This window comes from Rhinatrema bivittatum, chromosome 4 (assembly GCF_901001135.1).
Source record: "Rhinatrema bivittatum chromosome 4, aRhiBiv1.1, whole genome shotgun sequence".
Lineage (NCBI taxonomy): Eukaryota > Metazoa > Chordata > Amphibia > Gymnophiona > Rhinatrematidae > Rhinatrema > Rhinatrema bivittatum.
In genome coordinates, this window is record NC_042618.1 from 130,400,486 (window position 1) to 130,544,664 (window position 144,179).

General features: G+C 43.3%; 2 long non-coding RNA genes across 2 annotated transcripts in view; one reads left to right on the forward strand and one right to left on the reverse strand.

The window, feature by feature from the left end:
* The window catches only part of LOC115089404, a 25,590-nt gene extending 15,450 nt beyond the window's left edge, over positions 1–10,140 (forward strand). The window contains exon 2 of the long non-coding RNA XR_003856085.1: positions 10,026–10,140. This is a non-coding gene — a long non-coding RNA (uncharacterized LOC115089404). The remainder of the gene's footprint in view (positions 1–10,025) is intronic.
* A 5,318-nt stretch (positions 10,141–15,458) lies between these two features.
* Positions 15,459–79,497, reverse strand: LOC115090122. Its single transcript, XR_003856312.1, has 3 exons — positions 79,412–79,497; positions 76,250–76,370; positions 15,459–16,479 (listed from the first exon to the last, which is right to left on the reverse strand). It is a non-coding gene; the product is annotated as an uncharacterized LOC115090122 (long non-coding RNA).
* Positions 79,498–144,179: the final 64,682 nt, after the last annotated feature.

Here is a 144,179-nt window from a genome sequence, read left to right on the forward strand (position 1 = left end):
CCCATGCCCTGCCCCTTTTCTGCCTACTTCCCGGCTATTTAAAATTTGCGTAGCTCCTGCACAGCACACTTATGTGCGTTTGTGGCCGTCTTTGCGCACGCAAGGCTTTTAAAATCTACCTCTAAGATCTGCTATATTTATCCGAGCCACTGAGGCATGGTAAATTTGGATGCTGCTGCAACATTGGTGCTAAATGACAGTATGCCACAAAGTGGAACCATTTTGTATTTCTCAGTGGGGCTAGAAAGAGCTAGGGACCACTAGAATCTTCTTTTGTATTGTAGGGTGGAAGGTAGCCTCATTTATGCAAACGAGCCCTTGTACTATGGGCCAATTACTATGGGAAATTTATTAATGAAGAATATGTGCAAACTCTACCTCTCCTTAGCTACTTTGTAATATCTTAGATTATTCAGGGTTTAAAACTGCTTCTGGATAAAGCGGATTTAATAACTCTGATCCATGCTTTTGTTGTTTCACAGACAAACTACTGTAATTCATTTTAGGCTGAATTTTAAAAGCCCGGCATGTGCCAAAGCTGGGAGGCATGTGCAGAAATCAGGCCAGCATGTGGATTTTAAAAGGTGCCTGCATCTATGCGTATCCCATGCCCTGCCTAGCCCACGTCTCACATAAAATTTGGCGGGGCATGGGCTGGGCAGGGTACGGGCATTCCAGGATTTATGAATGAAACCAGCAAATAAATATATATGTGCACAAGTGCGTGCCAGAGTCCCCTACCGTGTAACTGTACTTCTGCCATCAATGGTGTTTAAGTCCTAAAACAAAAAAAAAACTAGGCTAGTCAGCGAGCTCTTAAGGGTAGGTGCAAACAGAGTAAAAGGGAGGCTAATTAACTAGAGGGATTAGGATGTCCTATCCTTTACCTGAGCAAACTGGGAACAAACTGGGGAAACTGATAATTGCATCGGCGGGTGTATCTAATAAAATCCTCCCACTTACGCAGTAGAGGCGGCATTTGTGCGCAATTGCGCATGTCCATATAAAATTGTGCACACATGTATGCGTGTACAGCCTATTTTATACTATGCACACATGTACGCATGTATGTTATAATATGGCGGCGTCCTTTGGTGCGAGCCGGCATACACATGTACATGTGCGCCTACGCAGCTGTTTCGAAGTTACAATCTATATGTAAAGATTGCTGCTACTTCCTTAAGTCACCTATAGTTCTTACAAAGTATGGCAGCTAGGATGTTCCTTGGATCATCTAAATATGACAAAGGTTCCCTGCAATTAAGGGAGCTATATTGGCTGCTGGTGGGGGCCACAATTACATTTAAGATTCTTTCTATGCTTAATTTGAAACTCTGCTTAGAAGGGTGCCACATTATTTGACGGATTGCAATCTCCATATAAACTAATAAGAACTCTCTGTTCATCACAACAGGAACTGCTTAGGTTCCCCTTACCATTGGACATTAGGCTGGAAAGGACCTGGTGCTCATTTGCTTATCAGACTCCATTTTATATGGAATGTGCTCCCATTAGAAGTCTGACTTGAAAATAATTGTTGGAGATTTCAGTACATGACATTTTAATGAAATCTTTTAAATAAAGGGCAGGGGCTTGCCCTGAGAATTATATTTTGGATGGGCTTCTGATCAAATAATACTTTGTCAGATTAATCTGCTCTTTTTTAGATTATTTATTAGATGAGTTTTATTGTAAGGCTACTAGTAGAGTAATTCCATGTTAGATTTATTTTTATGTTTTATAGATGTTTCATAGTATGCTTAGGTGTTAGATATTATTTAGAAGTTCCTTAGTATGTTTTGGGGATCCTGGGGGATGGGGGGCTTTTAATGATTTGGGTTTTATTATATATGTTAAATGCTATATTGTTTCTTTTTATATTGTATATGTGATGATTTATGACTTTAATGATACATTTATATGATTTCTTTTCTGAATAATGGTATATCAAATTGCATTAAACTTTGTTGAATCAGCTGATAATATAGATTTTTAACATGCATTCTAAAAATATGTGCCATTTAGTGATTTGTCCTTTTAATAAAATATCAGTTGTGTGTCATACATTGAAGATTTGTCTTTTTTTCACAAAACTAATTTAATGTTATTGGTTGGCAAAGGCACTTTTCCTGATATGTAACAGGAAGGCGACAGATGTTAGTCGTACCTGTTTTTGGCTAGATGTAAACAGCGTGGTCTGTGTAAACTCAGGGAAAGTAATTATCAAAGCCAGTTCTGTGCGTAAAACAATGCTTTACCCACAGAAATGGCCTTTTACACAATTGCCTGCCTGATATGCGGATATGTGATGATACCATCACCACCACCACTATCATCATGATCACAGAAAAAAGTTACCAAGGCATTGCCGTATAGTTAAGTTTTTATCTGTAACATCTGAAATATAATGCTCTTCTGAGGAAACAAATGCAAAGGCTGCCTGTTGCTGGAAACTTCATTAATCTTTTGTAATAAGGCTCTCTGTTACCAGGGTACCTCAGATACAATTGGAGCCAACTGCAGGTTAACCTTCAGTTCAAGTGAACTTGAACAATGCCTCTATTACACACAAATTCCTTGGCTCTCAAGACCCATCCATTAATGAGGAAGATGCTATGTAAATGGTGTTAAACTCCTGAAATGAAATGTTTTCAGAAGAATGGATGGAGGTTTGGTTACAGTCATGTGCAACAACAACAACAACAACAACACAAAGACGAGAGAACAGAGGCCGGTATTTGGAAACAGTATCATCAAGACCCCCTTCGTTTTCCGCCATGGCTTAGGGTTAAATTCTTTGGCAACAGTTACATAATCCTACGGTAATTTTCAAGATTCTAAGGTATGCATGCATATATCTGCATAAAATTCTACATTGCTTAGCATACAAAAGAAAAGCTGAGGTCACTATTCAGATAGTTTTCAATTTCATGTTTCTTTGAATGCTTCTGATTTATCTGGCTACCTTTTAAGAAGATAAACTTTAATCAGATAAATTGGAGTCATTTCAGAGGCATTCTGGGGTGGAGTTAAATTAGCCAGATAACTCATTTAGCTAACTCCAAAATTCAGACTTAGCTGGATAGAGCAGTCTTAAAGTTAGCCAAATAAGTTATCTTCCTAACTAGGACTTTATCCGGCTTTTATACACTGGAGCGCCTAATCGGCAGCACTCCATTGAATATCCATGACAGATGAAACAGCTATCTTTAGCCAGATAAATTGTCCGCTTGCTGTTTGCTGGATATTGACCTCCAAATGTATTAAAATATTTTAAGTTTTCCTTTAAAATCATTTTTTCTAACTTATGGTGTGTACTCTTGATTTCTTTTCTTCTTTTTTCTCAAAAGCAAAAAAGGCATTTGACAGCGAGACAATGCTGGGTTCAGTGAGCATGAGCAGGACATTGCTGGGTGCTGAGGGGGGTGTAGATTACTGGAGGTGAGGGAGGACTGAGAGAAAGTTAGCCTCTGCGACAGGAACTATAAGCAGTTCACATGAGGGTCCCAATTTAAGACAGGATTGTACCTCTGAAAATATTTTGGACACAGAAAAAAATATGAAATGGCTCTTCTGTTTTAAAGGTTGCAGACTTTGCTCTAGGTGAAGCCTACACTATGGGATGAATTTTCAAATCACAGGGACAGTAACTTTTAAACAGGCGCACAGGAGCACAGGAGCACATGTGCATGCACATAGAAGCACATGTGCACGTGCTCGTCAGCCTGTGCCCAGGGATGCAGTCATTTTATGATATTCTTGAGTATATATATGTGCATGTTATAAAATAGCCTGAACACATGTATATGTGCATGCAATTTTAAGTGGATATGCACCTATGCACGCAAATGCCACTTCTACCAAGTAAGTAGTTTTTTTTTTAATAAAAATGCACGCTGACACCATTACCAGTTTTCCCAGTTCACCCAGGAAAGGAATAGGACTTCTAAACCCCCCCTAGTTTTAAAGCTTCCCTTCTCCTCTATTAGCCTCGACTCTTAAAACCCCGCCAATCTATTTATCTTTATTTTATTACTTATACTTCCTCCATAGCAGAAGTAACTTACAGTACTTAAATCAGTATTATCAGTTATGGAGGAATTGTAAGTATGGAGGAAGTGGCAGAAGACCCCGCCATGCGCCTGCACGCATTAATGATCGGATTTTAAACCCCCCGTGTGTAAAAAACGGGGGTTGCATGAATGGCCGGGCCTTGAGCGCGTTGAGTGCATTTTAGAAGAGACCCTGCCGCCCGCGTAACCCCCGTTATGTGCACAAGAGCAAAGCCTCTGTCCTGGGGATGGGTAGGGGCGGGCCGGGAGGGGGCGGAGCGGGGTGGGACAGCGCCATTCCTCGCTGCCAGCGCATGCAAATTACTTCAGGTCGGGCTCTGAATTAAAAGGTAAAAAAAAAAGGTTTTAAAGGGTGGGAAGGAGAGGGGAAGAGGAAGGGAGGTTAGGGTCGGGAGTAGGAAAGTTCCCTCCCATTCTGCTCCTTAATTGGGTAACGAGCGCGCATCTACCCCTAAGTATTTCCGTGCTAATTTGAACTTGAAATCCAGGAATGCCCATGCCGCACCCAGACCAGTCCCACACCTTGTACCTTTTTGTAACTTTTCATTTGTGTGTGCAACGGGAGATAAGTCATACTCGGGCGGCTTTTAAAATCTGCTCAGCGTGCACCGGCCTAACATTCACATATCTCCCAGTTTTAGCACACATTGGGCTTTTAAAATTCACCTTTATGTGTGAAAAAATTAGCATATACGGGTATAAGTAGCCACTACTAGCATATTTTTATTTTATAAAATTAAAAAGTACGCAAGTATTTTCATTTTCAGGTGCACGCACAATGAATAGGCCATCTGGATGAGGCCAGCACTTACTTACATTTGTCAATTTACTTGTGTATTACTATTTTTACACCTGCTTGCAACATCTATTGAAAATTCATGGACTTTCTTGCTCTTTTCAGAAGATATGGATGGGAGGGCAGGAAACCTGTTTTGAGTTACACATATCGGGTTGTTTACATCTTGAAAATTTTAGACTCTCTTGCTTTTTTCAGAAGATATGGATTGCTCAAGTCGCCTATATCTACAGAGTAAACATATTTTAAATAAGTTAATCTGTCACAAAGACCTGTGAGCCTACTCTAAACCCTAGGCAGGCAAGCACTAGTGATGGATCCTGCTGCAAGAGACAGTGAAGGCAGAGAAGATATCCAATTTAAAGTATTTTTTGGACTTTGAGTTAAGTGGGAATGTTTTTGGATTCCCCTTCCCCACTGGGATTTCCGAGCTGTTTGAAAGCCTGATCCTGCTAACTTTTCCCTTAGAGAAGTCCCACAAGAAAAGAAACAATCAAGGACGAAAGTAACAACTGACTAAAGGAAGGAAGAACATGAATCAGGGGATACCATCTGGATTTTCACTCATCAAGGGACCAGAGCAGGCTGGGTGTTCGAGGAGGAGAAGATGACCGAAGGTAGGATTTCTGCAATGCAGAGGGGACCCTATCACTAGGACTCCCAGGGAACAGCTGCTGGGAGAGTCTGCACATTTAAAATCACCATGGGCTCTACCCAGATGTCTATAATGACACCTATCTACCATGCAGAACCCTGTATCAACAGTCAGATGTACACTCATTTTTGGACAATGGACTTTATGAATCAATAAATTATTATTTTATACCCAGTCCTGGTCATGTCTAATTCTTACTGCATCGCACATCATGGGAAGCACTTACACTTCTAAGATATATACTGGTAATCTTTTTTCATTGTCTGGGCCATAAGCGACAGCTCCCCCACCCATAAAAAGAATCCCCCCTAGGGACTGAGAGTCAACGTGGCATATGAAATGCTAACTGGAGTAGCCCCAACAGATACATTATTTATAGGCTCTGAAGGGATTTACCACTCCCCAAAAAAGGGGTTACAGTTGTTTTTGTGATGATTGCTGATTTTTACTGCTGGTAACCCCTAGAAGATACAATAACATTTGACAGTTGAAACTATATTGGGGTAGATTTTCAAAAAGCGCAATTTGGAGTACTTTTGTTGGCGCATCAGGCGCAAACAAAAGTACGCTGGATTTTAGTAGATACGTGCGTAGCCGCGCGTATCCACTAAAATCCTGGATCGGCGCGTGCAAGGCTACTGATTCCGTATAGCCGGTGCACGCCAAGCCGCGCAGCCTACCTCCGTTCACTCCGAGGCCGCTCCGAAATCGGAGCGACCTCGGAGGGAACTTTCTTTTGCCCTCCCCTCACCTTACCTTTGTCGGGGGATTTACGCCTCCCGGGGGCGGGTCCGGAGGGCGCGGCCAAGCCCCTGGACCACCCCGGGCCATAACCACGCCCCCGGACCCACCCCCGAAACGCTACGTCCCGCACCGAAAACGCCGCGCGGATCGGGCCCGCCCCCGACACTCCCCTGACACGCCCCCCTCGGAAAACCCCGGGACTTACGCGAGTCCCGGGGCTCTGCGCGCGCCGGTAGGCCTATGTAAAATAGGTGCACCGGCGTGCAGGGCTCTTAAAATCCGCCCCATTATATTTTGTGAAATTACCTTTGTGAATTCCAGGATGTTAGTTAATCAGAAAAGAGGCACTCTGAATAGGGCTAAGGAGTGTCGATATTTCAAAGTTGGGAAAGCAGTTTAGATTGTCACAGAGATGAAAAGCTTTTTGTTTTCTTTTTCCCTGTCCTGCAGAATATTATATCTCATTTTCATTTGAGCTAGGTCCATTCCAACCCACAATCCAACCCACAAAGCTTGTGCCTGGATAGCAAAACCCCAGCATCAAGACTTTATTTTATGTGCCCCCAAGCAGGGGTTGCATAAAATATATTAAAAAGTATAATATCATAAGAACATAAGACATGCCATACTGGGTCAGACCAGGGATCCATCAAGCCCAGTATCCTGTTTCCAACAGTGGCCAATCCAAGTCACAAGTACCTGGCAAGTACCCAAACAATAAATAATTCTCAAGCTACTATTAATTACAGTTTATGGATGTTTCCTCTAGGAATTTATCCAAACCTTTTTTAAACACAGTTACACTGACTGCTGTACCACATCCTTTAGCAATGAATTCCAGAGCTTAATTATTTGCTGAGTGAAAAAAGAATTTTCTTTGATTTGTTTTAAATGAGCTACTTGCTAACTGTTGCGATTGGTGGTCTGTGGGATTCCCTCACGAACCGCCACTCTTACCTTCAGCTCCGAGCCACAGCCTCTGGTTCCCGACACTGCCTGACCACTCTTTCCTCCAGCACGGTGGGCCGTTGCTTCCCAGTGGGACAGGATGCCACCAACAGTCTTTGTGCTGAGACGCTGCCAAAACATTTCCCAGGCCCTCCTAAAGCACATTGGTCTCTCATTTAAAGGACCTGTGATGGAAAAAGGCCAGTGGCACCCCATGATGACCTCACAAGGGAAGGCCTATAAAAGGCCACAAATTCAGTTCCTCCTCGCCTCGACAACAGGTCTTCTAAGGCCCTTGTAGTGTGAGTTGCCTCAGCGTTCCCAGTCTGCAGTCCTGTCTTCAGTTCCTGGTCTTTGTTCTTGTCTTCAGTGCCAGCGCCTTGGTTCTTCAGCTCTTGTGGTCCTTATCTTGTCCATTAGTTCTGTGGTCAGTCTTCTGTTCCTCTGTTTTTCAGTGTACCTTGCCTCCCTAGGTGCTCCTCGCCTTCCTGCTCTGCCTATCTGTCCTGCCTTCCCTTAGATGGATACCTAGTATTGACCTCAGCCTGCCTTCTGGACACTCCTGCGTGCCGCCTGCCTCAGACCACAGCCTGTCTTCTGGAAAGTCCTGCTTGCCGCCTGCCTCGGACTCTGCTTGCATCCTGGATATCTCCATACGCTGCTTGCCAGTAACCCGAGCCTGACTCTGACTTCACCTCTTCATCCCAGCCTCTTCATCAGATCTTCTGACCATAATCAGAGGCTCCCTCCTAAGACCTGTCATCCCTGGCACCCAAAGGCTCAACCCAAGAGGAACGAGGGTGGGTATAGGCGAAGCTCCAGCTGGGTCTCCGTCTCATCCGATTCTGCCAATCGATGGTGGGGACCGCAGGTTGCACCAACTCCACCTTGGTCCAAGGGTCCATGCCCACAATAATATACTTGTTATCTGTCAACAAATCCCGCATTTAAACCAGCACCAGCCAGAAGAGAATGGATGAGGCTCCTACTCCCAGCATCCCCTTTGACAAAAAGAAAAAGCATGGTAAGCCCCAATGATCCCCCAAACCAACACACAAAGCAGGAATAGACTTGATGGTCCCAACACAGCGCACATATGATGATGGGTACTTAGTGGACCCCGACATCCAAGCCCTGACACTCCCTTCCAAAACATATCCTGTAGGTGGGTGTCCACTGGGCTCCCCAATGGGTCCCCTCTCTGCCTCCCTCCCCAACCTCTCAGATACAAGATGAAGAATATGCTGGCCTGGCCTCTGCCCTTCCTCACCCTGCTGGAAACATGATGAAAAGCCTACTGTTCTCTTCCCTCTCCAGTCTCTTTATCTCTTCCAAAATGGCCCAAGGCAGATGGGGACAGAAGAGTGAAAGCCTGCCTTACATCCTGCTCCCAGCATCTTCAAAAATGACACTGGCTGAACTCTTGCAATGATTATGCCCCTCTGCACATTCATTTCTAGGCCCCTGGCCAAGGACTGTCACTGTAATGGCTGGGCTGAATTGAAAGGAGGATATAAAAATAGGGGAAAATCCCTGGATAGTTGAGAATGAAGGATCATGGTGCCATTGCCAAGTAGAGGCCAGTTCTGATTGAGCTGAAAGTCCAAAGAAACAGGATGAAAATGCTAGGCCAACATCCGCCCCCCCCCCCCCCCCCCCCCATCATCACCATAATTCTCAGTAATTAATGCCTTCAGAGATAGTAGCTCTTTCATGATCTGTAAGGGAGGTTTCAGTTTCAATTTCCTTGCCAATAATCATTTTCTGTTGTGATGGAAGATCCTGTTTGGACCGTTTGATGCCATGTAACCTATCTAAAGCTGCTTGTATTTTGCCTGATTTAGCACTGGCCATGACAGTTATCTCTTGGGATACATATATGTAAAGAGACAGCAATTTTACTTGCAGCATTTCTGTCTTGTTCCTCAGAGAGCAGATCTCTCATGCCTCTATCCAGCAGCAAGATTTCAAGTCGTCCCCCCCCCCCCAGCAAGCTGAAGCCTCTTTAAGGCAGTGTACTCTGACTCTGAGCAGCAGGGGGCAGGATGCCGATCCAAATGTTTTCAAACTCTGCTAGTATGCAGGTGAAAAGGGAGGGGGTGTTGCTGAGTCATGCTCTATGTAATTCAACTTATTGCAATCATGGCTTCTCATGCACAGTGCTAAATAGCTTGAGTTCTATGGTATTTGGAAGATAAGATAGAGAATTATACATATATGCCATCCGTGGCCAGTATTTATGTTGCTGGGCATCTGCTGTGAATTCTCCACACTTGTGTGTGATAATTGGGTAACATTATTGCTTCCAAAAGTGTTTTCCCCATTCTTTGTTCACAACCAAATAAATTAGTAAATCAGGTACTTCAATATATGGCATTACAAATTCTGATAGCAGCAGTACTGTAGATACATATGTTTGTGAAAGCTGGTTGAGAAGACGAATCCTGCCTCAATGCCCTGTAAATCTGTTTCTGACTTCCTTCTCCCACTCAGTTTTGGCAACACAAATGCCAAGCCAAATGGTTTATTGCTAGCTTGTGCTCTCTTCATCTCCAGCACTGCAGGCGCCACTACTGTGGCTTTCTCTATTAATATGCAAAGCATGCAATTTCTTTTTAAGTGTTAACGGAGAGACTAAGGGGAAACTGAGAGATGGTGTGAAATGAAATGCTAATACCCCCCCCCCCCACACACACACACACACACACACCCTGACACACACACACATTTGAAGATGTGAATGCACTGTCTCCTCTAGTTTTCTTCCTGTAATGTTTTTTTTTTTTGTTTTCTTTCTCCTTCTTTGCAGGAGCTTGCAGGATTACTGCTGGTACACGGCCACTCCCATGTGCCCTGCTGCAATAGGTTGAAAAACAAGAAGAGAAGAGAAGGATAGGGGAGGAAAAATTAAAGAGCTCAACCTCTGTTGCTGTGTTTTCATTCTCAAATTGCTGAAAAGTTCCTATAGTTTGTAGTTTCTTGTGCCCTACTGCTTTTTTTTTTTTTTAATCCTTTCTGCGATATCTTATGAGGCAACGTTTCAGCACTAACAGGAGGTCTTTTCTCCTCTTTTCTCTAAGTGGACTTTAACCAAGTTACTGTTCACTGATTTACTGTAAAAACAAAACAGCAGGGGAAAAAAAAAAGGTATTCTATTCTGCCTCATACAAAGCAACAGGGTTACATTATACCATGAAGCTCAGCTTTATCCTTGCTCATTCCTTTCCATTAGGAATGCAGTAAGCTGGGTCATATAATACCGACAACCACACAGGTTATGATATCTATTGCTATTATCCCTACTCTTTTTGGTTTACAAATAATTCTGCCAAGTGGATATCCAAATTGTTGGTCATTTCTTCATCCATGAAAACGTTCTGGATACAAGATCGATGCCACATAACCCAGATTACTATAGGGACACTGTCACTCCAATTTTATCTGCCACTGAGGATTAGCTAGAGGATTTTTCTCATAGAGACAAAGTTATATAGTGCTTTGTTCACCTCTTGTTTTATTCCTGTTCATTAAAGTTATATTTTAACTTTCATTTATATAGAAACAGAGAAACATGACAGCAGAAAAAGACCATAAGGCCTACCTAGCCTGCTCATCCATCCAACTAATTTAGCTTTACAATTCCCATCCCTCCCTCAGAGCTTGCTGTATTTATCCCATGCTTTCATTAATTCAGATACTGTTTTGGTCTCCATCAACTCCATTGGAAGGCTGTTCCATGCAATCCATTATCCTCCCTGTAAAGAAATATTTCCTGAGACTACTCCCGAGTCTACCCCCTTTCACCTCCATCCCATGACCCCTCATTTCAAAGCCTTTGGTCCATTGAAAGAGGCCTGCCTCCGGGGCATAGAAACCTTGGAAGTATTTAAATATTTGTATCATATCTCCCCATCCTGCCCTTCCGCCAGGTTATACATGTTTATATCTTTAAACGTCTCCATACACTTTAGAATGAAGACCACTGATCATTTTAATACCCACCCGCTAAAACAATTCCAACTGGTTTATATCCTTAAGAACGCACGGTTTCCAGATCTATACATAATATTCCAAATGAGATCTCACGAGGGGGATCTACAGGACAATAGCATCCCACTTTTTCAGCTGACCGTTCCTCTCCCTGTGCAACCAAGCATCTTTTTGGCATTTGCCATTGTTTTAGCCACATGTTTGGCCACCTTAAGATCATCAGATACAATGGGTCCCAAACCCAGCTCTTCTTTTATGTTAGAACTTCAGCCCCGTCACTGTAGCTCTCTTTTAATCCAAGTCATTGGTTAAACCCAGTCAAAAAAATTGATTAGATTTGTCTGACAAGAGCTACCTCTGGTAAAACCATGGATTCCAGAAACTGCAGTATCCTCTGTTTTAGCAGCAGTTCCATTGATTTTCTCACCACAGAGGTCAAATTAACCAATCTGTGGGTCCCAGCCCCCTCCTTACTTTCACTTTTATGAATCGGAGCCACATTCGCCTGTCTCCAGTCCTCCAGAAATACTCCTGACTCCAAAGAAGCACTGAAAAGATCAGCCAGCAGAGCTGCCAGAACTTCTCTAAGTTCCCTAAATTCCCTTTGATATATTCCATCCAGCCCCATCTCCTTAGTTACTTTATATTTAGTTAAATTATCTCAAACACACTTTTCTGAAAATTAATTGAGGGATTGCCGGCGCACGCAAGTTGCTACTGCTCCAATGGAGCAGTAAGCAATGAAATAAAATTTAAAAAATGGTAGGAGAAAGGGTTTAGGGGGTGGGGAGGGGAAGGGAAGGGGAAAGGAAGTTAACATAGGGGGTAGGGAAGTTCCCTCCCAATCTGCTCCTTAATTGGAGCGGACTGGGAGGGAACTGGGGAAGGCCATGATACTTTGCCGCGAAATATTTACTTAAGTCTAGTCTTCACCCCCCCCCCCCCCCTTGTGTGCGCCATCCGCACATTCGCGCGTGGATTACAAAACTCCACCCTACTCCTCATGCAGGAAGAAACAAGGAGGCATGAGTACCATTTTGGCCCATGACCTTCCCAATGAGACCCTGCGTCCAGATCGGGGCATGGGTTAAATGCATATACAGTAAATTGACTAGGAGTAAGGCATGTGGATACTTTTGTACCCAAGTAATTTGCAGTGAATTTTCAAAGAGAAACTACGCAAGTAGTTTCTTTGAAAATGCCTTCAACACTTACGCACGTACAGAATTACCCATGTGCTTTTTATCTGCTATTTGTGTGGGCACAGTATTGAGAATGCATACTACTACTAACCTTGTAATCAGAGCAATGCTTGATGCTGAGCTCGCAGGAGGGAAGGGCAAATCCTCTTACTGGCTTACCTGACAGTACCGAGGGTGAGTTTTTGAAGGTACTAAGGGGTGCAGTTGGGGAACTGGGGAGGGGGAGCAATGGGAGATTATATTTGGCAGGGGGATAATGGTGGGGCTGGTGACTGCTCCCAGAAATCTTTTTAAGTCAGGTGGGAAAGACAAGGATCCTGCACTGGGCTATCAGCCCTAGAGCAACATTTTCAAGACAGTGGAAGGGAAGGAGAATCCCACAAGGCCCTGTTGGCTGCCCTGCTTTACTTTTCTATTGAGGAAACAGGACGGGAAGGACCCCTTGGAGAGCTGCCCCCTCCCCCATTGAAGCACCTTCTTCTTGGCTTGGAGAAAGAGGGGATTATGAAGGGGACAACTGACTCACTTCCTTCCTCTCCCTTACCTGCCTTTATTATTTGGTCTGATGGAGGAGGGATCAGGCCAACCAAATTTATGACTGTTAATTCCGTGCAGCCAATTTGGTAGCTAGCACTGAAAATGAGCTCTGGCAGCATAACTTTACCTCTCCCCCCTCTCCAATCTAACCCCTCTCCCAAGCCCAACCAAACTTAGTAACCCAGTGAGACTTAGGTGGCTAAATGCTCAGCTGGAGAGGATTTTCAAAGGTTTTGATTTAGCTGGCTAAGTCCTTAAACAGCCAACTACATCCCTTTGAAAACTGACTCCTTAAAAATCTACTAGGGATGTGCATTCATTTCCTATATATTGGTAATCCACAATGTATAGGGCCATATTCGTTGTATTCGTGGGGAAGTGAAACGTATCGCGATTCCCACGAATACAACGAATCTTCGCCGAAGTGTTCGGCTGTCTAAAGGAGCGAATTTAAACAAACCCCCCACCCTCCTGACCCCCCCAAGACTTACCAAAACTCCCTGGTGGTCCAGCGGGGGTTCCAGCAGCTATCTCCTGCACTCACACCCTCGACTGCTGGTATTCAAAATGGTGCCGATAGCCTTTGACCTTACTATATCACAGGGGCTACCGGTGCCATTGGTCAGCCCCTGTCACATGGTAGGAGCAATGGCTGACCGACGCCATCTTGTGCTCCTACTATGTGACAGGGGCCGACCAATGGCACCGGTAGCCCCTATGACATAGTAAGATCAAAGACTATCGGCGCCATTTTGAATACCGGCAGCCGAGGGTGTGAGTGCAGGAGATGGCTCCTGGACCCCCTGCTGGACCACCAGGGAGTTTTGGTAAATCTTGGGGGGGGTCAGGAGGGTGGGGGGGATTGTAGTTAATTCAATTTTAGCTGGGAAATGAATAAGAATTAACACATGAACGTATCGGGGGCCCCCTTGCCGAATGCAACGTATCTGCCCACCGATGAATACGAATCCCGAATGCAAATTATGGCGTCCCTCTGCACATTCCTAAAATCTACCTCTTCATAACACAGCAATCTTCCAAATGTAAATCTGGATCCTTGCATCCTTAACATCTCTTGAAGACATATTGTTTAATACCGTTTTAGATGAAATATGTAGTACTGGTAACAACTAAGAAGCAAGATATCTTCTAATTCTAAAAAGTCAGGGTGAGGCAATTCTGTTTCTGGCAGTGGGTCATAATTTTAGGATGTTAGTGTGAAAAGAATCACATTTAAATGAAACCCACAACAGTATCATATCCATATTATAAAAGCTGATGTTTCATAGTTCAAGATATTCTAGGAGCTATTGTATTACACCTTATGGCTTTTAAGATCTCTATCTGAAATGCTAAGGTTAGAAATGGACTTATGATTACTTTGTCTTACCTGTAATAGTCTGCCTTTTTCAGTTCAGTCAAAAATCTCTTAGATCTCTGTATCCTTCATTCTCATCCACCCAAGATACTAACATCCATGGCAAAAAATTATAAGGTAGATTTTAAGAGTCGTGTGCGGGCACACATGTGCGTGCATTTGCAGGCCTGCGCACATTGGACGTGCCAATTGTATAACATGCACGCATGATTTTATATTGACGCTTGCATGAGCGCGCGAATGCTGCCTCGTGTGCAAAAGTGGGAGGATTTTAGTAGATGTGCGCGACGACACATTAGGGTCTATTTCCCTGTTCTCTCCCAGTTCGCTCCAGTAAAGGCGAGGACTTCCTAAACCCCCTCTCTAACCTGCCTCCCTTTTACCCTACTAGCCCCGACCCCTAAAACCCTGCTGGCTTCCTTAATTTTTTTTATTGTATTACTTACCCACAGTCCACAGCAGCAAGTTATGTGGTCGTCGGATCCTGGTGCGCTTGTGCGCGACTCTGACTTAATGGCGCTGTCCCGGCCCACCCATGCCCCGCCCTGGACCCCGCCCCAGCCCACCCCTTTTTGCAAAAACTTTTCCAAATCATGTACCGGGAGTTACGTGTGTGGCTGCGGGCCTCTTAAAATCCACCCAGCCCACACGCGTCCCAGTCATTCACGTGGCTCCTCGATTTGCCATGCGTAGAGCTTTTAAAATTCGCCTTTATGTTAGGGCATGTCTGGCGGTTCAAACTTGTAAGTGCACAGATGAACTTGATAAGTTCTTGGTCCTTGCTCCTGCCTCTAAATTTCCAATATGTATACTATTACACTCCACACATCTCACATTAATCTCCTTAAAGGAATACATTTGATAAAAATTGAACACGAAGCCTAGTGATGTGAACAAAAGAAAAGTTGCTCCCAGCAATGAGTTTTAGCAATTTGACATGTATACAATTTTTGCCAAGAAGAAATGGAAGTATCCAAGTGCAGATTTCCTTTGGTCCTTTTCCTCCAGCAATAGTGCGTGCAGAACAGCCCCCCCATGCAGCACCATGAATTGTACTCCAACTAGGAAGCTGGATTCACCCAGTGTCCACATTTATGATGCTCCAAAGTGGAGTCCATGGTCTACGTCAGTCCTGTAGAAAAGCACAGTGCTGCTATTTTGCAAACAGCTTCTATTTACTTTTTCTTTATTTCTCCTATATTGTGGTAACATTGCATAACTTGAGCTTATGTGGTTCTTTCAGTACTTTTACAATTTGATGTGGCAAACTACTCCCTGTTTTGAGTTCTGTCATACTACATTCTAGTATCATCTTCAGTTCCTTGCAACGAGGTAGGAAAAGATCAGCAGGACGACTGAAAATGTGTAGGCAAGCTGAAAATCCATTGATAACGTTTGGGAAAAGCACAGATTTAATTCCTATAACAGTCTTGCAATAGACAACTGAATCATAAATATCTCTTCAAAAACTGCACATACATCAGTACTATGCATCATACAGTCCAAACAGATTTTATTAGCAAGATAAACTTATCACTTTTTGAATGTATATTTTCAATAAAAAATGTAATTACAAGTATATTGCTTGCCAAGATTGCCGAGAGATTCTTGGAGAACTTTCTTGGTAAAAATATTCAAAATATTTATCTACTAATAAATCTATACAGCTGGCATCTCTTTTTAGCATTAAAAGGTCAGTACCCATTCACCACCTTAAAGCACTCAGAGGAAAATAGCTTTATGGGAAGGCTGGCAAATGAAAATATTGCTATTCTAAGTCAGAGCAAGGGGAGGCTGAACAGTGGGTGAAAGAGGCAAAAGGGATATTTTAAAAATTCTAGGCTTGCCCAGCTGTGCAGAGCAGAATGCAGCATTGGTTGACTCATTTCCTTGTATATGAGTCCAATTATTCCTTTTCAGACCTGCAGTGCTGCTTTTCTCACATTGGTCCTCTAGAGAAAAAGGCTGGGAGATCACAGTAAGGATGTTTGTGTACTGATGTCAGTACAATCAAATGGGAAGAAGCCAATAATGCCTGCACCTCACTTCAATCCCCATATTCACTGAAACACAGTTATTCACACTGGGGTCGATTTTGAAAGCAGCGTGTGGCCGTCCATGTGCACACGGTTCCCGGCACGCATTCATGAATGTACCTATTTTATACACAGAGAAAAAATAGAAACTGTATAAATACTAAGAAGGCAGTTATCAAAGTCCTTTCTGCAGATAAAAAAGCATTTTGCCTGTGTAAATCAGCTGTCTGAAAAGTGACCACTCTCTATGCAAATAAAAGTAGGTGGTTTGTTCTACTTTTACCTATATTGACAGGAGCCATTCTTGACAGCATGTTTAGGATGGGGGGAGAGAAGCACCGCACACAGATTAGATCATCACATTTCTGTGTGCTGATTTCAAGGGAAAAAGTATCCACAGAAAAAGCAGGCACAAAATCCTTACGGGTACTTTTTCCTAGAGCAATAATCATAACAAAAGCATGTACATAATATTGTCACTTTGATTATTGGTGCAAAGCACGTGGGTAAACAGTAACCATGGCATTTGCATCAATGGCTGTAGTTCGAATATCATCCCTTATAAGGACAATTTTCAAAGCCATTTAGTGGGTAAATCGCAAGTTAGGCACATAAATTGTCAGTCTGAAAATTTCCCTAAAATACATTTTGCCACATTTAGAGGTAGCCTTCCTGGAGATGTGCTTAGGTAAGGAAAGGAAAAATATGCACATAAAATACATTTTCAAATCTGCGTGTGTTATTTTCCATTAAAAAAAAAAGGGCCTGCATAAAAAGCAGATGCATAGTTTCTGTGAAATTTATCCCAATGCAGAATCTGAAAACTAACCCCTATAACATTATGGTACAAGAAAAATAATGGGATCACTACCAATTCATTACTACAGAGAATAAATTAATTTTGATCATCTGAAACATTCCCATTTCAACCCATAATAAGTTCAATGCTACAAAACCACATCTCATGGTAGAGGAGAAAAACACAAGAATGGCATTCCTAATAAAAATCAGTAGTAAGCAAAAATCCTATACCACGTACAGAGAGATAAAGGATCATAAGGAGGATAATCTTATAAGTGTGCATGGTAGGATACCTTTGACATACAGACTTTATCCAGAATTTGAAAACAAACGTGCATAAGTTCCCTTTGAAAATTTGTGGATAATTGGCCTGGTACCTGCAAAGATGAATCTGCACAAAGTTATACCTCTTCTTCGGTAGGTGTAACTTGTCAGGTTAATTAACACACACAGGGGCAGAATTTAATACATGTGTGTGTGCTTCCTGGCGTGCACACATGGACGTGCCGATTTTATAACATGCATGCACTGGCGCACGCATGTTATAAAATTGGCGGGCCTTGCGCACATGCACACCGGATTTTAAAATCCTCACGCGCATGTGCCTGTGGCGTGTGCAAGGGGGGATGGAATAATGCAATTTCTGCATGGCGACGCATCCTGGGCTTCCCCATTTCACTCCCAGTCCACTCCAATTAAGGAGCAGACTGGAAGGGAACTTCCCTACCCTAACCTCCCTTCCCTTCCCCTCTCCTCCCTGCCCGCTGATCCTACCCTAACTTTCCTTTTTTTTTTTGTTTTTCAAGTTGCTGCTCCTCTGGAGCAAATGGCAAATGGCTGCTGTACCGGTGTCTCCAGCCCCGCCCCTCCTCGCTCCTGGACTGCCCCTTTTCTTCGGCCTGGCACTTCTGCGCGTAATGGGAGTTATGCACATGGCCGGGCCCCTTCTAAAATGCGCATGGCGTGCGCAAGGCAAAGCCGTGCACATAAGCCCCGGATTATACGTGTACGACGGATTAAGAATTCACCCTATAGAGGGCAACTTTCAAACAACTCCATGCAACCCATTATACACACGGATATGCCACACGGATATCTACTACAGTACTTTATAACATGCACATATCAGGTACATGCAGATTATAAAATACACACGTCTACCCTGTAACGTACACACATATTTTACCCTACACAGAAATATTCGCAATGCATTGAAAGCGTGTAATTTTCCTACCTATTTTAAAAATATGTGTGATATTTTATACATGAAAAAAAGTGTGACCTACTCGCATAAAACCCTGTTTACGCACAGAAGTCAGTATATTTGAAAAACATGTGTGCATAAATTAAATCACCAGTTTGCTGAAACCTCCATCAATTCACCCAGTCCTTTTCTAGGTCATCAAGACCCTCCTAGGTCTTCACTCTGAGCTCTATGCAGTTCACCCAGACCTTCCAACCAATAGGAATCAATAGATGAGTCTGATATCAGTTGCACAAGATATTTAGCAGGTGTAAAATTACATGAATAAGAAGGTCAAATGTACACAAGTAATGGGTAAATTTTAAAAGAAACGTGTGTGCACCCATAAACACACGTATTGCAGCACTAGAAAAAATATGCCTTATTTTATAAAGTATGCACGTAGCATTTAAAATGCTGTTGCCACACATAGTTCTACAGTCTTTAAATGCGTATCTTACATGGGGAGAAAGAGCAAGAGAGAACCTCTGTATAGTCAGTCTGACACTCTCTATATAGGTACCACGTTAGAGCGGCACTTTGAATCAGGGTGGGTATTCAGGAGGTGGGTTGGGGTTAAGGGGGGTGTTGTTACAGACACATTCAGAGGTATTCATAGTAAAACTGACATCAGTAAAGAATTGTAGTCCTTATAAGTGATGAAAAGTCTAACAAGAGGAATTGATTTGTACACTGCAGCGCTAGCTGCAGTGTACAAATCTAGTCCTTTTCATCACTTATAAGGAAGGACTACAATTCTTACTGATGTCAGTTTTACTATGAATACCTCTGAATGTGTCTGTAACAACACCCCCCTTAACCCCAACTCACTTCCTGAAAATGATTCAAAGTGCCCTTCTAGAATGGTACCTATATATAGAGTGTCAGATTGACTCTATAGAGAGGTTCTCTCTCTCTCTCCCATGAGGAGCAGTAGCAAAGTTACACAGGCAACATACACACATTGCCGATACAAAATTTATGGTTATGTTTGTCAGTCTTGGCCCCATCCCAGGACATCCATGCTCTGCCCCTTTTCTACCTCCTTATTCTTGACATGTGTACAGGAATGTACATGCATACTTCCCAGCTTCTTAAAATTTGTGTTGCTTGCGCGTAGCCCACATACGCGTGCAGGGGGCCATTATTGCATGAGCATGTAAGTTCTAACTCCACCCCCAGAATGCCTATTGCCTTTAACTGAGTTACGTGCATACATTTATGTTCACTGAGCCCCAGCTATTTCTGAGTCTCTTGAGGAAATTAAAAAGCCATGGGGTAGGAGGCAATGTTCTGTTGTGGGCTGAGAACTGGTTAAAAGATAGAAAACAAGAGTAGGACTAAATGGTACATTTTCCCAATGGAGAAAGGTGAATAGGGGAGTGCCCCAAGGATCTGTTCTGGGACCACTGATTTTAAATATATTTATAACTGACCTGGAAATGGAAACTACAAATGAGGTGATCAAATTTGCCGATTATACACGTGCGCTGACGCACACGTGTTATAACACGTGTGCGTCAGCGCACACGTGTTATAAAATACGATATCCGTGCGCGCAAGGAGCGGACTGGGAGGGAACTTCCCTATACCCCCTCCTACTCTGCCTCCCTTTTCCCTCTCTCCTCTCCTCCCCGACCCCTAAAACCCCTTTCCCTACCTTTTTTTAAATTTCAGAACTTACTTCATCTGAATAGATGAAGTAAGTTCTGAATAGATGAAGTAAGTTCTGCATGCTGGCTGGCTGCTGGTGTGCGCTTCCCCAGGAGAGGGCCTAATGGCCGCTGTCCCGGCTGGCCTCCGTCTCACCTCGCCCCACCCAGACCCCACCCCCTGGCACGCCCCTTTCATCGAGCCCAGCACTTCTGTGCATATCAGGAGATACACGCATGGCTGGGCCATTTTTAAAATGCACTCGGCACGCGCAAAGCCCAGCCACAAGCATACCCCCCGATTTTTACGCACGCCAGGCTTTTAAAATTTGGGCATTAATGTGAACAAGTGCAACATGATGCATGTAGGTAAGAGCAACCCAAATTATAGCTATGCAATGCAAGATTCCACATTAGGAGTCACCATCCAGGAAAAGGATCTAGGCATCATCATGGATAATATGTTGAAATCTTCTATTCAGTGTGTGGCAGCAGCAGCTAAGAAAATAAATAGAATGCTAGGAATTATTAGGAAAGGAATGGAGAATATAACAGAGAATCATAATGCCTCTGTATCGCTCCATGCTGTGACAACACTTTGAGTACTGTGTGCAGTTCTGGTCACCGCATCTCAAAAAAGACGTAGCAGAATTAGAAAAGGTACGAGAAAGATGACCAAAATGATAAAGAGAATGGAACAATTCCCCTATGAGGAAAGGCTAAAAGAAGTTAGAGCTCTTCAGTTTGGAGAAAAGATGGCTGAGGGGAGATATGACAGAGGTCTATAAAATAATGGGTGGAGTGGATCGGGTAAACGTGAATCAGTTGTTTACTCTTTCAAAAAGTACAAAGAGACTAGTGGACATTCAATGAAATTACTAAGTGATAAAATTGAAGACAAATAGAAGAAAATATTTTTTTACTCAACACATAATTAAACTCTGAAAATGTTGCAGGAAAATGTGATGAAAGTGTTAGTGTAGCTGAGTTGAAGAAAAAGGTTTAGACAAGTTCCTGTAAGAAAAGTCATAAATCATAAGTAAGGTGGACTTGGGGAAATACACTGTTTATCCCTGGGATAAGCAACATAGAATCTATTGACCTTTTGGGATCAGACATTTTTTGAAACAGGATACTGGGCTTGATGGACCTTGGTGTGACCAAATATGGCAAATCTTATATTCTTATGTATGAACATAAAACCATGCACAAAACTGGCTTTGAAAATCAGGCCCAAAATATCAAGAGATGCAGAGATCAAGAAAATGTGGCAGAAAGATACAGAATTAATCACAACTGTCTTGGGTGCCAATGGCTTGATTACAAAAAATTCCAAGTGCACCTTGATATACATTCCCTGAACACATTAGATCCTACAAACTGCAGAGGGAAGTTCTCTTTGACACAATGTAAGTATTAAGAAGAAAATTAGCAATAAACCTGAGAGATCAAGATTGTACCCAACATATCCCGGCTTAAGGGTGAGTCATTTCCGTCATGGAGACACTATCCTGAGGAAAAAATATACATATTAAAGTAAAAAAAGAAACTACCAAATGCCTTAGCACTGTAGGTATAAATATAAAAAACTGGCTTCGCAAATTGCTATATCACCTGCACATACAATCAGAAAATGATATAAATGTATTACACTCCATTATCTTTAATTAACAATTTAGATAAAAATGCATATTAAAAATAGAATCATAAAATACAAAATTAAAAAAATACAAAAAACACTCCTTCTTTACAGGTTACACCTGTAATCATTCATCCAAAACACTCACAACATACCATACTCAAATATACTAATCAATCATACATATAATCATAAAATACTTTTATCTCAACATGTTTCACTTCACAAAGCTTCTTCAGGGGAATTACATTAACAATGCTCAGATGACATCCAAATATTCTCTATGGAAGATATCAAATGGCGATTCCAAGATACAAGTTCACATTACGTTCATTAATATCATTTCATGTTAGAATCAAAAAGACCAATCACAGTGTGGCTCTTAAAGCAAAGCTATCTCAAATCTTCATACTTCATAAGGACATTGATAATGCCACCTTCAAAACACAAATATAAGATCTTAGCATAATGTGTAACAAAGCTATGGTCTTTACATCTTCTTCCATCATAAACAAAAATTGTTTACAATATAGTTGTTACACTCAGTGCTCCGCGGGCTACCCCCATGGACTGTCACTCTCACCTCCAGGCCTCACCCGAAATGCAGCAGGATGCCGCTAGCATACACAGCAGTACGCCGCCATTGACCTGGGTTGGCCCACCAGTCCTCTGTGGCAAAACACCACCAGTGATTACAACATGGTTGGATGCTGATGCCAAACCTTCTTAAGTGCACCCACTCGTCTCTTCTCAGCATTTAAAGTGACCGCTGTTGGAAAACCCCCGCAGCCCCTATTGATGATGTCAGCACCAAGGCTCTATAAAAGGGCAGCATTCCAAGCATAACACACCTCAGCAACAGGTTCAGTTAGTTGATATAGTGCATGGTGCTCCAGTGTCTTGTCTTTGTTCCTTCTTGTCTTCAGTTCCAGCCTGTCTTCAGTTGTGTCCAGTTTGTCTTCTGTCCACATCTGCTTAACTCTAGCCTTATTCCTGCTGTGCTTGCCCTGACCTGCCTATTCATCCCCCGTCTTCTCCCTTGGACGGATGCCTGATATTTACATCAGCCTGATCTCGGACAAGCTTGACCACTGCCCGCCTCTGACAACTGCTTGCCTCTGACCATCACTTGGACCTTGGACCTATCTGATCTCCTCCTGCCTACAATCCAAGGCTTCCAAGGACCTTCACTACTGTCTTCAGCAGAGACCCCCACCTAAGACCTGCTAGCCCTAGGGATGTGAATCGTTTTTCAATGATTAAAATTATCGTCCGATAATGTTTATATTGTCTTAAATCGTTATAGAACACGATACAATAGAAATTCTAACGATTTATCGTTAAAAATCGTTAAATCGTGTTAGTGCGCACTAACTCGAGTTAGTGCGCACTAACTCCCCGTTAGTGCGCACTAACTCGATTTAGTGCGCACTAACTGAAAATGATACAAATAAACACTTTCCAGGTCACTGAAGGTCAGTTAGGAATGAATATGTGTTCCTATTGGCTGGCTGCCCTCTTATCTATTGATGTTACCAAGGTTACCACTGAGGTGATGGTTGGGGGGGATGGGAAATGGAACTGGAAACTAACGAACACCAACAGAAAATGAAACAAAGTGTTCACACTTCCCAGGTCAGTAAAGGTCACTTAGGAATGAATATGTATGTATGTATTCCTATTGGCTGGCTGTGCTCTTATCTATTGATGTTACCATTATGGTTGGGGGGATGTGAAATGGAAACAGTTGGAAGCTTGACAAAAAAAGTAATGTAATGATCAGCACTCACGTGACTAGAACTTGTTTGTTTATTATTTTTGTTAGCAGGCACCTGAAATGCTAGTGCATGTTGAATTTGCCAATCACTGTGCATTTTAGAAAGGTGGTCCTGGCTGGAACTGTACACAGTTCAAATATATGTAATTGATTGTTGGTAAGTGTATTTTTTAAGTAGCCACACTGGCACCAGTATGTTTACTTTTCCTCCTACTTAACTCACTAGCTCAGCTTTGTAAGAAGGGCTTCTCTGCTTGTGTGTTGTTTTTGTTTGGTGTGAGGAGAGCAGAAACATCAGATCTTTATTCAATCTACTACAGTCATCTCTTACAGTGCCCTATCCCTATTAATACCAGGAGTGTTGTGATCTTCCTGCACACAGTGCCCTAACCCTGATACCAGTCTGAGACAGCTCCCTCCCTGCATTACTAGTGAGAGGCTGGCTTCACAGACAGGGGGGAGCTGCCTGACCCTCACTCCTGACTTCCCCCATGTCCCAGCGAGTGAATGGTGTGTGGGGGAGGGGGGGGGGGGGAGGATGGTGAAGTCTGAGACAGCTCCCTCCCTGCATTACTAGTGAGAGGCTGGCTTCACAGACAGGGGGGAGCTGCCTGACCCTCACTCCTGACTTCCCCCATGTCCCAGCTAGTGAATGGTGTGTGGGTGGGGGGGGGGGGGGGGAGGATGGTGAAGTCTGAGACAGCTCCCTCCCTGCATTACTAGTGAGAGGCTGGCTTCACAGACAGGGGGGAGCTGCCTGACCCTCACTCCTGACTTCCCCCATGTCCCAGCTAGTGAATGGTGTGTGGGTGAGGGGGGGGGGGAGGATGGTGAAGTCTGAGACAGCTCCCTCCCTGCATTACTAGTGAGAGGCTGGCTTCACAGACAGGGGGGAGCTGCCTGACCCTCACTCCTGACTTCCCCCATGTCCCAGCTAGTGAATGGTGTGTGGGTGAGGGGGGGGGTGGATGGTGAAGTCTGAGACAGCTCCCTCCCTGCATTACTAATGAGAGGCTGGCTTCACAGACAGGGGGGAGCTGCCTGACCCTCACTCCTGACTTCCCCCATGTCCCAGCTAGTGAATGGTGTGTGGGTGAGGGGGGGGGGTGGATGGTGAAGTCTGAGACAGCTCCCTCCCTGCATTACTAATGAGAGGCTGGCTTCACAGACAGGGGGGAGCTGCCTGACCCTCACTCCTGACTTCCCCCATGTCCCAGCTAGTGAATGGTGTGTGGGTGAGGGGGGGGGTGGATGGTGAAGTCTGAGACAGCTCCCTCCCTGCATTACTAATGAGAGGCTGGCTTCACAGACAGGGGGGAGCTGCCTGACCCTCACTCCTGACTTCCCCCATGTCCCAGCTAGTGAATGGTGTGTGGGTGAGGGGGTGGGGGAGGATGGTGAAGTCTGAGACAGCTCCCTCCCTGCATTACTAGTGAGAGGCTGGCTTCACAGACAGGGGGGAGCTGCCTGACCCTCACTCCTGACTTCCCCCATGTCCCAGCTAGTGAATGGTGTGTGGGTGAGGGGGGGGGGGAGGATGGTGAAGTCTGAGACAGCTCCCTCCCTGGATTACTAGTGAGAGGCTGGCTTCACAGACAGGGGGGAGCTGCCTGACCCTCACTCCTGACTTCCCCCATGTCCCAGCTAGTGAATGGTGTGTGGGTGAGGGGGGGGGGGTGGATGGTGAAGTCTGAGACAGCTCCCTCCCTGCATTACTAATGAGAGGCTGGCTTCACAGACAGGGGGGAGCTGCCTGACCCTCACTCCTGACTTCCCCCATGTCCCAGCTAGTGAATGGTGTGTGGGTGAGGGGGGGGGTGGATGGTGAAGTCTGAGACAGCTCCCTCCCTGCATTACTAATGAGAGGCTGGCTTCACAGACAGGGGGGAGCTGCCTGACCCTCACTCCTGACTTCCCCCATGTCCCAGCTAGTGAATGGTGTGTGGGTGAGGGGGGGGGGGGTGGATGGTGAAGTCTGAGACAGCTCCCTCCCTGCATTACTAATGAGAGGCTGGCTTCACAGACAGGGGGGAGCTGCCTGACCCTCACTCCTGACTTCCCCCATGTCCCAGCTAGTGAATGGTGTGTGGGTGAGGGGGGGGGAGGATGGTGAAGTCTGAGACAGCTCCCTCCCTGCATTACTAGTGAGAGGCTGGCTTCACAGACAGGGGGGAGCTGCCTGACCCTCACTCCTGACTTCCCCCATGTCCCAGCTAGTGAATGGTGTGTGGGTGAGGGGGGGGGGGGGAGGATGGTGAAGTCTGAGACAGCTCCCTCCCTGGATTACTAGTGAGAGGCTGGCTTCACAGACAGGGGGGAGCTGCCTGACCCTCACTCCTGACTTCCCCCATGTCCCAGCTAGTGAATGGTGTGTGGGTGAGGGGGGGGGGTGGATGGTGAAGTCTGAGACAGCTCCCTCCCTGCATTACTAGTGAGAGGCTGGCTTCACAGACAGGGGGGAGCTGCCTGACCCTCACTCCTGACTTCCCCCATGTCCCAGCTAGTGAATGGTGTGTGGGTGAGGGGGGGGGGGAGGATGGTGAAGTCTGAGACAGCTCCCTCCCTGCATTACTAGTGAGAGGCTGGCTTCACAGACAGGGGGGAGCTGCCTGACCCTCACTCCTGACTTCCCCCATGTCCCAGCTAGTGAATGGTGTGGGGGGGGGGGGGGGGGGGAGGATGGTGAAGTCTGAGACAGCTCCCTCCCTGCATTACTAGTGAGAGGCTGGCTTCGCAGACAGGGGGGAGCTGCCTGACCCTCACTCCTGACTTCCCCCATGTCCCAGCTAGTGAATGGTGTGTGGGTGAGGGGGGGGGGGGGGAGGATGGTGAAGTCTGAGACAGCTCCCTCCCTGCATTACTAGTGAGAGGCTGGCTTCACAGACAGGGGGGAGCTGCCTGTCCCTCACTCCTGACTTCCCCCATGTCCCAGCTAGTGAATGGTGTGTGGGTAAGGGGGGGGGGAGGATGGTGAAGTCTGAGACAGCTCCCTCCCTGCATTACTAGTGAGAGGCTGGCTTCACAGACAGGGGGGAGCTGCCTGACCCTCACTCCTCCGGGGTATTGTGATCTTCCTGCACACAGTGCCCTATCCCTGATACCAGGGGTGTTGTGATCTTCCTGCATGCAGTGCCCTATCCCTATTAATACCAGGAGTGTTGTGATCTTCCTGCATGCAGTGCCCTATCCCTGATATCGGGATGTGTGCAAGAAGATCACAACACCCCCGGTATCAGGAATAGGGCACTGTGTGCAGGAAGATCACAACACCCCCGGTATTAGGGATAGGGCACTGTGTGCAGGAAGATCACAACACTCCTGGTATTAATAGGGATAGGGCACTGTGTGCAGGAAGATCACAACACTCCTGGTATTAATAGGGATAGGGCACTGTGTGCAGGAAGATCACAATACCCCTGGTATCAGGGTTAGGGCACAAGTTCTAGTCACATTGACTGATCACATTACTTGTTTGTCAAGCTACCAACTGTTTCCATTTCCCATCCCCCATATACTGTCAGTAGGAAACTTGGTAACATGAATAAATAAGAGGGCAGCCAATAGGAATACATATTCATTCCTAAACTGACCTTAACTGACCTGAAAAGTGTCAAATTGTATCATTTTCAGTTAGTGCGCACTAATCGGAAAAAACGATTTTTAACGATTTTTTAACTAAAAAATCGTGCCTAAGACGATTTTCTTGCCCTGCCACACGATTTCTATCGTTAAGACGATATGGAAAACGATTCACATCCCTTGCTAGCCCCGGCATCCAGAAGCTCAACCTGAGGGAAACGAGGGCTGTATAGGCAAAATTCCTGCTGAGTCTCTGCTTCACCCAGGTCTGCATGCTGATGGTAGGACCCTGCAGAGTTTCTCCCTGTAGGTTGTGTCAATCCTGCCTCAGTCCAAAGGTCCACAGATGCAACAACAGTAGAGATCAAATCACATGTGTAAAGACAAGTTTCAAAAAACAATCTCTCCCTTTTAACATTCAGATTACTTGCTTATAATCTTCATTAAGGGGTAGATTTTAAAAGGTTGCAAGCGCGCGCTATCTGGCGTGCACACATGGATGCCCAATTTTATAACATGCGCGTGCAGGTGAGCGCATGTTATAAAATCGGGGGTCGGCGCGCGCAAGGAGGTGCACAATTGTGCAACTTGCGTGCGCCGACGCCCGCGGCCTTCCCCCATTTCCTCCCAAGCCACTCAGGGCAGGCGCACGTTGTGCATGCTGGCAACTTGCCAGCAAGCAATCCTCTGACACAGCGGCAAATGGCCACTGTGCCGGAGGCCTCTGGCCCCTCCCTGCCCTGCCCCAGGCCGCCCCGCCCCCTCCCCACCCCTTTTTCGAAGCCCTGGGACATGGGCGCATCCTGGGGCTTTACGCGCATCCCCGGGCTTTTCTAAAATAGGCCCAGTGCGCATAATCCGATTTACGCGTGTAGGCTTTTTAATATCTACCCCATAGCGTATCGACCCTGGGGGGATGAATCACTCAACAATTCATCTACAAGATACAAAATACAAAAAGAAAATAAACAATCACAACATTTCTTCAGCAAAACAAAAAAAAAATAAAGAAAAAATTGAAAATTACCAAGTAATGTCACAAGCTCAAAACCAACAAACAAATATTGCTGGAAAACATCAGGGCCAGTTGTATTGACTTTACAATATGCCCCAATGCACTCATATACAATAAACCTATTCTATTTTGTCATTCAGTCCACTAGGAATGATAGAACTGTCATTCTCCTGGATATATGCTTAGACATATGCTGGACATTGTAGGCTAGCATATATCCAAGTGAAAAAATATGTTTTTGCTGATATACACAGTCTTTATTCTGCATTCTTCATTCACAGTGATCCTCTTTATTAAGAAAGAGCATTCACAGAACACTAATCACATTTTTTTCTCTCTAACATGCATTGCAGTCTTGGCCTGACAATCCCCCAGTTCCCTTCCACATAGTCCAGACAGACTAAGGACAATCGTCCCTGGAGTCTTATCTGTCACACATAAGGACTCCATTACTGCATCACCTACCCTATATCTTCAGTATTCTTGCCATAATAGAGAGGGTTTTGCTTTCATCTATCCAACTCCTGCAACTATCCTGCTACCTCCTGCAATACAGTATTATACATATTGGCAAGTACAGGTCCTTCTAGACTAGATGCCCTGCATAAATACTACTTTTACTGTTCTAAATGGGGCTGGAGACTACCATGGCATGAACAAACACATTGTCATCTCTACGGGCCAAAGAATAAAAACATAAGAACATAAGAAAATGCCATACTGGGTCAGACCAAGGGTCCATCAAGCCCAGCATCCTGTTTCCAACAGTGGCCAATCCAGGCCATAAGAACCTGGCAAGTACCCAAAAACTAAGTCTATCCCATGTTACCATTGCTAATGGCAGTGGCTATTCTCTAAGTGAACTTAATAGCAGGTAATGGACTTCTCCTCCAAGAACTTATCCAATCCTTTTTTAAACACCGCTATACTGACTTGTCACTCGCTATTCTTGCCCCTTCCATAAAGCTTGCTGTCTGGAATCACCAAAGACAACAGGATGACTCACAGATGTCCCCAGGCTGCACAAAATTGGGCTCTTTAAATGCTAATAGCGAGGTCTATATTCAAAATATATATACTGGTAAAATTGGCTTTTATCCACCTGCATCTTCCCCCTTTAAAAATATGCCCCTTTTGTTAAGATAACTTGTCAGCACAAATCTTTTATGCAGCAACCCAGACAAAAAGAGGGCAGGGCTGGAGATGTGGTGAGAACAGGATAATTTATTTTGCCAGAGAGTGCCTTACTGTGCACTCTGACTACATTTATATGGACAAGTCGGATCATACAATCAACAGGCTTAAAATTTTCCAGGTAATTTTATTCAAATAATTGTACCCAGATCAGGAAGAAGCCCCTGCCAAGCTGAGCAGTTCGATGTGATCACGTTTCACATCCCGGCTGCCTCAGGAACCTCTCTGATATCTGGTTAACTTTCCATTACCGATGGGATGTTCCTTATCTCATTTTAAATTTTTGGATCCGCGAGCGTTGCCATTATGTTGTCGCGGTACAGGAGAATTTGGCACCAGCAGTGGAAAGACCGATGATTAAAGATGATCTCATAAGCGTTTAAGTAAGGAGCAGATAAGCCCCAAACACCGCAGGATGTTATGAAGGTCTATAATACAAGCACACCTGGTATATTAAGCGATGGGGTACCACATTGAATAATGGCAATTTTGTAAAACTTAATAATTTAATTGTTGATGTGGTGCTTTACTATTTTTTTTCCTGGCCATTTAAATTTAATGCAGAAGCCTTGGGGCCCATGCATCACATTTAATGTTTTTCCATGAGGTGTTATTTTATCATGGCTGACCTGTTTTTCAGTCAGCCATGATAAAATATTAGCATCAAATTGCCTATTAATGACCTTCTTTGTATGCATTTTCATTATTCATGCATGAAAATCACATACATAACAAGTCATTATAATACAGTAAGCAACCTGGATGGTGCCATACATAATATCACATATATCAAGCAATAGTGTTCTATTGTGCAATATAAGCTGTTTAACATGTGTTAGAGCACTGCCACTGCTTGCTGCATCACCCAGTATGTGAGGTGGGTAGATTCCAATAGGGGTGTGCATTCGTTTGCAACATATTGGCAATCCGCAATGTATATGCCATATTCGTTGTTTTCGTGGGGGTCACGAAACCTATGGTGACCCCCCAGGTTTGGGACCACCAGCTTGGCAGGGGCTTCTTCCTGATCTTGGCCTCCTGGTGGATTGGGGTCCAGTGGTCTGTTGCATTGTCTTCATCTAGGGGCTGACTGTGGCCCCCAACTCACTGCCCCATCCAGGCTGCTGCCCTGTGCAAGTGCACGGCTTGCACAGTGGGTTGTGCCAGCCCTGGGTGTTGCTTCCTTTCTGTGTTTTGGTTGCAGCTTGCTGTTGGCAAAGGCATGCGCTGTTTCTCTCTTCCTTGACTAGTGCCTATCATTTTGCTTCTCTTTGTCTTTCTTGGTTACATTTATGCCTTCTTTCTGCTGTGCAATCTGCTTTTATCTTATCTTTATTTATATTTATAAACCGCCTAAAGCAAACTAGGCAGTGTACAAGTAATACAATCATAAATGAATTTACACAAACACATCACAAAAAACACATATGAAACTGGCTCAGTTAGAGCTAACACATACGAACTGCTCGGTTAAAATTCTTAGATCAGATCGTACACTTGCTTAAATAGCCATGCTTTCAGCAAGGATTTGATAGATTTTAGACTATCAGCTAGACTTAGGGATTCGGGCAATGAGTTCCACAAAATTGGACCCGCCACAGAGAATGCACTCCCTCTGGTGCAACATAATATTGTTTGGTGTACTGAAGGCACATCCAAGAGGCCCCTCTGAGAGGACCATAGTTGACATGTGAAGCAGTACACTACATATGTAATAGTGCATTGCTCCAAGGTGAAATATCAGAAGAGATCAGCTTCTTTTTCACCCAGAGATGAGATGGGCGGCAGCATTTAACAATAGCTGAAGAGGTTTGATTGTCATGGCTAGGAAGCTGAGGAGAACGGAGTTACAATAGTCTACCAGTCATAGAATTGATGCATACACAACCATTCTGAAATCTGTCCTTTCCTTTTGCATTCACTGTTCATGCCTTTTAATGTAATTGTGTCTCCTTTGTAAGAGTTCCCTTTCCTGTCTTCTCTTTTCCCCTGCCTACTCAAAGATGATCTGCTTAGAACAGAAGATGGCAATTAAGCAGAGTATAAATTGTCAAATAAATAAATAAATATGCAGTAGCCTTTCCTGTACACCAAGGGGCCGATGCAAAACAAATGTGTTCAAAACAGACGCTGAATCTTCCGCGAGCGAGCGAGCAAGCAGTTGTCCACGGCAGTTGTCCACCGATTTAGAAAACGGACACTGAATTTATCGGCATCCATTTTCTTAATCGGCGCACAGCCACGGGTTCAGAAAACAGATGCTGGTTAACTTAGCATCCATTTCCTGAACCTGACCGCCAGCACTTTAAAAACATTTTTTTTAAATCTTTCGTTCCTCCAACTTAATATCACAACAACATTAAGTCGGAGGATGTACAGAAAAGCAGTATAGCATAAGGGGATTAGGATGCTTCTACATAACCCGTGTCCAACTGCGGGTTAAACAGTGCTCTCGTCTGAGTGCATTGTATTGCATCGACCCCCAAGCTTGCCACTAGAGGATGTATGCATACATTGCTTATAGTCTACCTTGGAGGGAAAGTTCCACTATTAGAGGAGTTGTTGTATGTACTGCCTTCTTGCCTGTTATCTGCTGCTTGTTGATTTGTCTGGGTGGCATTCTGACAGATTGTCCTTTTATTCTCTTTTAGCCTTACTTGCAAGTTTTCATAATCTGGGAGGAAGAGGAGGCCTTCAGAAGAAAAGTTTGGGCCCTCATATTATTCATGGTATTTCCAGATGTAATGGTGTGTGTCTGAATGATGGGTAAGTGTGCATCCTAAAGATGTTTGAAGGCTGTACTTAGGGTGGGGCGCATGTGTGGAGAGTATGTTGAGATGCTTGTGCAGTAAATACTAGGGATGTGAATCGGGCTTCGGACGATTGAAAATATCTTACGATATTTTCAAAATCTTCAGAAAGCGGGGGTTCCCCCAAAACGATAGGAAAACCCCACAAAATTGTTTGTGGGGGTTCTTTTATTGTTTTGGGGGAGGGCGGGAAAAATGGCACACAAAAATAACCCCTAAACCCACCTCGACCCTTTAAAACTAATCCCTTAGCTTCCCCCACCCTCCCGACCCCCCAAAAAACTTTTTACAGGTACCTGGTGGTCCAGTGGGGGTCCCGGGAGCGATCTCCCGCTCCCGGGCCGTCGGCTGCCACTAATCAAAGTGGTGCCGATGGCCCTTTGCCCTTACCATGTGACAGGGTATCCGTGCCATTGGCCAGCCCCTGTCACATGGAGGGAGCACTGGATAGCTGGCACCATCTTTAAAAATGGTGTAGGCCATCTAGTGCTCCTACCATGTGACAGGGGCCGGCCAATGGCACGGATACCCTGTCACATGGTAAGGGCAAAGGCCATCGGCGCCATTTTATTTAGTGGCAGCCGACGGCCCGGGAGCGGGAGATCGTTACCGGGACCCCCACTGGACCACCAGGTACCTGTAAAAAGTTTTTTTGGGGGGGGGGTTGGGAGGGTGGGGGAAGCTAAGGGATTAGTTTTAAAGGGTCGGGGTGGTTTTTTGGTTTATCAGCTTGGGCGCAGCCAATAAACAAAACCGCGATCAGCCGGACAAAAAAAACAGGAACTTTTAAACAGGCACGCGGGCACACATGTGCATACATTTGCTGACTCATGCCCAGGGACACGGTTATTTTATAACATTCATAACATATATGTACATATTATAAAATAGGCTGACTGCACGCACATATGTGTGCAATTTTAAGTGGGTGCATGGCTATGATGCAAATGCCGCTTCTACTGCGTAAGTAGGGGGATTTTAATAGATAGACATGCCAACGCCATTACCAGTTTTTCCAGTTCATTCCCAGTTTGCCTAGGTAAGGGATAGGACTTCCAAATCCTCCTAGTTTAATAGCCTCCTTTTTCCCATGTTAGCCCCAACCCTTAAAACTCCACTCATCTGTTTTTTTTTTTATTTTGTTTTATGACTTACATGCCGTCCATAGCAGAAGTAAAGTTACATGGCAGGTTACCATGGTACATGCTTGTGCACGTATACACGCTAATTTCAGTGAGAAAACCAGAAATGCCCATGCCCTGCCCAGACGATGCCCACACCCTGTTTTTGGAAAAAAAATTTACGTGCACAACGGGAAATACATGTCTAACCGGGTGTCTTTTAAAGTCTGCTCGGCATGCACCAACACAACATATTTGCATATCCCCTAACTGATGTATGCGCTGGGCTTTTAAAATTCATCTATAAGTTCGTACCTGAGGCAACAGAGAGTAAAGAGACTGTCTCTTTAAAAACTGCCAGAAAGGTCTGCAAATGAGTATTTTTTACAAATCCTGGAATTGGATAGTAGAAAAGAAAATAGTGCATCATGATCTGGCTTCTATGATTTTCCATAAAAGGAAAATAAACATTTTATTTTTATTCCAATAGCATATAATGAGAGCTAGCTGGGTAAAATGAAGGCCAATCAGACTTTCTCCTGCTCTGAGCTGGCATCAGGGTCATCCTTAGGGGGAATAGGAGCATGTGAGGGAGTATACAGAAATCTCCTTCAGACCACCTTTAGGGACTGGGCATATCAGTCTGGCCCGGTGCTCCTTGAAGGGAAGAACCCTTTGCCAAGGTATAAGATCTCACAGCCTAGAAGGGTTAAGCAGGCCCCATGGAGTCAAGAAACAGAGTCACTCTGTATGAGAAGACCTGCAATGTTTAAGGTTTGAGAGTGGCATTGTTAAGACCTGCTATGTTTAAGTTTGGAACTTGCCTGAAGTCAAGGTGAGCTATCTACAAGTGATTATTTTTGCTTTGCACTGTCCTTTGTCCTTTCTGAGATATATGAAGCCAAGCTGAGCTTCCTAAGTTAGATTGGCTGTGCACTGCACTTTTCTTTGTTAATAAACTGCACTTAAGGAACAGCCAAAGTCTGTCTACTTATTTCCTCTAGCTGTTCCCAAGGCTCAACTGTTTAAGTTAGGACAGAGCAACTGTCTTGGGCCTTGGGGGGGAGGGGGGCCTGCACTGCATAGTAGCCCCATCCACAACACTACACTTTCTGTCAGCTTGGGGGGAACCATGTATTTTAGCATTCCAGGGCCCTGCTGCAATTCATTTGCCCCAGGCTCCATACCCTCCTAAAGTCAACCCTGACTGGCATGAAGATATTTTGGATAGAGACCTCTAGGAGGTGAATAAAGTTTGTGCAGCTAGGGAAATAAATGATTAGTTGAAGCCAAAAGGAAGTCTGGTAATCGAAAACATGGGGTGGGGACTCCACCTTTTTCTTGTTTCAAACATCAATATTTAGATCTTGCAAATATATTTTGTAAAGATTGAAATTAGACTAAATAGCAGCTGAATATCACCATTTTTGACAGTTGATATTTAGGAAATGGAGAAATTACTTATCTGATAATTTTGCTTTCCTTAGTGTAGACAGATGGACTCAGGATCAGTGGGTTTATGCTCCCCTTGTTGTGTTGGAGGTGGACCTTGGGCCGAAGTGGGGATGACGCAACCCATAGGTAAGGACCTACGGGTCCCCACTGTCGGCAGGAGTAGTGGGCTGATAGTAGAGGCCGCTGGAGCTTCACCTATACCAGCCATCGTTCCCTGCAGGTTGAGCCTTTGAGTGCCGGGGCCGGCAGGACTTAGGTGGGCCTCAGTATGTAGTTGCAGTAGGAGTTGGTTCAGCCCAGAGACAGCAGGTGAGAGATGGTACAGTCTTACTCCAGACTGGGTAATGTCCTGGAAACTCGGGCACCAATGGAATAAAGGCAGACAGGGGGTGCTCGAGCAGAAGCAGGCCGAAGCCTGAAGAAACCACGTCCAGGGAGTAAGCTGAAGAGGCATCCAATGGTAGGCTTGCATCTGGGCTGGCAGCAATCCGAAGGCAATGGCATGCAAGGCTGAGGTCTGACCATGGAGACAGTCAAGAGGACTGGGTCTGGAGATTGTCCGTTACGTAGTCAGGCGAAGCAGAGGTCTGGGTCTGGAGATAGGCAGTTGCATAGTCAGGCGAAGCAGAGGTCTGGAGATAAGCAGTTACGTAGTCAGGCAAAGCAGAGGTCTGGAGATAGGCAGTTGCGTAGTCAGGTGAAGAAAATGTCTGGAGTTAGGCAGTTGCGTAGTCAGGCGAAGCAGAGGTCTGGAGTTAGGCAGTTGCGTAGTCAGGCGAAGCAGAGGTCTGGAGATAGGCAGTTGCGTAGTCAGGCAAAGCAGAGGTCTGGAGATAGGCAGTTGCGAAGTCAGGCAAAGGAAAGTCAAAGTCCGTGTAGTCAATCCGAAGCATAAGGCACTGTATCGCTCCATGGTGAGACCGCACCTTGAATACTGTGTACAATTCTGGTCGCCGCATCTCAAAAAAGATATAATTGCGATGGAGAAGGTACAGAGAAGGGCTACCAAAATGATAAGGGGAATGGAACAACTCCCCTATGAGGAAAGACTAAAGAGATTAGGACTTTTCAGCTTGGAGAAGAGACGACTGAGGGGGGATATGATAGAGGTGTTTAAAATCATGAGAGGTCTAGAACGGGTAGATGTGAATCGGTTATTTACTCTTTCAGATAGTAGAAGGACTAGGGGACACTCCATGAAGTTAGCATGGGGCACATTTAAAACTAATCGGAGAAAGTTCTTTTTTACTCAACGCACAATTAAACTCTGGAATTTGTTGCCAGAGAATGTGGTTCGTGCAGGTAGTATAGCTGTGTTTAAAAAAGGATTGGATAAGTTCTTGGAGGAGAAGTCCATTACCTGCTATTAGGTTCACTTAGAGAATAGCCACTGCCATTAGCAATGGTTACATGGAATAGACTTAGTTTTTGGGTACTTGCCAGGTTCTTATGGCCTGGATTGGCCACTGTTGGAAACAGGATGCTGGGCTTGATGGACCCTTGGTCTGACCCAGTATGGCATTTTCTTATGTTCTTATGTTCTTATGTAGGAATGAAGAGACAGGAACCAGGAACAAAGAGGAACAGGAACGCAGGGATGAGACGAATCTCTAGGAAGCAACGAGTACTTGACCAGCGAGGAGACCTCTTGCAAAGACAACGCTAGGGAGCAGAGCCTGAGCTTAAATACTCTAGTTAGGTTGACTCATCATCCAGGGCCGCGGATAGGTTCCCGCCGCGGTCCCTACTTAAGGATCAATGGTGCATGCACATGCCTAGGGAGGGGCGTAGCACGAGTAGCAGCGTCTCTCCAAGGGCCACGTGGAGAGGCCTGAAGAGAAGTGGAAGCAGGACCGTGGACGCCGGGGACTGTGACAGAGTCGGAGGTACCAGGGGAGGCTCGAGTTCGGAGCTGACAGCCCACCGCCACCAGCAAGGAGGAACCAGAGGCTGGAGTCACTGTTGAAAGGTGAGAGGGCCATGTCATAGGTCTGCCGCTCATGGCACGCGTAACACCCCTGCCAGAAGATGGAGATGGAGCAAGCTGATCTCACAGTATTTATAGCCTTGAGTGACCCCAGCCTGCCAGTATTCTCTTTAAAAGCAACTGTGGACAGTCTAGCAAAAATCTTGATTAAAAACATGATTAAAAACAGGTAACCCGAACTGTAATCAACCAACTATAAACACTGAACTCACGTAAGATTCTAGGTATCCCAAGATAGGGACTGGATGAACACTTACCAGTAATTCCTTGAGACCCAGATCCTCACAGGAGGATTATTGACACACTCAAATGGCAACCGAGAGTGGGAAGCTGAGTCCATCTGTCTACACTAAGGAAAAATAAATTTTCAGGACTGGACTTAGGACCAGTGGGATGTACCAAAGCTACTCCCCAATAGGGTGGGAGGCTTCCCGTGGTCCAGTCAACATCACATGTGCAAAGGCTGCATCCTCCCAGGCCTGCACATCCAGATGATAAAACCTGGAAAAAGTGTGTAAGGAGGACCACATCACAGCTCGGCAGATATCAACAGGAGACACTGCCTGAGCCCTAACCGGAGTAGGCAACAGCTTTTCAGCATCCACATATATGGCCGAGACTATCTCCTTTCTCCAACAAGCTGTGGTAGCCCACAAAGCTAGAGCTCTTTGCTTACTCCCACCATGGAGAACAAAAAGTCAATCCATCTTTCAAAAAGGTTCAGAAACCTCCAGATACTGCATGACAAGTCGCTTGACATCCAAGGAGTGCAAGAGGCAATATTCTTCCACATCCCTGATCTTATCTAAGGTAGCCCAAGATGGCACCAGCTGAGCAGATGGCATGAGTTCGGCTCCATTCTGACTCTACCTTTATTCATTTTTTCTGTTGTGATACCGCATTCAGCACGCAAACAACAAGCAAAGGAAAAAGCTAACCCCGTGGCTCCTCCGGTCTCCCTATATTCAGGGCTGATGGAAGCACATGTACTGGGAATCACAAAATCGGGTGACCTGTCCTTGGAGACAGGGGCTGAAATGGCTTCAGCAGCCCTCTCTCCAGACTCTTTAACTTCTCTTTCCCCGATCGACAGACAACCTCTGGGAAACCCAGCTGTTACCAGAGATCTTGATCACCTGTTGGCTGGGGCTCCAGTTACTTTGGAATATCCCCTTGCTGAAGCGGGGACAGGAGATGTTGAAACCTCTTGGGATGGAGCCATTGGTGGCCTGGCTGAGGGCAGGGCCGGTCAACCTGCTGGAGAGTTTGAAATGCTGGAGGAACTTTCTCAAGGTAACATACATACCCCTTTGAGAGAGATTGTAGTTCCAACGCTGGTAAGACCTTCAAATTTCACCTTGGAAAATATTTGGAACACTATAACTTACTTAGGAAGTTCTATTTCTCAACAATTGAACCCTATAATAAAAAGAATTAATCTGGTAGAGAATACAATTTTTTAAACCGGAACAGTTTAAAAAGAAAACCCAGGAAGATATGGTAAAGGTTCAGCAAGAGTCTCAATAGGTTGCTAATATTCAAGAATACTGGATTAAAGAAAATTCCCTATTACAATTTAAGACTGAAAATATAGAGAATATAACTCGCAGCAGAAATCTGCATTTTATAAACTTTCCTAAACTTCCCCAGGTGGGAGCTAAAGATATGTTTAAGAAATACTTGGTTGAACATTTTAAAATTCCTGATGAAGCTGTTCCTCCTACTTCTAAGATTTTCTACTTGCCGCCGTATAAGAGACAAGAACAGGATAAGCAAGGAATGGACATCTTGTCTCCTAATTTGGATATTTCCACTTTACTAGAAACATAAGATACAGTTCTAGCTCAACCTGCTACTATGGTAGTTAACTTTGTTTTGGAAGCGGATTGGGAGTGGGTTCTTTGCATTTCTGTTTTTTAGCATCGCCAGTTTCTTTTAATGCGTTTGAGAGTTTTGCAGATAGGTGGAACATTTGTTTTAGAATTTCCATACAAATGCATAGCTAGATATGAGGATTTAAAATATATATTTTTTGTTCCTTCCCAACTCTCTACATTCTTATTGTTACGCTTCCTCCTGTGGCCAGTGCCATGGGAGGCCTATCACCTCTCCCGACGCCATGGACCTCCGCGGCCCGGACCGCTGCTGCTGTATTCTGGCCCACTGAGGCCGCCGAAGCTGGGGCCTTTCCTGCGGTGTGGAAGCCGCACCTGGACCTCCTATTCACCACGGCAGGGAGCTGCAGACTTGTAGCTCCTCTTTGCAGCCCGCTGGCCGCCGCCTGTGTATCCTGGCGGCTGGAGCCGCCCTCTGTCCTTCTTCAGCAGCAGGACATCGCCACTCTGTGCCAGGGCTTGTCTGCAGCCCTTCTCCAGCTCCTCCTTCTCCCCAGCTACAGCGGCAGCATGGCCCTGTCCAGGGCCCTGCCCCTTCCTTCCTAAGGGGTGGGCCTGCGGCTTCTCCTCAGATTTAATGGGCCCACGGCTGTTCCACTCTGGGCCCCACCTTGGACTCCTCTCTGGGCATCTTCCTGTCGCTAGCCCTATATAAGGACTCAGTAGCCACTTCCATCTTGCCTTGTCAAGGAGCTTTCTTCCTAGGAGCAGTCATTCCTGGACTCTGTGTTCTGCTCCATTTGGACTTCTGTCTTCCATTCCTGCCTGGCATCTTCCATCTTGGATCCCTCGTTCATGTTCCTGTGATGTCTTCTTGTCCTTCGTCTCCGGATGTCTCCATGGCTGTGCAAGTCTCCTGAGGTTCCTGGTTTTTAGCACTCCTTCACTGAGTCCCGCCTCAGTGTCCTGGCTCAGAGTTCCGTCTCTGGGTACTTGGCTCCGAGCCCCGTCTCTGAGCTTTCCCTAGAACTGTGTCCAGGTCCTTTGAGCTCCTTGCTCTTGCCTCCATCTTCAGTTCTAAGTGTCAAGTCCTCGTCTTTAGTTCCAAGTTTCAAGTCCTCATCTTCAGTTCCAAGTTCCAGGTCCTTGTCTTCAGTGCCAAGTCATCTCTTCTGATCTTCAGTTCCGAGTCTCCGTCTCTTCTGGACTCCATTCCCAGAGGAGGTTCGTCTCACCGCAAGGGCACACACATCTCGTCCCACACTGAGGAGTGCCCCCTAGCACTCCCTTCCATCATAGTGCAACACTTATGTGATAAACCTTTGCTTCAAATTACAGGTGCTGAGACTGCTCCTCCTGACTCTCCATTAGTAGGTTGATATCTGTCTTTAAATTAGAATCCGCGGTGCCTTAGCCATATAAATGTTTTCATTTTCTTGTAATTTAGTATAATATTATTTCCTTTAGTCATCTGATAGATCCTGAATGTGGACTTAATGGAGCTTGTTATAAAATCCAGGGTCAGCGCATGCAAGGGGGTGCACACATGTGCACCTTGCGTGCGCCGAGCCCGAGGGAAGCCCCAATTGCTTTCCCCGTTCCCTCCAAGGCCGCTCCGAAATTGGAGTGGCCTTGGAGGGAACTTTTTCTCCAGTCCCCCCCACCTTTGTTGCAAAAGTTACGCCTGCCCAAGGCGTCCAGATATGCATGTAAATCTCATCTCAAAAGTTTACAAGAAGGAGCAGAATGTGGACGTGGTCTGGGTGGGGAATGGGCAATTTGGGACCTAGCTAAGAGATGGGTTTATAACTTTTTATGCACTCCTGGCACATGCCGAGGTCCCTTGCTACGTAACTTTACTTCTGCTATGGATGACATGTACGTTATAAAATATTTTATTTATTTTTATTTATTTTAATTTTTTCTATACCGGCATTCGTGATAATATCACATCAAGCCGGTTTACAATAAACAATGGGTGATAACCGGAACAGAGAACGAAATAATATGAACTATACATAATATAGATGCAGTTACAATAAACAAGGAGACGTACAACTAGAAGCAAGAAGAAGACAAGATAGAAACTTTAACAAAGTGTATAAACCTGTAGAATGGAGGAATTTCCAAAAATGGATTGAGCCATTTCTGAGGGGTTTAAAAGGTCTTCAGTTATTGGGGGCTGTATAGGCTATCAGATCAGGGGAGGTTGGAGGACCTAGCTGTTCACTGGGTGAACTGGTGCATGAACTGATAAATTAGGAATGATGTGGGCAATGCGCCCCTTTTAAAATCCCCTGACTTATGCAGTAGAAATGGGATTTGCACTCCCATGTGCATGTCCACTTAAAATTAGGCACATATGAGCACGCAGCCAGGCTTTTTAATAACAGGCTTGCATATATGCGTGCAAGTGATAAAATAGCCGCATCCCTGAGCATGGGCTGATGCACACGAGCCAATGTGTGCCCTCGTGCCAGTTTGAAAGTTACCAACCCTGAGAATTCATGACTTGCATTGCAGTGCAATAAGCACACTTAGGGGTAGATTTTCAAAGGGTTACGCGCGTAACTCTGAAAACCTGCCCCTGTGCGCGCCGAGCCTATTTTGCATAGGCTCGGCAGCGCGCACAAAGCCCGGGGCACAAGTATGTCCCAGGGCTTTGAAAAAGGGACGGGAAGGGGGCAGGGTCATGGACGTGGCGCCGATCCAGGGGCGGTCCGGGGGCAGGACAGAGGCCTCCGGCACAGCGGCTGTGCCAGGGGATGGCGCTCAAGATAAGCCTGACAGAGGCAGGCGTAAAAAGTTAAACAAGGTGGGGGGGGGGGGGGGATTTAGGTAGGGCTGGGGTGTGGGTTAGATAGGGGAAGGGGGGGGAAAGTGGGGGGGGGGGAGTGGAAGAAAAGTTCCCTCCAAGGCCGCTCCGATTTCGGAGCGGCCTTGGAGGGAACGGGGAAAGCCATCGGGGCTCCCCTAGGGCTCGGCACACACAAGGTGCACAAGTGTGCAACCCCTTGCGCGCGCCAACCCCGGATTTTATAACATGTGCATGGCAGCGCACACATGTTATAAAATTGGGTGTACATTTGTGCGCGCTGGGTAGCACGCACAAATGTACCCTGTGTGCGCTTCACTTAAAATCTACCCCTTACTGTATGCTTGTTAATAGAAGTTAGCATTCCTATAACAAACTAGAACTTAAGAGCAATTTGCATCATCACACTGTAACATGTTATCATGCATATTACTTAAATTAAATATTATTTGAGTATAAACTGTCACTGGACTGGAAATTATGCTCCTTTGAAGTCAAGCTATTAGATGTATACAGGGTTATAGATTATGCAGTGAGCCTGGGGAATTGGGCAGCTCCCTCAAAATGCCTGTATTGTTAATGAGGATGAATGAAAATTATCTGAGACAAGAGGTCTACAAACCTAGTTTGACCTCTCATTATGCAAATACATTTAGTATTTTGAGGGCTAAGTCATGCTTAACTGTACTTAATGACAATGGCTCTTTTGTTTTGTATTCAAGGGGCTCTGGTTTCTAAGATATTTTGCAATCGGCACAGAGAAACTCTTGAAAACAGGGATCAAGATGTTGTAGAAGCTCTTCTGGAAAATGCCTGTAAATTTAGATTTATATATATTTGATTTACTGCAGCCTCATTTGGCAACATTAATGTAGTTTATATGAAAATTACAATTTTGATTTATAGCCACTATTCATATAGTCCTAATATTAATCTATAAATAATAATTTAAAAAGCCCAATGCATTTATCTATTACATAATCAGAACATAATACTAATGATATTATATTGTGATGGAGTGTACCAACAACTCCTTCATTCTAACTTAAGGAGCCAGGTACAGGTTTCTAACCCAGTCATCCTTAAGGCAGAACGCTGTATGGGATTCTGGGTGAAGGGAGGTTCCCTTTAACCTACCACAAGTACCCAGGCCTAGAAAGCTTGAGGAGGCCCCAGGGAGCAAGTAGGTCATCCTGGTATATTCGTATGGAGTATCTTTACCTGACAATTGTACTTGATGCAAGGAGAGCCTTTATTTTATTTCGGTAAGTATGAAGGACTGTAAATAAATACTTGCAACAGAACTGGAATAGTCAAGTCTCGTTGTGTTCCTGGGCTATTCCGAGGCTGCAGCAGGCCCAAATACAATATATATATTCATATTAAAAACCAACATATTAACTATCAATCTTAGCTCTTTATCAAAATAAAAAAAACAAATCTATATTCTCATCAGAGCAGATGCAAAAATAACCATCAAGCAAACACAGAAATATTTACCAATCAATAAATAAAATTCATAACGTTAAAAGGTACCCTGAGTAAATCAAGGTCAAAGTCAGAAGTAATCCAATAACAATCATAGTTTTACACAAGTTTAACAATCATCAAATCTTGCAGATGGAGCATGGGTGGTTAAAACCAAGAATCATATAAAATACATGAAGTAGCCTAGGATTTAAACAGTATACTAGTCTCCAAAAGCTTGAATAAATAACCATGCTTTGGCTTCTTTTCTGAACTTAAGATAATTCTGCTTTAACTCAAGTGGCAGAGCATTCCAGTGCAAAAGAGGATTGTAGCTACCCGAAGAATAACATGTAACCTTCGGACATAAGAACATATACATAAGACATGCCATACTAGGTCAGAGCAAGGGTCCATCAAACCCAGTTTCCTGTTTCGAACAGTAGCCAATCCAGGACACAAGTACCCAAACATTAAATAGATCTAGTCTTAATGCTGACAGTGAAGGAATGATTTTGCTGAGACGATCATACAGATAATGGGGTACATTTTCAAAAGCCATTTAGACAGATAATGGATAACAAGCTTAGCTGCATATTTAAAAGGCTTACTCCTGATAGCACTGGAAATTCTGATAAAACATGATTTTTACTAGAAACCCATAATACTTCAGTTTTAGAGGGATTTAAATGTATCCTGTCTTCCAGAACCCAAGAGGACAATACAAATTAATTGGAAAAATCATCCAATTTTTAACAGTAGGCAACCAGCTACATTTGATCGGCAAAAAAAAAAACAATAGCTGATACCAGAAGTCTGAAGCAGGGTTGCCAGATGGGCCAGATAAAGATTACAATGTTTGGGGACTAACACTGATCCCTGGAGTACCACATATGAGAGTGCCTATGAACTTGAAAGTTGTGACTCTCATGAGACCTTATAGATTCAGTCTATTAGGGATGATTTAAACCAATTTAACCAGATAATTGATTCTTGTTAGTTCTGTGACTTGTACTACTATCAACCAGATGATACTATGTTGTACTCTTTGTTCTCATCACCATTGTAATATATCTCACCTTAGAGAGAAATTCATAATTCTACTGATGCTGAAAAGATATTTTTCGAGTGACCATAATATTATAGATGCTTATTTCATTCTTAAAGCAAAGTTACAGCGCACATGGTAGAGAAAAATATGCAAATACAATACTGCCTTTTCACAAATGTTTCTAATAGAAACAGAGTATTACTGGTGGTGTGTTGCTATAGTAACCAACATCAAGTGACAAAATGTTAGCAATATGCAATTGTGACTAACTTTAAATAAGTATCATTCCATAGTTACCCAAGCTTTCAGCATTCTGGGGAGGATTTTAAAAGGGTTATGCGTGCCGAGCCTATTTTGCATAGGCCCAGCGACGCGCACATGTCCCGGGGCTTTGTGAAAGGGGTGGGGCGGGGCGGGACCGAGGCCCCCGGCACAGCAGTCAGAGGCAGGCGTAATTTACAAAATAAAGGTAGGGGGTGGGGGATTTAGGTAGGGCTGGGGGGCGGGTTAGATAGGGGAAGGTGGGGAGGGGCCGAAGGAAAGTTCCCTCTGAGGCCGCTCTGATTTCGGAGTGGCCTCGGAGGGAACAGGGAAAGCCATCGGGGCTCCTCTAGGGCTCGGCGTGCACAAGGTGAACTAGTGTGCACCCCCTTGCGCACACCGACCCTGGATTTTATAACATGCGCGGGGCTGCACGCGCAAGTTATAAAATCGGGCGTATATTTATGCGCGCCTAGTAGTGCGCACAAATGTAGGCCGCGCACATAGGTTTAAAAATCTGCCCCTCTATGTTTAGGTGAAAATGTTTCTGTCCTATTAACAGAACATTTATGTATTCTGTATTAAATCTGGTTATTCTTTATATATGTTTTCTACTGCATTCATTCCTACTGTATCATGTTAATGACTTAAATTGTGCAAAATCGATAAGGGGTAATTTTCAATAGGATTTGCATGTCTAAATGTACAGTAACTACTATTATAACAATGTTCTAAAGCCTACTTACATGTGTAGAACCTAATGACAATTCAATGGCATATACTGTAGCAATTTTCAAAAGCCCACTTACATGGGTAAAATGCATTTACACATATAAAACCTAGTTTTATGCATATACATCCATTTGAAAATGACCCCATTGAGTTCTTTGGCAAAAACATAATGAACATAATATATAGCTTCATTCATTAATATGCTTGACTCCAGTAAGAATTATAGGATGTTCGAAGGATGGGGTTTATAGTAGGTGTATTTTCCTAGAGGGTTCACTGTTTTGCAACTAATAAGGGAACTATAAGGGTGAGATAGTATGCCTGTGTAATAAGAATTCCCTTATTCTGTAAATTTTGCTGTTTAAAAAATAGCAATAACCAGTGTCTAGTTCACTGCGAGGGGCAATGTTTTGGGTTTTCCATGGTTAACTAAAATCCTGAGAACAGAAAAGCCTTGAAAAAAGTACTCTGGCCTTTTTTGATCTAGTTCAATAAAGCCCTCAAAATAAATCACATAAATATTTTAATTGAATAATCTTAACACAGTAGGAACCTTTCCCCCATCTCTCTCTCTCACGCAGTACAAAACATATTTTCAGTATAATTAAACAAGCCCACTTCTGTCTTTGGGGCTTCTACTTGGGTTCAATGCTGAAGAAGAGCGTCCCATTGTGCAGGAGGTGGAGATAGAGCACACTGTCTGAATAGCATGCCTCTAAACATTAATTATCTCTTTGCAAATTACACAGGCACATACTGTTGCCTACATGGGAAAATTACATCACATTAATCAGGAGATGTGCACTTATTCTAAATAATGAAAGGATCCACTGTCCTTTCTTTTAGACAGGGCAACAGAGATGACATGTGAAGATAAGTTAGGGGATTCTGAGATGCTAGTAACAAAATCAGTACTCAGATATTCTCTGAGGTTTTGGTAAAAGAAATCTAATAAATCTAGAGAGAAAATTAATTCCAAACTACTCATTTCAACTACTGGGCAGGCTTTTAATACAATTGAAAATCATACTTTGAACTGTCTGTATGCAAATTTTAGAAGCCTAAAAAATAAAATTGGAGAGTTATAATATATGGCTCTAAACAAAAATACAGACATAATAGGCATCTGAGAAACCTGGTTTGAAGGAGGAGAACCAATGGGACACTATAATACTAGGGTACAAATTATATCAAAATGACAGGTTAGGTCAAATTACTGAATGGGTGGCACTATATGTTAAGGATTACATAGAATCAAACAGGATAAAAGTCCAGCAGGAAACAAAATGCATTGTGGAATCCCTACAAATAGAAATTCCCTGTGTGATAAGGAAATATATAGCTGAGGGAGATACTAGCATTCACCTGGTCAGGATTAAGAGACAGACAATGGAATACTTACAGAAATCAGGAAAGTTAACAAATTAGGCAAGAAAACATAATGGGAGATTTCAATTATCCCAGTAGTGACTGGATAAATATCTTATTGGAAAATGTTAGAAAGGTAAAGTTCCTAATGCTATAAATGACTGCTTCATAGAGTAGCTGAATGTTATTAAAGCTCTGTTGTTAAAGCTGGGAAATAGCAATCTGTTATTAACGGAGTTGCTGGAGATAGCAATCTGTTATTATTTAGAATAGTTGTGGATGGATCCTTGGACCAGTGGCAGGTGACCACACCCTTGGGGGAGATCGTGAGAGGGACCACTGGTCAGGCTTAGTGTAGGAGGCAGACACACACTAGTTCTTTTATTAGACATTATATTAAACCACCAGAGGTGGCAGTAGTGAGCTGGAAGTGCCCTGCTGGGCTGTAGTCCCTCAGGTACTGGAACAGCGATCCCAAGATGGCTGAGCTGTAGAGAAACTAAGAAGGTGAGTAGGCAAGACATGCAGAGTTCAGGAACAAGTCCTTGATGGTAACACTCACACAAAAGTCTCTTGAGGCAGCCCAGGAGTTGGAATGCAGTAGGCCCTCGGAGTGAGTACCTGGTCCCAGGGAAAGCTCTGAGAGAAAGATGGAAACTCACCAATGTTGTAAGCAGCGATGACTTCTTAGCAGAAGTGGTATTCAGGAGCTGGTCCGGGACGTGGGCCCTCGAGGAGCGAGTACCTGTTCCGGACTGCGACCTGAAAAGAAAAAGAGAGAGAGCGAGGCCTCCGAGGAGCGGGTACCTCTAGTGAAGTCCGAGGAGGCAGAGTAGCTAGGTTTGCGGAGAGCGAATCCCATCCGCGGCGACCTGGAGGAAGCTAGGTAAATGTATCCCTTGCTAACTCATCTTGTTAGCGAAAACTGGGACCTTAAATACCTGGAGCTGATGACATCATCTCAGGGGGACGCCCCTGAGGTTCACGCCAAAACCGGTACATCATTCGGGCCGCGCGCACTCTTAGGCATCTGGTCAACATGGTGGCTTGCAGCGTCGAGCCAGTCTAGGAATGCCGGAGGAGGACGGCCTGGAGACGTCACAGCAGCTAGCCTTCCATCAACCCTGGAGGGAGTCGCCAACGAGGTAAGGTGGGCGGAGCAGAGACGTTGGACAGCGACGGACACAACACTGAACTGACTAGAATGGAGAATATTCTAGATGTAACCCTCACTACAATGCAGGATATGGTGTGAGAGGTAATGGTGATGGGGCAGCTTGGCAGTAGTGATCATAACCTAATCAAATTTAACAATCACTTAAGGGAGGACAGTAAGGAAAGTTTCTGTGGTAGCATTTACATTTAAACAAGGCCAATATAAGAAAATGAGGAAACTGAAAAAAATAAATAAAAGGAGCAGTTACAAAAGTTTAAAAGTTTGCATGAGACATGGATGCTGTTTAAAAATATTATCTTGGAAGCCCAGAAAAGATGTATTTCATACACTTAGAAAAGGAAGGAAGAACAAATGACTGCCAACATGGTTAAATGGTGAGGTGAAAAAGGCTATTAAAATCTTTCAAAAACTAGAAGGTGATTCAAATGACATAAACAGGAAAGATAAACCCTGGCAAGTTAGATGTAAAGTGTTACTAAGGCAGGCCAAAAGGGAATTTGAAAAGAAAACTGCCAGAAAGGCAAAAACCACAAATAAAACATTTTTAAGTATATTCAAAGCAAGAAGCCTATGAGGGAGTCAGTTGAACTGCCAAATGACCAAGGGGGAAAAGGGGTATTCAAAGAAGACAAGGCTATAGCAGAAAAACTAAATGAATTCTTTGCTTTAGTCTTTACTAAGGAGGGTATTGGAGAGATACTTAGGCAGGGTATATTTTTTGAGTGTGATTGCTCAGATAAACTGAAGCTGATCATAGTTAGACAGGAAGATATAACGGGATAAACTGACAAACTAAAAAGCAACATGGACATGGACACATTATAGCATATATTACCTGTGAAGTCAGACAATTATACCTGCATTCCCACTGTTGGGTCTGATGGATGTTCATGTTTCCTGGGGTCCTGTCCCATCTGTGGGAGAACCATTGAGCAGATCTGTAAGGGAAAGTTTGCTTTTGTCTCCTTTAGGCTTATCAGTGTCCCTTAGCCTGGAAGTGACAATGCCTGCCCTAGATCCTGCCATTAGCAGAGCCTCTACTTTGCAATGAGGAGAGTTGCTGACAGATGACACTGTAGCAGCATCTCTGAGTGCAGGGAACATGATGGAAGACAGGGTTATTATGGCATCCAGCAAGACAGTCGGCAAAGAAAAAGAAGAGGACTAGGATGTATTACCAACATAAAGTGAAGAAGCAAGAGTTGGCTCTGGGATGATTTCCCCTGTTGTGTAGTTGCCCATTGTTTCACCATCTGTAGTTCAGAAGAGTTTCAAGATGGTAACACCATTGGAGTTCACCTTAGAAACTATTTAAGAGGCCATAGATGATTTGGGGAATGCCATTATTTCTCAAGTGACTCACTGGAGAAAAATTCAGTGTTGGAAAATCATATTGCTTCCTTGGAAACCTCAGTCTCAGAAATGGTGTCATAAGTCTCTGATTTACATAATAGTGTGAGGCATCTTAAGATCCTGCAAGAAGTACTAGTTAAAGACAATACTTAGTTATCTAATAGATTGGAGACTATTGAAAAAGCACTCATGCTTTATTAATTTTCTTCTGTTATCTTTCATGTCTAAAGATATTTGATGGAAATTCTTAAGGTTTTAAACCTTCAGGGCCACCTGAATTGAGGATTTATTCTTTCTTTTCTTTAAAAGAAAAAGAAAATAAGAAGCTAAAGATGGTGAAGAGTAGAGGTGGCACCCTACAAGAATGTCATCAGGCTTTCATTTTTGGTCTGGGAATAGGTTATTTCAGGACCACCTCCAGATTGTTTTAATTTGTTTCCTCTGTTTCATTTTTTGTTAAAGCTCAGAACCTGCCCCAATCCTTCCCATTAATTAAAATATGGAGCCCCCAACATGTGGGCCTCTCACCCACTCTAGTCTATCCTCTCAAATTCCCCAGGACTCACCAAAAATCCCTAGTGGTCTAGTGGGGGGCCTGGGAGTGACCTCCTGCTCCTGGGCTGGTGGCTTTCACTAGTCAAAATGGCGCCAGCCTCCCTTTGCCCCTTCCATATGACAGGGGTTATCCAATGGCACCAGTAGCCCTTCTCACATGATAGAGACAAAGGGTGGCCAGCACCATTTTGACTAATGGCAGCCATCAGCTTGGGGGCAGGAGGTCGATCCCAGGCCCCTCTGCTAGACTACCAGAGATTTTTGGTGAGTTCTAGGAGGGTCGGGAGGATGAGATAGATTGGGTGAGGTGGCCCACATGTGGTTGGTCTCCATATTTTAATTAATGGGAAGTGCTGGGGGCGGGTTCTGTTTTGTTTTGTTTTTAAAAACGCTTTTTTTAAACCCCTCAAAAAAATGATAGGAACAACCGCAAGAAATTTCTTGGGTTTTCCTATCATTGTTTTTTTATTCCTGAAATGCAATGAAATAGGAAATACCAATGATATTTACTATTTCATTGCAAATGAATTGCCACCCTTAGTGAACAGGTGCTCTCTCCTGTTTCTGAACAAACTTTGGATGTAACTGTTTTATTAGAGACTTCTGATACTGTTGTGGCCAAATCTTTGACCTTAATAGTCTCTTTAGTATTATGTTGTGAGCATGAACAGGCGCTTGAGAGCGTGAGCTCCTGTGCTGTGACATGACCTGCGTAATCCCAGGGCCGGCCATGGTCCAAGCCACTGGTGGGCGAATGCATCCAGTAATGGGCTGGCTGAGACAGGAATACTCTTGGCTTGGAAACAGGAACACTCGGACATCCAACACGCACCAGGAACTGACCCCCAGCAATGCAATAGTGGTCTCTGGGGTAGACCTCCGGCCACTCAAAAACCTTTTCAGACTGCCGCTTGTAAGTGGTTTGAGCGTGAGGACAGACAAAGGCTGAGGACTCAAGACAAGACATGATGAAGGTTTGGAAATCAATCTGAAGACTTGGACAAGAAGCAGGCTCAGGACTTGGAAACAAGACGAAGACTCTGAAAGAGACTGGCATCACTGCATGCCCCACACTACCCAGGGCTGGCCGCGTACCATGCCAATAGCAGTGAAGGCACTGGACTCAAAGACTTGGAAAAAGATGGAAGCTGGAAAAGGAACTCCGAAGACTGGGGACAGGACTCAGGAACTCAGATTCAGACTCAGGGTTAGACTTTACAACCAAGGAAGGACTTCTAAAGACTTGAAGCAGCAATGAAAACTCTGAAGACTCTAGACAGGACAAAGGTTGGAACCAGGAATAAGGCAAAGGTGTGGATTTAGGAACAAGGCGAAGACTTGACCAGGACTCAGAAGATCCAAGAAACAGGAACACAGCAAGAGACCAGGAGCATCACAAGAATGAAGACATAGAGGACCTCCAGCGATGACAACAGAAAACAGAAGATCACAGGATCAGAAGACCTTTGCAAAAGCAACAGGAAGCAGTCAGGGGAGCCCTTTTTTATAAGGCTAGCAGGCAAGACGTCATCTGAAGGCACTGTGGGTTTCTCCCACCACAGGCCCTTTAAATCTTGAGCTGGCACGTGCACAGGTTACGCCAGGCAGTAGCAACAGTGTGGCTACAGTCACAGATTTTCAGGGCCACAAGGATGGCAGAGGCAGTGGCAGTGGCTCCAGGACATGAAAGAAACAGAGCCAGTATCTGGCTGGCAGTGGGAGAATGGCGATCAAGGCCATGCCAGACACAAGTGGTAACACTGGACAAGCAGCGTCGGGAGGGTGAGGCCATTCATGGGGCCCTCCCACGAGCAAAATCACAACATATTAGAACTTGTAAGAGATTGGCTTTTGAAACTCTATTTTAGACATTGTGGTAAATGTTTATTACAACATAGAGCTATGATCTTTCTATATGTAGCCAAGTAACTCAGATGAAATATAAGCATTTTTTGCTGATGAAGCCTAGAGTCTTGCACCTAGGGACAATGTTTTTTCTGAAGTTTATTTGAAACCGCTGTATTAAATGTAACCCCATTTGGGGGTAGCAGGTAGCTACCAATGAAGCCATAAAAGTATTTATAGTTCTTGCGGCTGGATCCACTCGCATTAGCTCTTTTACAAGTCTCTTTCCCCAGGGCTTGGGTTCTTTACTAGTGGGAGGAAGGAATTCTTCCTTCAAGCTCCTGAGTGGTAGGGGGTGCTACTGTAACTCTGGTACCTGAGAGAGGGGTAAATCTTTTACTGCTGTAAGTTCTGTGCCAATAATAAGCAGAAGACTCAAATGGAGTGTCCAAAAAGTGATGACGTGGAATGAATGGAACAGTTCAATAGACCACAGCTTGTGCTTACGGTTCACAGTTCTTTCGCTATCTGTGCATGAGCCTATTCCAAGGTAAGGAAAACACTCACCCTTCCAGGGCATGGATAAAATGACATTCCCAAGTGGACCGGGTATCCTTGTGTGGGCAGAAAACCCCCTCCAAAGCTGGTAAAAATAGGTAAAACTGTCTAAGCACAGAGTCCCAATTTCTTCTTCCCCAGGATACAGACTCCAAGTGGGAGTCCTCAGAATTTGTTCAATATTGGTCATACTCACAGTTCTCCAAATGTCTCTCTTGAATCCTTAGATATGAAGGATCCAGCCAGGAACATACAGCTCTCGGTGTTCCTTCTGTCAGGGGGCAGCAGAACCTTTCCTTCCAGTTCTTTCAATAAAAGTATTTTCCCAAAACTGAGTCCAAAACACCAAAAATTCTCTGCAGCAGGTCACCATACTCTGTCCTCCATGAAAAAGCAGAGGGGCAGATCTTTCCTATCCTTGCCCCCCCCCCCCCCCTCCAGGGAAAGATTTCCCTGGACCTCTCTCCAGGCAACATCCAGGGGTCTTGCAGGCTTCTTACAAAGGAAAGTTTAGAAAAAACCCAAAACAACCCAGAAACAGACACAACCAGCCAGTAAGTGGACTGGAAGGTAGCTTCCCAAGCTTTCTCATGGACTCCAGGCAGGGTTTGCCTGAGTTCTCCAAGGTAGGCCCAAAAATCCAAAACAAAAGCAAAAATCCTTTAGTTTATCCAGATGCACAAGTCAACTGCACTGCACCCAAGCTCTCATGGAGAGAGCTGCTTTTATTTCCTCACCAGGGGATGGCCATCCCAGAACCCTCAAAGGGAGGGGCTGTACAGAACAGCTACAAGGAGTGAACTATGACCTTTTATTAATGAACCCAGGGGGTTACTGCAATAACACTAAAGAAAACCAAGAAAACCAATCCCCTTAAAGGGAGAACACCTCACACAAGTTCACTGGTCACTCACACCTTACTGACATCCCCCTGAACCAGAGGCGTATCAAGGGTCTCCAGCGCCCAAGAACCAATGCATCTGTGTTGCCTCCTCAGCACCCCCATCCTCCTTGTAGAAATGCTTCAGGGCAAGAAAATCACGTTAATACAAACCCCAGAGGGAAATGAATTGACAGGAGAAACCTTCGGCACTTCCTCCAAACTCAAAGGCACTGCACCCAGTCTCAGAGAGAGCGCTGCTTTTATTACCTCACTAGGGGACAGCCATTCCAGCTCCCTCAAAGTGAAGGGCTGTGGTGAATGGTGATGCCCCTAATCTCTAGCCTACACAGCTCTTGCCAAAAGGCGTGAATTAGGGCCTTTTATTAATGAACCCCAGGGGCAGTCATTACATAAATATAAGGGTATTTCTTATGTATTTTTTGACCCTAGTCAGCTTTCTTTTTTTCTTAAATGATAAAACTGTAGAAAAAGGCAGGCTTCTCTTCCTGTTTCAGTTTAGCTTTTTGGTACGTTCTCTCTTTATAATATAGCCCTAGGAATTGACTGCCATTTTTGCATTTTCGTATTTAATATTTCTTATTGGACTGTGATACTGAACTCCCAATTTTGTAAACTTGGTATTTTTTTTTCCTATGTGCTTTTTGTTTTTACTTGTTATGTTTTTCAGCTCTAAATTTTTATTTCAAGATTTATCTTGATATATACAAATCTGAAATTATAAATAGAAAGTAAAAAAAAAAAAAAAATTCCCAGAGATAACAAATTCCTGAGAAATCAGGCCTGGTGAGCACTGTGGCTAAAGTATCAGTGAGTTAGGTTTTTCATTTTACAGCACTAAACCAAGAAACTGTGCATGTATGCCTGTCTATTGCTCTGAGAAATAAAGGAGAGGAAATACGTGGGGGTGCGCTTTCTGCAGACGTATTCATTTAGATATTAAAAGAAAAGCTGGAATGCAATCTTGCACAATTCACGGGAGGAATGGAAGGATGGAAAAAAACACACCATAAAAATGCCAGTGGTCTCTAAGCAAAACCATCTGTTAAAATCCTACGCCGCCTTCAGAATTTCGGTGATCCCAGCAACTGGAAAGCCTGTAGCCAATCAATTCTACCCTAATCAGTACTGTAGCTGTTGCCCTAGCCTAGAGATTAATATAGATACTCCATGACACTCACAGATAACTTAGGGAAAGGCACAAACTGCAGTGCTTTTGTTTTTCAGGGAGCGGAATGAAACAGAGGAAAATTTGCTGTATTCAGAGAGTGTTCAGAGGGAAACTAGGAGCCCGATTAACTAGTGCTTTATTCCTCATTCTGTGTCTAGGAGGGAAAAAAAATCCCTAGTAAATTGGGTCTGAAGTGCCAGATAAAATGACTATTATTCTAGAACAAGCTGAAACCTAGAGAAAAACAATATAAGCAGACTGCCTGCTCTCCAAGGATATTATTCGGAATACATCCAACTTTGCATTTGTATGTCAAGCAGTTATGTTATATGACTACAAAGCAACAAAAGGAATGGAAAATAAATGCTAGTTAGAATTTTTAAGTCACTTTATCCTTCCAATTTTGCTTCAGATCAGGAATTTTCTGTGCCGCAGAAATGATATATTATCCTAGATTTATCCAGAGGGTCCAACAAAAGAATCACTGACAAAGTTGGATCCACAACTATTACTAAAAGGAGAAAACAATCAGAGGCATACAATATTTCCTTAAAAACTGAGGTGCATTAGAATAATAGACTGAGAATGAAATATACCATGTCAGAAAACATGTGACGACAGGCAAATGCTCTCAGTTTTGTTATGGTATTTTGCAGATTGTATGCCTCTGGATCTGGAAGCATCCTGCTACATTTGTTATTGCTCTTCTGGGGGCAATTTTAAGACTGTGCGGGGAAGTATATGGTCTGAGGGTACATTTTTCCTACATACTTTATATCCATTTTCAAAGGAAAAAGCTCTCTTAGAAAATTAAATTGCAAAAAGTGCATGCACGACTTGAACCTGCCATTTGTGCAGATACTTCTTCCAGTGGAATTTACATGCATACATTTTGAAAGTATAAAATATGTGTGCAAATCCAACCCCCACCCTAGGAAAGCTTCTCCTGGAACACGCATGAGGTTACACATGTAATCCATATGTATGTGTGTAAAATGTACGCATACACCATGAGGGAGGGGGGATTTTCAAAGGGGACATTTCTTCAGTAAAGCACTTCCCTGCTTCTGAAAAGACTTGGCCAGGGGCAGATTGCAGGAAAATATCGGCCCAGGGGATTTTTTTCAAAACTGGCCCATGGGGTATCTGACACTTTCCCTGCAGCACATGTATCTTCCAGCCCTGGCAGGATGGGCTCTGCTGTGGCCTCACAGACCTCCAAGGCCATTGCTAGCTTTTTTGCTGCCCTATGCGAACAATTACTGTGCTGCCCCCGCCCCCCCCCCCCCTCCCCAGCATCATTCACTCTCTGTCCTGCGCCCATCAAAAAATGTCCAGCTCCTTCCAGCAATCTATATTTTTAAAAACTGACAACCCGCAAACACAACCCATGCTCAAGGGAAGGGTATTAGGTACCTTAAGGAAACCTAACAGCCTTGCACACACACACACCTTCTACAGAAGCACACACACACTTCAATTATGCATTTATAGCAGATTTTATATGAAAAAAGAACTTTCAAAAGTACAGTCTTCTGAGGCAAAATATCACTTACAACATGCATATATTTACATGCACTCCTGTGGTGCCAACCAGAAAATCCTGCAAAGAAAGACACTTGCGACTCCTATGGAATTACACTTTTTGTAATGTGTGCTGGGTGAGGGCTTGGTCCTCAGAAATCCATGAATAAACGGCATTACCATTAGAATATAGTAAACCCAACAACCCAATGTTACGGAAGCGCTGGGAAGCAGTCCCATTGCCGGAGAGGTAGTGTGCCCTTGGACCACGGTGCGATTGCAGAGGGGCTCCGGGGAAGTACCGCTGCAGGCGAGACGTGTCCAAGCACGGGCGGACAGGCTGAAGATCAGGAGCCCTGGCATCTGCCAAACCTGAACTCATCAGAGACCCAACAACACAATGTTGGTCTCTGGGGTAGCCCTCTGGCCACTCGATAGCCCTTTTGGACCTGCCGTATGGGAACAGTAGATGCGACAGGACGGACAGAGGCTGAGGGCGGAACAAGAACTAAGACGAAGACACAGGATTCAGACAACTCGGACAAAGACAGGTTGCTAGGAGATCTCAGGCAAGGTTCAGGATTATGGAGACATACTGAGTGGGTGCTGCTATGCAACACGCCCTACACAGCCATTCAAGGCAGGTCACGGACCACACTGAAGGCGAAACAGACTCCAGGCAAAGCAATGGAACTTCAAATCAGAACATGACGAAGATTCAGGAGAGGCCTGCACCAAGACACACCCTCCACAGCCAGTCAAGGCAAGGCCGGGCCACGCTGGAATAGATCATGTTCTGGCAGAGTCTTAGACATGGATGGAAGCAGACACAAGGAACTCTGAAGACCAGGACAGGATTCAGGATTCAAGAATCAGGATACAAGACTCGGAGTTGGGAACTCAGAGCAGGGAACTCGGAGCTTGAACATTAAAAGCAAGGGTCTTCCAGAAACTTGCGCTGCCCACAAGAAGGACATCTGGAAACGAGATCCTCTGGACACAAGGACATCAAAAGAACAGGACATCTGGAACAACAGAAACATCAAGGCAATGACATCAGGAACCGATGAGACAGAAACACAGGATCCAACGAGAGGCCAGGACATGGAACAAAGACGAAGACAAGGAATTCCCATGAAGAACAGAGCCTAGGAGAAGTTGAGATGATGAGAAGTGTAGGAGCGGACTAGCTCCTTGCAAAGGCAACGAAGAACTGAAGAAAGGCCCTTCTTATAGGGCTGAAGAGGAACACCCAGGATGATGTCATCAGGAGGGGCCACAGGAGAGCTCCCATCGTGGGCCCTTTAAGATCTGCAGAGAGGCGCGGCCTCGCGCCTAGGGCAGGACCCTGGAGAGCGGCGTCATGCTGCGAAGCAGAGCAGGAGCGGCACTAGGCCGCAAAAACCAGGTCCCAGCACCAGCAGCGGTTTCCAGGCTGCAGAAAGGAGGCTGGGGGCAGCACCGTCGGTGGCCACTAGGCCACGTAGGTGGAACAGCGGTGGCTCTGGCCGCCATGAGAAGAGCGACGGTGTCAGCTGCTTCCAGGCGCACAGGCCAGATGATGGCAGCTCTGACCACTGCGGAGCGCAGGAGAGCAGGCAACAGGCGAAGAAGAGGTAAGAAGCTGCTCGCAACCCAGCTGCGGGCAGACTCGTAACACCCAACATGAAAAAAAGCTATATTCAAATTCTGGAGTCACCCAAAAAAAAGACCCCCTCCACTGCTAAACATTTTGTGAAGTAACTCAAATCCCTGCCAAAAAAAAGCGCCTAGAACCTTGCCATACCATATAACAGAACTGACTTTCAGGACACAAACAACAGCAATCTTATGAAGAAGAAGCAATGCAAACTACACCAGGCCTTAGTACATTAATGCACCACTTACTGGGATAAAAGAACAAGCCAGACTGCTACAAATTTCTACAGAGAAACTACAATGAATTCCAGAACTTAACTACGTGCTGAGTGAAAAAGAATTTTCTTTGATTTGTTTTATATGAGCTACTTGCTAACCTCTTGGAGTGCCCCCTAGTCCTTCTATTATTATCTGAGAGAGTAAATAAATGATTTACATTAACCTGTTCAAGTCCTTTCATGATTTTGTAGACCTATGGACTTCGTACCAAAATGTACAGTTTTGAAAAATTACCCCTGTACTTTTAAATATTAAATTTTGTTTTGTGTGTTTTTATTTACTTTTGGAATTTATGAATGTTTATTATAATGAACAAAAACAGGAGAAACATTAGTGGAAAATGACAGTTTTTCTCCACTGACTTTTTCCCGTTTCTGTTTGTTATAATAAACACTGATAAATTCCAGGGGAAAATAAAGTAAAAAAAATAATAACGAAGGTCCCTGACAGTGACCCATTCCAAAGAGGTAGCGCTACTCTCTCTAGCAAATCAGTACATCTTACACAAACAAGCCCTGAACTCCTTATGACTCCTCTGTAGAACTCTTCCCTCTGACTTATGGAGCCACCTATAAGCCACCTTACAAATCCCATCCTCTTGGTGGGGGGAGGGGGAAGATCTTGCTATCACTCTTACTGAACTCACACCTCTCATTGCTGGAAAGTTCCCAGTAATAAAGTACAGCATTACGCACTGAAACCAGACAGGTGCCACACTTGATTTAACAAAGCTCCTTCCCTACCATCTTAAAAGAAAATCCTTTGAAAAATTAGGCCTGGTGGTTCAGTGGCAAGTGCTGCACACTCCCATGTTGGCTAGTGCTGGAGATCCTGTGGAAACAGCATCCACAGACACTAGGGGAAGGGAGTCTCAGTCACTGCACAATGGTGACACCTAGTGTCTGGATATAGGGCTTATGATTTCAGAGTTCCAGAAGAACCCCTTGTGCCTGGCCCATGGCTGAGGATGCTGCAGTGATTAATTAGTTAGGAAAGGGCTATAAAATAGGGGAGCACGCTGAGTCTGTGCAAATGAGGATTATGACACCATAATGCAATAGAGGCTGGTTCTCCGGGAGCTAATATACTTCCAATGCTGAAAATTGTTCCTGAAAGGCCATATTGGAGGATCTGAATCCACAAGGTTATAAATTTGGTCTTCCTAAAAAGAGGCTTCTCCAAGGGCAAGGTTACAGCTTGACAAGTCAACGCTGATATATATCACTGGCTGGCCAAACTGACCACTTAACTGAGCCACCCCAACAGCAAGCCTAAAAGTTAACCAGACAATTTTACCTGGTTAACATTAAACTAGGAACCTAACTGGATAGTTCTGCACTGAATAATTGCTTACATTTAACCGCCAAACTTGACAAGTTAACTTATCTGGTCACCGCAAATTTATAACGTTACCAAATTGTGTTTCAGTGTACAATTGAATAAAATTCAGACAAATTCTTGTTGGTTTTGTCTGCCTTAGTGAGAGTGAATGCTTTTATCTTCTGCTTCTTTTAAGTTACTATTAATATATATTTTTTTTATCTGGGGCTACGCTTATAAGCCAAAGTCAAAGGCTGTACTGTTTGTGTCCGGTAAACACATGTCCATTTGTATTCCTCCCTTATACAAAGTTTCCAATACTCTACAAGGGCAGGAGATGAAAGTTCCATTTTCCCTTAGATTCTATTTTATTTTGGAACAATCAAGAGCGGAGTTTTGTTCAGGTTAAAGCCATAGTAGCACACGCTGGATGAAACGGGTCCTCGTCTGTCTTTGATGAGCCCTGTTGTCATCTCTGCTGCTAGCTCCTGCTGCAGGCAAAGCCACACAGGATTCTTCCTTCCTTGCCTTCGACAACAAAGGACCTTAGTGTTAGGGCCCAATTCACCACAAACTTCCTCCAGTAGACACAGAATGGGAGAGAAGCCTTATTGAAGCAGGGCCTTACCATGTACGAAAGCAAGACGGGTTACTTTCTACTGTGCTTTCTGGACAGCTGGTACTTGTCAGCCAGAACACACACGCACACACGCACACATATGTAGATCATTGCATGGGAACTCTCACCAGCACCATTCAACTTGACTCAGAGGAGGACTGGTGGTTGCGCGGTGGGGGGGGGGGGGGGTACTAGATTCCTTTCTCTTTGCTATTGCTTCAAGGCGGGGAGGGAGAAAGATTACAGTTGATTCAATATTAAATGAAAAAAAGATTAACGTGCCTCAGATGCCTCGTTCGGGCTGAGGAAGATTTGTGGCAGCAGAATCAGTTGCCAGGTAACGCTAATTAAAAGCAGACTTTTAAACTGCTTCGCCATGGCCTGTGCAGTTATCTTACCGTACATCCAAAATGTTTATAAACCCTTGCAAGAAACAGGAAACCCAGATGCTGTACAGGCTTGGCTGGCTTTCCTCTTTCCAAGCTGTAACACTGAGATTTTTCATCGGATTTTTCTTTGCTTGCAAAGAAAAAAAAACAAAAAACCTGAAGTCCCACACAGGCCATGCACTCTCAGATTTCTGAGTTCAATTTGAGTTTAAGACAGGATTTTTTTTTTTTTAGCCTTTCCTTGAGTCCCATCCGCCTTTAGTCTGAATTAATTTTTTTGAAGTATTTTTCCTTAACAGAATTCTCAAACACAATGAACTCTCTACTCCGTCTGTCACCCTTCCCTCGTTGTGTCTTTGATAGGATCAGTGTTATTCAGTATTTTCTTATCCAAATACTGTACATGTTAATGTTTCCCCCTTTTATCAAGACAATCCCTTCTTTATATACACAATGCCACTGGGTCATGATTAATTATGACCCCCATTATTCAATAAGGACATATTTTATTTAATATTGAAGGAGATAAAGCAGGCAAATAATATGGGAACTAAGATAAATAAGCAAATTAAAGGGTTGATTTAAAAGTCCTTGTTATATGAGATCCATTAATCATCTATCCCAACAGCATCTGAGCTTAATCCATAGGATTTCATTCCCATGCTTAAGAAAAAAACCCTTGATGAAGGAAGCCCATATCTTCTTTGGGCAAAATTCACAACATGGCATAAACAAACTGAACAGATTACCTTTCCAGGGGATAATCATCCATGCAATGAACACTTAAATAATGACATCCCTTGTATCAAAAATATGGTTGCTACATCATGGTGCAACTGCCAAAGAATCCTACACATACTGCCCTAATATATAAATTCATTAATATGAGGTCTAACGTTCACAAATCCTACTTTGTGTGTCCTAAGCACTTTTTCAGAGTGAGCGGTGGTCTGAATGCATCAGCTATGCTCCAAGTCACGAAAACTGGAGGTGCAGTCCAAAATGCAGCAGGTTAGAGCAATTCAGATCAAAGGTGATCAAACTGGAGCTCAGATTACTGTATTTAAAAAAAATACTTGCAATAATAAGACAAAGGTGAAGTACTGTGTGCTGCATCAGCCACTAGAGAGGTCAGGTGAGTTAAAAGAGAAGTTTACAGAAATGAACACAGGTAGATAACTGGCCAAGAACAGAAGATACTGAACTGAAGGCATAGAGCAATATAAAGCAAATACAGATCAACATATGAAGCAGAAAGTGACTGGTCTATCTCTGGGACCTACAGTACGGTAATAAACCTAGGGGTCATATAATCAGATACTATAAAACCTCAAAGGAGGTCGATACAGTAACCTGTGCTATACAAATGTTGTATCTCACAATGTATTGTAGAATTTTATTTTATTGTAAATTTGATCTCAAGTATCTGCATAGTTCAAATTTATAAGTTAGGGAAGATATTGATCTATTGATTTATTCATGTTCCTGCCTGGGAACTTTGGAAATTTGCTCACCCTGAGATTTGTGAGCTTGTGGACAGGTAGAGGAGGAGGCAGAGGAGGTTTACAAATTAATTTCTGGTGCACAACAGTGCCGTAAATTGCTAATGCAACCACCTGCCCACCTGCAGCAAAGTTGCATCAGCACTTTCTATGGCAGTATCATCTGTACCAGAAAACAAAAATGCCCCACTTCCCCAGGGCTGAAGTAAGTTTTAAAACAAGAAAAAAAAAGACAAAGGTAGGGGGAAAGGGTGGGGGAGGTAGGGGAAGGGAAGGTAGGATGCAGGGGTAGGGAAGTACCCTCCGAGGCTGCTCCGATTTCGGAGCGGCCTGGGAGGGAACGGGGGAAGGCAGCGCAGCTCGGTGCGGGCTCAGCATCGCAAGGCGCACAATTGTGCACCCTCTTGCGTGCACCAACCTTCAATTTTATAACTTGCACAAAAATATGAAATGAATATAAGATATTTGATTCAATACCTCACTAAAGCTCACACACAAACAGATCCATATGCTGGTAAGGCTAAACTTATACCCACTCATACATCCATCCATCCACCCACACGCAACCCTATATCCATTAAAAATTGAGCCAATGTAATAATCTACACTTCAAAGATGACTCTTCTTCATTTTCTCATTCTTATTAAACCCCTTATATTATCTCCTTCATCTCAAATTCCTATTAATCTCTCTGTGTTGTCCTCGACAATGGATCCCTTGTTTTACCTTTATCAGGCTTTTTCAGCAGGAATTGAGTAGTCACCAAGATTCACTCTTAAAATCCAGCATCGGTACTTCATCAAGTCTCCTCTTTACTTTAAGGTGATGTCAGCATGTTATACTACCAATGTATGAAATATCAAGGCTCTCATCGTCTAACCAAGATAAAGCCGATGTTACCGCCACATCATTCCCTGAAAATGCTCCATCAATGTGCCATCTCACTCAGCTCATTGCCAAGAAGCACCGTTGATGGCTGAGGGTGCCCAGGCATTGCTGGGTGAAGGAGATAAACATCATGCAGGAAAGCTTCTCCCAGATTCAGGCCTGCACCCCATGACTGCAGAGGCAGGCTCTATCTGGAACACCTGCTCGATGGTCAGAGGCTCAGGCTCTAGGAGCTATGGGGTCTGCAATTAAGAGGCTGTGGAACATGTCCACGAGAACTACACAGATTGATGGATATGGTGGAGCATTCCATGCAGACTAAATAGGGCTTCCCAGCCACCAATCCCGTAAGCCTATCAGGACCTGTCCTATGGAGGTTCCTGGACCCTTTATGTAAATATCTCCCTAGCAGTTCCCATCCCACTCCTTTTTGTTTTTAATTTTTGTAAAATTTTAACAATTTTTAATATTTATATAAAAGTTTAACTGACATGTCATCCCTGAATCTAGCCCCTTTGAGAGTCACTCTCAAACTCACACTAAACCACAAGGCATGCAGCCCTTTCCTCTATCCTCTATCCTCTATCCATCTACTTTTATTGCTGCCTCAGTTTAGCTCCAGGTTTTGTGGGTCAGCATTTTAGACTTAGCATCCTTGAATGTGCTTGTTGTAATGGATATAACACTACAGAGCTTTAAGTCATCACTTAGGTATGACTTCCTCAAAGTATCAGAGATGTGAGTGCAGCCAAGCTGCAAACAATGCTATAGTGCTCTGCTTCACCACTAACAACATCAAACAATGGGTTGACAAGCAGCTGAAATTTAGTAGCCCTTTCACTAACAATAAAACTTCCAGCAGGGAATAGGTGTCATATGAATGTGCAGGTAGGAGTTCCTTTCAACAAAAGCTGTCTGCGTCAAGTTCTAATCATCCACCTCCATCTCCTGAAAGCTGGTAAATGTCAATGAAAGTAATAGGACACAAGCTCATCCCACGTTGATAAAGGCCAATGGGGAGTTTAACAGGTAGCTGATCATGTAACCAGAAGCCCAATCCTCACCTGCTCACTGCTTACACTAGCTCTCTTCCCCAGGTAGGGGACAAATAGCCACTTCAAGGATCTCAGCTTCCAGCTGGAAATCCTTTCATCACCATACCAACACAAACATCTCTGGAAGCTCCACATGAAAATGGAAAGTCAGCCAGTTAGTACGGAGGTTTCCACTGGGCCCCTGTCTTCTACCAGTCAAAAGGAGTATTTGAAGTCCTATTAGCTTACATCTGGGAGCTTTAATTATCAGAGACTTGGTCCCTTCACCTACCTGCAGCCCATATAATTGAGAAAGACCCAAAGTAACACTTCAGAGTTTGAGTGAAATCACCTGAAGCAAAGTCAGAACTGCCAGTTCCTCAAGCAGATTCCCATTCAGACATAAATAACACTAAATGGAATTTGTAGGGTGGATAAAGGAGATGCTCTACAACAAATACCCAGATGTCTTCTAATACTCAGGGCTCATACAGTAAAAAGATGTTCAGTGATCACTGAAGGGCCTCATCCACTCTGATTAAATACGAGCTACAGAGGTGAACGGCTAAGGCCAATACACTATAGAAAAAACCTTCAAATGATTAGTTATCATCCACACATGCTTTGGATTTCTTACATACAATATTGTGCATATTGACTAACTTTATCCATAAAAAAATAATACACATATATGGCTTTTACAAAGGCACTGTATGAGCGTAAATATACTTATATACAACTTCTGCGCTAAATAATGTTATCTGTTTTATAAAAGTAACATTTATATTTTATGTATGTAAAACATGTCCTCTTGTATGCATATTTATATCACCTTTCAGTGCAAATGCAGGTCTCATAGCCAATCTTCCTAACTGCACCAGGCCTGGAAGAAAGGGACCACTGCTTAGGAAACCTAACTTCCAGCCATGGGAGGTAGACCTTCTTGTCAGGGATGTCATGAAAGTGCAGAATATCCTATTTGAATGAGTCCAGGCAGGGCTTGTCAAAAGGTATTAGGCACCCTAGGTGAACCGTACAGCCTTGAAACCCTGCTCCCATCTCCCCACCTCCCTATACACAATTAAAAATTATGCATTTATAATAACAGTTTTACATGAAAATGGGCATTCTAAGGTAAAAATAGCAGTTCATGTATATTATATTTACATGCACTACTATGGTACAAAAAGGACACTTGAAACCAATATGGTATTAGGCCTATTTTAGCATGTTAGATATGGGCTTGACCTTCAGAAAGCCATGAGTAAACTGAATTACAATTACAATATAGTAAACCTCCCAACCCAAAGCAGCATTAAATGCCAGCCCTCAATAAGTAACAACCCTATCAATGAAAAGACAATACTGCATATATTACACCAGGCCCTAACACATCAACACACTTCCTATCAAGAAAACAGAACAAGCCAGGCTGTTATATTTATTAACTTTTTATTTATTTACCGACATTCGTGAAACACATCATGCCGGTTTACAAAGAACTCAGGCGGGAAATACAATAAAACAATATAACAATATAAAACAATATAACACAATAATAATATAACAAAATAACATTGCTAGCAGAAACAAAAATCAGAATACAAAAAGAACCAAAATGGAGCAATAGCAGAAGGGGGGAGGAGGGTCGTAGGGAGGGAGGGGAGAAGGCATATCTAGATGAAATATAAAACAAAGATAAAATAGAGAAGAGGGAGACTATGTACAGTAGGAATATGTACAGGTACTGTTAACTTAAGAAGTACTATGGAAGTATTGGAAAACCGGCCATATTGATTGGGCGGCGGTATTCACTAGGATATAACTTAATTAATGGGAAACTGAGGGTGTAGAGGGAGAGAGGAGTACAGGGGGAGAAGGTGGAGGCCGGGTGGCCCAGGGATCTAAGGGTGGCTGGGTGGGGAGAGGGGATGGGGGTGGGTTGGGCGAAAGGAGGATGACAGGGCAGGGGGAACTGAAAGGTGTGGTGGCAGGAGTGAGAGGTCGGGCGGGTGGAGTTGGGAGGAGAAGTTAAGTTTGGTTAGTGTCGGGGTAGGCCTGTCGGAAGAGCCATGTCTTGACTCCTTTCTTGAAAATGTGGAGGGATGACTCTTGTCGTAGGAAGGTACACAAAAAGTACACGCTAGCAGAATACCTCACTTCGGTCACACACGCAGTACACAAACACACCCTCACCAAAAAAAGAATAAAGAGACCATAAACAAAAATGTGCAGAAAAAAACTAAACTGGAAACCAGTGAAGACAGATTCTGTATGCAATGCAACAATGGAGAAATAGAACTATTACCATTCTTCATAAAACAAAATCAAGAAATATAAATTATCACATAATAGTGAAACCATACTAATAAAAATAAGTACTTCAAAACAGCTGATGAACAGAACATTCAATAATTAAAAACATGTGTGCAATCTTTTAAAATGTATTAATTAAACATAAATAACATTTTTAAAAGCAGACATCAAATAACACCCAATAATTAAAACTAATACGGATAAAAAATTCCCCACTCTCCATACCTGGGAACTTTTGATTTCCAGTCACCCTGAGACTGTCATGGATTAGTTGGGGGTGGAGGAGGATGATGCCAAATATTTTTTCTTCTCTCTTGCATATACACATATTGTTCTGTCCCCAGCAGTGGGTACATGTTTGTATCTGTATATACTGTAGCTTAACTATGTTTAGTGCAGTCCTTCCCTTCTGAGGATTCTTGATACTGAAACGCAATTTGTAAAATTGCATTTCAGATAAAAGTCTGTGAGCCTTGCCTTTAAGAGAAGCCTTTGCCCTTAAAAGAAGCTCTCTCCCCCCTCCACTTTTTCTCACTATCAGAAGAGCTTGAATGCCCCTCAATCTAACTTGAGTCTTCCTAGGTGCCTTATAGGCTCAAAGGACTGCCCTTCATGCTCTCCCTGTGTCACATGGTTCTTAGGCTCACTGCCATTGGACCTTGCCCCCCTTCCCCCAGCTTGTGGAGGCCATCTCCCTTAGCAGTTCTCGACGAGAGCCCAGTCTTGCCCATGCGGGCTTCAGAGTCAGCAGCGCTCTGCAAAACTCCCTGAAATGATCGAGTTTTTACCTTCTTTTTTACTACCTTCTTCTGAAGACTAAATCAGCCTCATATACCTCATGCTTCCTACCTCTACCATAAACTAACTCCTGCAACTCAAGAGACCTCCTTCTCCCTCCTGCTACCCTGTCTCCAGTTACCGAAGATCTTTGCCTTGGGGCTTACGTTTGAGATGCAACAATTGTAAGTAGAATCTACCTGTACAATAAATAATTTCAAACTTAAAGAATCTTTGTCTTGAGGACTGATTGGAAAGAAAGTTTAGCTGTCTGGATGGCAAACTCGGATGTCTGCCTGATTCAGAACACATATTTTCTAACATTTATGTACATATATGCTCATTCATACACGTTCACATACACTTGCTCGCATATGCTCATTCACATTCATTCATGCACACACACATATGCTCACTCTTCTATCACTCCAGAAAAAGCAACAGCACTGCAGCCTCCTCCTTAGGCACTCTTCACCAAAAGGACATCTTTTATTCTCTTGCAGGGGTGACACAGCTGCTGCCTTCAGTCACACAGCCTGGCCAACTTCTGCTTTTTTGAGCTGTGCATCCCAGCTGACACTGCTCTGCCTCTTGAGTTCTGTATTCTTCAGGCCGTGCCGGCCCAATCGATTCTGCTTCTTCTTCGGCCCCCACAGACACTGTTTTTTTCTCACTGCTTCCTTCTTCTGGATTTGCAAAAACAGTGGCTTCTTCAGGCCTCGTGGCAATCAGTGCTGCTCTGCCTCCTTTCTTCCAGCCCTGCACGATCACTATTGCTGCTTCTTCATGTGCGTGGCCAGCCTCTGACACTGCTGCTTCTGCTCCTTCAGGCTGTGCCAGCTGGGCCTTATCCTTTGGAGGCCAAGCAGCGGACGTCCGCCCTGCGTAGCCCAAAGGAGCAGAAGCAATAAGCTCCGATTCCTATCAGAGCTAGTGGAAGCACTAGGTGACCGCCCCTACATCTGTGGAGCTCTAGGCAGCTGCCTAATCTGCCTAGTGCTTCCACCAGCCCTGAGTCCAGGAAAGTGGGATTCTATAGAAAGGAGCAGACCTGAGAGAAAATTTGCCATGAACTGAATGCTGGCATCCACACTAACAGAAGTGTGCAAGATCTCAGTCACAAATGGTGATACCAAATACAACATCAAGGAGAAAAAGGCCAGAATGAGGGAAGAGGGGTCTGCCAGCCAGATAATCTTTACCCAAGCAGAACGGATGGTTTTGAGCACCATATCAGAAACTGCAATGAGAGAGGTTGCTGAGCTAGCACCTCACACTCTCAAGGGCAATAAGGTGAGCAGTCTTTGTAAGAAAGGCATATAAGGCTTAGGTGGGTTTAAAAAAAGGTTTGGATAAGTTCTTGGAGGAGAAGTCCATTACCTGCTATTAATCAAGCTGACTATGGGGCAGATTTTAAAAGCCCTACGTGCAACGAGCCTATTTTGCATAGGCCCGGCGATGCGAGCAAAGCCCCGGGATGTGCGTATACCCCGGGGCTTGAAAAAAGGGGCGGGGCATGACCAGAGGCCTCCTTAGGGCTGCTAGGCCGGGGGATTGCATGCCTTTGCTGCTCACCTACTGCTCACCTAGGAATTCTGAAAATTGCTACAATATATGCTATTGAATTGTCATTATTTAATGTATTTAATGCACTCCCATTTCATGTAAACCAGCAAGATATGTTCTCATGATTGCCGGTATATAAAAACCTTAAATAAATAAAATAAAATAAATAAATTAGGTTTTACCCCTATTAAGTGCACTTAACTTGGGTGAATGGGCCTTTGAAAATTATGTGCTACGTTTACCTAGCCATGGGAGGGTCCCGCAACTGGCTGCACTCCCCCCTGGGAGCCGCCAGCACCAAAGACACCATCGTTGTGGCAGGGATGCCACCACCATACCTTCCCTGCTGGCCCCTTTAGGCACTCACACCAGGATTTAAAGGCCCGTGGCAGGAAACTGTTGGAGGTACTGGAAGATGATGTCAGAGTTGGCTGGGGATTTAAACCTAGCGACACCTCAGTAATAGGTCTTCCTACCACGTGAGCGCATGTTGCTTTCATTCCTGCTTGCCTTGCCTCTCCAGCCCTGCCCTGCCTCATCTCGTCCAGCCAGCCCTGCTTGTTTAGTCCACCTTGCTTAGTTCCTGCCTTCACCTTGGACTGACTTCTGAATTTGTCCTAGCCTAAACCTTGACTATTCTTTGCTTGCCTTGCCACCTGCCACTGACCCTTAAGAACATAAGAAATTGCTTGAACCTTGACCACTCCTTGCTCGCTGCCTGTCCCGACTCAGCCTGGCCCCAGACTCTCTATTTCTCCTTACCCTATGGGACAATCGCCTAAGTCCTGGCAGTCTCCAGAACCCAAGAACTCAACCTATGGGGAAAGGGGTTGGTAAAGGTGAAGCTCCTGACCAAACTCATCCCAGGGTATGTTTCCCAGCTGTCGATGTGGGCCTAGAGGGTTTTCTCTCTAGGCTGTGCCAACCATACCACAGCACTAAAGGTCCACAACCCCAATACTATGATAGTATGTTACATTAATACTTTCCTTTGAGAATTACCTTGTAAGTTTTTCCACTTTCTGTAGAACTACCAGGATAGCCTAGTGTAGGTATGAGGATAGCCTAGCGCATTAGCTTAAGGATTCAAGTTGCTGCTAAATCTGATTCTGTTCAGTAGAGTCCAAAATTACTATCATGTGAAAGCCATTTGTGGCCTATAAGAAATAAGTTATGGCCGATTCATTAAGCTTTTTTTTCCTCATTGAGTCAGCATGGGGAAAAGACTTAATATATCTAACCCTTAATGGTCTTAGTTGCGTTTCCAGTAACCAACTCTCCAAATTACCAAAAATTACCAATAAAAGTGGCACTAATTGGCACCTTCATCAAAAGCCTCAGAAGAGGCCAAAGAATACATAACCATGGAGACTGAATTACTCAGTGCAAAGCAAGTACAAAGCTGATGCTTTCAACTTTTGTTTAAAGGGAGGATTGATTAACTGCATCCAACTAAGTTGTCCTCAGCCTGCCTTGAATAACACTGACAAATGGATCCCTGGAAAAGAGTATCTTGTCCAGTCCTTTGTAGCTACCCCTTTTATATTGGTACTAGGGCAATGTGAGAAGGGGATGATGAAGATACAGGATTACTACAAGACTGAAATAGAAAGACCTTTCCAATTAATAAGTCTCATACTGGAAATGTTGTGCTATCAACATAATATTAAAGTAAAATCAAAAGGCTAGCTTGGCTAAGAGACCAAAGAGTGCAACTAATTTCAGCTACCATCGCAGCAAACACAAAGACTTTGTTTCAGCCCAAGCATAGTGATTACAAGTATTTGAAATAAGGCCCTATATGTTTATGCCTTTAAAAGGGAATACTCATCAAGGGATTTCTTACTTTATTTTGAAGTGCACACGGACACCCTCTGATTTAAGCACAGTCAGCTTAAACAATTCTTCTGCAGCAATATTTTCAGAGCAATAAATCAACAGAATGTACTTTCCCTTCCTTGTGTAAATACTGGGCTCTGGGTTTTGCTGTGAAACAGGTCAGTGTGGAAAGAAGTCTCTGAAACTCTATAGAAGGCGTGTATAACGTGTTTCTTTGCTTTCTTTCTCTCTCTCTCTTTTTTTTTTTTAGAGAAGCAAGAATGCAGATTCTTATCAGCTGCCTTATCAATCTACAGCTTATGGGGCAGATTAGTCAAAGCTTTGTTGCATTCTTTCCATTGAAAACACTGGGGTATTTTTTTGTTGAGAAATGTGAAGAAAATTTTGCAAGGGAGCAAAATCAGAACTACATTTTAATAAATTTGCCCCTATGATTTTTTTTATTCCACTGAAATACATTCTAATACCATGTGAATAAGAAAATAACAAACAAATAACATTTTTGAGTAAAATGAGTGCATTAGAGAGACTAGTCTTCATGTACCTTTCCCTCAAATGAGGATTAAATGCATTTCTATTGAGCTTCAAATACACTGGTTAGAAGTGTAAATCTGGGAGAAATCCAAAACTTTTGTTAAACTTTGGCTGTTTCAAATTCAGCCTTGAATTTTCTACCCATCTCTACTCCTGAGGGTAACTAAGTAATATAATCCTGCGTAATGTACCCTCAAAAGTGTGTTGGTGATGATTTCAAAGTCTAAAATATGCAGGGTCCTGCAGTGCACAGGAGCTGCCTGTTCCAAAGGGCCCAAACTGCAAAATGGCTGCTGTACACCTTGCATGGAGAAGACGATGGCCAGATAACCAAGGGAACAGGGAACAAAAAAAGGCAGAAAGTAAAAGAAGCGAGATAAAAAAAATATATAAATATATATTTTATTTACAAAAGGTGACATTTTAACTCGAAAAGTAACAGGTGTATTTAAAAAAAAGCAGTGAGCTTCTTGCAGCCTCAAAGCAGAGCTTTGACTCAACCTGCTGTTCTGTCTTTCTTTTTTGAATTTTCTTCTTACTGATTTGGTTAAACTACAAAGGAAGATTATGGGTTTACCATCCAGTTTCATCATTTCCACAATTGCTAGCCCAGGCATTTATGGAAAAGTTTATGGTCCATGCTTTGGGAAGTGAATCACTGGAACAGCCACCTGCAGTGCTTAAGCACTGATAATCCCTCACTTCCTCTGGTCCCTGGACAAGAGCAGAGACCCAATGCTTGGGATGTGACACCCCAAAGAAAGTCAGTGAGGATTCCAGAAATCATGGGGAACGTGCAGTTCATTTTCCTATGTCACAGCCTATTGCAGTGGTGCAGACTGCGCTGGCCTCCTTTTCCATTCCAGCAGTACTGAATGTGGGGCTGTGAAGAGTTCCCTTGCAGTGACTGATGGGGATACCAGTTTATCCCCCAAACTTAATGAAGCTATGTTTGAAGTAAAGCATGATTTATCAAGACTCAGGGAGGTCGATATTTAGCTCTACTTAAGACGGATAAATAAGGACTTATCTGGCTAAATTGCAGCTGCTGAATATTTGGCTAAGCTCAGTGGCTGCCATTGAGCCGGATAAGTATTTATTTAGCTAAGTAGGTTGCCAGATACCATGGGGTGGGCAATGGTCAGATGGGGATGGGTTACTTGTCCGTTACCTTAACCAGATAAGTGCCAATATTGAGACTTATCTGGTTAATTTAACTAAATAAATTAGACCTGTTCAATAGCAGGTATAAAGTTAGCTGGAATGATATTATCTGCCTACCTAGCACTTATCTGAGTATATTCAGTGGCATAGCCACTATTCTTAAAAACAAATTTAATGGTTACATAGCTAGAAATAGCTTAATGGGAAAGAATCAATATAGTTTTAGCAAAGGAATTCTTGCCTTACCATTCTCTTAGATGTTTTGAAGGTGTAAAAAATGTAGATAGACCAGGTGATAGTGTATATTTGGATTTTCAGAAGGCATCAGATAAAGTCCCTTTTGAGATATTTCTCTAAAAATTAAAAAGTCACAGGATAGGAGACAGTGACCTATTGTGGATTGGTAACTGTTTAAAAGACAGAAAACAAAGAATAGAACTAAATGGTCAGTTCTCCAAAGGGAGAAAGATCAATAGTGGCATTCCTCAGGGATCTATATTGTTTAATATATTCATTAATGAGTTGGAAAAGGGAGCAATGAGTGAGGTGATCAAATATACAAATGACACAAAATTATTCAAAGTTGTTAAAGCAGCAGCAGCAGATTGTGAGGAAATGAAGAAGGACCTTACAAAAACTAGGAGAATGGGCATTTAAATGTCAGATGAAATTTAATATGGACACGTACAAAGTGACGCATTAAGTAAAAAATAATCCCAATTAACAGGTACTATACAATGCTAGGTTCAATATTATAAATTACCACCCAGGAAAAGGACCTCAGAGACCTTGTGGACAATACTTGTAAATCCTCAGTGCAATGGATGGTGGCAGTCATAAAAGCAAATAGAATATTATGAATTATTTCTCAGTGGAAAAGGGTAAACAGTGGAGTGCCTCAGGGATCTGTACTTGGACCGGTGCTTTTCAATATATATATAAATGATCTGGAAAGGAATACGACGAGTGAGGTTATCAAATTTACGGATGATACAAAATTGTTCAGAGTAGTTAAATCACAAGTGGATTGTGATACTTTACAGGAGGATCTTGCAAGACTGGAAGATTGGGCATCCAAATACCAGATGAAATTTAATGTGGACAAGTGCAGGGTGTTGCATATAGGGAAAAATAACCCTTGCTGTAGTTACATGAAGTTAGGTTCCATATTAGGAGCCACCACCCTGGAAAAACATCTAGGCATCATAGTGGATAATACTTTAAAAGCATCAGCTCAGTGTGCTGCAGCAGTCAAAAAAGCAAACAGAATGTTAGGAATTATAAGGAAGGGAATGGTTAATAAAACTCAAAATGTCATAATGCCTCTATTTTGCTTCATGGTGAGACCACACCTTGAATACTGTGTACAATTCTGGTCGCCACATCTCAAAAAAGATATAGTTGTGATGCAGAAGATACAGAGAAGGCAACCAAAATGATAAAGGGGATGGTACAGCTCCCCTATGAGGAAAGGCTGAAGAGGTTGGAGCTGTTCAGCTTGGAGAAGAGATGGCTGAGGGGGGATATGAGAGAGGTCTTTAAGATCATGAGAGGTCTTGAATGAGTAGATCTGAATCAGTTATTTACACTTTCGAATAATAGAAGGACTAGGGAGCATTCCATGAAGTTAGCAAGTAGCACATTTAAGACTAATCGGAGAAAATTCTTTTTCACTCAACGCACAATTAAGCTCTGGAATTTGTTGCAGAGGATGTGGTTAGTGCAGTTAGTGAAGCTGGGTTCAAAAAAGGTTTGGATAAGTTCTTGGAGAAGTCCATTAACGGCTATTAATCAAGTTTACTTAGGGAATAGACACTGCTATTAATTGCATCAGTAGCATGGGATCTTCTTAGTGTTTGGGTAATGCCAGGTTCTTGTGGCCTGGTTTGGCCTCTGTTGGAAACAGGATGCTGGGCTTGATGGACCCTTGGTCTGACCCAGCATGGCAATTTCCTATATTCTTATGTTCTAAGAAATGGTGAATAAAAGCATTTTTATCACCTATGGACACTTTGTGGTTATGCACTGAAAAAGGTAAAAATAATGAAGACACTAATTCCCTGGGCCATCGACTGTAATTTTGCTTTATGCCTGACACTATGTTATCTTAGCCATCTATGTATAAGATTCCCATGGGAATTCTGTTCCTCAGTAGAAAAAAATTTAACTATTGAATTTTGCAACTTTTTCAATATTTTGTTCTAGCATATGGAACACTGGTCATTTTTTTTTGCCTTAAGTTAGTCCATTAACAATGTAACATTGACAACTTGCTTGTTGACCTTAATTTCGAGATTGGTGGCCACTACATTTTCCTTGTTTTCAGAAGATCTCATGATAGCTTCACCAATCCAAACTTGTAGGGTCATTTATCAAAATGCACTAAGGCGTTTTCACATGCGTTAAGGGCTTATCACATGCGAAAAGCGCCGTTAACGCATGTGATAGCACCATATCGTATGGTGCAATGTAAATCTGAAAAAGAGGAGGAGTGAGTTTACCATTTTGTGAAGCCCTATTGCATGGCTTTAATGCTGATTTTAGCTACACCTTTTTCAGTAGTGTTAAGCTGTGTGATAGTGCTTCATTGCATTTTGTGATATGTTCTCCAATGCCTGTTTTAGAACTTTTGAGGCTCCTGGAGCATGAGAGAGAGAGAGAGACTAGCCATAATGCCCTCACCCTAGATAGGTATTTATATCTCTATGGGAGGCCCATCTAGTAACTCGAGGTGAGGTTTAGGTATTAGTGTAGGGGTTAGGGGCCACTGACATTCAAAGTAAGATGTACGAACAGAACCAGTGCTCTCTTGTGAAGATTTGATAACCCTCGGCGTGAGGAAACTCACTCAAAGATGATATTTGTGTAATGTTCTCTCAACCTTGCACAAATCTCATCTTTGAGTGAGTTTTCTCACTCCGAGGGTTACTAGGTGGGCCTCCCATAGAGATATAGATACCTATCTAGGGTGAGAGCATTATGGCTAGGCTCTCTCTCTCTCCTGATAGTAAACATGGTCCCCCCCCAGTGGTTGTATGTAGGAAATACCACATTCTGGCATTTATCTCAAAGTGCGAAAAAGTTATTGCAATTTGCGGTAACTTAGCTCTTCGCATAGGTATTAGCGCAAATTGCGATAAACAGCCTATTACAATAAAACATGCCCCTTTTTCTATCGCAGGTGATATTTAGTGCATTTTGATAAATCCAGGCCTTGCTTAGCTATGCTACATAGTCATATTGCCCTTTCTTCTCATGCAATAGGAGATATTTTTTACATGACTTACCTATAATATAGCTATACTAGCCAAGAACATTAGGTAGAAAATATAGGGCTTAATTTTCAAACGTTTTCCTTACATAAATTTGACAAATACACATCTTTTCTCTGCAGTTTTTGGGTGGGAGGACTGAGTTATGTGGTAGGCGGTCAAGATGAAATGATGATTGGTCTGGATGAACTGATGGTGTTTCAGAGAACTGGTAATTGCGAGTATGTGCACAAGTATTTTCTGAAACAGAGTATGCACATTCTTTATAAAATACATGTCTCTCTAAGCAATTCTGGATTATTATGCACATGTTACAATTATAAAATGGGTAGAGAAAGTATCAGTTTTCCTGCATAACAAATATCCACACAAACTGAAATATGCGCGTGTACTTTGGTGGGAAAAATATGTGGTATTTTATAAACTGTGCTGCTCCTGCCATGACTTTATAAAATATTAGCATAATCTCTTTGGGCCCACTTACATGCACATTTGATGACTTAAGCAGACTATTGAAAATGTTCATAATGAAGGCATCAAATTAGCTGATCCTTCTATTATGATTTATAATATCCTTAAATACTCTGTGATACCTCATGATTTTTCTAAAATTGTGGGAAAATGTGATGTTATGGTAGGGATGTGAAGAGGCAAAATTTTAGTTTTGGCTCATTTATTCGTTTCATAGATTGGCTCCATTTCTTTGGTTGATTTCAAATGAAAAAAAAATGTTGATTCCATTCATTTTTCATTTTCCAGTAAAGTCAACGGGGGAAGCAATGCAGCCTATTTTGAGCTCTAAATTTGGGGTTTTCTAATCAATTCTAATGAAACTTGTGGGTAGACATCATCAGAGGAGGAAAGAGAATTCCAAGGCACCCAGACTGTGGCAAAGTGGCACCAAAAGTAGTGGGAATAGGATAAGGTACCGTAAAGGGGCAAAAGGGTACCAACAACAGCAATTCTCCAAGGCATCATGACAGGAGCAAAGCAGCAGCAAGAGGGGCAAAAACCCCCAAGGCTTCAAAAGAGAGGAGCAACAGCAGTGGCATGTACTGCTGTAGGCAGCACGAGAGGGGCAAAGTGGCAGCGAGGTATGGTTCTCCTACCTTTTGCCCCTGCTCCAAAGCAAGAGGGAGAGGAAGAGTTTGGCACATACTCTCCCAATTTAATTTCTTATGGCTTTAGCTGGCTTTCTGAGGCTAAAAAAGTATCTTTTACATTTAAGGGCAAAACCTTTTTCTCACTGCTACTGCTGCTTGTGCTTCTGACAGACTGGGCTAGCTTTGTAGGAACACCCAGTCCTCTGCCCCTGCCATTTTGCCACCCGCTGCTATTCCCTCCACTTCCCTTCCCTCACAGTGGCATGATGGAAGAGGCTATTGGCGGAGAGGGGGCTGATATCGCAATCTACTTTATTGATACTGTACCACTTACCAGTAATACTCTAACGCTGGGTGTCTGTCTGCCATAAACACTCCATCATGTTGAAAGACTTCTCTCTTCAAAATACTAACCCATTAACTTCTGAGCATGCTCTACAAAAAGGTGGGGTTACAGCCAGGAGAGGTCTCTAAAAAAGCCAAAATCTAACTCCCACTGCCTATGATGGAAAAATACCACGCAAACAATTAATAACAGACAAAGCTGAGTCACATTCTCATGTCCACTTATGCACGCAAAAGCAGTACCACAAACAGGTTTGAAGTTAGGCTCTAAGAGAGCTTCTGACAAGACAAATTTTCCCTCTAAAATCCAATAGAGAATATTGTTTCTTTGCACATGCTCAGACCCTTTAGTGAGATGTCATCAGCATTACTTGATCTAGATGCCAGCTTTAGGCTAATTTAAAAGAAAAATGCTTCACCTTGACTGGTCCTTTGTCCTGTCTACTTGCCTGCTTCTCCCACCTCAGCTCCAGCTCAGCTGCTACTTCACACAGGAATTGGTTGATTACCACATAGTAGTGCTTTCCAATAGGCCTTAGACTTGCATGGGAAACATAAAAAATAAAGCAACATTTTTTGTTTAAATTTATGGGCACCCTCCATTTCTTTTGGGGATCTACAAATGAAACAAAATTTGTCTCAATTATTGCACTCTACCCATTTATTTCAAATGAATGCACATCCCTATTTTATGATACCACTCTCTTTGCGTTCAACCTACAGCTTTCTGTGTATCAGTTTCAATGGCCTTAGCATAGCCTCTGTTGAACAGCAAGCTCATGTGATAAAAAGCAAGGCAAATAATTAAGCTCTAATGGTCTTTGCTCAGGAAAGTCTCTAGCCTGAATTAGTGTCGAGACCTCTCACCCGGAGAAGGTGGTTCTTTTAAATCAAGTCTAAGACCACTGGCAGGGCAGTGAGGAAAGACATATATTGCAAATGTACCCATCACATAGGACCTGTGGTCTCTGAATGCCTTGTACAGTATAGAAAGAGGACCCCCAAGACTGATCAGTACTCAGTTTGCACAAGCCATATCACTCCTGAAGTCCAAAGTAAACACTGAGTGAAAACGTTATTCTAGTCTCAGAAATGACTGGAGAGAAACCCACTGGTTCTATCATTTGTACACTTGTGCTCACGGAACATGGAAGCAAAATGCTCACCCCAGGTGAAAGGTGTATCCACCACATTTAGAGCTAGATTTCACTTTAAGGCAAAAGCAGTCAAAAAGAAAGAGCAAAGAGTTTCCATGTCAGTTTCCTTGCAAAAAGCCCTGTGGAACTTTTGCCTAGTAACTAAGAGAACCATTTACAGATACAAGTCCCACCGGGGTTTAGACGTTCTCCATGCAAAGATTTTTCTATGCAGTTTTTTCCTTCTTAAAGCTATAGGAAATTAAAATCTTGAGCAAAAGATGCACTACTTCAAACTTCTGCAAGGAAACAGACTTATGCATTTTTTTGCTCTACTTTTGCCCAAAATTTAAGTCTGATCTTGAATCTCCAGAAATACATGTTGCTAAATTTACATGCAGTTACAAAAGTGATCAAAGTTTCCCCAATCAACAGAAATTTGGGTAGGGTTGAAGTACACTGTATATTAATTTGTTTAAAATATTCATATGCCACAATATCAAATAATTCAATGTGGCCTACATAAAAAGATCCATAATAAATACATAAAACAAAGGTCTAGTCAGTGAGGTTTGCAGGGTTGGGGCTAATAGGGTAAAAGGGAGGCTATCAAGCTGGGGGGAGTAGGGAGTCCAATCCTTTACTGGGGTGAACTGGGAATGAACTGGATTAACTGGTAATTTCGTCAGCGCGCATATCTACTAAAATTCTCCCCACTTATGTCGTAGAGGTTAGGGGTGTGCATTCGTTTTTGCCGTATTGGCGATCCGCAATGTATATTCCACTATTCGTAGTATTCATGGGGAAGCGAAATGTATCGCGATTCCCCACGAATACAAGAATCTTCCCCGAATTATACGGCCACCTAAATAAAAATTTAAACAAACCCCCCACCCTCCTGAACCCCCCCAAGACTTACCAAAACTCCTTGGTGGTCCAACGGGGGGTCTGGGAGCCATCCCCTGCACTCACACCCTCGGTGCCGGTTTCATCATGGTGCCGATAGCCTTTGTCACAGGAGCTACCGGTGCCATTGGTCAGCCCCTGTCACATGGCCATCGGCGCCATCTTGTGCTCCTACCATGTGACAGGGGCTGACCAATGGCACCGGTAGCCCCTGTGACATAATATGGGCAAAGGCTATCGGTGCCATTTTGAGTATTGGCATCGGACGGCCGAAGTGCAGGAGGTCGCTCCGGGACCCCCGTTGGACCCCCAGGGACTTTTGGTCCGGGAGCAACCTCCTGCACGCCGGCCGTCCGATGCCAGTACTCAAAATGGCGCCGATCGCCTTTGCTCTCACTATGTCAAAGGTACCAACGGTCGGCCCCTGTGACATGGTGAGGGCAAAGGCGATTGGCGCCATTTTGAATACTGGCAGCAGATCGCCTTTGCCTTCACCATGTCACAGGGGCCAACCGTCGGTACCTGTGACATAGTGAGGGCAAAGGCGATTGGTGCCATTTTGAGTACTGACATCGGACGGCCGGCGTGCAGGAGGTCGCTCCTGGACCCCCGCTGGACTTTTGGCAAGTCTTGTGGGGATCAGGAGGCCCCCACAAGCTGGCCAAAAGTCCCTGGGGGTCCAACGGGGGTCCCGGAGTGACCTCCTGCACTCCGGCCATCCGATGCCAGTACTCAAAATGGCGCCGATAGCCTTTGCCCATACTATGTCACAGGGGCTACCGGTGCCATTGGTCAGCCCCTGTCACATGGTAGGAGCACATGATGGCGCCGATGACCATGTGACAGGGGCTGACCAATGGCACCGGTAGCCCCTGTGACAAAGGCTATCGGCGCCATGATGAAACCGGTACCGAGAGTGTGAGAGTGCAGGGGATGGCTCCTGGACCCCCCGCTGGACCACTAGGGAGTTTTGGTAAGTCTTGGGGGGGGGGGTCAGGAGGGTGGGGGGTTTTAGTTAATTTTAATTTTAGCTGGGACACGAATAGAAATCGCCGTATTAATGCATCGGGGCGCCATATGGCCGAATGCAACGTATCTGCTCCCTGATGAATCCGAATCATGAATGCAACATATGGCTTCCCTCTGCACATCCCTAGTAGAGGTGGCATTTGTGCGCATCCATATAAAATGGAACGTACTTGTATGCACGTACAGCTGATTTTATAACATATGCATGTATATACATGCATATGTTATAAAATGGCTGTGTTCATTCGTGCGAGCCGGCCTACGTGCATACATGTGTGCCAACGTGTGTTTAAAAGTTACCATCCCCGAGTGTAGCATCCGTCTTTTAAAATTTTAACATCTAAAGATACAAAAGCTAGTTTCAAATATATGATCCAAAATCACTCTGTTCAGTCTAGAAATATAGCTACAGTATGCTTTACTAACTGCAGGATAAAAAACAAACAAACCAGGGACTAAGTGCTTGAATGTAGAATTTTTAACTTCTCTTCACCCCTCTCAACACCATACCTCTTGATCCATTTTTAATATCTGTACTGCCCTTCGAGCCAGTTAACAGGAAACCACAGAAGGTGTCTTGGAGAGCAAGATAAATCTGTTGGTTCTAATCTCAAGATGATAAGGAAAAAAACTGGAAGGGAACAAAGAGGCTTCTTGTTATAGCATATTTTCTTTCTTAATCTCCTGCCCTGCATATTTTCACAACATGTATACTCAGTTACCCCATCAACTCCATTTTTTCCTTAAGTAAATGATTCAGCTTCTGCATACAAAAAAAAAAAAAAAATCCCAGAGGTATTACTTGTAAGGGCACACTTCTTGTTTTTGAATCAATCACACACTGTTCAAAAAAACAAATGAGGCTTTAAAAATGTCTATATATTTATCCATTTACAGATGGTGCTTAAATTAACCACATTTGGCAACTGAGGGTTCTTATTCGGAAGAAAAAACACAGCCCAAATTTGCAAGGAGCGAAAACTTCTCCCTATTCCCTCACACACACACACACACACACACACAAAGGAATGTCTTGTGGTCTGACAAAAAATGATGCTAGGGTTCAAAGTGAGGATAATATTATGGACCTAAGCTAGAGTGACATATTCTCTTCCTGGTTAATGACAAATAATCTAGATGGATAGGCCGATACATTTATTATGCATTTCATGAACATAATTCTCTCTCTATAGTAATATTTTCTAAAATTATTAATCCATTGAATTGGCAACAAATGGAACTCATTATTAATAACAATTAGGAAAAAGAGTATTTAAACTTGGTTAAAATAATTGCATTGACTAAAAATTAACCTCCAAAAAAAGCAAAGTTGCTTACCTGTAACAGGTGTTCTTAATAGACAGCAGGACAAATCAGCCACACTTCATCATCTGACAGCACTGAAATGGAAAAGCTCTTTCATAACTCAGAAAAACCAAGAAGGTTTTCTAAGCATACACAGGTTTTCCATTTAGTTGCTGCTGCATGAATCTGCTCAGTCTTTGTAGCAAGCTAACCTTCAACTCAAGGGAGGAGGGTGGGATTGTGTAGCTGATTTGTCTAGCTGTCTACAGAGAGCACCTGTTGAAGTTCCTGCAAAACTCTGTAAACTGAACAGCAACTATTTGCTTTAGAGGTTGGATATATTTTAATAAATCAATTATATTTTGCCTCGGTTCTGACTCTTCCTGCAAAGTAAATAGAATTGCTTTTGCCATTTTTTTGGACAAATGCAAAATATGACATCCTCCAGCAGATATGTACTAGGAGACTGTGGAGAGGACTCTGATGGAAGACCTGTGAATGCATCAGCATATGAATGGAATGACAAAGACATCTATGATGACTGTGATTTTTCCTGTGAGTCAAATAATACTAGAGAAGGATCTTCTGAGGTTGCCCTTCCTTTAAAGGGGAACCATGAGACAGACTACGATTCAGTGTGCGTCAATTCTGATCTGGATTGATATGGTGGAATGAGTTTCAGATTTTGGGGCCACAGACTCCAAAAAATGGAAGACATTTGTTCTAGCAGGAATGGAGGAGGTGAAGAATCTGGTATGTTGGAACTAACAATTTTTTATGAAGTTGAGCCACATTTTTTTTTCATGAAGGGATGATGTTCTTTTTGGCAAGGAGAATCCCAGTAGAAGAAATATCCAACTCTGGAACTAGAATCAGCATAGAAGGCTTGTCCAAAATAGATTCTAAATTAACTAATATTTTTTTCTGCTTGACAGAGACATCTGAGTCTTAGTGCCAAGATGTGGTTGGTACCAACAATACTATTATACCTTTACTTGTGGATGTCAAGTTTCTGTGCCAAAAAATGATGGTGCCCAAGGCATTTCTCTGTGCATTGCTGTGTTGGTGCCTACAGAGCCTGTCCTGGCTCCTGAATGCTTCAGCACCAAAAAGCACGACTTTTCTTTCTCTAGACTGGAGGGGGAATAGTGCCTGTGCTGAGACCTCTCTCGGTCATTGTGCTTAGCATGAAAGGACCCTACCCTTTTTTATTTTGGTGATGGTCCCTCAGCCAATGATAGTTTCCTCTTAGCCAACCCAGAGACTTGAGGAGAGCTTAAGAAATTTCTTATTTTAATACTAGCTGTACCCGGCCACGCGTTACTGTGGCTCAATCTGGTTAAATGGAAAAGAAAGACAAGAGAAAACACACGTTTCGAATAGGGTTAATTTCACAATGCTTGTGGGTATACAATATTTTTTCTTGTTCCATTGTCTGTGCAGATATAGAGATTGTCTGGTTTGCCGACTCTAGAACACGCAACATATAATTGTCCATGTGAGAAGCAATCCGTGTCTAGATGTAAACTGCATAGTTCTAGAAATGAAAAAGAATGAAAAAAGAAAAAATCTAAACTATACTCACTAAATGAACGGTATGGTAAACGACACAGCTCTATTCCAAAGCAATGTCACACAAAATAATTAAATCAAAATGAAAATAAATCGAAATCTATGAAAATTCAATTTAACAATGCAATCGGAAACATTGAAATGGAATAGTAAAATATTTAGTCCAAGCCGTTAAGCCCGTTAAAACGGAAAAAGGGCAGATTTTTGTCCTCTCTCCTCCTACGTCTTTGCTCTGCTCCGCTCCCCCATCCCCCCAGCACCACGAAGGGCCAGAGGCGGCAGCGGTGGTAGGAGCTGCAGTGGTGGCCGAGGGGGATCTCGCGAGGCGTAATGGTCCTGCCATCCCAACTCCCTCCCCCTTCCCCGGTGGCGGAGGGACAGGCTCACACCCCTTTCACTCTATCCTTACAGGCCCCAACTCCTTTGCTCTCCCATTCCCCTCTACACTGAACTCCTTCCACTGTAACCTATAAGTGGAGAGCTGGGGGGGGGTAGGGGGGTAGAGAATTTCTCTCTCATACAGCCCCTTACATAGGCTTCCTCTCTCTCTCTTGCACATACACTCTCCCTCTGTCCCTCACGCACGCACGCCCAATCCCTCTCACACACATACACAATCCCTCATGTAGTCTCCCTCTCTCTCTGGCACTCACACTCGCCTTCAGCGCACATTACCATACTTCTCTCTCACACAGTTAAAACGGGCGGGATTTTTGTCCCCTCCCTACCCAAGTCTTTGCTCTGTACTCACAAGAGCTTGCAAAGTTCTTCCCACGCCAGTTGTGTTTGGAAACAAGAGGAAAACACTCCGTCCCCCCCCCTCACAAAGGGCAGGTGGCAGGCACTGCAACTGATTTGGGACACATTGCCTAGCTTACTTTGCTCTTTCTGGCAGACCTGTGCCTTTAAGAAATCTGATCGGGGGCTTGAGAGGGAGGAGGGAGCAGGGCTCTGGCTTTCACTTTCATCACGGTGCTTTGCTGGGAGTGGGGGTGGAGCGATGCCCATGTAAACTCTTCCCATGGCAGCTGAGACCCACGGGCGAGCTGACAGCACTGCCTTCCCCCTCCCCCCCTTGCAGTTGCGGGATATTTACTTGGCTTCTCCTTCTCTGTGGGACTCAGGGGGCAGAGGAGGAGGGCGAGCTGTTCTCTGTTCAGATCTTTGTGCTTTGGCTGCTGCAGGCTGCAGCTGCTTGTGATCTCTTCACAGCCACTTTCTATTGCATTTGCTCTGCTCCGGCCATCCCAACTCACGCCCCCCCTTGCCCGGTGGTGGATGGACTGGCTCGGCGACTCTTCTACCCTTTCCTCCTCCTGTGTGTAACTGTCCGGCAGTCCCTACTCCCTCCCCCCTTCCCCAGCGGGGGAGGAACAGGCTGAGCCATTTCTCAGAGTGGCGACTTGTCTGCCCTTTCCTCCTCCCCTCTGTGACACCCAGCACGTAGCGCAGAGCTCAATGGTCCACACATGCGCGGTAGAGCGGCTCTCTACTGCGCATTTGCGGGCTGTGGGTCAGAGCCCATTTATATTGTAGATAGCGTGTGTTGCTTGAATGTCCAACAGATGGCACTGTTTTTTCAAAAAAACATGTTTTTACCTGTCACAGGTGTGACAGGTAAAAATATAGGTATATAAAAACATGCGTGTATTCAAATGCAACGTTGTGTCAAAATTTCAAAGCAATCAGTGAAGAACTTTCGGAGATTTAAGATTTTGAACAAACAATCATTTACATTTTTATTTATATAGATAAAGCTTCTAGAAATTGGGACATTCAGGTACAGGCAGCGAAGTCTGATACATCGTACAATGGGCCTAAACAGCAAATATAGCAACGATGTTGATCAAATAAGGACATCTTGAAAGAGCAACAGGGGCATCTTTTAAGGCATGGTTTACTGTTCACCATTATGAAGGGGGTTGAGGTGGGGGGGGGGGGGGGGAACGTGCCAAAAAGCAAAATGTGAAAACCGAAACATATGTGATTAAAAGAAGAAAATATAAACCAACACAAAAGCTTCAATGAGCAGCTTGAAGAGAGGGAGAGCAAAATGCATCCTTTTCATAGAAGCAGAAGAAAAAAGACTGAGGAGACTCATATGGTAGCGGCTATGTGGGAATATCTGTGCATGCACAGAAAATCTTCTTTGTATTTCTGAGCTTTGAGAGAGTTTTTCCATTTGGAATTTCTGGATGGCATCATCTACTTGTGTGCCTGATTACTGTCCTGCTTATCCTTGGAGAATATTATATATTAGAGATGTGAATCGGAACCAGAATCAGTTCTGATTCCGGTTCCAATTCACATCATGTTTTTTTTTTTTGTCTGACCCGATCACGGTTTTGTTTATTGGCTGAGCCCGAGCCTATAAACAAAAAACCCACCCCGACCCTTTAAAACTAATCCCTTAGCTTCCCCCACCCTCCCGACCCCCCAAAAACATTTTACAGGTACCTGGTGGTCCAGTGGGGGACCCGGGAGCGATCTCCCGCTCTCGGGCCGTCGGCTGCCACTAATAAATATGGCGCCAATGGCCTTTGCCCTTACCATGTGACAGGGTATCCATGCCATTGGCCGGCCCCTGTCACATGATAGGAGCACTGGATGGCCCGCGCCATTTTTAAAGATGGCGCTGGCCATCCAGTACTCCCGGGACCCCCACTGGACCACCAGCTACCTGTAAAACATTTTTTGGGGGGTCAGGAAGGTGGGGGAAGCTAAGGGATTAGTTTTAAAGGGTCGGGGTGGGTTTAGGGGTTATTTTTGACTGCCATTTTTCCCGCCCTCCCCCAAAACGATAAGAACCCCCACGAACAATTTTGTGGGATTTTCCTATCGTTTTGGGGGAGTCCCCGATTTCTGCCAATTTTGAAAATATCATACGATATTTTCAATCGTCCGAAGCCCGATTCACATCCCTTTTATATATAGGTAGATAGATCGATACACACACACACACACACACACATATATATATATGCCAATAATATTTAAATTTTGATTTCATTAACAATTTCCAAAAGACAGACATAGTAACATGGTATATGATGGCAGATAACGATCCAAACAGTTCATCCGGTCTGACCAGAAAGTTGTTAAATATAGTAACTGCCACTTTGTGCAGGCTCCCTCCTTGCCTTCTGTGTGCAACTAGTGGACACTTTGTGGGCACCAACAGAAAACGCTATTATTTTCCATGGTGAGATTTTGGGTCATATCCCCTGAAGAAGCCCTGTATGGGTGAAATGAGGGTCCTCGTCAGGAGTATATTATCAATGAAATATATTAGGTATTCGGGAATACAGCAAAAATATGAGGGTAAGTCAGTAAGTAAGTCACAAATCTCTCTACTAAGATAATAAAACATATATCTGTAATGTTGTCATATTCCATAGATGGCAGCACCTTAGAAGTGCTTATGTACATAAATAGTTATTTAAACTGTACATGCACAGGGGCTGTATACACAAGGAAAATGGCTGCCGTGTTGACAGATTGTACGGTCGAAGAACAACGTGCTGTTGTCCAATTTTTATGGGCTAAGGGCTCAGTGGCAAAAGACATTCATAAAGAAATGTATCCAGTATATGGAGAGAAATGTCTCTCGTGTAAAGCAATTTATAACTGGACCGATAAATTTGCACAAGGACGTCCCAACGTGACCGATGAAACCAGACCTGGTCAACCTGTAGAGATTGCGACAGAGGCAACTGTGAAGCAGGTTGAAGAGATGGTTCGCGCTAACTGGAGGGTAACAATTAACGAAGTTGCCAAAGAAATTGGGTGTTCTCACGGATTAGCATATTCCTTAGTGCACGATGCATTGAACTTTTGCAAAGTCTGTGCAAGATGGGTTCCCAAACAGCTGACCGAAGACAATAAGAACAACCAGATGGGTGTCTGTCTGGAAAATCTCTGCCGTTATGCAAACAAAGGTGAATCAATGATGGCATTGTTACTGGTGACGAGTCGTGGGTGCACCACTATCAACCAGAAGTGATTCCATGCAGTGGAAGCATCCACTATCACCAACACCGAGAAAGTTCAAGCTTGTGCCTTCTGCAGGAAAGGTGATGTTGACTGTGTTTTGGGACCGAGATGGGATACTCTTAACCAGTTTTCAGAAACGTGGTGAATCTGTTAATTCAGCTTCCTACTGTGCTACTCTATTAAAGCTTAAAGGAGCTATTCGTAGAAAATGCCCAGATCTGGAAAAAAGAGGAGTGCTGATTCTTCATGATAATGCCAGACAACACACATCAAATGAGACTCGTCAAACAATTGCAAACCTGTACTGGGAAGTAGGGGTGTGCATTCGGATTGACCGCATTAGTAAAACGCAACTCATATTTTTTTTTTACTTAAAAAATTGATTCGACATAAACGATCGGATTTCCCACATATCGAACATAGATATGTTCGATATGTGGGAAATCGCGATTGTTGAGCCAAAATAAAAATATAAACCCCCTCACCCTCCTTAATCCCCCCCCCCCGACTTACCACAACTCCCTGGTGATGGAGCGAGGAGTGAGGACGCCATTTCTGCAATCCTTGGCGAGAAGCATGTGACGTCGGCGGCACGTCGAGTGACGCCGGCGTCACGTGATTCCCGGCTCGTTCGCGCCGGACGGCTCGTTCGGCCCAAAAAGAACTTTTGGCCAGCTTGGGGGGGCCTCCTGACCCCCCCAAGCTGGCCAAAAGTTCTTTTTGGGCCGAACGAGCCGTCCGGCGCGAACGAGCCGGGAATCACGTGGCGCCGCGTCACTCAAACGCGACGTCACGTGATTCCCGGCAAGTTCGCGCCGGACGGCTCGTTCGGCCCAAAAAGAACTTTTGGCCAGCTTGAGGGGGTCAGGAGGCCCCCCCAAGCTGGCCAAAAGTTCTTTTTGGGCCGACCGGCGCGAACGAGCGAACGAGCCGGGAATCACGTGACGCCGCGTCACTCGACGTGCCACCGACGTCACATGCTTCTCGCCAAGGATTGCAGAAATGACGTCCTCACTCCTCGCTCGATCACCAGGGAGTTGTGGTAAGTCTGGGGGGGGGATTAAGGAGGGTGAGGGGGTTTAATTTTTTTTTTTGCACATATGTACATATACCCAACTCATTGGATTTTTTTTATGTCCATATTGGCCGCAAGTGGGACCCCCTTTCGGACATAAAAAATATGAACATAAAATTTTGCTCTGCACATCCCTACTGGGAAGTTCTTGAACATCCACCATACAGTCCGGATTTGGCACCCAGCGATTTTCACTTGTTTGGCAAACTGAAAAGCCATCTCGGTGGTAAACATTTCACCAGCGATGAAGAAGTGGAACAAGAGGTGAAGCGCTGGTGACGATGCCAGCCAAAAGACTTTTACGCAGAAGGTTTTGACGGACTTTTCAAACGCTGGGACAAATATATAAATGTTTGCGGTGATTACGTTGAAAAGTAATCCGTCCAGAAAAACTGTTTGTGACTATATTCTGTTTATTTCACAGTAAATAATTCATCTTTTGCATTTAAATACATTTCATGAATATTAATCCCATGTATGTTTGTGACTTACTTACTGACTTACCCTCGTAGATTGCATTTGATAACTGGGAAAACATTTAGAATGACAGTGTTTGGTTTGGTATTGCCTTCTAGAGAAAAGAACTTTCATGATATTCTAATTGGAGTACATTCTAATTGTTAAATATGCAAGTTTTATATGAGGTAATGCATGGTGGTGTATGAATGTGTGTGGTGATATGTATGAAATAAGGCTCAAGTGTTTTGAGTGAATGTTTTTGAAGAGTATGAGGATGGGTTTATATGATGTTTTAGACATCAGGTCTTGTGATGTATTGTACATGATTTAATAACATTTTGTATAACTGTTTTTATATTAATGTTTTTGTATGTATTTAATAAGAAATGGAGGGTTTTGGTATATTTTACAATTGCTGATTATTTTGGTGATGGTACATGCTTTAAATAGTTGTGAATACATCTCTGTATGTGCTTGATGAAAAAAATAAAAATAAAATATTGAGATAAAAAACAAATAATATATATATGTTACATATGTTGTACTATTTCCTCTGATTCATTAAGTATTATGTATATGAAGGAACAAGAGAGACAGCGTGTATGTGTATTACTGAGTATGAGAGACAGCATGTGTATCTGATTTAGTATAATACAGTGTGTGAGTATGATTGAGCACGAGAGACTATGCATGTGTGGATGAGTATGACCGAGAATGAGAGACAGTGTGTGTGTGTGTGTGTGTGTGTGTGTGTGTGTGTGTGTGTGTGTGTGTATAATTGAGCATATGAGACTGAGTATGTGTGTATGACTGAGCATGTGTGAGAGAGAGAGAAAGATTGTGTGCAATATCTCCCCACCCCAGCAAATCCATGACAATCTCAGGGCATCTAGAAATCAAAAGTTCCCAGGTATGGAAAGTGGGGGATTTTTTAATATTCTCATTAGTTTTAATTTATTGGGTGTTATTTGGGTGATGTATCTAATGATCTGGAATATTTTATTGCTATTTGGAATATAATAGATGAGTTTTTAATTATTGGATGTTTGACAGTTGTTTTGAAATATTTCTTCTTTTTTTAAGTATTATTTGTTAATGGTTTACATTTCTTGATTTTACGTAATGTTTTATGAGGAATGGTGATGTTTCAGTTTTTCCATAGTTGTACTACATATAGAGTCTGGCTTGCTGTGATTTCCAGTTCAGTTTATGTCTGCACATTTCTATTTATACTTTATGGTTTCTTTATTCTGTATTTGATGAGGTGTATCTGTGTTCTGCATGTGTGACTGAGGTGAGGTATTCTGCTAGCATGTAGTTTCTGTATAGGGATCTATAGCTGCCTGGCTAGCTTTTTTTCTTGCCGAATAGGACCAAAGTGATTAGAAAAATAAAGTGTCCAGACAACAAGGGTAGAAAAAAGCATTTTATATTCAGTTTAGTGAATGGAATTTTCCAACTTTGGGAATGTGCGGCTCATGATACTTTATTTTGCAGGAGCAAATGCATTTCTCATTCTATTTCAAAGAAACAGAAATGCATTTCTTAAATACATTTCTCTGGTGAGGCATGACATGCAACATCTGACTTCTTGGGGTTTCCAGTTCAGTTTTTGAATGAAGACCCATGGCGCCAGGATCATACTTGTTCCAACTGAGCTGGAAGCCAAAAGGAGCAGGCGGAAACTGTTGGGTGAAAATAAAAATGAAAGCCCCTAAATTTAATGATCTCCCAGCTCATGGTGTCAGATGTTCATGGTGAGGGTGTTTTTTGTCACTTAGCATTGGTGCTAATTGGCCTGGTTATGGTGCTGCTTTCTGACCCACCCCCAGAATGCCCTTGCAATGCCCTCTTTCTTTTCGCATACTTTTCTGCCTACAGTGGATGTAGACGAGTACTTGCAGCCTTCTGAAAACGTGCTTGGCCTGCACAAAGGTTACTTATATGAGTTTATGCTGATTTTATGTACACAAGTGCTGCACATGTCTTTGGAAATTCACAACCTAAAAGTAATTTGGAAAACCTCCACTCTCATTCCAAAGGAAAGTCCTGATCTAAAAAATCATAGGGATTTCATATTGTGACATTTGTGTGTGTCTCTAATCTATAGGATTCATAGCTTGTGTAATATTATATTGCACTAAAATAAAAAACATAATAATCAAAATAATTCAAGCAGCCCCCTTCCCCAAAAGCCATGCAGTAAGGAGGGTCATTTTCAGAGGGACTTCTATAGGTAAAAACCATGTTTAAAGCACAGAAATGAACTTTTGAAAAATTGCCCACCTTATATGCAGGTAAACTTACACATGTATATCATATATGTACAAAAGTTTACCTGGACTGAGTAGAGGTGTCCCTGAGGGCGGGATAGGGGAGGGTTTTGGACTTCACATATATTTCTGGATTTCTAAAAGTATGCTGATATGTTTTCAAGAAAAAATGCTATGCACATTTTAGCGGGTGTACACGTGTGCGGATAGATTTGGTGCTATAATTTTCAAAGCAGACTAATGCATGTTAAGTCCACGTTGAAAATGTGTGTAAATTATGCCTGATTCGCCTGCTAACTTACGTGTGATGTTACAAAATTACTACTAAAATGTATTATTCCTGTAAATGCTGCAATATGTGAATTATAGTGGTCTAAATCTTCCAGGATTATTTAATACAATGAACTCCTTTTATCAAGTGTCTATATTCAGCATAATACTAAAGGTCAACATGTAATACTGAGAACCTTGGGTTCTATTGATGTCCTGTCTACATGACTTTAAGGTCACATTTGCTTAGTTTACTTATCCAAGCAAAACTACTATTTAACTAGTTCAGACTGTCAACATTAGGCAGACCTGATGACTCAAAGGATTGGTACAAGTACAGAGCCTTTCACCTCTAGGTCATTGGTTTATATCTGACTTGCGTCTGGAGTGACCAAAAGCCATTACCATTTGAAAACCATTTGTTCTTATATGCAAAATGATTTTGTGGTTTCAGTTTATTTCTTAATGGACATTGTCTCATCATCACCTCTGAAGCAGTACCGCCACTGCATGGAACACAGTCTAAGCTTCATCCATCAGTTCCTCTCTGCAGTAAAGGACTTTAGAATTCTTCACCTGGGGCCTGTTAGCACATACCAGTGGCATGTTAGCCTCCCAATAACATCTGCTGCTCTGAGGCTCATGGAACAGCTCAAGGCGGGCTTCAAGCCATCAAGGGAAAAAGAATAGTTCTACACTTCCCGTTTGGGGATCATCATTCAATAGCAATAAAACAGCCCCAACTGAGGTACAGCCATACTGCTTGTCCAAAGGGCAGTGAAACAGTTCCTGCACATCCACTGCTGCAGACGCAGCAGGGCAAGATCCTCAAATATACAGCAAAAAACAAATACACAATGGTCCAAACCTTACAACAAAGCTTCTCAGTCCGGTGGTCAAGAGAAACAAAGGAGCAAAACTCCTTCAGCCCTGGCAAAGACCTACAAGTCCTAGCCTTTAAGGTGGGCCAACCTACAGTCCCACTTTGCCCCAAGATGAAAGGAAGCCATGTACAGTACCCTTAACCCAGTTCCTTGAATGACAGCTCCTGGGATGTGCGGTAAATCCAAATCCCTACCCAAGTCCACCCCCAGGAATGCTTCCCCGAGTCCAGGTAAACTTATTCAAATGCAGGGCATGCATGCATAAATTTAATTACATATCGGGTGGGCGATTTTATAACAAGCCATTTACAAAGGTAAGGCCTTGCTTTATCAATGAAAATGCCTTTGAAATTTACCTTCTACATGTATGCATTTGTTTGTACATGGCCTGATAACCTCCATGAGTTCTGGTATGCATCCCTGTTCTGAGCATTGATAGCAGGGGTGTGTAGGGTACTTTAGCCTAGCAGGGACTATGCCTGCCCATAAATGTAATGGCTGTGTGGCAGCGGGTGACAAAGTGCTTATGGAAGTGGGGTGGATGAAGGCAAGTCCTCGCCATTATGGCATGGCTACTGAGGATGCAGGGTAAGTGATATAACCTTTGTATGTGACAGACGAAGTGCCAGTGGTCAAAGTCCTTAGCCTTCCTGGCCTGTGTGGAAGGGGGCAGTGAGATTGTGAGGCTAAGATAGCAATGCAGGGTTTGAGAATAGCATGGAATTAAGGGAAATGTGTGTGGGTGGCCAGGGAATGCTGTCCACATCATCAAAAGGATAGCTTTGAGTGAAAGATGCAGAAGAAAAATTGTGTAGACGGGGACAAGCATTTATAAATATACAAACTTAAATTGTGAGCCTCCTGGGGACAAGGAAATATTGACAGTACCTGAATGCAATCCACTTTGAAGTGGCTGAAAAAGTGGAATATAAATAAAATAAATACAAAATGTGACCACATGCTAGTTTTGCATCCTAGCAAATCCTTCTGCCCTGCCACTTGCTAAGGCACTGACGATTGGATTTTTTTTGCATGTGTGCGAGTGCTGTGGTTTTCCAAATTGATTCTTATGGAGTCAGGACAAGAGAGTATGTAAATGAGGCAACATGGAGATTGACCCGGGGAGATGTGTTTGGCTCTTTGCTCTTTCTTCTGCTCTCTCATCATTTTCCATAGGGATCTGATATCACCTGGGCATCTTTGTATGTCCAGAAAGGCTTACGCATAGGGATATGAGGAAAGTAATGCATTCTGAAGCAGGCTCAAAATGCTTCATATGCCCATTATTGCCCAATTCACTGCTATTCGGTCTCCTGCACAGCCGCTGCTTCCTTTTGAGTGGCAAATAATTTTATTTATTTCATTCCCCTTTCCAGTTTTAAAATGGGTAAATCAACATCTGCATGTTTTAAGTGAGGGCATAGCCATGAAGACAATGTAAAGATAGCAAGCAAGATCAGACATATTTGCATAAGAAGAAAATCACTAAAATATTGCCGCACAGCCAGATTACATTAGGATTATGCTATTCTAAAGAACTCAACATACAGAAAATAAAATCACAAATGGGGCCCTGAAAATGCTCTTGAAATAAGAAAGGTCTACAGTGCACATAGGCCCTTACCTCTGCAAACCAAACTTACTTATGAAATGTCACTTTTCTCCAAACAAGAGAATGAAAGCAATGCAAGCAAAGGAGTCAAGCATGCAAACCAGACTTTCAGGTCTGACAGTATTTAAGATTGACAAGACCACCTTTGGAGCCTTGAAACTTTTCAGAAAGTAGTTGTTTTTTGAGTTACAGTGTTGAGAGGATGAGTACCAAATATATAGGGTCATTCATCAAAATGTGTTATGGCGTTAACGCACGCGATAACACATTAACGCATGTGTTAACCCCATAACACATGCAATAAGAACATTAACGCATGGCGTGAATACAAATTTTTGGGAGGGATGGGATCAGGGAGGAGTTTGGGCGGGATTTATGAGGGGCAATATCTCACGGTTTTAATGCTGGAAATAACACCTTTTTTCCTGGTGTTAGGCTGTGCAATATGCCCAAAATGGCCATAAGGCAATTCGTGATACATTTTTTGAATTGCATTCTGGCCGTTTCTGGGCCTGAGAAGCGGAAGAAGGGGGGGGGGGGGGGAGAGAGAGAGAGAGAGGTTGGAGGGAGGTTCTGGAGAGGGCATCACAGTGTGCAACTATTTATATCTCTATAGGAAGGATATCTAATAGGTTGAGGTGAGGTGGTGGTGGTGGTTGTGGTTTAGGGTTTAGGGGCCAGTTTCTCATGTAGAGTGAGACGTACGAACAGCGAAGTACACCTTGGTGAAGATTTGACATCATTTGCAGTGAGGAAAGTCTCACAAAGATGAAATTTGTACTATGTTCTCTCACCCTACCCTGTTATAGAGAACATAGTAGAAATTTCATCTTTGTGAGACTTAACTCACAACAAATTTATTTATTTATTTACGATTTTTATATACCGATGTTCATTTCAAAAAGAGATATCACATCGGTTTACAATAAGGTACAATAGGTAATTCACTATCCCCTAAAAGGGCTTTCAATCTAAAATTTTTGTACCTGAGGCTAAGAGATTACAAAAAAATCATCAAAATCAAAGTTCTTAACAATTAAGCAAAAGGTATAGCAAGGAGCATATTAAACAAATAACACAAAGGGTGCACAAAGGGGAGTGCCCCTTTGTTGCACCCCTTCGGCGCACGGTGCCTGCTGGCTTGGTGCCTTTCAAACTGCCCGGATCCGTTTGCGATGATGTCAGGGGAGGGGGCGGGTCTCAGAATCATGGCTTTCCCCACAGAAATCTCTCCTCAGTTTCAAAGGCAGTTTTTTCAATTTTTTTTGTCTTTTTACCTTGGATGTTAGCTGTTACAAGGTGATCAGCACTGGTGGGTAGCCCTCCCCATCACAAGCGCCTGCTGGCTTGGCGCCTTTCAAACTGCCCGGATCCGTTTGCGATGATGTCAGGGGAGGGGGTGGGTCTCAGAATCATGGCTTTCCCCACAGAAATCTCTTCTCAGTTTCAAAGGCAGTTTTTTCAAATCTTCACCAAAGTGTACTTCGCTGTTCGTACATCTCACTCTACATGAGAAACTGGCCCCTAAACCCTAAAGCACCACCAACACCTCACCTCGACCTATTAGATGGCCCTCCTATAAATACTTGACTAATATGAAGGCCTTGTTTATAGGTGCGCTCTCTCTCTCTCTGATGCGAAAAAAACCCAACAAAAAAACAGGGATTATTGCAGGGCACACTAGTTTATTGCAGTAATTCTAAAATTTCCCTAACACACCCCTTTTTCTTAACGCGGGTGTTATCAATGCATTATTAACGCATTTTGATGAATCTAGGGGATAGTCCCTTGTGAGACAAAGTGTGAACTCACAAGAAACTAATTGAATTAATTAGTGCAAAAGTTGGAAACTTTAAATTCTAGCTTTTTTTCAATAGTTACTTGTTATGCATTTATTTAGTGGATGGAAATCCATGAAGTTAAACAATAACATTGCTAACTGAGTTCAAAGTTATTAATCCACCTCTCAATTTGTGAAGGGGACATATCTCTATAATGCATGACACAGTTTGTGCTTCTCCATAAGTGCACAATGGGATAGATCTGAGATTGCAGCATATATTGGCCTTTGCTTGTCCTGAAGCGCTCTGCAGAGTCTGGAGTCGCCATTGAAGCGTGGGGGCGCTGGAATTGCCAACAAGGCTCGAGGGATCGATGGAGATGGCTGTGGATGAGAAGGAGCCGGAAGAGGAACCGGTTTATTTGTAAGAGCATCAAGCCGGGCGTGAAGACGATCCATGGAGGAGGCCAGTGCCTCAAGAAACTGCTGCTGTTCTTGTACCTTGGAGGCCAAGCCTGGGATAGCCTAGAGGGCACCCTGCTCCATCGAATCCATGGCCTTTGCAACCTGTTGCATCGGAGGTGGACCCTTGGGCTGACGTGGGGTTGACACTACCCAGAGGTAGGGACCTATGGGTCCCCACAGTCGGCAAGTGGAGTGGGCTGAAGATAGAGGCCACTGGAGCTTCACCTATACCAGCCCTCATTCCCCGCGGGTTAAGCCTTTGGTGCCGAGGCTGGCAGGACTTGGGTGGGCCTTGAGGTTGGTTTGTGAAGAAAGGTAGTTCAGCCCAGAGACAGCAGTCAATAGGTGGCGTAGTCCTACCCTGGACTTGGTTCAGTACAGGAACTCAGACGCCAATGGAACGGAAAGTAACTGGAGGCGCTTAAGCAAAGAAAGGCCGGAGCCTTCAAGTCCACGTCTAGGGGAAAGGCTAGAGGAGGCATTACCTACAGGCTAGGATCAGAGCCGGTGGCAAGCAGAGGTCATGGCAAGCAATGTAGAATTCTGGATGCGAGGAAATCTGTAGCATAATCAATCAAGGCAATGGTCAGGGCACAGAGAAAGCAAGCATAGTGAGGCATAGCAGAGGTCCGTTGCTGGAGATAGGCTGAAGAGTAATCAAACAAGCAGAGTCGAAATCCGGAGAGTCAGTCCAACACATAGACAGGGCAGGAACGAAGAAGAGAGGAACTGTGAACCACAGGAGTCAGGAACACGAAGTAGAGATTATTCTCTATCAGCAACGAGTACGAGGAGTACAAGGAGACCTGTTGCAAAGGCAATGCTATGGAGTGAGGCCTGAGCTTATACATGCTGAAGTGTCTGATGTCAGCATACAGAGCCGTGGCTAGGTTCCCGCCGCGGACCCTTTAAAAGAATTATCGATGCGCGCATGCGCCTTGGGAGGGGCACGGCGCAGATGGTGGCATCTCTCCGCGGGCTATGCGGAGAGGCCAGACGAGCAGGGGCATCTTGGCTGGCAACACTGGGGCCATGGCAGAGCCGGAAGAACCAGAGGTCAAAGCTGGCGGTCAACCAGCGGTCAAAGCTGGCGGTCAACCAGAGGTCAAAGCTGGCGGTCGACCACAGCCAGTGAAGAGGAACCAGGAGCTGGAGTCCATGCAAGAAGATGAGACGGCCGCGCTGCGGGTCTGCCATGGGCAGCACGTGTAACATCCAGAAGCTCCGCTCTAAGGGGCATGATCACCAGACATGGATGTGGGACCTTCCTCCCCACATCCTCTCCAACAGAGAGGCGATGCTCGCGAGGAGAACCTTACAAAAAATAAAGGGTAACGATAAGTTTGTCTCACTAATTTATACATTAACTCGATTTTTCGACTACATATTGATCTCTTATGTACTCTTTTCCAAATACCACCCCATTCCTTGTTAGTTAAGATTAGGCCTAGTTCCACATGCCACAGAGCAATCAATGTCTCATTTGTTTCCCGATCCTCATTCATAAGCTGTAGCCAGGGCCTTGCATGGGGCCTAGGCTGAGGTCACAGTGACCTACCTCTTGGAGGCCTGGACCCGATGCCTGGTTTAGGCTAGAGCCCGGGGCCAGGACCAACAATGTAGCCCAGCCCAGGGGTTGGGTCTTGATTCTGGATCCTTGGCCCAAACCCAGGCTCAGAGGCCAGGTACCAATTCCTGGGCCTGATGCCACCATGCTCCAATGCCTGGGCCTCGGCCCAGGGTCAGGCCCAGGCCTGGGGCCCAGATCTTGGAGCTCCTCTCTGGTGTCTTCTTTCTTTGGCTCTTCTTTGCCAACTTATGTCATCCACTGGGGTAACACCGGAATTAATTAACTTGATGCATCCTCCCCAGCAGAGGGCACCATTTTGATGCACAGCAGCTAATTCAACTGCCTTACATCAAAATGTCACCCTCCGTTGGTGAGGGTGCACTGACCCCAGCAGATGGCGTCAATTGCCGAAGAAGAGCCTATGAAAGAAGATGCTGACGAAGAGCTCCAAGGCCCGAGCTATGGACCTGGGCCGACTTTACGTTGGGTTTAAGTTGGGATTAAGTCTCTGGGGCCAGGTCACAGTTCAGGTCTAGGCTAAGGCCCAGGTGTCAGGATCCAACTTCTGGGCCAGGCCCCGGCATTAGTACCCAGAATCTGGGCCGGGCCACAGCATAGGGCCTGGGTAAGTGCCTTGGCCTAGGCCAAGGTCCAGGTGTCGGGAAAAGCCAGGACACGGCATCAGATTTGGTAAGTATCAGGTTGATGCAACATTTCCTGGGCCTGGGCTTCAGGTCTAGGCCAAGATATCGAAGTCATGCTTGGGCACAGGCTGGGACCCCTACTTTGAGTCTCGGCCTACTCCATAAGTGAGGCTCTGGCTTTGGCCTATGCCTAGGCACAACTGGCGACTTTTTAAAACAGGTTTTCAAATCAAAACGAGATTCCAACAAACATTCAACAGAATTTAACTTGTATTTAACTTGTTCTGTTTTGAAAACAATCCAAAACAAAATAAATGTATCTCTAGAGAGATAAAGTTCCTGGATGGAATAAATGATAGCTTTATGGAGCAATTAGTTCAGGAACCGACAAGAGAGGGAGCAATTTTAGATCTAATTACAGTGGAGAACAGGATTTGGTGAGAGAAGTAACGGTGGTGGGGCTGCTTGGCAATAGTGATCATAATATGGTCAAATTTGATTTAATGACTGGAAGGGGGACAGTAAGTAAATCCACGGCTCTCGTGCTAAACTTTCAAAAGGGAAACTTCAAGAGGCGTGATCATTGTTAAAAAATACCATCCTAGAAGTACAGTCCAGATGTGTTCCACACATTAAGAAAGGTAGAAAGAAGGCAAAACGATTACCGGCATGGTTAAAAGTGGAGGTGAAAGAAGCTATTTTAGCCAAAAGATCTTCATACAAAAATTGGAAGAAGGATCCAACAGAAGAAAATAGGATAAAGCATAAACATTGGCAAGTTAAATGTAAGACATTGATAAGACAGGCTAAGAGAGAATTTGAAAAGAAGTTGGCCGTAGAGGCAAAAACTCACAGTAAAAACTTTTTAAAATATATCCGAATCAGAAAGCCTGTGAGGGAGTCATTTGGAACGTTAGATGATCGAGGGGTTAAAGGGGCACTTAGAGAAGATAAGGCCATCGCGGAAAGATTAAATGATTTCTTTTATTCGGTGTTTACTGAAGAGGATGTTGGAGAGGTACCCGTACTGGAGAAGGTTTTCATGGGTAATGATTCAGATGGACTGAACCAAATCACGGTGAATCTAGAAGATGTGGTAGACATGATTAACAAACTTAAGAGTAGTAAATCACCTGGACCGGATGGTATGCACCCCAGAGTTCTGAAGGAACTAAAAAATGAAATTTCAGACCTATTAGTAAAAATTTGTAACCTATCATTAAAATCATACATTGTACCTGAAGGCTGGAGGATAGCTAATGTAACCCCAATATTTAAAAAGGGCTCCAGGTGCGATCCGAGAAACTACAGACCAGTTAGCCTGACTTCAGTGCCAGGACAAATAGTGGAAAGTGTTCTAAACATCAAAATCACAGAACATATGGAAAGACATGGTTATTGGAACAAAGTCAGCAATACACTGAACCAACAATTTCAATGTATTATCCACCATGATGCCTAGATCTCTTTCTTGGGTAGTAGCACCTAATATGGAACCTAACATTGTGTAACTATAGCATGGGTTATTTTTCCCTATATGCATCACCTTGCACTTGTCCACATTAAATTTCATCTGCCATTTTGATGACCAATTTTCCAGACTCACAAGGTCTTCCTGCAATTTATCACAATCTGCTTGTGATTTAACTACTCTGAACAATTTTGTATCATTTGCAAATTTGATTATCTCGCTTGTCGTATTTCTTTCCAGATCATTTATAAATATATTGAAAAGTAAGGATCCCAATACAGATCCCTGAGGCACTCCACTGCCCACTCCCTTCCATTGAGAAAATTGTCCATTTAATCCTACTCTCTGTTTCCTGTCTTTTAGCCAGTTTGTAATCCATGAAAGGACATCGCCACCTATCCCATGACTTTTTATTTTTCCTAGAAGCCTCTCATGAGGAACTTTGTCAAATGCCTTCTGAAATTCCAAGTACACTACATCTACCGGTTCACCTTTATCCACATGTTTATTAACTCCTTCAAAAAAATGAAGCAGATTTGTGAGGCAAGACTTGCCTTGGGTAAAGCCATGCTGACTTTGTTCCATTAAACCATCTATGCAGCAGGAGTGAGGAAGGGAAAGAAAAATAACAGAGCATTGGTAAATCATCTAGTAACCACGTGTCTATGGTAGGTCTCTCCTTGAGCTTCTCAGAATTATCTAGTCCCCAGTTAGTAAACTCAATACAATCTTTACCCTATCCTGAAGCCACAGCATTGCTACTCACTATCAGCAGTTGCCGAAGGTGACCTCCACTAATAAGGGACATTACAGATATATATACTGTTATGCCATTTTATGTGCATGTTTGTTTTTCCATTTGTGTAGGGTTCATGACCTGTGTGTGCACACATGCTCACACTTAGAGGGAACAGTGCCCCCAGTTCTATTGTGTCACTCTTTGGGGGGAGGAGACTACAGTGATGGCTGACCTGTGGGCTCTCACCTGCTGATCTCTGCAGATAATGGGTAGGAAAAGGCAGAGAAAAATTCCATTGCATCCCTCCTTATCCATACCTCTTGTTGGCACCTCAAGTGTCATTTCCAGTGTCCAGGAGAGTTTGTGTTTCCAAGTGTGGCCCTGAAGATGATAGAGTTAGTGGAGATATCATAGCAAGATTCAGATGCATCTCTGAGTTTGGGAGGCCTACTCCCCTGCATCCCCACAAATACTAGAGGCCAGCAGTGATATCTCAGAAGCACCAGGAAATGATACACCTGTGGCCATGGAAGCTGCTTCTTCCCTTGGGGTTGCTACGGTTGTTAAGGAGTTTCCAGCAGCACCAGAACAGACTGTGAGGAGTAGCATCTCCCAGCCTTCCACTGGCAATATGGTCAGGGAGCAGATCAAGGTGATGACAACAGCTGTATAGATGCACAGTGAGGACTGGGTTGAGGTTGCTTCAATGGCAGAGGTGAGCCTCTGCAAACTCTGATTAGGTTCTCCTGTTCTCCACTGCCCATTCCACCCCTGATGTGTCTGTGGGTCAGGTTTGGGCACTAGTCACCAGGATTGAGACCTCCCTGATTGGTTGTGTATACTAGCTGTGTGATTTTTCCAAAGAAACTTCCAACATAATAGTATCTCATAAATCAGCTTTGAGGAGATCATTTGGTGAAATGTGAAAAAAGGGTTACAACTGTACAGGACACTAGGGCTACCCTCATTCGGGACAATTTGATGCTTTGAAGCAAACTGGAAAGTTTGAAAAATGCTTCAAGGAGAAAGAATTTACATTTTATTAATTTGCCGAAATCCTTGAATGCTACACCTTTGAAGATGCTAAAGATTTTTTTTTTTATGTTCTTAAATACCCAATTGAAGCATTCCCCCTAATATCTCAGTTTTATTATGCCACCTCTTTCCCCAGCATGGGGAATTAAGAAGGGGATTTGACTTTGGACAATCTTCATGTGAGAGCACTGTGAAGTCTTCTCTTGAAGGAGTCACAAGAGCCACCATATTTGTTACATTTACTTTCAAGCCAGGAGGAGATTGGGCTCTTATTTATTTATTTATTTATTTATTTTTAATTTTTATATACCGATGTTCTTGTATGAAATACAAATCACTTCGGTTTACATAAAACAGTGAAATGTCCAAAAAAAGGGGGGTGCTTTACATAGAACAATAGAACAAGGTTCAAATTGAACATAGTATAGTATAATTGCAAGAAACGCTTGAACTCAGAATCATAGTACAGTTAAGAACATAAGAACATAAGAAAATGCCATACTGGGTCAGACCAAGGGTCCATCAAGCCCAGCATCCTGTTTCCAACAGTGGCCAATCCAGGCCATAAGAACCTGGCAAGTACCCAAAAACTAAGTCTATTCCATGTAACCATTGCTCATGGCAGTGGCTATTCTCTAAGTGAACTTAATAGCAGGTAATGGACTTCTCCTCCAAGAACTTATCCAATCCTTTTTTAAACACAGCTATACTAACTGCACGAACCACATTCTCTGGCAACAAATTCCAGAGTTTAATTGTGCGTTGAGTAAAAAATAACTTTCTCCGATTAGTTTTAAATGTGCCCCATGCTAACTTCATGGAGTGCCCCCTAGTCTTTCTACTATCCGAAAGAGTAAATAACCGATTCACATCTACCCGTTCTAGATCTCTCATGATTTTAAACACCTCTATCATATCCCCCCTCAGTCGTCTCTAGGGATGTGAATCGTTTTCCATATCGTCTTAACGATAGAAATCGTGTGGCAGGGCAAGAAAATCGTCTTAGGCACGATTTTTTAGTTAAAAAATCGTTAAAAATCGTTTTTTCCGATTAGTGCGCACTAACTCGAGTTAGTGCGCACTAACTGGGAGTTAGTGTGCACTAACTGAAAATGATACAATTTGACACTTTTCAGGTCAGTTAAGGTCAGTTTAGGAATGAATATGTATTCCTATTGGCTGCCCTCTTATTTATTCATGTTACCAAGTTTCCTACTGACAGTATATGGGGGATGGGAAATGGAAACAGTTGGTAGCTTGACAAAACAAGTAATGTGATCAGTCAATGTGACTAGAACTTGTGCCCTAACCCTGATACCAGGGGTATTGTGATCTTCCTGCACACAGTGCCCTATCCCTATTAATACCAGGAGTGTTGTGATCTTCCTGCACACAGTGCCCTATCCCTAATACCAGGGGTGTTGTGATCTTCCTGCACACAGTGCCCTATTCCTGATACTGGGGGTGTTGTGATCTTCCTGCACACAGTGCCCTATTCCTGATACCGGGGGTGTTGTGATCTTCTTGCACACATCCCGGTATCAGGGATAGGGCACTGCATGCAGGAAGATCACAACACTCCTGGTATTAATAGGGATAGGGCACTGCATGCAGGAAGATCACAACACTCCTGGTATTAATAGGGATAGGGCACTGCATGCAGGAAGATCACAACACCCCTGGTATCAGGGATAGGGCACTGTGTGCAGGAAGATCACAATACCCCGGAGGAGTGAGGGTCAGGCAGCTCCCCCCTGTCTGTGAAGCCAGCCTCTCACTAGTAATGCAGGGAGGGAGCTGTCTCAGACTTCACCATCCTCCCCCCCCCCCTCACCCACACACCATTCACTAGCTGGGACATGGGGGAAGTCAGTAGTGAGGGTCAGGCAGCTCCCCCCTGTCTGTGAAGCCAGCCTCTCACTAGTAATGCAGGGAGGGAGCTGTCTCAGACTTCACCATCCCCCCCCCCCCCCCTCACCCACACACCATTCACTAGCTGGGACATGGGGGAAGTCAGGAGTGAGGGTCAGGCAGCTCCCCCCTGTCTGTGAAGCCAGCCTCTCACTAGTAATGCAGGGAGGGAGCTGTCTCAGACTTCACCATCCCCCCCCCCTCACCCACACACCATTCACTAGCTGGGACATGGGGGAAGTCAGGAGTGAGGGTCAGGCAGCTCCCCCCTGTCTGTGAAGCCAGCCTCTCACTAGTAATGCAGGGAGGGAGCTGTCTCAGACTTCACCATCCTCCCCCCCCCCCCTCACCCACACACCATTCACTAGCTGGGACATGGGGGAAGTCAGGAGTGAGGGTCAGGCAGCTCCCCCCTGTCTGTGAAGCCAGCCTCTCACTAGTAATGCAGGGAGGGAGCTGTCTCAGACTGGTATCAGGGTTAGGGCACTGTGTGCAGGAAGATCACAACACTCCTGGTATTAATAGGGATAGGGCACTGTAAGAGATGACTGTAGTAGATTGAATAAAGATCTGATGTTTCTGCTCTCCTCACACCAAACAAAAACAACACACACAAGCAGAGAAGCCCTTCTTACAAAGCTGAGCTAGTGAGTTAAGTAGGAGGAAAAGTAAACATACTTGTGCCAGTGTGGCTACTTAAAAAATACACTTACCAACAATCAATTACATATATTTGAACTGTGTACAGTTCCAGCCAGGACCACCTTTCTAAAATGCACAGTGATTGGCAAATTCAACATGCACTAGCATTTCAGGTGCCTGCTAACAAAAATAATAAACAAACAAGTTCTAGTCACGTGAGTGCTGATCATTACATTACTTTTTTTGTCAAGCTTCCAACTGTTTCCATTTCACATCCCCCCAACCATTACCTCAGTATTAGCCTTGGTAACATCAATAGATAAGAGCACAGCCAGCCAATAGGAATACATACATACATATTCATTCCTAAGTGACCTTTACTGACCTGGGAAGTGTGAACACTTTGTTTCATTTTCTGTTGGTGTTCGTTAGTTTCCAGTTCCATTTCCCATCCCCCCAACCATCACCTCAGTTGTAACCTTGGTAACATCAATAGATAAGAGGGCAGCCAGCCAATAGGAACACATATTCATTCCTAACTGACCTTCAGTGACCTGGAAAGTGTTTATTTGTATCATTTTCAGTTAGTGCGCACTAAATCGAGTTAGTGCGCACTAACGGGGAGTTAGTGCGCACTAACTCGAGTTAGTGCGCACTAACACGATTTAACGATTTTTAACGATAAATCGTTAGAATTTCTATTGTATCGTGTTCTATAACGATTTAAGACGATATAAACATTATCGGACGATAATTTTAATCGTTGAAAAACGATTCACATCCCTAGTCGTCTCTTCTCCAAGCTGAAAAGTCCTAACCTCTTTAGTCTTTCCTCATAGGGGAGTTGTTCCATTCCCCTTATCATTTTGGTAGCCCTTCTCTGTACCTTCTCCATCGCAATTATATCTTTTTTGAGATGCGGCGACCAGAATTGTACACAGTATTCAAGGTGCGGTCTCACCAAGGAGCGATACAGAGGCATTATGACATTTTCCGTTTTATTCATCATTCCTTTTCTAATAATTCCCAACATTCTGTTTGCTTTTTTGACTGCCGCAGCACACTGCACCGACGATTTCAATGTGTTATCCACTATGACACCTAGATCTCTTTCTTGGGTTGTAGCACCTAATATGGAACCCAACATTGTGTAATTATAGCATGGGTTATTTTTCCCTATATGCATCACCTTGCACTTATCCACAATAAATTTCATCTGCCATTGGATGCCCAATTTTCCAGTCTCACAAGGTCTTCCTGCAATTTATCACAATCTGCTTGTGATTTAACTACACTGAACAATTGTGTGTCATCTGCAAATTTGATTATCTCACTCGTCGTATTTCTTTCCAGATCATTTATAAATATATTGAACAGTAAGGGTCCCAATATAGATCCCTGAGGCACTCCACTGTCCACTCCCTTCCACTGAGAAAATTGCCCATTTAATCCTACTCTCTGTTTCCTGTCTTTTAGCCAGTTTGCAATCCACGAAAGGACATCGCCACCTATCCCATGACTTTTTACTTTTCCTAGAAACCTCTCATGAGGAACTTTGTCAAACGCCTTCTGAAAATCCAAGTATACTACATCTACTGGTTCACCTTTATCCACATGTTTAATAACTCCTTCAAAAAAGTGAAGCAGATTTGTGAGGCAAGACTTGCCTTGGGTAAAGCCATGCTGACTTTGTTTCATTAAAGCATGTCTTTCTATATGTTCTGTGATTTTGATGTTTAGAACACTTTCCACTATTTTTCCTGGCACTGAAGTCAAGCTAACCGGTCTGTAGTTTCCCGGATCGCCCCTGGAGCCCTTTTTAAATATTGGGGTTATATTTGCTATCCTCCAGTCTTCAGATACAATGGATGATTTTAATGATAAGTTACAAATTTTTACTAATAGGTCTGAAATTTCATTTTTTAGTTCCTTCAGTACTCTGGGGTGTATACCATCCGGTCCAGGTGATTTACTACTCTTCAGTTTGTCAATCAGGCCTACCACATCTTCTAGGTTCACCGTGATTTGATTCAGTCCATCTGAATCATTACCCATGAAAACCTTCTCCATTACGGGTACCTCCCCAACATCCTCTTCAGTAAACACCGAAGCAAAGAAATCATTTAATCTTTCCGCGATGGCCTTATCTTCTCTAAGTTTCCCTTTAACCCCTCGATCATCTAACGGTCCAACTGACTCCCTCACAGGCTTTCTGCTTCGGATATATTTTAAAAAGTTTTTACTGTGGGTTTTTGCCTCTACAGCCAACTTCTTTTCAAATTCTCTCTTAGCCTGTCTTATCAATGTCTTACATTTAACTTGCCAATGTTTATGCTTTATCCTATTTTCTTCTGTTGGATCCTTCTTCCAATTTTTGAATGAAGATCTTTTGGCTAAAATAGCTTCTTTCACCTCCCCTTTTAACCATGCCGGTAATTGTTTTGCCTTCTTTCCACCTTTCTTAATGTGTGGAATACATCTGGACTGTGCTTCTAGAATGGTATTTTTTAACAATGACCACGCCAAAAAGTCATAATAGGATAACTCAATGAGGTAACCCATGATTGAGTTTATCATAGCATCTAGGCAGCATTAAGTGTCTTGGAAGGCTTGGCAGAAGAGCCAGGTTTTTAGCTTTTTTTTGAACTCCTGATGACTTGGTTCAAGTCTTAGATCTGGAGGGAGCGTGTTCCATTGGTGGGGGCCTGCTGAAGATAGTGCTCGCTTGCTCAATGATGTTTTTGCTGGCGGGGCATACAGTGTGCCTTTGTATGCACTTCTGATGGGTCTGGAAGATGTATGAGGTTGAAGATGTGTGCTTAATATGATGGGAGCGAGTTTGTGTGTCGCTTTGTGAACGATTGTAAGAACTTTAAAGAGGATCCTGTGTTTAATAGGAAGCCAGTGAAGGTTACGGAGGATTGGAGTGATATGTTCTCTTTTTTTCTCTTTTGTGAGGATTCTGGTGGTGGCGTTCTGTACCATCTGTAAGGGTTTGATAGTATTTGTGGGGAGTCCGAGTAGAAGGAAGTTGCAATAATCGAGCTTAGATAGTATGATGGATTGGAGTACTAGCTGGAAGTCATTGAAGTGAAGGAGGGGTTTTAGCTTTCTGAGGACTTGCAGTTTGTAAAAGCAGTCATGTCAATGTAAAAGCAGTCATGTCAATGTCAATGTAATGTCAATGTTTTTATAATAAAGATTGCTGGCTTTAAGCTGAGAAGGCTATGGTCTATCCGGACTTCAATAAGTTGATCCAGAGTAAGCAGGCATCTTTTCTGAGTCTCTGGCAGCTTCTTGTTTACTTGGGGCAGATTTTTTTTCCTTAAATGCATTGTTCAGCACGGGGGTAACCCATTTTCCTCTTTCGAGGCTGAGCAATTAAGAAAGTTTATGGAGCAAAGGGAATCCAAAGTTCCTAATTCAATGGAGATGTTGTTTTCAATATTTTTCTTTTTGTGATCAGCCTTGTATATTATGATTTATTTCTTCTTTTTTTGCCTTCTTTTTCTCTCCCCTTCCCCCTTTCTAGAGTTTAAAATTTACATTTGGCAATATTTAATTACCTTGCAAGATTATTTGTATCTCCTGGATATCTTTCTTCTCAATATTGCCAGTGTTGATTGTGTTGTTTAAAAAAGTAATAAATAAATAGAAAGTGATTTTGTATTCTCAAAGTATACTACCAGCTCACAAAGTAGAGACCACAGCAGCCTTGCCTAATTTATATAACATTTATGAGCTCCAATTCATCTGTTTTGCAGATGTCTATCCATTTCCTAAGCTTCTGCAGAGCTGATGCCCAAAAAGATTTGTTGAGAGTTCTATCTCTCTTTCATGTGCAAAACTGACATTGATGCATAGATTAGCAATTAGTATTGCAGGACCTACATTATGAAATGCTATGCCATGAGATATTCAAGCTGAAGGAAATTCTTTATTTGGAAAACATTTAAAGGCATGGATGACGTTTGTCCAGACCTTTTCTCAAAGTATCTTGATTATGTAGTTATGTTTCACATTTAAAAGCTGAGCACCTTGTTTTCTGATAAGATTATTGTAATACTTTGAGGAGTGGAGATAGATTTGGAGTAAGCTGATTTAGTGAATTAGCTCCTAGGCTCACTAGTTTGTGAAAGACTGATTTAAATATGCACGTTTTAAGTATGATGTTCATATCTATTAGTTTTATTATAAGGATTGTAACATCTCTGTATTGTTTATGCTTTTAAGAATGTAATTTGCCTGGAGGTTCCAAGAATGGATAGACAAGAAATCAAATGTATGTGAGTACTAAATAATAAACAAACTGTTCCAGGAGATTAAAAAAAAAAAAAAAACACCACCACTGGAAAAATTTCTAAATACTTTCTCAACCTTATTCTATGAGCATATATTGATGGACGCATGCACTGGAGCCAAGCATGCTGTACTTTGGAGTTAAAAAAATGATTTGTCATCTTCTTGGATCTGGATCTCAAAAATTGGGAGACACATTGCTACTTCCAGCTTTGTGCATCTTAGACATGTGAGCTCAGCTGTCTTGTCTGAGAGAAAACATTTAGTACCAGAGAAAGATGAATCAGAACAGCCAGTAATAAAAGAAACAAGCTAGAGAAGCTCTATAGTGGCCAAGAAGTTGTCAGAGGTCATTTTTTGTAAATATAGTGATTAAAAAAAAAAAAAAGACTGTCTAGATTTTGCGAGAAACTGTGAGGAATAAGGTGAAGAACAAAATGTGGTAAACCAGAAACAAGCTTTAAGATACAATTAGTTTATTGTGCACAAGGGAAGAAGCAAGTTAAACATCAGAGACATTTCAAGTAAAATGAACAAGAAGGAGATAATTAACCTTTACAAAAATTGGGTTCCAAATATATGCCAAGAAATGAAATAAACAAAACAAAACAAAAAAAAACCAAAACCACCTAAACTGCTGGAACTAGCTCAAACTAGTGTATACAATCTGGATTATGGTCTTTGCCCTCCCCCACTTCCAAGCACTGAACCTAAAATTACCATATTTACAGCATCTGCAGTGAAACCCAAGTACTAAAGAAGATGAATAGCTGTGACGCACAAGGCAGTGTAAAAGTATGCAGCTGGGTCTGCAAACAATCTGGGTATTTGGTGCTAAATCTCCTGTAATGCCTTCAGCAAGCTTCAGCACAAAAAAAAAAAAAAAAGAGAGAGAGAGAGAAAAGAAAGAAAGATTGATTCCAATGACTTAAAAGACAAATCCACAGCCTACTATGTTAATAGGCAATTGAAATGACTCATAAAAGAGCCCAGAGAATTCAATTAATTAAGGAATCTATGCAGCAGGAGTGAGGAAGGGAAAGAAAAATAACAGAGCATTGGTAAATTAAATATGTTTCATACTCTTTAAAAAAAAAACAAAAAACATAGGCAGGATAACTCAAATTTGCCTACATTGAGAAAATAATATGCACATCCGAATACCAGAGTGACACCTCTGAAGCGATCTTAGCATTAACAAAAACAAGTACAACTTGTCTACATGTTGCTTTGCTGTGCTCCTGCGGAAACATTCTTATGTGCAAAACAGAGAAAGGACTGAGCCACATGCAAAAAAAAAAGCGTGCACTTGTTCTCTGCTCACTGTATTTCATTAGAAAACATATTTATCATGTAATCCTTTTAAACCAATCCTTTTTATTAAAAAGATAAATCCACATGGGTGATGTGTAATCAAAGCCTTCACAAAACATATCCATCCCATGGTACACTGAAGGCTGGATTTTTATTCCCCCGTGTGCATAAAATACAGGGATTATGCGCATGGCTGGGCCTTGCGCGCACTGCGCACATTTTCGAAGGAGCCTGGCCGCGCGCGTAACCCCTGTTACGTGTTCAAGAGCAGGGCCTCGCAAAAGGGGTGGGAAGGGGCAGAGCTGGTACAGCGGCCATTTGCTGCTCTGCTCAGGAGCTGGCATAATATGAAACAAAGAAAAAAAAAGGTAGGCCATTTTAAGGGGTCAGGGAGGACAGGGGAAGAGGTAGGGAGTATGGGCAAGGAGGTAGGAAAGTTCCCTCCCAGTCTGCTCCCTTGGACTGGGAGAGAAGGCCGCAATATGTGGCCGCGCAAAAGTTGCATTATTTCACCCCCCCTTGCAAGTGTCACCCCGGATTTTATGATATGTGTGCGCCAGCGCACGCATGTTATAAAATCGTGCATCCATGTATGCTCACGTATGTTTAAAAATCTACCCCTTAGCGCTTTCCCACTGCAAGCTTTAATAGGTTTAGAAAAGTATCAGCTTGTTGACATTCATGCCTAAGAGTATAAATGGTAGGGATGTGAATCGGGCTTCGGACGATTGAAAATATCGTCGATATTTTGAAAATCGTCAGAAATTGGAGGCTCCCCCAAAACAATAGGAAAACCCCACGATATTGTTTGTGGGGGTTCTCTTATCGTTTTGGGGAGAGCGGGAAAAATGGCACACAAAAATAACCCCTAAATCCACCCCGACCCTTTAAAACTAATCCCTTATCTTCCCCCACCCTCCCGACCCCCCAAAAAATGTTTTACAGGTACCTGATGGTCCAGTGGGGGTCCCTGGAGCGATCTCCCACTCTCGGGCCGTCGGCTGCCACTAATCAAAATGGCGCCGATTGCCTTTGCCCTTACCATGTGATAGGGTATCCGTGCCATTGGCCGGCCTCTGTCACATGGAGGGAGCACTGGATGGCCGGCGCCATAAAGGGTCGGGTGGGTTTTTTGTTTATCGGCTCGGGCCGGATGAAAAAAAAAACACGATGTAAATCGGAACCAGAATCCGAACTGATTCCGGTTCCGATTCACATCTCTAATAAATGGGTTTGTACAAAAATATTAAAGAACTGGTGGCAAAGGATGCTTTTCAACATGGGTTGAGCTGCATTGTTTATAAAACACTGCATATTTCAACTCCAAATGTATGCATGTCTGTTTCTGTAGGTAATATGTATACTGTATTTGCAATACAAGAAAATGCATACTTTATCCATTTTAAAAACATATGCGTGTATATTTTAGGTATAAAATAATTGTGACACTGCATAAATAAACATCCAGGATTAAACATGGAGGCAAGTATTTTATAAATTATGCATGAGTACTTGGAATCAAGAGTTCACCCAGTCCTTCTCCAGTTCTAGAACTTACCTTGAACCCCAACCAATTCACCTACATCTCACACCCGAAAAATGCAGACAAGTCCAATTTCACTTATGCAAATCAATAATTAGCAGATGTAAAAGTGTACAGACAAATTTGGTAATGCAAACATGTACATCTTATACAAAATAGCAACTACTGTGCACACGCCTGAACTCTGCCCTCAATGCCCCTGCATCACCCCATTTTTACCCAATAAAATGTAGGTGAGAAACTGAAAATATGTGCATGCTCTCGACATTTATAAAATAGCACAATGTTTCCCAACCTTTTTCAGCCCAAGGCACTCTTACAGAAACAAAAAAAAAACCTCCTCATACACCGGAACCCCGTCCCCGCTCCTCGTCCTTCCCCTCCACAAAACACATTATTATTTATGTATTTATTTATTTATTTAAGGTTTTTATATACCGGCAATCATGAGCACATATCTTGCTGGTTTACATGAAATGGGAGTGCATTAAATACATCAACTAGAACAGTGGTGATCGAAGGAGCAGTTACAAATAACAAGGGTGGCAGAACTTGGATAAGAAGGAAGAGATAGGAAAGAATAAACGGTTAAACGGTATACAAATAAATTAAATGCTATGTAAAAATGGCATGATTAATGGCTGAATATTTGAAGTCCTTGGTTTGTATCTATGACTTGTGATATTAGATTGTGTCTGGGAAAGCTTGCTTGAATAACCAAGTCTTAAGTCTTTTCCTAAAAGTTAGGAGGCAGGGTTCCAGTCTGAGATCTGTGGGAATGGAATTCCACAGAGAAGGGCCAGCTGTGGAGGTGGCACGATCTCTTAGAGTGATGTGTTTGGTCATTTTCGCAGGGGGAACTTTGAGGGCGCCTCGGTAGACATTTCTGGTAGGTCTTGTCGAGTTGTATACTTGGAGGGGGATTTGTAGATCGAGGGAGATGCGTTGATGAATAGATTTGAAGATGACACAAATGGCTTTATACATGATACGGAAATGGATGGGTAGCCAATGTAACTCTTTCAGAATGGGGGATATGTGGTCTCTCTTTCTTGCGCCTGTTAGTAATCGAGCTGCTGAATTTTGAACCATCTGTAGTGGTTTGGAATAGGATGAGGGCAGATCTAGCAATAGGGAATTGCAGTAGTCTAATTTTGCAAAAATGACTGCTTGGATGATCGTTCTGAAGTCTTGAGCATGGAAAAGAGGTCTTATCCTCTTCAGAACCTGGAGTTTATAGAAGCAGTCTTTGGTTGTTTTGTTGATATGGGCCTTGAAGTTTAGCCGGTTGTCTATTATCACTCCTAAGTCTCGAATTTGTGTGGTAGGTAGGTTGGTGGGAAGAGTAGTGTTGGAGATATTGGTTTCCGGAGAAATGAGTAGGATTTCTGTCTTAGAAGAGTTTAAGATGAGGTGTAGGTTGTTTATTAGTTGTTTGATTTTCAGGTGGCATGATTCCCAGTAGTCAAGAGTTTTAGAATATGTGTCTTTGATGGGGATGATGATTTGGATATCGTCTGCATAAAGGAAGTACTTTAGATTGAGGTCGGTAAGAAGTTGGCAGAGAGGAAGAAGATAGATATTAAATAGGGTCGGAGATAATGAAGAACCTTGAGGGACTCCTATGACAGAGTCAAATCTAGAGGATTCCTTGTTTTGGATTTTAACTTTGTAACCTCTGTTATTGAGAAACGATTTGAACCAGGATAGGACGGTGCCGCTGATTCCTATAGACGAGAGCTGGTGTAGGAGGATGGCGTGGTTGACCGTGTCGAACGCTGCTGAAAGGTCCAACAAGATCAATAGGAATGAGTTTCCTTTGTCAAGGCCCATTAAGATATAATCTGTCAACGAGGAGAGGAGGGATTCTGTGCCTCGATTTTTTCGGAAGCGGTGTTGTGGGGTGAAGAGAAGATTGTTGTCTTCGATGAAATCTGAGAGTTGAGAGTTCACTAGTTTTTCCATGATCTTGGCGAAGAATGGGAGGTTAGCTATGGGGCGGAAGTTGTTGGGGTCCTTCGGGTCAAGGTTAGGTTTCTTTAGGAGCGGTGAGATTGAGGCCATTTTGAGATCATCAGGGAAGGTTCCTTGGGCTAGAGAGCAGTTGATGATATTTGTCAAAGATGTGGCTATTGAGTCTGGAATAGATAGAAGTAATTTGGAGGGGATGTGGTCTGCAGGATGAGATGTAGGTTTCATTTTTCTCAGGATGGCTTGTATCTCAGTGGAGGCTACAGGTTCAAAGGTGTTTAAGCTGGCGTTTTTGTGTGCAGGTTGTTGATATGTCTGGAGGGCTGCTGTGTCGGGAGGTAGTTGTATTAGGAGATTGGAAATTTTATTTTGGAAAAACTGAGCGAGTTCTTCAGCTTTGGAATGAGCCATGTTGCCGGGGATTTCTCGCGGTATGGTTTGAGTGAGGCTGGAGACATAGGCGAAGAGGGCTTTAGCGTCAAAGACCAGGTTGTGAATCTTGGATGCATAAAAATCTTTTTTTGATTTTGAGGTGAGGGATTTGTACTGGTATAGTGTGGATTTGTATGATGAGATGGTGCTGTCGCAAGGGGTTTTACGCCAGGTCGCTTCTTTTTTTCTTAAAGTTTGTTTAAGTTTTCTGAGTTCGTTGGTGAACCAAGGTTGTCTGTTGGCTGCATTGGTGTGAGATTTTTTTGTAATTGAAGGACAGAGCTTGTTGGCTATATTTTCTGTTATGTTGTTCCATGAACGAATGGCAGTGTTAGGGTCGGATAAATCTAATAGGGGGAGCTGGGAGACTAATTGGGTGTTAAGATCTTCTGGAGAACATCGCTTTTTGTAATGGAATGAAGGTGAGGGGATGTTAGGAGTGTTGGTTTCTTTCAGTGCGAAAGAGGTGGAAATAAGAGTGTGGTCTGACCAAGGGACCTTTTTGTTCTTCAAGTTGGACGTATTCGTAATGCCTTTGTTGACGAAAATCAAGTCCAGGGTGTGACCCGCTTTGTGTGTGGGTTCATTGACTATTTGATGGAATCCCATGGCAGATAGGGCTGTGAGGAGGGTTACACAGCTGTTGGATGGTGAGGGATTGTCAATATGTAGATTGAAGTCTCCTAAGATGATTGCTGGAGAATCCAGGTTGATGAGCATGGTGGAGATTTCAAGGATAGGGGAGACATTGGATTCTAGGAACCCTGGGGGGGGCGTAGACAAGAAAGATTTGAAGATGCTGTGAGGTAAAGAAGCCGACTTCCAATTTTGAGTTAGAGCTGAATGGATGTTGGGAGAAGTTCAGGCTTTTTTTGGTAGCCAAAAGGATTCCACCTCCTCTTTTTTTCAGTCTCGGGAGTGAGAAGACATCATAGGTATGTGTAGGTAGTTGGTTTATTAAAGCTGTATCTGAAGGCTTGAGCCATGTTTCGGTTACTGCACAAATATCTGGCTTGGCGTCGTTGAGATAATCATTAAAGATTAGGGATTTTTTTGTTAGGGATTGTGCATTGAAGAGTGAGAGTGAGAAGAGGGAGAGGCCTAAAAGCTGTGTGATTGGTGTAATTGAGATGGGGGTGAGGGTTTTTAAGTTCTTGAGGAGGGCTCGTCTGGCAGATAATCTTTTAGGTGGGAGGCGGTGTTGTAATGTTGGTATTGGGAGTACTAGAGACATTGTGGATGGTTAGCTGGCAGGTGCCATGAGTAGGCGGATGACTGATGGGAGGAAAGGCTGAGATTAGGAAGAAATAATTAGTTGGTTAGGGCTCTGGATGAGCGTAGGATGGTTGTTTGCTGTATACTTGCTGAATGTTTGCAGTGAGGATGTTTGCTGTATACTTGCTGAATGTTTTCAGTGAGGATGTTTGCTGAATGCTTGCAGGATGGTTGTTTGCTGAATGCTTGCAGGATGGTTGTTTGCTCAGGATGGTTGTTTGCTCAGGATGGTTGTTTGCTCAGGATGGTTATTTGCTGAATGCTTGCAGGATGGTTGTTTGCTGAGCATTTGTTAGACGCTTGCAGGATGGTTGTTTGCTGAATGCTTGCAGGATGGTTGTTTGCTGAGCACTTGTTGAATGCTTGCAGGATGGATGCTTGTTGAAAGCTTGCTGAGATGACACTGGCTGGGTGCAGTATGGTGCTTGCTGGGTGAGAGCTGGAAGAACGTGAAGCAAGATGGATGCTGGCTGAGTTCTAGTGCGGCATTGGTGTGATGCTGCTCGGGGAAGAGAGGATCGAAAACAAAGGGGCGAAACAAAGGGGCAGGCCCCTTTGTCGCGCTCCTTCAGCACGCGGCGCCTAGCAGGGTATGATTTAAAGCCCTGCTGGGCTCTCTCTGGTTGGCTGCCTTCTAGTTGAGGGCGGGCCTAGGCGCGTTTCTTGTTTGTTTTAAGTTTTGCGTTCGCCGGAATTGGCCTCGGCGATCGCGGCTGGCGTCGGGGTCCCCCGGGTGGGGAGGCCGAACACTGACCTGACCTTCCCCCGGTGGGGCTCCGGCGCCGGTCGCACAGGTCTTCAGTCGCCGCGTGGAGGAAGAAGAGAGAGATGGCGCCTAGCAGGGTAGGATTTAAAGCCCTGCCGGGCTCTCTCTGGTTGGCTGCCTTCTAGTTGAGGGCGGGCCTAGGCGCGTTTCTTGTTTGTTTTAAGTTTTGCGTTCGCCGGAATCGGCCTCGGCGATCGCGGCTGGCGTCGGGGTCCCCCAGGTGGGGAGGCCGAACACTGACCTGACCTTCCCCCGGTGGGGCTCCGGCGCCGGTCGCGCAGGTCTTCGGTCGCCGCGTGGAGGAAGAAGAGAGAGATGGCGCCTAGCAGGGTAGGATTTAAAGCCCTGCCGGGCTCTCTCTGGTTGGCTGCCTTCTAGTTGAGGGCGGGCCTAGGCGTGTTTCTTGTTTGTTTTAAGTTTTGCGTTCGCCGGAATCGGCCTCGGCGATCGCGGCTGGCGTCGGGGTCTCCCAGGTGGGGAGGCCGAACACTGACCTGACCTTCCCCCGGTGGGGCTCCGGCGCCGGTCGCGCAGGTCTTCGGTCGCCGCGTGGCCTTCTCCAATTGCCACCAGCAGCAGGTCCTATTGTAATTCTCTTTCCAAATGTGTTACTTTGTATTACTTGGATGTGAAGCCCTAATTTCTGAAAAACTTATTTACTTGCTATTGTTATGACTGAAAATTATAAATAAAAAAAAGTCCACATTTTTATTATTTTCATCAAAATGGATTATGGCATTTGTAGTTCTATATAAAATTAGACATGTTGAGTGCCCCTGTTGTGTTAAAATTAACTTCAGCAAAATACAACCTTTGGGTGATGGGGGGGGGGGGGGGGGGGCAGATGGCATCTGCCCAGGAGTGAACTGTGTGAGCTGTACTGTGGTTCTTTTCCTTCTTTTTCACCTTAATACTCTGCTTTAAGCATAGTTAAGAGGAAGGGGAAAATTTGAATATACCCTTTGGAATCTCTGATATTGTCTGTGGGTCGATGGCTTCCTCTGGGAGCAATACCAAGATGGGGCTGTCAGAGGAGGAGGAGGAAGTTGCCTGGTGCTGGCATAGGCATAGCCTTCCTCTTCTGCTGCCTGTGGACTTGTATCAGCTTGACTGGGGCCTATAAGCCAAATGCGTACTAGATAAGTTGTGCTGTCAGCAAAGCTGGAGCATGGCCAGTCAGAGCAGGCATTTAGGCCTGAAATGCAAGGATCAACCCCAGGAGACCTTTGGCATAAGCAGTCCTGTGGTCTCATCTATGGGCAACAGCACAAAGGGACTGGGAATTGACATTTGACGCTGGCCTGTCCATATCTGAGGGCGAGGCTCTCAAGAAGTCTTCGCAGATCAGAGTAGCCAAGGCAGCTGTGGCCCTAGACTTAGGTCAAAGTATGTTGAGAGAGACTTTTCCAAACCGGGGGAAAATTACTCTGTAAGAATTCGGCTGGATGCCTCAGGTGGAGACTTCTTACAGGATGTGTTTCCCAGTTATGTGGTGTTACAGCTGTGGCTGAAACAAAGTTTCATTGACAGGATTTGCTGCTTCAGGAGCAAAACTCCAAAGTAAACTAAGAGTCAAACCCACATTTCAGTTTTACAAGCATCTAATGGCATTCATTAAAGATAACACATTACTTGGTAACAAACTTGAAATATTGGAAAATGCTTTTTGCTACAGAAATTCAAAATGTATTAATTTTTTTCTGTAATTAAACTATGTACACCTCATAATATTAGCAAGATTTTCTTTAAAATCCCCTTAAGTTCTCTACCCTCAGAATTTAAAGTCTATTATATTCCTTCCTAAAGCATCAATCTTAGATGAAAGGGGTGGGTATGAATGCATTGGGAATGGAGAAAAGTTTAAATTTCCCTGCATTACTGGAAACCTCACAGGAAGAGGTTGTGAATAAACAACAGTGCATGGTTCGGAGAAATGTATCCTTGAAGGATACTAATGAAACAGGAGAGTTAGGGCATCCCAACAGAGAGGTTCCATTAAAAGCAAATATAGTCCATATGCCTATATGTAAAAAAATCACCAAAACTAATGATTTCCGAATTATCCCAAACAACTGAAAAGCAGGTTGTTAAAACAAACAAAAAACACACTTTGAAATGTCTATATGCCAATGCCAGAAGTCTAAGAAGTAAGATGGGAGAGTTAGAGTGTATAGCAGCAAATGATGAGATTGACATAATTGGCATCACAGAAACTTGGTGGAAGGAGGATAACCAATGGGACAGTGCTATATCAGGGTACAAATTATATCGCAATGATAGGGAGGATCAACTTGGTGGGGGTGTGGCACTTTATGTCCGGGAGGGTATAGAGTCCAACAGGCTAAAGATCATACAAGAGACTAAATGCTCAGTAGAATCTATATGGGTAGAAATCCCATGTGTGTTGGGTAAGAGTATAGTGATAGGAGTATACTACCGTCCACCTGGACAAAATGGTCAGACAGATGATGAAATGCTAAGAGAAATCAGGGAAGCAAACCAATTTGGCAGTGCAATAATAATGGGAGATTTCAATTACCCCAATATTGACTGGGTAAATGTAACATCAGGACTTGCTAGAGATATAAAGTTCCTGGATGTAATAAATGATTGTTTCATGGAGCAATTGGTTCAGGAACCAACAAGAGAGGGAGCTATTTTAGATTTAATTCTTAGTGGAACACAGGATTTGGTGAGAGAGGTAACGGTGGTGGGGCCACTTGGCAACAGTGATCATAACATGATCAAATTTAAACTAATAACTGGTAGGGGGACAATAAGTAAATCTGCAGCTCTAACACTAAACTTTCAAAAGGGAAACTTTGATAAAATGAGGAAAATAGTCAGAAAAAAACTGAAAGGTGCAGCTGCAAAGGTTAAAAGTGTTCAACAGGCTTGGACATTGTTTAAAAATACAATCCTAGAGGCGCAGTCCATATGTATTCCACGCATTAAGAAAGGTGGAAGGAAGGCAAAACGATTACCGTCATGGTTAAAAGGTGAGGTGAAAGAGGCTATTTTAGCCAAAAAATCATCCTTCAAAAATTGGAAGAAAGATCCATCTGAAGAAAATAGGATAAAACATAAGCATTGTCAAGTTAAGTGTAAAACATTGATAAAACAAGCGAAGAGAGAATTTGAAATGAAGTTGGCCATAGAGGCAAAAACTCATAATAAAAACTTTTTAAATATATCCAAAGCAAGAAACCTGTGAGGGAGTCGGTTGGACCATTAGATGACCGAGGGGTTAAAGGGGCTCTTAGGGAAGATAAGGCCATTGCAGAAAGACTAAATGAATTCTTTGCTTCCGTGTTTACTAGTGAGGATGTTGGGGAGATACCAGTTCCGGAGTTGGTTTTCAGGGGTGATGAGTCAGACGAACTGAACGAAATCACTGTCAACCTGGAAGATATAGTAGGCCAGATTGACAAACTAAAGAGTAGCAAGTCACCTGGACCGGATGGTATGCATCCCAGGGTACTAAAGGAACTCAAAAATGAAATTTCTGACCTATTAGTTAAAATTTGTAACCTATCATTAAAATCATCCATTGTACCTGAAGACTGGAGGGTGGCCAATGTAACCCCAATATTTAAAAAAGGCTCCAGGGGTGATCCGGGTAACTATAGACCAGTGAGCCTAACTTCAGTGCCGGGAAAAATAGTGGAAACTATCCTCAAGATCAAAATTGTAGAGCATATAGAAAGACATGATTTAATGGGACACAGTCAACATGGATTTACCCAAGGGAAGTCTTGCCTAACAAACCTGCTTCATTTTTTGAAGGGGTTAATAAACATGTGGATAAAGGTGAACCGGTAGATGTAGTGTATTTGGATTTTCAGAAGGCGTTTGACAAAGTCCCTCATGAGAGGCTTCTACGAAAACTAAAAAGTCATGGGATAGGAGGCGATGTCCTTTCGTGGATTACAAACTGGTTAAAAGACAGGAAACAGAGAGTAGGACTAAATGGTCAATTTTCTCAGTGGAAAAGGGTAAACAGTGGAGTGCCTCAGGGATCTGTACTTGGACCGGTGCTTTTCAATATATATATCAATGATCTGGAAAGGAATACAATGAGTGACGTTATCAAATTTGCAGATGATACAAAATTATTCAGAGTAGTTAAATCACAAGCAGACTGTGATACATTACAGGAGGACCTTGCAAGACTGGAAGATTGGGCATCCAAATGGCAGATGAAATTTAATGTGGACAAGTGCAAGGTGTTGCATATAGGGAAAAATAACCCTAGCTGTAGTTACACGATGTTAGGTTCCATATTAGGAACTACCACCCAAGAAAGAGATCTAGGCGTCATAGTAGATAATACATTGAAATCGTCAGCTCAGTGTGCTGCAGCAGTCAAAAAAGCAAATAAAATGTTAGGAATTATTAGGAAGGGAATGGTTAATAAAACGGAAAATGTCATAATGCCTCTATATCGCTCCATGGTGAGACCACACCTTGAATACTGTGTACAATTCTGGTCGCCGTATCTCAAAAAAGATATAGTTGCAATGGAGAAGGTACAGAGAAGGGCAACCAAATGATAAAGGGGATGGAACAGCTCCCCTATGAGGAAAGGCTGAAGAGGTTAGGGCTGTTCAGCTTGGAGAAGAGACGGCTGAGGGGGGATATCATAGAGGTCTTTAAGATCATGAGAGGTCTTGAACGAGTAGATGTGACTCGGTTATTTACACTTTCGAATAATAGAAGGACTAGGGGGCATTCCATGAAGTTAGCAAGTAGCACATTTAAGACTAATCGGAGAAAATTCTTTTTCACTCAACGCACAATAAATCTCTGGAATTTGTTGCCAGAGGATGTGGTTAGTGCAGTTAGTGTAGCTGGGTTCAAAAAAGGTTTGGATAAGTTCTTGGAAGAGAAGTCCATTAACTGCTATTAATCAAGTTTACTTAGGGAATAGTCACTGCTATTAATTGCATCAGTAGCATGGGATCTTCTAGGTGTTTGGGTAATTGCCAGGTTCTTGTGGCCTGGTTTGGCCTCTGTTGGAAACAGGATGCTGGGCTTGATGGACCCTTGGTTTGACCCAGCATGGCAATTTCTTATGTTCTTATGTTCTTAACATTAGTTTGTGATTGGGAAAAACAGAGAGGAGCTATTTTAAGTTGACAATTACAATTTTTCCTGAATTTTTTTTTTAAAGAAAAAAGCCGCTAGAAGAAGCTTCCTAGGAATGTATCAGCATTGAGGCCTTGGATGATGGACCTGAATTTTTCCTTAGATTTTCAGCTATATACTTGCTGAAAGTTCAAAGGAATAAATGTGTTTTTTTAAACCCGTATCACCTCTAAATGTTTCTCTAGAGTAAAAGTGGAAATTCTTCTAGTGATGTACCTGTTAATCACTTTCAAAAAGTATAAATACTAGGGGACACACAATGAAGTTAATAGATAATACATTTAAAACTAATAACAGAAAATATATTTTTTTACTCAAAGCATAATTGAGCTCTGAAATTAGTGTAATTGTCTTTAAAAACAGTTTGGACAAGTTCCTGGAGGAAAAGACCAGAAACCATTAATAAGGTGAAGTTGCAGAAATCCACTGCTTATTCTTGGGATACCCTTTGGGTACTTGCCAGGTACTTGTGACTTGGATTGGCCTCTGATGGAAACAGGATACTGGGCTTCAAGGACCCTTGGTCTAATCCAGTATGGCAAGTTTTATGTTCTAAAGCAGATGAGTAAACAAACTCAGTATATCGATTATGAGGAATTTTGCTGAGTAGGATATCAATCTTATAGATTCTATCTGTGTGTAATTATTTTAAATGATTACCCATCTCCCTGATAATTAATTAATGGACTTGACACTCTAGGTTAGGAAAGTTATTGTTTTCTATTTTCTTCTTTTTGCATTGGGTTGTTTTTTTTTTGCCAGTTTGCTTTTTTCCAGAAATAGGTTATTCGAATGTTGGAATACCTTTTATTGGACTAAAGAATAAGCTAAAGATATCATAGTACATGAACAGTCAAGACCACATAGCTCCCTTCTTCACGTGTGCTTTTTTGTACTTTCAATGAATTTGTAAAGAAAATAGAAAACAACAAGAGTGGTTTGTGACTTTTAAGCTCATTTATGGTCCATAGGTCAGCCACTTCTCCTCTTAGCTAGGAGAGAAAAAGGATGATCAAATATATAATCACCCCTGAAGCAGACATCTTGTCGAAACATGGCCATGACGGGTGTGTTGGATCAATCATTGTGCTAATTGTATGTTTTTTTTTATTGTAAATATGCTTTTATTGATATTATTTTACCACGCATTTTTAAATATGTATTATTTTATTTTATCTGTTTTTTATTGTACCACTCTTGTTGTTTTCATAATTATTTGTGTGGTTCACCTACCTCTCTATTTGCTTTTCTAAAGAAAAAAGAATTCAATATACTGTTTCCTTTAAATGGGGTTACTAGAAAATAACCTAATATCAATAATTAGCTCATTATCCCAAAATACTGGTATAGAAAGAATATGCCAGATGTGGTAATTTTCAAATGGGTACACACAGGCACACATGTACACATGTGCATTGGCATGTGGACATTTTATAATAAGCACGCACATTGCACGTACGTTATAAAATTTCCCTAAGTGCACGGATGTGTGTGCTAAATTTTGCAAGTGGGCATGCATAGCCATGTAAAGTTTGGTTTGAGCTACACAACTGGGGGAATATTATAACAGGTGCGCATCTATGCCATGACCAGTTTCATCAGTTCATCCAGCCTAGAGCTACATACTCCAAACACCCCTGGTTCTTTAACCTGCACTCTCCCCAGTTACCCCGACCTCTTTAACCCCTCAGTGATGCCTTTATTTTTAAATTTTTTTTTAACTTACACCTCCTCCACAGCAGAAGTAAACTTCTGCGGCACTGGACCTGGGGTGCGAACCCAAGCGCATAGGTTCTTGTGAGTACATCTCTTGGCCCTGCCCCAGAGCGCCCGTGCCCTACCAACACCTCACCCCTTTTTTTATTCAAAGTGAGGTATTTACATATCCAGAGATGTGTGCACATGTAGACAGCTTTTAAAATCAGGTGGACACGCATTTTATACATGTGCGCACATATCTCCATTTTGTGGCACACCCCACTTTTAAAATTCATTTCTAAGGTTTTATATCCTTTCTCTGTGAAGTTTGCAAAAACATTATTTAAACCACATAGTAAATTGTGCAGATATTGGTAGTCTGGAAATCACACAACAGCCATACACAAGTAACCTAAAGATTATACGGTCGATATTCAGCACCACTGAGGCCTGGATTTTCTAAGTTCGCAGAACTTAGAAAATCCGACGGTAACGCTAGATGGGGGAGCGAAGCGGGGGGGCGGGCCTGCGAAAGCTGGCAGCGATCACACCACTGCAGTGCTATTGCTGCCGGCTTTCGCAAACCAATAGCGCCACCGTGAAAGATGATGCCACTGGCCGCGATACTGACGGCGATAAGGCTACTTACCTTTTTGCCATCAGTGATGTCTTCGTGGCATCTGCCCCGGTGCTGCCTTGACCCCTCCCCTTCCGGGGCAGACGCTGCCCAGAACCCGCCCCGATCTAGGGATCGCACACGAAAAGGGACTTTTCACGTGAAAAAATATCCCTTTTCACGTGCGATACCTTTGGAAAATGACCCCCTTAGTTGGTTAAGTTCTGACTTATCCGGATAAGTGGCATGGTTTAAATATTCGGCCAAGGTCAGCAGCTGACACTTAGCCAGACAAATACTTATCTGGCAACGTGGTGGGAGGAGAGCTGGCATAACTGAGAGGAGCTGAGTTAACCAGATATGTTATTCAGCTAACACTGGTTGGCCCATTCACCTGTCCTAAAGTTAGCTGGATAAATTTAAGATAGTTGGATATATTCAATGCACAACCAAATGTATAGGCTATGTTAGCCAAATAAATTTAACAGGCTAACTAGCCAAGCTACACAGCGATTAAATATGGATCCTTTATATTTTTAAACTTTGACTGCAGTCACTATAGGGATGCCTTATGTATCAGATTATACTGGGATAACAGTTGAAAAATGAAGGCTGTTTTGATAGTACAGAAAGTTTAGACATACATTCTTGTTTTGTAAAGGTTTTATCAAACTTTAAACCTTGGCTAGGTTTGCAGACAGTTGGTGGTTACTACTAGTAAAGTTTGAAATTGGCTCTTATCTAAAGGAAAGCTACTGTACCATGTTAGAATAAAAGACCAAATAGCATCTGCCAAGGTTTGTCTGTCAATGGTAAAAGTTCAGATATGGAAATATACCTGGCAATGGTGAAATCATTTAGAAGTTCCCTTCAAGTGAGAAGATGGAATATACAATAGCAATTTCACTAAGCCTCTTACGAAAAAAGGAAATAATGAAAAAACAAATGCATAAACATTCATCATTTTAGATGATCTGCATGCTATTAAAATTGAGGGAGGATGTGCTTTTTTTTCTTTATTCCAATTTAAAGTTTTCTTCACTAGTCCAGTTGAAAGTGTCTCATACATAATCACCATGCCAAACTCAGCTAATAAAGTGCAGAGCTCTTCCCTGACCCTGATGCTATTTCTGTTTCTGCTCAGCATGTTCTTTGCTGCTGTTTGCAACAAAACAAGCACATTTTTCTCCTCTCTGTCTAGAGTTGAAAGCTTCCATTATTAGTAGGCAACGAGAATCAGGGCTGCTGGAACTGAATACATGCCCAGGAATAGTACTTATAAACTATGAGGCTGATATTCAATGCCATTTGTCCAGCTAGCTTTGTACTTAGCTGGAGAAGAGGCGGGATTTAAAAATCCTGCCATGCTGACCAAGCCCAAAGATAATTTTTTATCTGGCTAACTCTGGGATGGGGTGGACAGAGAAGAGTGACAAAAATGATAAAGGAGATGGAATGATTCCCCTATAAAGAAAGCTAAGGAGGCTAGAACTCTTCAGCTTGCAGAAGAGATGGCTGAGGTGGGATATGATAAGAGGTCTATTAAATGATGAGTGGAGTGGAACAAGTAAATGTGATGAATTGGTTGTTTACTCATTCAAAAAACACAAAGACTAGGGGGGGACACAACGATGTTACTAAGTTGTTTATTTAAAACTAATAAGAGAATATATTTTTTCACTCAATGCGTAATTAAGCTCTGGAATTCGTTGCCAGAAGATGTGGTGAAAGCTGTTAATATAGCTGGGTTTAAAAAAGGTTTGGACAAGTTCCTGGATGAAAAGTTTATAAACCATTATTAAGGTAGAGTTGCAAAACTCCACAGCTTATTTATTTATTTATTTAATACTTTTTAATATTCCGACGTTCAGGACAAAAAGTCTTATCACGCTGGTTTACATCAAATATAACCTGGGAAAGTTACAAATAACAAGGCAAGTAAACAAGAGAAATTAATAAATAGAAGTATACATATATAAATAAATAGATTACAAATAAAAGGAGGAGTAACCAGAAAAATTCCAGAATCTAGACAGAAGTTAGTTAGAACTTGGCTCCTAACTTAAGGGTGGGGAAGGAGGGGGGGGGAGGAGGGGAAAAATAAGGGGGGAATGCCTGGGGGAAATTGGGTGCTAGAATTCTGAATACAGGGAACATTAAATCGTAAAAGTAGCTTAATGAAAGGCTGATCACAGCATGTTGGTGAACTGATGAAGATGATGATGGTCGGTGTTAGTGCCGCCTCTGATTAAGGAAAGGCTTGTCTGAAAAGCCAAGTCTTCAGATTCTTTCTAAATGTACTTGGGCATTGTTCCTGTCGTAATTCTGATGGTAATGAGTTCCAGAGAGATGGACCAGCTGTAGAGAAGGTGCGTTTCATTATGGAGGAGTGTAGCTTGAACTTGGCAGGTGGGGGTTGGAGGGTACTTTTATAAGCCTCTCTGGATGGTCTCATGGAGGAGTGAAAGTGAAGTGGGATTTTTAACTGGAGTGAAGACTGATTGTGGATGGTCTTATGGATGATGGTTAGAGATTTGTAGAGTATTCTGAAGTTAATGGGCAGCCAATGTAGATTCTTGAGAATGGGCGTGATGTGTTCTCTTCAACTGGAATTTGTTAGTATCCTTGCGGCAGCATTCTGGAGCATTTGCAAAGGTTTGATAGAAGTTGCAGGGAGGCCAAGGAGTAATGAGTTGCAGTAGTCTGTTTTTGAGAATATGGTGGCTTGTAGAACTGTGCGGAAATCATAAAAGTGCAGGAGAGGTCTTAGCCTTTTCAGGATGTGTAATTTATAGAAGCATTCCTTGGTGGTATTGTTAATGCATTTCTTAAAATTCAGTCGGTTGTCTAGTATAGAGCCAAGATCTTTTACTTGGGATGTAGAGGCTGATGCTGTAATGAGGTTGTTGTTGTGGTCGTTGGGGGAGATGAGGAGGAGTTCCCTTTTTTTGGTGTTTAAGACTAGGTTGAGGCTAGAAAGGAGTAGGTTGATAGAGTATAGGCAGCTGTTCCAGAATTCGAGGGTTTTTGGAATGGATTTAGTTATGGGGAGCAATATCTGAACATCATCGGCGTAGATGAAGTGTGTTAGTTTCAGATTTGCGAGGAGCTGGCCGAGGGGTAGCAGATAAATGTTAAAGAGGGTGGGTGAGAGGGACGATCCTTGGGGTACTCCGTGTGAAGAACTGAAGGGAAGGGATTCTTTGTTGTTTACTTTGACCTTGTAGATTCTATTGCTGAAGAAGGACTTGAACCAGTTGAGGACTGTACCAGAAATGCCAATGTCTGTAAGGCGGTTAATGAGAATGGAATGATTCACTGTGTCAAACACAGCTGAGATATCCAGCAGTTCCAGGAGGTATGATTGGCCTTTATCTAAACCCATGAGGATGTTGTCTGTGAGCGAGATAAGGAGGGATTCTGTGTTTAGAGATTTCTGGAATCCGAACTGAGCCGGGTAGAGAATCTTCTGAACCTCTAGATAGTCAGAGAGTTGGGAGTTGACCAGTTTCTCCATAAGTTTGGCGATAAATGGAAGGTTCGCTATAGGGCGGAGGTTCGCTGGGTCTACAGGATCCAGGTTGGGTTTTTTAGAAGTGGTTTAAGAGAGGCAAGTTTCAGACAGTCAGGCACTGATCCTTGTGTGAGAGAGCAGTTTATAATTTCCGCTAGAGGTTTTGAGATAGTGCTTGGGGTGGTGAGTAGAAGTTTGGTGGGGATGTAATCTGAGGGGTGTGAGGAAGGTTTCATTTTCTTGAGGATAGATTCAATTTCTAGGGATGATGTGAGTTCAAAGGTATTGACGTTTGTGAATTGGCTATTGGGGGGTGTAGGTGGAGGGAGGTTGGGAATTCGATGATAGAAGTGGAGCTAGGAGGTTGGAGATTTTGTTTTCGAAGAAAGCTGGCAGTTCGTTAGATTTGGATTCAGCATTGTCATCAGGGATGGAGGGAGGAGCTGGTTTTGTAAGTGCTGAGATGGAAGAAAACAGGGCCTTTGCGTCATAGAGGAAGTTATGGATTTTGCTGGCGTAGAAATCTCTTTTGCTGCGGAGTATGGTGTTTCTGTACGAATACATAGTAGCGAAGTGGGTGAGGGGTTCTTGCGCCACCTCTGTTCCTTAGATCTTGTTTGAGGATTTTCAGCTCTGGAGAAAACCATGGTTTACCAGACTCATGCTACTACTCATGCTAACTAGACTCATGCTACTTATCCCTGGGATAAGTAGCATGTCTAGTTACCTTTTGGTATCCTTCCAGGTACTTGTGACCTGGATTGATCACTGTTGGAAACAGTATATTCGGCTTGATGAACCTTTGGTCTGACCCAGTATGGCAAATCTTGTGTTATGTTCTTATGTTCTGGGACAGAGTCAGCTAGCCAGCTAAATTAGCCAGATAAATGATTAGTTTCTGGAAGTTTTAACTCAACTTAAACATACTGGGGCAGATTTTTAAAAAGTTTGCGCGCGCGTACTTTTGTTTGCGCACCCGGCGCTAACAAGAGTACGCCAGATTTTAATAGATACGTGCATAGCCATGCGTATCTTTTAAAATCTGGGGTCAGAGCGTGCAAGGCTGCACAAAATCGTCAGCCTGTGCACGCCGAGTCGCACAGCCTGCCTCCGTTCCGGCGCCCCCCACCTTCCCTTTCCTTCCCCTAACTAACCCACCCCTCGGCCCTAACTAATTCCCCCCTACCTTTATTTCAAAAGTTACGTCTGCCTCAGGCAGGCGTAACTTGCGCGCGCGGGCAGGCTGCCGGCGCACCATGTTCTGGTCCGAGGGCTGGTCTGGAGGCCGCGGCCAAGCCCCCCGGAATGCCCCTGATGACGTGCCGGCCATGAAACAACCCCAACATGCCCCCTTCACCCTCCCCCAGGAAAGCCCCGGGACTTACGCGCGTCCCGGGGCTTACGCGCACCGCCGAGCCTATGCAACATAGGCTTGGCGCACACAGGGGGTGGAAGGGGCAGCTTTTCGGGGCTTACACGTGTATCTTACGTGCGTACCCCTTTGAAAAGCTGCCCCACTATGTGCTTGCTTGAGCCATTTCCATTGGTGATTTTGTGAAATTTTAAGAACATTATTAGTGATGTTTTGATGAAAAATTTAAATTTATCTTTTTCTGAGGGTGAGATCCCTGAATCACTGAAACAGGCACTGGTGTGTCCATTGGTTAGACAACCATAGACATAACTGAGTTGCCAAGTAATCATCCTATATTGAATCTTTCATCTCTCACAAATGTATTAGAGAAGTGGGCATTAGTTCAGCTGAGTTCTTGGAAGATAATAATGTGTTGGATCCTTTTTATGTTCTTATGTTCTTATTTAGGTCGGGCCATGGTACAAAGACTCTGCTAGCCTTCTTATTTCATTCCCTACTATGCGAGACTGAATCGGGGGAGGGGGCAATATTATTGATTTTGCTCCAAATTTGTTGCTGTTCACCATTCACTGCTGTGTTACCTCCGACTGTTAGGAGGTGTGCTGGCAAAATGGTTTCAATCTTTGATAGGGGCAATTATTTTCACTATTATTTTTGTAATCTGCTAACTAAATTAAAAATAATTTTACTAAGTTATTTTAAAATCTATAGAAAAAAATGAAAAGCATCTGCAGAGTCTTACATTAAATAAATTATTGCCCTTATTTTATTTTCCAAGTAAAATGCTCTCTGTTTGCCAAGGTGAAAAAACTAGTGGCACAAGAAACAGAGGTCTTCACACTTTAATAGAGCAGATGACTAATAAAAGATTTCAAATTGTGCCCTGAATCATGGTTATAATTAAATCACTTTGTATAAGGGCAAAAGGACTCATTGCAGGGATTCACAGCAGCATAGTTCTGGATATCTCCTGAGAAGATCACCATATCAATATGATTTTTTGATTCTGAAATGATTCTTGCCAAAGGGGAAAATGAGGAGAACACCCCACATTTTACTTAGAACCTTAGTGAATTTTCAAAGGAGTTATATGCTTAAAAGTAGCATATATCACAGCAATTTTCAAAAGCCTATTTACATGTGTATAACATTTTGAAAATTCAGGTCTATGGAATGCAATTTCAAAACAGTTATGCATGCAAAAGTAGTAATTTTCAAAAGCCCTTTTATGCACATAAATCCTTTTGAAAATTAACTCCATTGAGGATAAATTTCAAACAACTCCACATGGTCCCATATACACGTGGAGATCTAGAACAGTAATTTATAACCTGGGCATATCAGGTAGGCGCAGATTATAAAATGCTGATATGTCTGCACCCCAACATATTTGCATATATTTGGTTATACTTGAAAACTTGCAATGCAAAGAAAGCACATACTTTTCCTGCCTATTTTATAAACATACACATGAATATTTTATGTGCAAAAACATAGAACCTGCTCACGTAAAATCCTGTGCATAATGAAATCACCAGTTTGCCAAGACCTCTACCAGTTCACCCATTCCTTCTCCAGGTCAACCAGACCCTCCTAGTTCTTCACCCTGAACTCTCCCAGTTCACCCAAACCTCCCACCCAATCAATAGCAGGCAACAGACATGTCTGACATCAATTGCACTAGATAATTAGCAGGTATAAAATTGTGCGAATAATTTGCCTAATGTATTTGCATAAATCTCTTATAAAATAGCAACTTAGTGTATATCTCTTGGCCTGCCCAGAATTGCCCCTAGAATACCCCTTTTTTTGTGCAGATAAATGTGTGCGCAAAACCGAAAATATATGTGTACTTTTGATGTTTATAAAATAGCATGCATAGGAGTATAAGCTACTTACGTATGCATGTACTAGTTTTACATGCATATCTCCTTTGAAATTTCACTCCTTAACCATGATTTTCAAGGTGATAAGCAATAATTTATTCATATTGGTGCCTGCTCTTTCCTCATTTACATTTTTATGGCTATTTGAGTTGAACACAAAAATGAGTGGGATGTTATCTATATACAGTACATAATATGCATATGGTGGCAGTGCTGTTTGTCTGTAGCTGCGGAGTGAGGAATGCATGCAGGGCCAGTGCTAGCATTTTTGCTGCCCTGTGCAAGTGTTGGATTTGTGGACCCTTGGACTGGCTAGGACAGCTGGTGGCTCACTGAGGAGATATCCAGTGGGTGTCGAAGCCAAGAGGAGGCACAGACAGGAGACCAAGGGATCTTCACCACTGGAAACCCGAGGTCCTCCCAGAAGAAGCCCGTGAGGACCCAGGCCGCTTGCTTACGAGTGCGAGGTCTCCTGCGAGGCGGTATCTAGGGAATGGAGATGAAGAGCTGGAGCCAGGAGGCCAACTGGAACTTCACCACTGGAAGCCCACGGTCCCCCCGAGAGGAGCTCGTGAGGACCCAAGCCGCTTGGACTTAGGCGAGGCCTCCTGGACAAAGCCGAAGTCGGAAGCCAAAGGACAAAGCTGGATCAGAAGTCTGTGGATGGAAGCCGGAGTCAAAAGCCAGGAGTCAGAAGCCGAAGTCAGAAGCTAAAGGATGAAGCTGAATCAGAAGTCTGTGGATGGAAGCAGGAGTCAGAAGCCAAGAGTCAGAATCCGAAGTCAGAAGCCAAAGGATGAAGCTGAATCAGAAGTCTGTGGATGGAAGCCGGAGTCAAAAGCCAGGAGTCAGAAACCGAATCAAAAGCCAAACGATCCAAAGCAGCAACTAGCAACTCTTACCAGAGTGAACCTCATTGCAAGGCAAAGGCCCAGGCCTAGCTGCAGGGTTAAAATACCCCTGCAGTGTCTGACATCATCTGGGGGCTCTCCTGCCTATTCCCGTGCTGGCCCCTTTAAATCTGGAGCTCCTGCGCATGTGCGCACCTAGGGGGCGGGGCCAGCCATGACGGATCGGTAGCGTCTCCCTCGAGGAGGGAGCACCGTGGGAGAGACCCTGATGGGGCCTGCCGGCCGGGATGGAGCAACAGCAGGCCGGGCCGGTCCTGAGGTGAGTGGAGGGACCGGGGCACGGCCCGGTACCGTAACAGTAAGCAATTACTGTGCTGCTCCTCCCCATTCTAATTTTTTAACACTTAAATTGTGTTGTTTTGCTCAATATCTAACACATAGAAACTTTCAGTCACACTCTGTCCCAAGACCCCCCCTTCCTTTCCCAGTTGAAAAAAGCCCTCTGATAATCCAAACTTTCAAAACTAACAAACCTTCATGAACCTATCTTACACCATCCATGGATCCAAAACACCTACATGGGGGCAAGAGCAATCTTCAAGTGCTCCTGCCCTACCTGTTGGAATGTAAAAATGGTGCCAGCTGGCCCTGTAGCCAGCACCATTTTGTTATACAGAAGCACATGCACTTTTATGGTGCAAAAATAGACACTTGGAACCCATATGGTATTAGGCCTATTGTAAGGTGTGTTGGGTGTGAGTTTGACCAGCAGAAAGTCTTCAGTAAACTAAAATATAATGATTTAGTAAAGCTTCCTTAACAAAACAGTACTAGTAGCTACGAACACTCAAAAAGTAACAATCCTACCTGTGAAAAGGCAACACCAGGCCTCAAATCTCCAATACACCTCTTATTAGGAAACAGAACAAGCCAGGCAGCTATTAATCCCTACACAGAAACTACACAGTAGCAGAATACCTCACCTCAGTCAAAGATGGAGAACACAGATGAACACTTACTAAATACAGAATAGAGAGAACATAAAGTATAAATAGAAACACGCAAACAAAAACTGAACTGGAAACAGCAACAAGCCAGATTATATGTAGTACAAGCATGGAAAAACAGAAGCACCACCATTCCTTATAAAACAATAATATCAAGAAATATAAAACATCATAACAGTAAAACCTTACTAATAAAAAGAAAATTTCCAAACAGCTGATGAATATAATAACATTCAATAATTAAGAACTAGTATAAAAATGTAAAATGTTTCCAAACAGCAATAAAATATTTAAAAATAGCAGACACATCAAATACCCAATAATTCAAACTAATAAGGATAGAAAAATCCCCTGCTCTCCATGCCTGTAAACTTGGATTTTCAGTCATCCTGAGCTTGTCATGAATTAGTTGTTGGTGGTGGTGGTGGGGAGGGGTTACATAAATTTTCTCCACTCCTTCTCACACACACACACACACACACATGCGGGCAAACAGGCTTCCTCTTTCACACACACACACAGGCAGACTTCTCTCTCATTAAGACACACACACAGAGGCAGACAGGCAGGCACCCTCTCTTTCACATGCACACACACACAGACAGGCTCCCTCTCTCTCACACACATGCAGGCAGACAGGCTTCCCCTTTTACACACACACACATGCAGGCAGGCAGACTCAGGACCCTCTCTCTCTCATGTACACACACACAGGCAGGTAACCTCCCTTTCTCACATACATAGAGGCAGGCAGGCATCCTCTCTCTCTCATACACACACACACACACACACACACACACACAGGTAGGTCCCTTGGTCTCATAGGTTTGCTCTCTCTCACACACACACATTTGGATATCTTTCAAACATACAAACAGGCAGGTCCCTCTCTCTCTCACACATAGAGACATATACACACACACAAGCACAGGCAGGCTCCCTCTCACACAAACACACATTCAGGCAGGCAGACTTCCTCTCAAACATAACCACACACAGGCAGGCATTCTTTTTCTCACACATACATAGGCAGGTAAGCATACTCGATCTCTCTCACACACACAAGAGCAGGCAGGCAGGTTCTCTCTCTGTCACACATATATCCTTTCTCGCACAGTTGGGGGCCCTCAATCTCATTTCTTCCTTTCTCTGGCTATCAGCATGATAAGCTCTGCCGCTAGCTCATTGGAGTTCCCTCTCTCTCTCTCATGCCAGCCCGGCCTAGCAATGGGAAAACTCGCAGTGCTGGAGAGCAGAAGCTGGTCATCAGTAAAAGAAGCCTGTTCTGCCACTCCTCCCTGAGTGCTGATATATTGTATTATGTTCAAAACTTGTGAGGCTTGCACTTCCTCCATGCTGATCAGCATTGAGGAAGCGAAAGCATTGCCAGTTTTGAATGTTGCAGGGCCCACACACGAGGAAGAAAGCACAGTGGAACGGGTTCCCTCCCGGGTCAGGTTGTGTGGGGTCTGAGGGGTAGCGTGTGCCGTGGTGCACGAGCGCACCTTGAGAGAAACAAACTGCCACTAGCTTAAGCTGCTGGGATTCTTTCCATTTTTTTTATGGCAGACATCCCTCTCCCTTTCTTGCGCTGCCATCGCCCTCCTGTATGTGCCGCGCCACCCTGTGCAACTGCATGGTCTGCACACCTGGTTGTGCCAGGCTTGTGGGCATGCACACCACACTCCCCAGAAGAATTCACTTTTCTGTACAATGCTGTTCACACCCCAACCAAACACGCTTCAACAGATCCCACAGTGCCTGAATGTAATCTGCTTTGAAGTGCCGAAGAGCAGAATATAAATAAATATACTCACATATCCCTCCCAGCTCCCATGAATCCTCCCCAGAATGCCACAACTTGTTTCTGGTGCCTTAAACCCTGAGACCAAACACTATTCAACTAAGCAACTCACTGGTCCCTGGCTCTTCCCCAAACCCAGCTCTAACCCCATCATGGCTTGGGTAGACGTTTGGGGCCAGAAGCAATCTTCAGTCATTTTTTCCCAGCTGCTCCAACATTCAGCAATGGCTGATGGTCAACTTGAGGCCAGCCCCATTATGTTATGCAGCAGTAGTTTCCTGTAAAACAAAATGGTGCCAGCCTTGGGTTGATTAGCAACCACTGATGAATGCTGGAGCTGCTGGGCAGGAGGGACTAGAGATCGCTCCTGCCCCCCAAGGATTGTTGGGGTAAGGCCTGGGATGTGGGTAGGTTGGGGGGCTGGTAAGTCCTTTGTTTCAGTGGGTTTGTGAGTGGGGGAAGGAGTGCTTTAAGGTTTTTTTCTTTTTTTGGGGGGAGAGTTCTTTTTCTGTGTCTTTTGTTTTTGAGCATGGGAGTTAGGCTGAGGAAACACTCAGGGATCACTGGATTCAGGTTACTGGGGAACACAGTATGCTAGGGTCACACTGGTGTAGAGTATGTTGGGTCGAATTGGGTGGGCAGTGCATGCTAGCCTTGAGCTGGGGAGGGGAAAAGCATCTGGTGAGGTCAAGTTTGGGGAAGGGCCAGAGTGTGCTGAGCTCAAACTGGGAGGGCATAGTAATCTGGGGAGGGTCAAAGTGTCCTTGGGCGGGGCTGGAGAGAGGGAACCAGAGCTTTTTAGGGCTGAGCTGGAAAGGGGGTGGGACCAGAGTGTGCTAGGAAGGGCTAGAGAGGGGAGATGGAGTGTTCTAGGACTGAGCTGGTGAGGGGAGAGAAAGGGGGTGCTGGAGTCGGGCCAGTGAGGTGGGTCAGTATGCTAGGGGTCAACCCGAGTTGGGGGGAGAGGGGTCAGAGTATGCTGTAGACAGGCTGGTGAGGGAGGGGAAGAGGGAAATAGAATACTGAGGCAGGGCTAGAGAGAGATATCAGAGTAAACATAAGAATTGCTATGCTGGGTCAGACAAAGTCCATTGAGCCCAGCAGTCTATCTCCAACAGTAGCCAATCCAGGTCACAAGTACCTGGCAGATCCCATAAAGTAGATATAATTCTTGTTGCTCACTTCCAGAGTTAGCAATATCTTTCTTTAGTCTACCTGGCTATGTGTTATAGACTTTTCCTCCAGGAACTTTTACTGGGCTTGGACTGGGGAGGAGATCAATGAATAGGGACCTCCTAGGAATTTCTATGGGTTTCAGCTATCTTCTTCTATTTAAATTTAATGTGTTTTTCCAGATGTGTTGTCTGTCTGTCACTGGGGAGCTAACCCCAAAATTTACATTATTAAAAAAAAAAATGCCAGTACACCAAATGAACTCTAGGCAATGCTTCCAGGACCTTCTTTCTTCCCACCACCTTTACCCTTAACTTATCCTGGGTCCCATGAGGTGTTCCTAGGACAGAAGAAAGCCCCAGTCACTCCTGGTTTGATAAAATGGCCACCATGCGACGCAAAGCCAGCGCCATTATGTTTATGGCTGCCATACCAGGACTGGGATGGTGAAGGGTGACAGACTGCTAGGAGCTGGGCCTGGAATGGATTGAGGTCAGGCTTAGTGGAGGAGTCAGTGAGTGCTGAGCCAGGTTGGAGGGGATACAGAGAGTGTCAGGGCAGGAAAGGAAGAGGAGGGTGAAGGATGCAGTAATTGGGCTGGGTGGGAGAAGGAGCATGTGAGACTGCACAGATGTGGAAGGATCACACTGTCACACTGTGCTGGGGTGGGGAAGTACTGGGGCAGGCTGTGGATGGGTTGGAGTTGAACTGCAGTAGGGGGAGAGGGCTGTGGTCTACAAAGGGAAGAGAGACAGAGTGCATGCAAAGCACCCCCATGGTGACATATCTTCCCATTGAGTTTTCAACAGGTGTCACCTAGTAAAGATTATATTTTGTAACACATCCTCAGAAAATCAATATCTACTGCACTATTAAAAATAAAGAAAAAAAGGGTATTTAAATTAAGCAGAAACATTGTGAATGTTAAACGATTAGACCTTCATGGAAACAGTCAATAATTAGCTATCGGCTCAATTTTAAATGGCCCGCACGCGTAAAAAAACAGGGTTTACGTGGCCAGGCCTTGCGCGCACCACGCGCATTTTAAAAGGGGCCCAGCCGTGCGCATAACCCCTGTTACACGCACAAGAGCCGGACCTCGGCGAAGGGGCGGGGAGGGGGCGGGGCTGTAGGTGGCCGGTAAAGCGGCTACTGCTCCTTTGGTGGAGCAAAAGGTAAAATTCAAAAAAATAGGAGTAGCTAGGATAGGGATAGAGGACGGGTAGGAGAGGGGAAGGGGAAGAGAGGATAGGGTAGGGGTTGGGAAGCTCCTTAATTGGAGCGGACTGGGAGGGAACTGGGGAAGGCCAACGCTGCGTCGCAGCACAATTTTTGCTAAACTGTGCCCCCTGTTGTGTGCGCCACCCCCCGATTTTCACTCATGTTATAAAATCGTGCGCCCATGTGTGCGTGCCGGGTAGCGCGTGCACATGGAGGCGTGCGCGTATGTTTTAAAAATCTACCCCTAAAGTTCTGTAAATGTTTTTCTTCACAGAGAGGCCAAGATTTTTTTTTGTACTTGCTCCAGAGAAGTCAGGGAATGCAGGTGAAACAAATACCATATGCTTACTGACAATTATGAAATGTTCCTTATCCCAGGCTGCTGAGACTACATGTCATGGAAATAGTATACACAGGTAAAACTAAAAGAGGAAAGATACCCCGTCTAATATATGTTTCATGTGATACTTTCTCTTAAAGCCTTGGGGGTTGGGGTTTTTTCCTCTTTTGGTCTATCAGCCTAAAGTACCATTTTTCTTTTCAGACTGCCACTCTTTTGCCTTCTTTACAGAGAATTTCCACTAATGGTGGCTGCAGTCTAGCGGTCTATATCACTCGATCATTTAGCTACACAATGGTATTTGTTGTTGCTTTCTGTAATGAGCGACAGTTCCAGAAGGTTCCACTCTAGGTCTGTTTGTAGATCAATTAATCATCCAGCTTTAATATTACATTTGAGAAAATGACATGAAGAAAATGTGCATCATGGTATTTAGAATATATTCAAATTGTAAGTACCATGCAGGGTCTGAAGCAAAGAGCTGAGATCCAACAAATGCAGAGGAAACTAAAATAATATTTAAATATAAATGTTAACAATGAATGAGCCCATGCATGAAAGCAATAGACAGTCAAACAGGTTTAGGAAACTCTTAAGGATCGGCAGAGAGAGCCTTGCATGCAAATGTTCTAAAGTTCAAAAATGTAAATATATTTAAATATTTTTCTTATGGAATTATAAATAAATATAGCTGAATTTAAACCAGAGAAGAAACCTGGAAATGCCCCAGCCTGTAATAAAAATGTTTCCTTTCCAAGAAAACAGACTGTGCAAGTACACATGTTGCAAAAAATAAATAAACCAACCACTAAAAGTACCTTTTTCCAAATGACATTACAATTGGCACAACAAACAAGAGGCCAAAACAAAAATTACAAAAATGTGTTGATCTTTTCTGATGGTTAAAACTGACACTAAAATTCTACCATCTTCACATCTGCTCCATGTTACCTTTTTCATAATTTTGAATTTGCTTCCTGCTGTCCTCCAGTGTAAGCGTATTTATTTGTTCTTTGCATGAGGAACTCAGAAGGAACTTTGACTCCACGCTGAAAATCTTGATTTGATCAGGAAATATAACCCATACACTGACAGCTTTTGTACAAAGGCGGGTCATCATGGTATCTAAGGTTTATCACTGCTGAGAGTTCACATTACTGAGAAGGTGTACAGAGATCCCTTCTTGGAATACTTGTGGGAAATGTCTCCCCACTCTTTTTCTAAAAGGGACTGCAAATTGAGCATCTTTCTTAGGGGTGGATTTATCAAAATGTGGTAAGTACTGCATGCGATAGCAAAAGGGGTGTGTTTTATGCTAATATAGCATGATTCTGAGATATTTCCTGCATTCAACCACTGGGGGACCATTTTTAATGATGGATGAGTGAGTGAGTGAGTGAGTGAGAGAGAGAGAGAGAAAGAGAGAGACTCACCATGATAACAAGGCCCACAGGTAGGTATTTGTATCCCTATGGTAGGCCCACCTAGTAACTCGAGGTGGGGATTAGGTAAGAGTGTAGGGGGGTAGGGGCCACGTTGACATTCTACGTGATACCTACGAACAGAACAGTGGTCTCTTGTGAAAATTTGCTGGCCTTCGGAGTGAGGAAACTCACTCCAAGATGAGATTTGGGCAATGTTCTCTCAACCTAGCTTGATGTTACCCAGGTAGAGAAATGGTGATGAAATGTTACGTCACGGCTGCTATCGCACAGCCTAACGCAATCGAAAGAGGTGTAGTTAAAATCGGCGTTACGGCTGTGCGATAGCTCTTCGCAGACAGGCTAACCTAGCCCACTCTCCGCCCCTAACTCCTCCTATTTTCGGAATTTGCATCGCACCATACGATATGGTGCGATCGCATGCGGTAAACATGTTTTCACACGCGGTAAGGGCCTATCATATGCGTTAACGGGGCTTTTCGCATGCGATAAGCCCTTAACACATGCGAAAATGCCTTATCGCATTTTGAAAAATGACCCCCTTAGATTGTTCATCAAAATGGTTTCTTATTGCTGATGATATTATGCACAGAAAACCTTTGAGTGCTGATCAGAGTTGTCTTCAAAGTCCTTTTGGTATTTTTAAATCCTAGTGTACATCTGTCTAAGTGCCAAACTCAGCCGGAAAAATGTGTTAAATGTGGACCTCAAAATGTTTGAGTTCTATCTAGAAATCTGTATTTGATGCAAAAAAAAATTCTGTGTGTACCAGATGTTAAGGAAATCTGGGAGTTGTATGTTTTTTCAGTGGCTGGTCCAATTCTATGGAATATCTTACCAAGAGATCTCTGACTTTATTTTTAGAAAGAAGTGAAAACCTGGTTATTTGGCAGGGCATTTGACTGAGGTACATTTGCTACAGATGCTGTTTGATAAGGAGGACAAAGAAATATCATTAGACTGGCTGCTTTTAGTTAGTTTGCTACTGTAGTTCTGAGGGGGTTTATGTGTAATCCCTTGAAAGAGTACATAAAATGATAGGAAGTGTTTCCCTATTGTTTAAGGGTCTGTAAAGAAGTGTTTGTTAAACTTTCCTTAAAAGTCCAGGACCAAGCATTTAGCCTCATCTATTTGAAGACAGCCCACAAGAAAATCCTGATTGCAGGGCATTTCCGCTGGGATGAGAGAGATAAGAAGGTAAGCCCCAGAGAGGATAAAGGGTTCTTAACTAGAGCAGAAGAAAGCAAAATCAATGCTAAAACTACAGATCTGTAAACGCATGCATTTCTGTTTCCAACACTGCTGAGGTAAGAAGACTTTTGGTTGTTAATTTGCTTGGAAATACTAAAACTCTGTAGAAGAATAGCCAGAGTCTAGACTGTTCTGTCCTTCGGCAACATAACGACCATTCATGCAGTATTATACATATGGTGGAAGACGTGGGATGTTCCTGTTCCAAGCAGCTGCACACAGATAAAAGATCTATCTACAGCAGCAACAGAAAAGAGGAACATTTTTTTCTGGGGCCTGGCTGCAGCGACAATATTAAATACAGGAGGCCAAGGAGTAGCCTCACCTAGACAGAAGTGGACTTAGAGTCAATCAGAGATGGACAGGCTATGCTATTTTTTCTACTTTTACTTCCTGAGACTAGGGAAGTTGTATTTTGTGGCTCCTGAATAAAAGTAAGGAACTAGAGCAGGAAAAGCCTTGGTGGTACCAAGGCTTATTAACTAATATAGAGCAAGTGATACAGACCCTCATTGAAGGGCAGCAGCAACTTCAGAGAATGGTTCAAGCCTTACATGAACCCTTTAACCGGAAACAGGGGGCACTGGCACAGTTAGCCCAAGCAATGCAAGCCACCTTTACATGGGCAACCCCATTGCCTCTGGTTTTGTTTAAAATGAAGACAGGAGAAAACCCGGATATTTTCTTATTGAATTTTGAGAGAACTGCCCACATGGCTGGCTGGCCAGAAGCCACCTGGACCACCTACCTGGTGATTCTGCTTACAGGAAAAAGCCAAGTGGCTTTTCAGGCTGCCAGCCCAGACAGAAGAGCCAGTTATTCAAAAGTCAAAACTGCCATCCTGGAAAGGATGGGCTTCCCGATGGAGACTACTGTTTTCACCTCTGGCTGTAGTTACTTCCATCTGGCATCCTTTAGCCAATGAAAAAGGCTCCGTAGACTTTGCCCAGGCTGTAGGGTGCCAGATGGAAGTAACTACAGCCAGAGGTGAAAACAGGCCTTGAAGTAGCAGTTCCTGGATGGGCTGGACTGATCTATGTGGAACTGGGTGTGTCAGCACACGAAGCCCACCCTAGAAACCACATTGGAAGTAGTGGATGCCCTTCATCAGGCTCGGCTGATGCCAGAACTAATACGAAAGCCAGAAGGGCAACGCACCCAGGGACCCCAACATGGCAGTGAGAGTGCATGACAGTTCTGGTTCCATACTCTGATCACAGACCCCAGGCCCGTCAACATGTTTTAACTGTAGAAAGGCAAGTCATTTGGCCAAAGATTTTCTCTTTGAAGGGAGCCAATCCATCAACCTGGTGACACAGTTAGAACTAATGTTATTCATAATGGTGAGCTAAAATCTCCAGAGGAGGGATGACCACAAGGTCTAAACCCAGAGATGTGCTCCCATTGTGGAGAGAAAACGCACATTGTCAAAGACTTTCCATGACTTGAAGATGAACTGTGGGAGCTCAATCTAATGTTATTCATCATTTGGGACTTAGGGATTTTGTGATCCTAGTTGAGCTGGATGAGACCTCTACCCAAGCTCTGATAATTCAGGTGGCAGAAAAGACTTTTATCTAGTAGGAGATAGTCCAGAGAGGGTTTGGCTTCTGTTTGAAACAGAATGCTGGGCTTGATGGACCCTTGGTCTGACCCAGCATGGCAATTTCTTATGTTCTTAAGAAGGCAATACTCACCTACATACATGGTGACCAGCAACAGTACCTATCCAGTTAGATTCTATTGATGACTCTAGCGGGGCAAGCCGATATAGAAGTTAGAATATTTTCCAAGCTCCCATACCTGTTGTTCTGGGACATGATTATCCTCAGTTACAGACTATGTAGGGCAGCTTATGGCCAGTCAGGCCAGCCCATACTGCATTGAGACATCTCTTCTGGAAGCCTTTCCACAGAATGATGCAAACTTATACAGAAATGAGTTGAAAATGCTCAGACCATGGAGGCAGCACAGGGGAAGAATCTCTGAGAGATCCCTGTGTTTAGAGACTCCTATGGAGAGAATTTTCCTGAAAACAAAAGTAAAAGTGATGTGCTTGGTTGGGAAAAGGCATGCAGAGACTTCACTGTCTCAACTTTGCATGGTGACATGAATCAGAAGGCTCCGTGGGTATTCCAGGAACCTTTGACTGATTCCCCAAAGTTGGTGGGAGCAGGTAACCCTGGAGAAGTTAAGCAAGCTCCACTCAAAAGTAATTCCTTTGAGTTTTGCTGGAGGCATGTACAGATATTGGAAGGAAAGGTACTCTCTGGCCTAGAGAGCCCCATACTGACCCTACCCTCTGTTAGGTAAAGAAATGGCCAGTCCTAGTTCAGACAGGGAAAAGAAAAGGATTGGTGATTCACTTCCTTGGAGAACCCATGTAGAGGCAGACACTCAACCTGACAAGGTCAAACTGAGGGGAAGGGTATGTAAAGAAATGTATGCTAGACCTTCCTTAAATGATCCACTTTAAAACAGTCCACAAGGGAATTCTGGTTGCAGGGCATTTCCCCTGGGATGAGAAGAATAAGAAGGTAGGCCTCAGATGAGAGGAGATGAAAGCAAGAGCTATTCTAAAACCACTTATCTGTAAACTGCTGCATTTCTGTTTCCAGCACTGCTGAGGTAAGCAGGCTTTTGTTTGTTAATTTGCTTGTAAATAATACAACTCTGCAGAAGAACAGCCAGAGACAAGACTGTTCTGTCCTCCAATGAGCCAACAACCGCTCACGCTATATTACAGGGTCATCCCTTCCAAATTTCTTTGGTGGGTTCTAAAGTTTGGTCATGCAGATGGTGATGTGGACTTTAATGGTAACAGGATTAGTGAATTAATCTATTTTCTTCTTTGACCGATTGCACAGGGAGGATATTCTTCAGCACCCCTCCTTGTATTCTGAACCCATGCCTTATCCCAGTACTGGCAAAATAACATAGCAGACACCAAGTTTTAAACTTTCAAACTATTAATTTTATTTTCTGGATGAACCAACCAGCAACTATTTACTTGAATGCGAAGCAGATTACAATGTTACTCATTAAATACATCTGAAATGCTTGGGCTTCCAACAGTCATAATCACATATAGCATAATTGACTTCTGGGAACATAATATTACATTCCTTCACTTTCTCTCTTTTCTCGCACAATTGATTTAACCATGTACCAATCTTAAGGGTCAATCTGAACTCAGCAATTACTTTTATATCATACCATAGCCCCAACCCTGTTTAAGGAATGGGGTTCACTCAGTAGCATACCCATGTCAACATTCACATCCAATGGGGACCAAATGCAACTTTCTATTTCCATGATCTACTCACAATCCAATGGTCTTTGACCTTTCCTCCAGCTTCCACACTACTGTCTTTCCAGTGCAGGTTCCTCAGACCACTGGACTCCAGGAACATTCTTAATTTCTCCTGCATCATTGCCTCAATGAGAAGGATATCCTCTTTTGTATTTTACCTCTAGTCCATGCTTATCTCTACCTCCTGATTAGTTCCACTAGGAGTGTCCCTGGGCTAGCAGCCCACAGGCTGGCTATCTCAGGTAGTCACATCTCTGTAAGTCCCTATTTCCCATCCTTCTCTGGAAAGAACAAGAACCAAAGGGCAAAAACCTGCCAAAAGTTCCCACTTTTATAGCTCCCATTACCTTGATCACACATTACCTTGATCACACATTACCTTGATCACACAGCCGAAATCTTTAATGGAACATACACTAATTCCCCAACATCACATTAAAAGACAATGCTCCAGAGGTGCTTGCTCCTTGTAAATTATAGCCATCTTCCTACTCCTTATAAATTATAGCCATATTTATTTAGTTGTTTTTGTTTCCTTAATATCACAGTTACTGTTCAATGTAAAGGCTTCGCCTAAAGTTATTAAGTTACTTGTAAACCGATGCGATGTGCAAACGGATGTCAGTATGTAAAAGGTTTTAAATAAATAAATAAATAAATAAATAAATATAAAATGCCATCCAGCGATCTTTTAATAGTACTACAACAGATCTATAAAACATTTTTAAACATGATTAACATGGACATGGGGGGGGGAGGGGGTCTCCCTACATTCATATTTAGTGGGTTGGTTGGGTATCTGATTGATAGTTGTTTTAAGTTATGTATGCTATGTATTTTGTTGTATTTGATTTTATTGAATGATTTTGTATTTGTATCATATATTTGGTTTTACTGAATGATTTTGTATTTTTTTTAATGTTGTGAATCACTTGTGCTATGTTGTGATAAAGAAATGCAAATAAATGAAATAAAAATGAAATTGAAAAATGAAATGAAAGGTACATGCAGACTTTAGTGAGTATTTTCAAAGCAAACTTACATGAATAGGTTCATTTTGAAAATCCTTGGGTAATTGGCTGAGTATATGCACAAATCACATCACAGAAAGTTATACCTGCTGCAAGTAGGGCATTACTTGTGTGTGGTAACTTATATGCATACTTTTGAAAATAAAAAAGTATTAAAAGTATACACAAAACCGGGTGATGTGCATACTCTTATGTACATCAGCTCCTGATTAATTTTCAAAATGCCAATTGCATGCATAAACAGAGTTTTATGCACTTTATTTATTTATTTATTTATACATACAGCTTTTCTATACCATTATACAGAGAGCCATATCTCTCTCTCTACGGTTTATACATTAATACTATAAAAACAATGCAAATAAGAATAGATTAGAATAAAAATTACATAAAATCAATCAATACAAATAAAATCTGACTAAAAGTATCTAAAAATCATTACTTAAATAGAAACAGTAAAAGAAACAATAAAACAAAATAGAACAAAATCACATCATTAACTCTCAGTCTGGAATTTAAACTGCACCTTGTGAATTAATCCCATAAGCTTGCTGAAAACACCAGGTCTTTAAGTCCTTTTTAAATGTTCTCAGGTTAGACTGAAGTCTCAAGTTTTGTGGCAAGGTATTCCATAATTTTGGACCTGTGATTGATATCGCACGGTCTCTGACCTCGCTGAGATGTGCGGATCTTACCATAGGAATGGTAAGCAAGCCTTTGTTGGCAGATCTCAATTCCCGTTGAGGTATGTGGAGTCTAATAGTTGAATTTAGCCAGTCGGTTTTTTCACCGTATAGAATTTTGTGAATGAAGCCATTAGGAGTTAATTCACCTAATTTGAGTATGTGGTGATTAGGTATTCAGGAAGGCTAGGTGAATAATGTAAATACTATTCAAACCTTGAACAGAGGCTGCATGGGAAGCCAAACAGTAGCGAATCAGCTGCTAATAAGATGTAAGGAGGAACTCTCAGATTAAATTCAAGGAGCAGAATGCATTATTAGCCCCATTACAATATGTATAACTCTCTTTATGTGTTGTCTGACATGCGAAGTTGCTCTTGTGACATCAGCTTCACTAAGAAAAAAGTGGAGAAATGACTGAGCATGTGTAGATCAGGACATCATCGTGAACTAAGGGCACTGCTTTCATGATCTCACAATCCTTTCCATACATCAGCACAATGCAATAAAGCTAGATGCACAGAGCATAAGAACATAAGATATGCCATCCTGGGTCAGACCAAGGTTCCATCAAGTCCAGTATCCTGTTTCCAATAGTGGCCAATCCAAGTCATAAATACCTGGCAGATACCAAAATATTAGATAAATCACAAGCTACTATTGCTTATTAATTACCGTAATAGCAGGTTATAGCAGGTTATGGAGTCTTGGCTGTCATGCCATTACAAAAGAGATTTTGCCTTCATATTTCTCACCCCCCCCCCGTCAGCTTCTAAAGCATACCCATGAAATATACTAGGATACTGCCCTACAGTATAGAACACTCTGCTCACTTCATGTTCTTACTGTTCTAATCAGGCATGAATACTGTGCTAGTAACTGGGCAACATCCCTGCAAGACTTTTCTCAAATGTTTGCAGACCCATACTGGGTATGTACAGCAGAGTAGGGATGTGAATCGTGTCCTCGATCGTCTTAACGATCGATTTCGGCTGGGAGGGGGAGGGAATCGTATTGTTGCCGTTTGGGGGGGTAAAATATCGTGAAAAATCGTGAAAAATCGTGAAAAATCTAAAAATCGCAAAACCGGCACATTAAAACCCCCTAAAACCCACCCCCGACCCTTTAAATTAAATCCCCCACCCTCCCGAACCCCCCCCAAATGAGTTAAATAACCTGCGGGTCCAGCGGCGGTCCGGAACGGCAGCGGTCCGGAACGGGCTCCTGCTCCTGAATCTTGTTGTCTTCAGCCGGCGCCATTTTCCAAAATGGCGCCGAAAAATGGCGGCGGCCATAGACGAACACGATTGGACGGCAGGAGGTCCTTCCGGACCCCCGCTGGACTTTTGGCAAGTCTCGTGGGGGTCAGGAGGCCCCCCACAAGCTGGCCAAAAGTTCCTGGAGGTCCAGCGGGGGTCAGGGAGCGATTTCCCGCCACGAATCGTTTTCGTACGGAAAATGGCGCCGGCAGGAGATCGACTGCAGGAGGTCGTTCAGCGAGGGTTCCGGCGCCTCGCTGAACGACCTCCTGCAGTCGATCTCCTGCCGGCGCCATTTTCCGTACGAAAACGATTCGCGGCGGGAAATCGCTCCCTGACCCCCGCTGGACCTCCAGGAACTTTTGG